The 115,516-nt window shown below is 52.3% G+C and overlaps 6 protein-coding genes across 8 annotated transcripts; 4 read left to right on the forward strand and 2 right to left on the reverse strand.

The window, feature by feature from the left end:
- Nucleotides 1-9,567: 9,567 nt before the first annotated feature.
- Nucleotides 9,568-17,114, forward strand: LOC123370269 (serine protease FAM111A-like). Its single transcript, XM_045016647.1, has 3 exons — nucleotides 9,568-9,678; nucleotides 10,314-10,452; nucleotides 12,485-17,114. Exon 3 carries the CDS (start codon nucleotides 12,527-12,529, stop codon nucleotides 14,384-14,386), a length of 1,860 nt encoding a protein of 619 aa, XP_044872582.1. The 5' UTR covers nucleotides 9,568-9,678; nucleotides 10,314-10,452; nucleotides 12,485-12,526; the 3' UTR covers nucleotides 14,387-17,114.
- Nucleotides 17,115-19,431: 2,317 nt separating this feature from the next.
- Nucleotides 19,432-20,440, reverse strand: LOC123370270 (serine/arginine-rich splicing factor 7-like). Its single transcript, XM_045016648.1, has one exon. It carries the CDS (start codon nucleotides 20,417-20,419, stop codon nucleotides 19,715-19,717), a length of 705 nt encoding a protein of 234 aa, XP_044872583.1. The 5' UTR covers nucleotides 20,420-20,440; the 3' UTR covers nucleotides 19,432-19,714.
- Nucleotides 20,441-24,844: 4,404 nt separating this feature from the next.
- Nucleotides 24,845-49,877, forward strand: DTX4 (deltex E3 ubiquitin ligase 4). Of its 3 annotated transcripts, none has more exons than XM_045015581.1 (9): nucleotides 24,845-24,961; nucleotides 32,048-32,783; nucleotides 37,518-37,579; nucleotides 38,087-38,248; nucleotides 38,527-38,588; nucleotides 39,381-39,533; nucleotides 42,009-42,170; nucleotides 44,729-44,818; nucleotides 46,435-49,877. In XM_045015581.1, exons 2-9 carry the CDS (start codon nucleotides 32,155-32,157, stop codon nucleotides 46,666-46,668), a joined length of 1,554 nt encoding a protein of 517 aa, XP_044871516.1. In that variant the 5' UTR covers nucleotides 24,845-24,961; nucleotides 32,048-32,154; the 3' UTR covers nucleotides 46,669-49,877. The 3 variants fall into 3 exon arrangements, with proteins under 3 accessions (XP_044871516.1, XP_044871514.1, XP_044871513.1); XM_045015578.1 differs by lacking the exon at nucleotides 24,845-24,961 and adding an exon at nucleotides 24,971-25,864; XM_045015579.1 differs by lacking the exons at nucleotides 24,845-24,961; nucleotides 39,381-39,533 and adding an exon at nucleotides 24,968-25,864.
- Nucleotides 49,878-63,246: 13,369 nt separating this feature from the next.
- On the reverse strand, nucleotides 63,247-77,067 carry LOC123370455 (regenerating islet-derived protein 4-like). The gene is made up of 6 exons (XM_045017039.1): nucleotides 76,904-77,067; nucleotides 72,805-72,923; nucleotides 67,605-67,751; nucleotides 65,822-65,936; nucleotides 64,746-64,818; nucleotides 63,247-64,055 (listed from the first exon to the last, which is right to left on the reverse strand). The coding sequence occupies exons 1-6, from the start codon at nucleotides 76,950-76,952 to the stop codon at nucleotides 64,034-64,036; spliced, it is 525 nt and encodes a 174-aa protein (XP_044872974.1). The 5' UTR covers nucleotides 76,953-77,067; the 3' UTR covers nucleotides 63,247-64,033.
- Nucleotides 77,068-92,817: 15,750 nt separating this feature from the next.
- On the forward strand, nucleotides 92,818-96,327 carry MPEG1 (macrophage expressed 1). The gene has a single exon (XM_045016960.1). It carries the CDS (start codon nucleotides 92,924-92,926, stop codon nucleotides 95,084-95,086), a length of 2,163 nt encoding a protein of 720 aa, XP_044872895.1. The 5' UTR covers nucleotides 92,818-92,923; the 3' UTR covers nucleotides 95,087-96,327.
- LOC123369092 (lectin-like) lies at nucleotides 95,288-108,272 on the forward strand. The gene is made up of 7 exons (XM_045014455.1): nucleotides 95,288-95,308; nucleotides 96,152-96,173; nucleotides 102,767-102,885; nucleotides 104,351-104,497; nucleotides 105,559-105,673; nucleotides 106,685-106,757; nucleotides 107,477-108,272. Exons 1-7 carry the CDS (start codon nucleotides 95,288-95,290, stop codon nucleotides 107,496-107,498), a joined length of 519 nt encoding a protein of 172 aa, XP_044870390.1. The 3' UTR covers nucleotides 107,499-108,272.
- The last annotated feature ends 7,244 nt before the right edge of the window (nucleotides 108,273-115,516 follow it).

Genomic DNA, 115,516 nt, shown 5'->3' on the forward strand with positions numbered 1-115,516 from the left:
AATTCAGTCTTCCATTTGCTCCATCAGAGCTCGGACTTGTTAATTGTTTTGGTCTTGCTGCAAAATCTGTCTCTTTATGTGGATGTTAGGGATGGAGGGTTGGTGGGTTAGAGATTCCGTGGGCTTGGATCTGGAGTGATGGATATACATTTTTATAAGTATTTAGCTTCACCCTTTAAGTAAAGCCAACTACATGAAATGAAAAATTAAAAGTACCTAGAATCTGAGAGAGATGCTGGGAAAAATGCATAATATTGACATGAATCCCTTGAAATTAAGTTAATCTTTCTCCTGTGCCAGCTTCTCAGAGATAACAGTCACATATTAGCATGCACTAAAGTTCACATTTATGACATGTATGTGCAACCCATCTCTAAATTTGCCATCTCTGAGTCAATAGCACTTCATGCTGTGCTTGCTGGAGTAGTGTGTCCAGTTCTGGATGCCACACTTTAATAAAAATGTGATAAATTGAGGTCCACAGGAGAGCAACAGAAATGATAAAAGGTTTAGAAAACCTGACCTATGAGGAAATATTTTTTTTTTTAAAGTAGGTGTGTTTAATCTTGAGAAAAGAAGATGGACAGACCCGGTAACAGTCTTCAAGTATGCTAAGGGCTGTTATAAAGAGGATGGTGATGAATTGTTCTCCATGTCCATTGAAGGTAGGACAAAAAGTAATGGGCTTAATCTTCAGCAAGGGCAATTGAGGTTTGACATTAAGGAAAATTTTCCAACTATAAGGATAGTTCAGTTCTGGACTAGGTTACCAAGGGAGGTTGTGGAATCTGTCATTGCAGGTTTTTAAGAACAGGTTGGACAAATACCTGTCAGGGATGGGTCTAGATTTACTTGGTCCTGCCTCAGCACAGGGGACTGCGCTTAATGATCTCTCAAGATTCTTTCCAGCCTTACATTTCTGTGATTCATAGATGTGAAGGCCACAAGGTCTGAATGTTGCATATTGATCAGACATGGTACAAATGATCAGTACAGGACCAAACTAATACTCTGGCCTGTGCTATGCAGGAGATCCTACCAGATTGTCATAATGGTCCCTTCTGCCTTAATATCTATGAGTCACTTAATTGCTTTTTTTCAGATTTAGTCATGGATGTTCATTTCAACAAGGACTATTTATGTGCTAAGAATCAAGTCTATATGCTTTTTTGTGTAGTTAGTCTAGATATCTTTTTTTCCAGTGAGGGAAAAGACCCCTTTACCTTCATATGACTAGAACAACAAAGGTTTTTTCCTTAAACTTTCTCTCATCACTCTCTTTTGAGCAGAGGCAAAGCATGAGGAAATTTTTGGTAACTTATGAGCAAGTAAAAACAGGGTTGTAATGTTACCTTCTTAACTATAACAAGTTGTGACTGGGCAAATGCTAAATGGACTGGCTTGTTCATTTTCAGCGGTTGCAGATGTACCATCTTAGCATCGATCAGATCTCAGATTCTAAGGAGAGCCAGTTTAGGCCAATACTTAAACATGATGTACCCGATGACAGATGGTCTCAAGTTGCAGTGGGGGAGGTCTAGGTTGGATGTTAGGAAAAACTTTTTCACTAGGAGGGTGGTGAAGCACTGGAACGGGTTACCTAGGGAGGTGGTGGAATCTCCTTCCTTAGAGGTTTTTAAGGTCAGGCTTGACAAAGCCCTGGCTGGGATGATTTAGTTGGGGATTGGTCCTGCTTTGAGCAGGGGGTGGGACTAGATGACCTCCTGAGGTCCATTCCAACCCAGATATTCTATGATTCTCCATGTGCAGCTGGTAGTAATGTGGGTGAGTTGAGTGGCTCTCTTACTTCTGAGCCCATTCACTGCCCTTGAGATAGGGGATCTGTGCTGGCAGAGGTGCTGTTTTCTGGAAGAAAATGAAACCAAGACGCCAATCAGTTGCATGAGCCTTCGTAAATTGTTCCAATGGCGAATTGCTCTCACTTAAAAATCGGTGCCTTGGTTCCCATTTGAATTTTTCTAGCTTCAACTTCCAGCCAATGGATCTTGCTAAACGTTTGTTCGATCAAAGAGCCTGTTATCAAATACTTGTTCCTTGTGCCATGTACTTATAGATTGTGATCAAATCACCTCTTAACCTTCTCTGTGTTAAGCTAAATACATTATGCTCCTTGAATCTCAGTATAAGGCATGTTTCCTAATCCTTTAATCGTTCTGGTGGCTCTTCTCTGAACCCTCTTGCATTAGAAATAACTGCCTCAGTGGTGGGCAAATGATTCCTATATACATGACTTGTAAAGCACTTTGGGACTCTTTAGGAGGAAAGAAAGATGTCTATTAACGCAGGCTATTATGATTTTATAGTCTAAATTCTGATTCTCTGAGCAGGGGTTATCTTTTATAAGAATAATCTACAGTGCTCTGGCTCTTCCACCTCCTTTTTTTTTGCTGTAGTGCTCAGGGATCTTGGGAAGTAAAGTGTTTCCAAGTAAAAGGACTCCCCCCCCCCTCTTTTGTTTCTTAATGTATCATTTAGCTATTGGTTTTTAGCTTTCAGTCTTTATTGAAATATGCCATGTGCTGATTGATCAGTTCTCCGAAGGGACTGCACTTTTGGTTAACTGCATTAGCACTAGTTCAGTCTGAGTCTGCTCAAGCATCTAGAAACCTCTAGTTCACCATGGGCATGCTCAGAGGCATAACATAGGCATTAGAATAACCAATATGATATCAATAGTCACTTCTGTACTAGCATTACTTTATCATTAGCATAATTATCCCCAGACAAGCAATTTGATACCCACAGGAACATTTAATGACTATATATAAAGTCCTGTTGTATCCACCTCTTTGCTTCAATGCATAAGATGAGCATCCATGGGAAGGCAGTAATGAATTCCCCCCATTTGTTGCACAATTGAGCAGGTGTATTGTGGGAACTTTTCACCTTTCTTTGAAGCATGCAGAGTTTGCCATTGCTGAAGAGGGCATTTTGGACCACATAGTGCTCTGAGTTTGATACGGGGTCTGTTCCATATTGCAGTTGTACTCCCATAACCTGAGCTCGGAATATGTTGTATGTAGGGCCCTTCATTTTCAGTTTTTATTTTATTTTACTTTCCCCAGGAATTTATCAGCGTTTATTACCACAACAACAAGAACAGGTGAAAATCAATGCAAAAATTACTAATTTTTCTAGGTAAATATCAGGTTTATTTTTGGTGGATGGAAAGCCAGGGGACAAGTATTCAGTAGATTAATGCTTTGAATTCCATTCATTAATGGAACTGAACTCAAAATACAGTGCCACCTCCGAGTTTAAGAAAACAATATCTCTGTAATCCCCAAATAAAACTTTTCATGTGAATAAACAGTTTACTGCTGTAGACTTGGAACATTTAGCCTATAAATATTTACATTTATTATTTGGGCCACACCAGTTGCAGTGCATACACTCAGCTTCATCCTTGTCTCCTGGGGTTTGTTTTTTTTTAAACTTTCAAAGACTTCCTTGTGTTCTGAAGCATATTCTGATACAGATTTTTGTTTTCTTCTCATTTTAGTGTCAAATCTTTAAACCATTATCTTGAAATGTATCTGTCAGGTTCATCAGTATGTTCGGATGCACACGCACTTCAGAGCTTTTGTGCGTGCTTGTCTGTTTATTGTGTGTATATTCTACGCGAATACATAGCATTACTTCAACAGGCAGCTTTGCATATACACACAGACTAATGTACTATCCTAATATGTGTATCTCATGCAATGTATTGTATTTTCTAATAAAACAAGTTTTTTTTATATATTTGAATGTAGGGTGAAAATCAGAAAACAACCGAATAATACTTTTTATAAAACCTGGGACACTTTTGGTAAAAATAGTTTTAAACTGAAAACGAAGAGGCTTAGTTATATGTAGATGGATTTCCTAAATAACGAACGGATCAGTATTTTGTGTGCCTAGTGAGTTTGCTCTGGCTCTCAAATGAGGAGCTGCATGAAGTGAGAACCAGGACATCAAGCTCTCTACAGGGGATGACACACCTATGACTAAAAAATTAGCTTTAAATTGGGCTCAGAAATGACACATTTCTATTAAAGAGACAGTCAGGTTAAGCTTGTCTTAGAACTTGGGCTTGAAGTGAGGAAGGGTAGGGGAGTTTCACTCATTGTGTCTTTAATTTCAGTGTGCTCAATGCTCTAAGGTGGTAGAATCCTCTTTCTCAGATGCTGGCTGGTGTGTCTTGCCCATGCTCAGGGTCTAACTGATCACCAGACTTGGGGTTGGGAAGGAATTTTTCTCCAGGTCAAATTGGCAGGAGCCTTGGGGTTTTTTGCCTTCCTCTGCAGTGTGGGATGTGGGTCACCTGCTCGGATCATCTGGGAATATCTCAACTAATCAATTCCCTGCCATTGCAGGGGCCTGGGCATTGGTGGTACCTAGGTCTCTTCTGCTTTCTGCCTATGGCACAAAACAGCTTTAGTCTCCCAAGTGGCTGAAATACTTTGAGCAGACTAAAGTCATTGTGCTTAATATAAGGGTATTTGGGTGAAATCTAATGGCCTGTGATATACAAGAGATCAGACTAAATAATCTAATGACCTTCTGCTTTATACTCTGAAATCTGTGAAACTTTTAAAACATTGTCCTCTTTGCAATCCAAACATCGCAGCCTTGGGCGGAGGCATGAGAATTATATGAAATTGACTAAACTATTTTCATTTCTTAAGTTGAGACAAACGCTAACAATATATCAAGGTCAGAAGTGAATACTAGCACAACCTTATAAAGCTTTAAAAATCAATCTGAGAAAGGAAAGTGGTGTTTTTAAATATTTTTGAACCTGACCATGCCCCTCCAAAATATAAACTAAAAGAAAATTAAACTTGGGAGAAAATAAACTGGTAATTTTTTCTTGTTTTTTGTGTTGATGCCCATGTACTACAGATGTGTGTATATATACTGCTGTGTGTACCAAATACGAGCATGTGTACTTACATCTGTATCCTGGCAATTTAAGTACATTTTAAAAAACATTTCATACTGATGTCTTCATTATACTGAATATTCTTTACATGAAGGGAGAAAATAAACAAGCGCGTTGTATTTACCAACTGTTTCTGGGTTGGAGAAGGGAAGTGGGCAGAAGCAATCTTTAATGTTGAGAGACCGTGCAGTCCAGTGGATAGGACACTGGGAGGCAGGAAACATGGGTTCTGTTCCTTGGCTTTGCTACTGACCTGCTGTGAGGTGAGTCACTTCCCTCCCTGTGCCTCTTTCCCCTCTCATCTTCTGTCTTGTCTATGGAGGGTGTAAGCTCTTCGGGTAGGCACTTTCTTTCATTGTGTGTGTCCTGGACCTTTTCCTCTGTCAAGGCAAGCTCTGAAGTTAACGAGGGGCCTTTGTTGATGTGTACTCTTTACTAGAGAGGGTTCTCCTAGCCCACGGCATCCAAACAGAGCCATGGATGCAAGTGGAACCCAAAACTTTTAGGATACTGGGGAAAAATCCAGGAGATGGAGAACAGCAGTAAAGGGCAATATTAAAGCAAAGAGACGAGAAAAAAGTCTTGAAAAGTTTAGTTCCCAAATCGGACAGGTCCATTCACTTCCTGCAGGGAACTGTGCTTTTGCTCTCTAATGCTTTCCTTGTGTCCCAACTCAGTGACTTGCTCCTCTGGTCATGGAACACCAAATTCATCAACATTGTTAGAGATAACAAAGGGATACTGGCAAATTCCCCTCCCAGGTGAGCCCAAAGAGAGCTGCCTTTGCCCCTCCCCATGTCAGGGGTCCCCAACGCGGTGCCTGTGGGTGCCATGGCGCCCGCCAGGGCATATATGTGTGCCCGCCTACTGGCTGCTGGACAAGCAGCCGCCGAAAAGCGGCCGTGTCAAGAAGCGCTGCCGCATTGTATGACGTTGCCGCATTTTGACGGCTGCTTGTCCAGCGACCATGCTCCTCGGCGGCTAGTCGTCTGGTGCCCGCCCCACGGAAAAGGTTGGGCACCACTGCCCTGTGTTCTCTTCACCTCTGTTATTCAGATTGCATGGAACTCCAGACACCTCTCAGTGGCTTATAGGCCCTGTCTTTCAGCAGCAGCATCCTAACAAAGTAGGTGCTTGCATGACTAGGTGATTTGCTTATCTCTAGAGCTGGTTGGAGACTGTAGCTGTCTTGTCATTGTTGGAGGTAGAGCTGGGCAAAATTTTTCGGATGAATAGTGTATTTGCCAAAATATATAGTTTCGTCTTAGTCCCTTTGGTGCTGTTCTGTAAAGATAGCCAGCTGAACCCCCAGAATCTGATTGCACCTTTCCACCACCCCATCAGAAGGAGACCCCTTTGGAACCAGCGGTGCTGACTGCAATGTTGGCTGTATCTCAGGATAAGCCGTTGCCAGCAAAGCTCCAGTTCTCTTTCACATGGGAAGCTTAAAGACCTGATATGAAAGGGGAAAAGGAAATCAAGTCACACAACAGTGCAACAAATGCAGTGAGTGTTAGTGCCACTTACTGGTACAGCTAGGGCAAGTGGTTATTGCTAATTTTCATACCCTTGTAACATTTGCCATTACTGTGCTGTACATATGGAGCAAGGACAGAGCTCAGGGAGGCAGTGGAGATAGACCAATGCTCCTCATGCCCTAAAAACTGAGCTTACTCACTCACCTGGGCTAAAGGAGAATCTTGAGCAGTACAGGGCATATGACAAGTACAAAATTTCTGATTCCCTCCATTAGAGAGAATTCACACATTCACATTGCCCCGTTCATTGTAACACCATGGCAGAAAGTAGTAATTGTTTTCAATTATTTCAAATGAAGAAGCTTATAAACATGTAATTTCAGGTGGGGCTTAGTGTTGCTTTAAAATTAGTCACTGGGAAATTATTGGGAAGGGGCTGACGTGGAGAGGAGCAGAAATTGATTCTCCGCTGCTTTGGTGTGGGGTCATACACATCTGTACAGAGTGAGTGTTAAAATGTCACCGAATCAGCATGGGAACATTATGTTATGTGATAGATCCAGGCCAGTTGGGTATAGCAGAATAGCAGAAGGCAGATATACTGGTCACTGGATTAACAGTTTTCTGTTCCCTGACTGACCAGAGCAGGGGCTGCTCCAGGCTAATGAGAACACCTGACTCTAATTAACCTGTAATGAGTCAGGTGAGGCCATTCAGTTAATGTGCCCACCTGACTCTAATTAAGGCCCTGTTGATACTATAAAAAGGACCCCCCCCAAATCAGGTAGGGGAGAGGAAGTGTGGCTGGTTACTAAAGACACCTTAAAACACTGTCAAAGGAGCCCTAAGGTAAGGGTGAAGAGGGGAGAAGCAGGAGAGCTGTGGGGAAGTGGCCCAGGGAAATGTAGCAACTCTGGCAGTGAAAGGCTGGCTGCTAACAACTGCTACCATTAGGGTCCCTGGGCTGGAACCTGGAGTAGAGGGTGGGCCTGGGTTCCGCCCACAACCCACCACTACAGGAACATCTCCTAGAAGGGGAAGTCAGGTCCCTGTCAGGACAGGAGGCTGAACAGAGACTGTGAGACCCTCCATGCAGCCCTTCTCTCTCTAGGGCCAGGGTTAGTCTACTGAGCCCTTTTCATCATAGGCCTGCAAGGAGGTTGGTGAGAGAACTCGGTGAGCCACTGAGGCAGCATAAACTAACTGCCTAGAAGTGCAGGACCCCCAGGAGCAAGGTCAGAGCTCTGCCACAGTACTCACTGTAGAGCTCTAGGACGCAGGCTGTTGTCTTCTGGCATATGGCTTCTGATAGCACAGGGATGGCTTCTTGTGTGTGTGTGTGTGTGTGTGTGTGTGTGTGTGTGTATAGAGACTGTGCATATTACATTGTTTTAATTACAGGACTAGATTGTAACACTAAGACTAAAAGCCTTTGTGTATGTGGAACCTTTATAAACATTACATTGAAACTACTGTATTTCCTGTATGTGATAGCTATCCTATATACTCTCTTGTTTTTGCACTGCTTTAATTATGATTCTTTAAATGTAATTCTATTGCATTTTACTATGTTCTGTGTATTTTCTTGCTTTATTAAATACACTGTAATCACTTATTTCTTTTAAATAAATTTGTTTTCAAAGAATTATTGCATGTGTGTCCATCTTTAAGCGTGAGACTGTATCTGTGTCTTTCAGGGTTTAGCAAGACTGGCTTGCTCTGGGGAGCCTTCTGAAGGTCAGAGACAAGCCCCCTGGCAACACCCTTGCAATTCCTTTAGGGCAGATCACAACCTTGTTACCCTTTTGTTAAATTAGACAAAGTTGTAGGTAACGTAAGTGGCATCTAAATTTTAGAATAACAAAGTAGTCACTGTCATGGCAGCATCAACCAGTGACATCAAGCCACAAGAAGGCAGTCCATAACCAGCTGGTATATGGTTTGTTACGCTCCACATAGGTAGGATGGCAAGCTTGTAGTATTTGGGAATGTCTGCTTATGAGGTGTAGCTCCTTTTAGAAACCTGGAAGAGGCCCTGCCCCACTGGGTGTCATGTGGAAGAGAAGCCGAGCAGGGGTGCCAGTAAGTCCCTGTGAATAAAGCTTGTTCTTGTTTTTCATTGAAATCTGAGTGGTCTTCAAGTTATTGAGCTATCACCAAGCTCAAGAAGCCCCCATGGTAAAGATGTGTGTTAAACCACTGTGCCCACAACATAGCCTGAGATTCTTCTGCATTACACCAGGGTATGTGGTTCTGAGAGCGAGGGGATCACCTTACAGAGACACGTAATAAATCACAGAGGTCATCTGAAGGGGAAGATACTTGTGAGGGGGAAATAATGAGCACAGGGATGGGGGGGGGGGGGGTTAAAAAGAGCTAGAGTAAAATATAAAAAGTGACTCTAACAGGCCCATTTCCAGGTCAGCCTCTACCACCCCTCCCCTATGGCAGGGGTGGGCAAACTTTTTGGCCCTGGGGCCACATCAGGTACAGAAATTGTATGGAGGGCCGGGTAGGGAAGGCTGGGGGAGGCTATGCCTCCCCAAACAGCGAGGCACAGCCTGGCCCCCTATCCAGCCCCCCGGAACCCCCACCCCCATCCAATCTCCCCTGCTCCCCACCCCCCGACTGCCCCGACACCAGCATCCTATCCCAACACCCCTGCTCTCTGCCCCCTGACCATCCCCCCCTGGATGCCCTTCCCCTATCCAAACCCCATCTTATCCAAACCCCCCTGGTCCCAACCCCCTGATCAGTCCCCTATCCAACCCTCCCTGCTCTCCCCACCCCACGTTACCTGCCTGGGCTTGGCTGCTGGGGGTGGAGGGGGGACCTGGCTGCAGAGCCCAGGCCCCTTGACCGCCCCCGCCCCCCGCCCAGACAGCGGCGCTAGAGCCGGGCCGCCCGTGGAAAAATCTCCAGCCGCCTTCCCGCCCTGTGGGGGTGGGGCCAGGGACACGAGTGGGTTGTCATGGTGATCGAGCCTCTCTCCCCACATTGGCTGCGCTCCTTGAACGAAACCCAACTACGTGCCTGTCCCCCGGCATCTGCCGCAAAGCCGGCAGCCAATCAGCTTTCGAGGACGGCGGGGCCCAGGCCCAATGATGAGGTGGATTCGCCCCGTCCTCCCCCCCCCCCGCCATTTCCCAGTGTCCAATGAGACGTGGGCACGTGCAGCGAATCCCGCGTCTCCCCCGTGGCGGGAACCGTGTGACTGTCCGGCGGCCTCCCGCGCTGCGCAGCCGAGACCCGGTGAGAGGCTGGAGCAGCCCCCGGGGGACTGGCCGGGAAGGGGGGGCGGGACCCTGGGGGCTGGATGGGGAGAGGATCCCGTGGGGGCAGGAGAGGGAAGGATCCTGTGGGCAGATCCTAGATGGAGGCTGGGAGGCGGGTGGATCCCGTGGGGACCAGGAGGGAGGGCAGGACCCTGTGGGGGGATGGGAGGGCTGAGCAGGGGAGGGATGTGTGGGGACCAAGAGGAGGGAGGCCCCCATGCGGGAGGGATGGATTTCATGGGCGGCCAGGAGTGGGGGAGGACCCCTCAGGGAGGGTCAAGTGGGGTAAATGAATCAAAAGTCTCCTTTGCAGAGAAAACAAAGAATCCCTCCCACCTAGCCAGCTCCTCCCTTCCCTTTCCCCGTGGTATTTGCCTGCTCCACCACAGTGTTGTGTGGTCAGAACTGAGTGTGACCTGCGGCCCCCGGCCAGGTGGGATGATCCGTGGGGATTTCCAAAGGGGACAGTGTTTCCAAAAGCCTGTGCGCAGTGGTGCGCTGTTTCCAAACTCACTCTGCCGCATGTCACGGATGAAGGGGTGGTGATGAGGTGGGAGGATGAAAGGCAAAGCAGATCGGACGTGAATAGGGATTGTCCGTACTCTTTCGCAGCTGTCTCCGAACAGTGAAATCTCTTGACTCCTCGGTTTCTTATTCCCGCTTCTGAGCCAGCATGAGTGCCAGGAAGCCGCCCATCGGCAGGAGTCCAGCCAGTTCCCCCGAGAAACCTACCATCCCATATTGTTTTCCGGTAATTCACTCTTAAGTCAGATTTCCTTATGTGATGTATTATTATTTTATTAGCAGTATGGTAGCTTATAGGAGCTCCAATCATGGGCCGGGACCTTCCTGTGATAGGTGCTGTCTGCACACATAATAAGACAGTTCCTATCCCAAACCCATTATAGCAGTGGTGCTCAAACTTTTCCTGTCATGCCCCTGTAATGGAATCTGTCAGTACCCCACTCCACTACTGCAGGGTTGGCTCAGCAGAGGAGCTTGGGCTGAAGGCAGAGCTGGGGAAGAGGGAGGAGCTGGGACAAGAGATAGAGCTGGCCTGTGGGGCAGAGAGGGAACGAAAGCAGAGCTGGGCTAGGGGCAGAGTGGAGCTGGGTGGTGCTCCGTCCCTCCTGCCCCTACCCACCTCACCCTGTGGTGGCTGGCCTGGGTCCCACCATGCACCCCTTGAATGTTTCTTCATGCCCCCCTCGGGAGATGCGCTCCACAGTTTAGGAAGCATTGCCTCACAGGCTAAGTATAAGAAAAAAGATAATAGGTGTGAACAGAGGGCAGGAACACAAGGAAACAATGAGACAGTATTAATCAGAGTGATGGGCAGTGGCATGAGCACACCAGCTGTCTAACCGTTGTCAACTTCACACTTGAAGCACTGGTCTGGGGTTTGGTTTCAATATAGAGTCCTCGTCACCTCAAATGACCCTGCCATCGTGTGTGTGGGGGTGTATTATTTTGCTTTCAGGCCCTATCCACTAAACAGTGCTCTTATCTTGCTTTGGGGTAAGGTGGTCCTGGGTATGGTTTAGTTAATGGGTGCAACACAGAGTTACTGGGTTTGCAGCAAAGCTATATTAGTCAGTCCTCCCAGGCAATCCCACAATGCTAGGGGAAGGACTAGTGGGATTTGGTGTATGAGTGAGGACCAGAGATAATTTCGCCAATCGGAACATGTTTGGAAGGAGTGTTCACGGCTGTTCTCTAATCTTCTTTTCTTTATATGTTACTATTAAAATTCTGGATTTTAGGAAGGGAGCTGAGTTAGGGTTAACAGGAACAGGTGCAGTATTCTGGGATAATCACCTCTGGGTTCTTGACCAGAACTAGAGGAACCATGCCAGATTTTATACTTGGTGTGACAGGACTTTATGGGAGTGGTGTGTGAACATGCACACAGTGCAGACATGACCAATAAAGCCTGCAGTGATGTATCTCAGTACTGAGCCTTGGTGCTTTGATTTAACATAAAGTACGGCAGTGTTCTTCATTGCAAGGCCTGCGAGCCATTGGTGGCTCCCATCGACCCTAAGTGTGGGTCCTAAATTCTCTAAGCTGTGTGAGTGCGCAGCAGGCTATAAATAGCTGTGCAGCAGCTCTAAAGGGCCATGCAGCAGGGACCTGGAGAGGAGAGGAGAGAAATAGGGAACTGGGGAGGGGAGCAAGTTGAGGCTTGCAGGGCTGCCTTGGGCCTCTCCCTCGTGGCCGGAGCTCCCGTGTTGCCTGCCAGCAGAGGGGAGAGAGGGCCCCTTTCCCTGGAGCTCCCATGCCACCTGCAGGCAGAGGGGCGAGAGGACCCCTTCCCCCCAGAGCTCCGTGTTTCCTGCCGGCAGGGGGGAGAGAGGCCCCTTTCCTGGAGTTAGCTGCTGCTGGCAGGGAGAGGGCTGGGGGAGTCCTCTGGCCCCAGCCCCAGGGCAGCCTGCCTGCACCCCAAACTCCTCATCCCTGGCAGCACCCCAGATCCCTAACCCCCAGCCAGAGCCCTAGCCCCCCACATCCCAACCCTCTACCCCAGCCCTGAGCCCTGTCCTGCACCCTGAACCCCTCATCCCCAGCCAGCAGCACTCACCCTTGCACGCCACCCTCTTCCCTACCCTGGGCCACCTCTCACTCTGAACCCCTCAGCCCCACCCCATGTGGCTCTCACATTGAAGGTTTTTTGCCAAAGTGGCCCTCACTTCAAAAATAGTGAAGAGCACTGACGTAGGGCTACAAAAGGGAAACTGCAGCTGTTGTCTATTCACACTGTTTTTGTTGTTGTTGTTGTTCAGTAAGAGAATGTGAAGGGTTCAAACCCCCCCACGCCAAAAAGCATGAGATCCAACACTGGTGCCAATGCTCTGAAAGACATTGGTAGTACGCCGATGTCTACTGAGAGACCTGGAGCCCAAGACCCTGAATCCATTGCCAGTGAGGACAGAGAATTCACTATTAACTTAGGTAAAAATGGAGTGGAGTATGTGGTGAAAGGCAAAGCCAATGACAGTATTTACAGGGCTCTGATGGCTCTGAAAGATATCCGGACTCACATCAAGAAGCAGCAGGGCAAGGAGATGCATCTGCAGGGGAAGAGGGAGATTAAGGGGTTTGTGAACTTGGGAATGCCCCTCAAGTGCCTGCCTCAGAAGTCCCACTTCGAAATGAAGTTTTATAAAGTGAAGGGAGACCAGGGAGGTGGTGAGCAAGGATACCGCCAACTCGACAGCACAGGGACTGAATGCGTTGTATTTTATATTGCACCCATTGGAAAGAAAGGGCCTGATGGGGCACAAATTCAAAAAATAATGCGCCAGGAGTTTATAAAAGAGCGCTGCAAGATATGCGTCTTTGCCCCGAAAGGAGAGACCATCAAGAATGCTTTGTGCGAGGATGGACGGTTTCTGCCCCTCTTGGAGGAAAAGGAGTGGGATCTAATGGAGAACAACGAAACATTATACAATAGTCACTATTCTGTCGATGACTTAGACAGTCGGTCATTTGAGGTGGAGGTTGTATCTGAGCGTGCTGTTAAGGCAAGGAATGAGCAGCGTGGTGGGGCCGCTCGGGAGCGACAGGGGGAAGCATTCTATCAATTTGAAAAAGCTCTTCTGGCCCAGTATCCTGAATTAAAGAACCAAAGTGAATTGATCAAAGAGTTCTTTGAAGAGGAAGTTACAGAGTCAGGCAAACATGTCAAAGCTCTGCTGGAATTGCATAGAAAAAATTTTAGTAAGGAGGCGAAGAACTCCACTCCGGTTCGGGTGCATAAACTCCTTGCTGGACTCAGCAACTCCGTAGGGGATGTAGAATGGGACTACAACGGAAACAGGGGCTGTGCCACTTGCTTTGTGTTATGTGATGGGTACATCCTCACCTGTCATCACGTGGTGAGAGATATAGCAGGACCAGGAGTTGAGGAGCAGCACTGGGCAGAAATTAGTCAGTCTGTCAAGGTTTCCTTCTCTTATGAAAACAGTCATCCTAAGGAAGATGATTGGTTCTACGTAGAGCCTTGTTGGGAAGTCTCAGACCGGGCTCTTGATTACGCCATCTTGAAATTGAAGGAAAGGAGCTCTAAATTCCCAAATGGGTTGGCAAAATATATATCTTCACCACCATATAGCGGCCTGATTTATATTATTGGCCACCCAGATGGAAAGGAGAAGTCCACAGATGGGTGTTCTATAGTAACTCCACTTGAGCGGGGGTGGCGATGCATTGAACGCCTCCAGAAAAGGCAGGTGGAAGGCCACAGCAGTACCAATTGTGGTACCATCTCTGAGAGCGGAAACAGCCAATGCATCCACATGTTCACTCCAAGGAGCTTCCAGGAAGTGACTGCCAATCCTAACGTAGTCACCTATGACACCAGTTTCTTCTGTGGCTCCTCAGGCTCACCTGTGTTTGATGCGTCTGGACGCCTGATCGCCATGCACACCGCTGGCTATTTGTACAGTTACTGTAAACAGGAGCACAGCATTGTTGAGTGGGGCCAGTTGATAAAAGTCATTTTGTCTGATATCAAAAAGAAGAATCCAGAGTGGTATAAGTCTGTGCTCGAAGGCCATCTGAGAGATACTGGTGGCTCTGAGGTCACTGCGGAGGTTCTCCATAATAACCGTGAGGGAGCCCTCAGTGCTGAGACCAATGATGTGAAAATGGAAAGTGACAGCGACTTGGAAAATGAGACTTAGTGGCAGGGTTAATTCCATCTCCGAGACCCATTGCCTGAATCCTTGCAATGCTTTTCCAATGCCATCTCCCAATGGCTGGTGTGTTGGAACAATTTTATCTCTGCGTTCCATAACCTTTGTCATCCGACTTATTTTTGCTTGGCAGTTCCCATCAAAATTGACCTGTGGACTTACCCACCCATAAAATCCCCATTCAGCTGACTTGGCTTCACTTAATCCACGTGAATGATCACTTGCACCTTGGAAGGTGGTGGTGGTAAGAAGAGACCCATACCTTCATGGGTCCTGTTCCATCATTTGGGCTGTGTAACATGCATCTTCACTGCCAAGAGATGCAACTAATTAGTGGGCTGTTAAAATGGATTCTGTAATTAAGCAATCTTTTAAAATACAATGTTCTGTCTCCCACAGGAAGAACCTCACTCTGAGGCCTTTGTTTCTGGTAATGAAGCAACAGGGTCAGAGTTTCAAATCAGGGAAATTTTAAACCAGAAATCTAATCCAAAAATGTACGATTTCTTAAATTTTGTCCGTGTCTTATTTTTTAAACTAAGTCATGAAAATAAGTGTTATAAAACCTTAACCCAATCCATAGTCTATCAGGGAGGGATTGAACCATACTGCAGGGTTTTTTGTTTCATGCTGAGGTTTTGTCTCCACAAAAAAGTTGTACCAGTTTAAAGGTGTGAAATTAAACTGATTAGTTCACACAGAGATCTGCACTAGTTAAACTAAATCACTTTCATTTCACATCTTTGTTTTAACCGATGCAACTTTCTCATGGCCTCAAAACCAGCTGAGTCTTTACAGAACTGTTTCATCTGGCAAACAAGCTTTATGGAGAATAGAAACTTTGTGGGTTAAGAGGAAGCAACTAATAAAACAGTTGCTTTACTTGATTAGAATGAAAAGACCCCGGGACAGCAGCATCAGTTTACCCAGATGTGGTTAATTTGACTCGCCGAGATTGAAAGGTGAACTGCAAACCACTTTTAAAACGGTGCTTGTGCTGTCTAATACCTCCAAGAGGCAAAAAGGTTTGAAAGTTCTTACTTTGTGTGTCTTGATCTCTGCTATGTCTCATGGAGCTTCATTGTGAATTCTCGCTCCTTGACTAAAAGGGTGAGGGTGTTGAATCTTCCTTTATCCAAAATGTTAATCAGTCATTGAAGTTAAATAGGTGTAAAACAAAACCCAAAGCTTTAAGCAGTCTGCACTTTTACAGCACTTTTTTTGGAGCAAAACCAAGGATATTAGCCAGGCTATCCTAACTAAAATCTGTCCTTGATAATTAGATTTTAGCAAATAGGAAGGAAAAACCTTGTTTTTCAGTCAAAGTTCTTCATATCTCTTCCTGTACGTTGTGCTGTGCATTGTCCCTGTTAAATTGTCCCTAGCGGTAACGGTGTTTTAGTGGTAGGCAAGCGATCCCTATATATACAATATATAAAGCAGTTTGGAAGGGATGAAAGATGCATGTAACTATAGGCTTTATAGCTCTGGCATTTTAACCCTTTCTCCTTCTGCCTGTGGTACTCACAGGTGATGGATCTCAGGACTAAGTATTTCCACGTTGCTTTCTCTTGTAGTCTATCATTTGGCTAATGACTTTGCTTTCCATCTCTACTGGGAATAAGCACTCGGGAATCGGGCTTGTCAGGAGAGAGGAAGTCACTGCACTTTTTATTAGCTGCACTAGCACTTAACTGACTCTGAGTCTGCTCAGGATTCTGGAATCATCAAGTTCACCCTCAGTACGCTCAAAGGAGTAACACAGGCATTAGCAGCATCACTTCCATACTAACACTACATTATCATCAGTGTAACTAGTAATTTATCCCTAGCATTACAAGCTCACTGGCAATATATAAAATCCAGATGTCCGAGTCCCTGTGCTTCAGGGCGTGAAATGATCACCCATTGGTGGGGTCTGAGAAGGAATTTCCCTCTTGTTTGACACTATGGGGTTGGCAAGGTGCATTATGGGGGCTTTTTGCCTTCTGCTTAAGCATCTAGCGTTGGCCACAGATGAACTGGGATTCTGAACTAGATGGACCAATGCTCAGGTTTTATAGGAAATCTGTTCCTCTTTGCTGTTTGTTCTTTCTTCCAAAACCCCAAGTGATGGGTTATAGTTGGATTGAATTTTATATCTAAACAATCAGTGTTTTGTGTGTGTGGCTGAGGAAGAGATTTTTCTGCCTTGTAGACTGGGAGTTGCATGAAATTTGAGTTGGTGCAGCAAACTCTACATCCAGGGAACGACATGCACACTTATAACTGAAATATTGTCTTTAAACTGGGCCACAGAATGACACATCCTTCTTCAGTTTAACCTGACAAGATTCCTTTTTCTCTCAATGCCTGGGGGAGGGGGGGAGTTTCCTGCTCTTTTTGTTCTTGCTCCTGTGAGTCGTTTTAAAGTAAACAGTGCACTACACTGCTGGCAACCCAGAGGTTGCAGCCTTATGCTACCTCATATGAACTGCCAAGTGCAAGTTTGGACAAGTTGAGACTTACACAAAGAATACATCAAGGTCATAAGTAAAAAAAACAAATCACTCATCTATTTAATCTCTAAAATGAAGTTAGTCACTAGATAAAGGAAATAAAGGCTGTTGAATCTGAAAATGTCTCTTAAAAATTCTTAATGGGATAAAATTTGTTCACATCTGTGTATTGATGCTCATGTACCAATAGCTATGCAAGCTGTCAATCTTTAAATAAATGTTTTAAAATATCTCTCATGTTGATGTGTTCATTGAGTTTTTATTAAGCCAGTAAGAAACCTCTACCATTTAGTATGTGTATTGGGGACGGGGGGGCGGTCAGGAGTGGAGTTGGGGGGGTTATCAGAAGTTGCAGAGTCCAAAAAGCCTCCAATGGTATCACCTTGTGCTGTGACCCCTACAGTCAGCAGCACCCAAGCCAGCTCAGCGCACAGATAAGAAGTCTCCAGAGAAAATCACTGTGCTGTAGGAAGCGGTGTCATTTCAGTAGGTGGAGCTCTTCTCCCTCTGTACTCAGTCAGTCTTGAGAGCAACACAGCTGCAGGGAGATTACAGCCTATGGCACTTTAACCCTGGTGCCCCAGGCAAATCCCCCATTGGGTCATAGGTCTGCAAAGCTCTGCATGAAAAGGCTTTGCCAGTGAAAACTTGCCTACCAGCGCTGACTCGTCCCTCTTCCTCGCTGGCTGGAGATCTCATGGCTGCACCAGTCCCCCGCAGTGACTGGTAATCACACACAGCGCTGTGCTGGGTGTTACTGATGGCCAATGCCAGGAGCTCCCTGGCACAATGGCCAGGACACTGATGGGTATCCGTGCAATCCCTCCAAACACGGCTCTGCCTCAGCGTCACGGAGCTCAGCGCCGGTCGCTAGCTTGCTGCCTTATCCTAGCCCATGTGCTCAGGACTGTATCGGTTTCATTTGAGGAGGGAAATGGAGTCACTTGAATCTCCATGCAAGAGCCCAATGATGCCATCTCCAGCTGTGCATCCACGAGAGGGCCTTGTCTAGGGTGACCAGATGTCCCAATTTTATAGGGACAGTCCCGATTTTTGGGTCTTTTTCTTATATAGGCTCCTATTACCCCCCACCCCTTCTCCCGATTTTTCACACTTGCTGTCTGATCACCCTAGGCATGTGTGCCAGCCAGGTCTCTGCTCTCAGCCTGGGGGGCAGGGGCAGCTGTTCTGTCCAGTCGCTGTCTCTCTGGGCGCCTTGCCCCTGCACCAAAGGCGTCGGCTCAGCCCTGAGAGCTGTGCTGTGCCAGTTGCCAGGAGTGCAGGGAGACATTGTGACCACAAGGGGGAGATCCCAGCTCTGCTCCTGAAGCTTCGAGGCACTTGGGCATCGGTCCCAGACTCGTTTGTGTCCTCCTCAACTTGGGCACTGGACCAGATGCTCTGTGGCGAAACCGAAAATAGACCTGTCAGCTCATCACGAGTGGTCCCCAGTGCTGTGCCAGGATAGGGATGTGAACCCTGCGGTCCTGGCCAAACTCCAGTGGGATTGGGTCAGTGGGTCTTAAACCCCACCCCTGCAACTTCAGTTCACCATGGGATCCCTTCCTGATTCCTGTGCTAAACACCATGTGTGTGCTCTTCCCCAGAGGTGGCTGCATCTTGGCACTGGGGGAAGCAGCCCCTGCCTGTAGGTTATATCAGTCTGGGTCATTCAGGGAATGTAAGACCTTTGCCCTGGGTATTAACCCTTGAACCCCAGCTGGTGTGACCCCTGGCAAAAGCCTGACATCAAAGGGTTACCTCGCTCCTCCCGAGTCTGAGGTCCCTGCTAGTTCTCCCCTCCCTGCTCTGTCCTTGCTCCCCAGCCCTGCCCCTGCCTCAGCCTATTGACTGGTGTCCTGCAGCTTCCCAGCACAGAGCTGCAGTGGGAGTAACTGCTCAGTCCAGAGCGATGGGCCAGGCAGCCAGGGGCTTCTTAGGCTCCCGCTGCCCATTAGCTTCCTCGGCTTCTGCCCACCTGCTTATCTGTGGTGAGGGCTCTGGTCCTCTGCCACTTCACTCCAGTGTCCTGACTACGCCCCAGCTGCCCTTACCTTGCTGATCTCTGCCAGCTGCTCCCCATTCACCCCTCTGCCCAATTACTCTTAAATCAGGAACAGAAGAGAAACGAAGGGATTTTTTTCTAAACAGGTCTGCCCTCTAATTACCTTTTGCCTGGGCCTGGAAAGCCCTAGCAGCAGCGGGCTAAGCGCAAGCTCCCTGGCAGTTTGCTTGCTGGAAGGGCACAGAGGCACCCCTGCTATCTCGGCAGGAAACTGTTTTCTGGTGCCAGCCAGAACAAACTGGGGTTTGACTGTATCCATTGGAAGCTCACCGGTTTGACGAAGCGTAGGATCCTCAGGATCTCTGCTCGTTACCAACCATTTTCCTTTCATTTCTCTTTGCTGGTGCTCCAGGCACAGAGGAGTAAATCTAAAGGTTGTCTCGTACTAGAACTTTTAACTGAGCTTGTAGCCAGCCGGTTGGCTCTGAGCGTAGTTTGTGCCTGCCCTTCTCGTGGTGAGCACAATGGCATTTTTTTTTTTTTTTTTAGTTAGAAATACACATTTTATTTCTATGTGTCAATAAAAAAAGTCCCACATTTTCAGATCACAGGATGCAAATGCATACAACAAAAAAAGTTGCGCACTAATCTACGAATGTGATGTCACAATTTAGAAGATCCCAATCCAGGCCAATTGTTATTTGATTGAAATACCCTTCTAGGACTAAGCCCTTACCATTTACATCAGACACAAAATCCCTTATAACAACGTAAACAAAATAACTTTCTTCCTAAAAGGTTAACTTTGAAATTTCAGTCCATTCTTACAGGACTTGCACTCCTCCTTCGAGGGCTTCCTGATGGTGAACGACTTCTCTTTGGAGATGGTGATCTGGACTTTGACCGGCTGCTTCGTGGCCATAAAGCAGATCTGGATCTGGATCTTGATCTAGATCTTGATCTTTTTAAAGAACGTGATCGGGATCTACGGGGTGAGGCTGATCTAGATCTACGAGGTGACACCGACCTCGATCTGCGAAGGGAAGCTGACCTGGATCTCCTACCACGGCTTCGGCTGCGTGACCTAGAATACCTTCTTCCTCTGGACCTTGAATGAGATCTAGAACGTGACCTGCTCCTCCTCCTCCGGATATAGCGGTGGCAGTCATAAGCATAATGACCCTTGTCTCCACACTCGTAGCATCGGTCGTTGGGATCGAAGGGGCGCCGCGCGGGAGGCCTGTCGTAGCGCGAGCGGCGGGGCATGCCCATGGACAGCTCCACTCTCACCCGCGAGCCGCACAGCACCTTTCCATCCAGTCCGAGCACCGCGTCTTCCGCGTCCCTGGGGTCCTCGAACTCCACGAAGGCGAAGCCCGGCGGGTTCCGCGCGATCCACACGGTGCGCAGGGGCCCGTAGTAGCTGAAGGCTCGCTCCAGCTCGCCCTTGCCGGCGCCGGTGCCCAGGTTCCCCACGTACACCTTGGTCTCGCCTCCATAGCGGCCGTAGCGAGACATGGTTCCCGCGCCAACCGCCACCGGGCAGCTTCTTGCAACCAGGGCCTAATACTGTCTTAGCTGTACAGAGGGGAGGGGAGTCTCCCAGCTGTGCCCCTGTCACCGAACCAGCTGAGCTGTCTTTGCAGTACTGTGTCCCAGAATGCATTGCCTTGCCAGTGCTGCTCCACGTCCTGTGCAAACTCTATCCCCTGGCAAGGCAGCCTGGGAAAATGGCCTGGATTTCCCCCGCAATTCAGTGGTTCAAAACACAGTGTGGGTTGATGGCAGGGTGTGCCATGGGACAACCCTTGCTGTGCAGCTGCAGCCCGGTTGTGTTGGTAGCCAGGGCAAAGGAGTGTGTCCCAAACAGCTTATAAAAACGAGGTGGGGCTTGTAAGGCCAAGTTTGAGTATCTAGTGATTTGGAGGGGGCCTTAATCTCAGGGATGCCTGGAAAGGGAGACTCCCCACAAAGGCCTGGCTTCCAGTGAGTATCTCCAGCTGACAAACCCACCTCCCCCATCCCTTGGAAACTGTAATCGCTTCTGAAAACCATGGCTGTAGCGTAGACGGATGTGGAACCAGCCAGTGAGTCTATACAATGGTCACTGGCACAGAACCTCTAGGGTATGTAGGTGCCTAACTCCTCTTGAAACCCGTGGGAGTTAGGAACCTAAATATTTTTAAGGCTCAGGGCCTTTGTCCTCCCTCTAAGTCTTCTCATTGCTTCCAGAGGGCTTTGGCTCAGGCCCAGTAGGGGAGACCCGCAGGCCTGAGTGTTAGCAAAGGGCTAGTTCTCACTTTAGAGCTACAATGCTTGCCTGCCTGCAGACTCAGGACTACGGTGCAGCAGGCTCATGGTTCTAGAAGTTTCCTTACAACCAGAAGAGCTGGTAACTGTAAAGTGAAATCCTAAATCCTGCAGCCTAGCTATGGAACTTATCTGGGGGGACCTGGCATGGGCCGGGGGGGGGGTGTGGATCCAGAACCCCTGGCCTGAGGGGAGAGGCAGGGAAGTGCAAAGCCCCTACAGTAGAGGGGGATAGGTGGGTGGTACCCAGGGAGCTTGTGGAGGAAGGGAGAGTCAGGAGCCCCATCCCTGGGGTGTGCAATAAGCTCAGCCGACAGCCGCTATGACGTGTGGCACAGCTGCAGTACTAGCTAGGCCACTGTTGCAGCTGTAGTGTAGACATAGCCTAAGAAGGCCCTACACTGGAATGCTAAACTAGGCAGCACCATCTGTAACATCCCTTCCCTGAGCCTATACCAGCCATGCCTGGCCATGTATTCATGTCCCTTAAAGGGAACACATCTTTGGTAACGCCTTCTCTGATGGAAGCTCTGCAGCCAGTCCGTATCTGGTACAGGAGCCTGACCTGCTAGGAGCAGCCCTGCAACCTACCGGGCACAAGGTGTACATGACAGGCTCAGCTCCTCAGAGGTATTTAGCTGCCTGAGTCACCCTAGGCCTTGGAAAGAGTCCAGAGCAGAGCTGGGAAATGAACCCAGACACTAAACCCACTGGAAGGATGTTAGGCCTCAGCGCCGTAGCTAAGCACTTGCTCATGTCACATAGCGAGGTGTTCTGGGGGCACCTAGGAGGGTGGTGAAGCACTGGAATGGGTTACCTAGGGAGGTGGTGGAATCTCCTTCCTTAGAGGTTTTTAAGGTCAGGCTTGACAAAGCCCTGGCTGGGATGATTTAGTTGGGGATTGGTCCTGCTTTGAGTAGGGGGCTGGACTAGATGACCTCCTGAGGTCCCTTCCAACCCTAATATTCTATGATTCTATGATTGAGCTGGTTCGTGAAGGAAGGGTGAAGCTGAGATCTTAGCTGGCTCCGACCTAGTTTTCAGGGTTCATCACTAGCTCCACAATAATGATTTCCCTTTTTAGGTCAATGATAATGAATCCAAGAAACTTACGAGGTGCCCCTGCTGGGGGTTGTGGGAATTTCCTAGGAGTATGAGAGCAGCCCCAGCTGTGTGACTCAGAACATTCTAACTTGGCTGGGGCAGCCCCCCGCTACTGTGAAATTATTGGGCCCTTGGCTCCTGGCTTGGTGTCTCAGGACTGTGGGTGGCAGCTGTAGCGCTGCTGATTGCTCCCATCCAGCTGGCATCTGCTCTCCCAGCTGCACCTATCACCGCTGTGCTAGGGAGTTGCTGGGCTCCATGCTGCTGGGAGTGGGGGGGGCCTCTCTCATGTGTAGGAAGCGGGAGGCTCTTGGGCAGGCAAAGAGGAAACCGGGGCTGGGTCTCCTCCCCATGGTTGGGGGAGATCTTTCTCTGGGCAGCCAGCCCTGTTGGTTGGAAGAGATTGGAGACTCGTTCAGCTAAATGGGGGGCAGAGGAGGAAGGGGAATCAGTTGGGGGGGGGGTAGCAGCCAAGAGTGAGCAGGGTCGCAGTTAGGAAAGAGCTGAGACACTTAGGGGACAATTTTCCAGCCATGCTATAACCCTAGCATCCCCAGGGAACTGCCTATGTCTTGGTGAGGGGATGCATCTTCTCGACCCAGGCAATTCCCCTCTGAGGAGTGTGATTTTTTTTTTTACCTGTTTGACTCAAAAGCTAAGCAAACAGCTGGGAGAAACACTCCCTGTGTGAAAGGGGCCTCAAGGTTTCAGGGCAGGCTGGCTGCAGTCAGGAAAAGCTATTGCAATTCACAGACGAGTGGGGCAGTGTGCTGTATGCATAACCCAGGCTAGCGGCACTCTGTCTTCCTCTAGTGGCGACCTCACTTACAGAGATTTATGACTTCTACAGCCTTAGGGCTGCAGGAGCCCATCCTTTAGCTCAGGCAATCAAAGCCCCTGCTTTATAGCTGCCCAGAGTCACGGCGACTCATGGGTTCAAACCCTGCAGCGGAGCTATCTAGGGTGTCACTGCAATGCATGCGATAGGTGAGACATGCTGGCTTTGTGGCTGTTACCAGGTGTGAAGGGCAACAGGGACAGGAATGGGTGATTGTTGCTGGTGGGTTGAACCTTCCAGGTTCCAGTCACTAAGCAATGGTCACTGTTCCCCTTGGGCCTACGCCCAAGGTTCTAGGAAGCCAGCTCCAACGGAATGACTCAACGCACAGGGTTGATACTCAGGTCTCTTCTCAGTAAAAGCCAAGCCCAACGGCTCTGGCTGTGGGGATCCTGTTCCTTTGCAAGGATTTGCACCACTGGCAGGCTCGGGTCATAAAGACCCAGACACCTGGCTAGCAGTTGCCTATTAATCAGGGTTTGCAGCTGTTCAAACCGGTTCTGGCTGTGCACAGCGCTCTGTCTGCAAACACCAAGCAGATTGTGTTGACAAATTCTAAGGATGATTAGGAAGGGGAGTGCTGGCTGGGAGGCAGCCAACAAGCCCTGAGAGCTCCTTAAGGGAGTTTCTAAAAGGGATCCTGCCAGGCTAAAAAAGCCACAGGTCTGATTTCAGAATTGAGTTAGGCATACAACTGCAGAGCCACGTGGGGAAGGCCCGGGCTGGGATAGCAGGGGGTTGCAAGTCAGGATCAAGGGGCACAAGCAGAGTTGGGGGGGTGCAAGGCTCGGATATGGGCGGGGGGGCTCAGGTTGGGGCTGAGGAGTTCTAGGGGCAGGGCTGGGATAGTGGAGGGCTCAGGGTGGGGTTGAGGGGCACCAGCAGGCTCTGGGGGGAAGGGCTGGGATAGCAGGGGGCTGTGGATTAGGATTGAGGGCAGGGCAGATGCAAGGATGTTTCGTGCCCTAGGCGAAACTTCCACCTTGCGTCCCCCCTCCCCCCTGCAGCAGCTCCCCCCCTCTGCCCTGTGGCGCCCCCACCCCGCAGCAGCTCCCCCCGGCCCGGGGAGCCGTGCGGCAGTTCCCTGCCCCAGCTCAACTCTGTTCCCCCTCCTCCCAGAGCACGCTGTCGCCACTCCACTTCTCCCACCTCCCAGGCTTGTGGCGCCAATCAGCTGTTTGGCGCCGCAAGCCTGGGAGGGAGAGAAGCAGAGCAGGGCAGTGTGCTCAGGGGAGGAGGCAGAGCAGAGGTGAGCCGGGGCGGGGAGTTCCCCTGCGTGCCGCCCCCCCTTACTTGCTGCAGGTGGCCCTCCCCGTGCCCCTCCTGCCCCAGATCCCTCCGCCTAAATGCCAATGATGACCGGGGCGGCCGAAGATCCGGTCACCGCCGAAGGACCCGAAAGGCTGCCCCCCAAATGCTAGTGCCCTAGGCGACTGCCTAGGTCGCCTAATGGGTTGCACCGGCCCTGACTGAGGGGCAGCAGCAGAGTTGGGGGCACAAGGCTGCGATAGTGAGGGGGCTGCAGGGGCGGGAGCAGAGCTGGGGGTGCAGGCCTGGGATAGTGGGGGGGCACTGTCCCAGCTGTGGGGGGAGATCTTCCAGACACCCTCAGGCCCACCCAGGGCCTGGAGCTTCCTTTTCTGGGAGGACCCCACGCCCCCCTCTTTACACCAAAGTGCTGATTAAATGGTTTAACCCCCCAGGTGAAATCCCCCTCTTTTGGGGTGAGATGGTTCAACCCAACCCTGCAGCTGCAGTTCCAGCTACGTGGTCAGTAGGTGGCGCCCTGGCGCTGGGCCGGGCATGAGGTAATGTGGTGAGAGTGGGGAGGGGGCAGCGAGGGCCCTCGAGACGCTACGCTCCTGGGAGCTCGCGCTGCGGCTCAGACACCCCGGCTGCAAAAACCCAAGGAAGTTGTTTGGGGAGGGTGCAATAGGCAGGAGGGAAGGCAGCAACTAGGCCGTGCAATGGGGCGCCGCTTCCCGGCTTTGGAAAGAGGACGTCGCGCTGGGTGACGGCTTGCATGTCCCTGTCTGCGTCCGGGAAATCCCGGCCACCCGGATTCCTTTAAAACAAGGAGGCAGGAGAGCAACAGGGAGGTGGAGCTGCTGCTCATCCCGTGCAAAGGGAGGAGAAGGGGGGGAGGAAAAAAACTAGAGCATGAAATTTCGAGAACGGCTTGTTGCAGCGAAAAGCAGCAGCAGGAGGCGGAGGATCTGCAACTGGTGTAACTAAAGCCCCCCGCCTCCAAGAAACCCAGAGCGAGCTAATCCCCCTCCCGGGAGCCCCATTGCACAGCAGCGCCCCGTGGCCGGGTCTTGGCGGATGGGTGCAATGGCTGGGCGCTGCAGGGGAGCTCCGGGGGGGCGCGCTGCAGGGAGGGGGGAGTGAGGGCGAGCTGCATACCCCCCCTCCAAAAAAAGCAGCCCGGAGACTCCCCCCCCCCACCCCGATTTGTTGAGGTCGCGGGCCAATGCGGCGCTGAACCCTGGCCGGCGGAGCCATGCTGCTGGCCTCGGCCGTGGTGGTCTGGGAATGGCTGAACGAGCACGGCCGCTGGAGACCCTACAGCCCGGCCGTCAGCCACCACATCGAGGCGGTGATTCGGGCCGGACCGCGGGCGGGCAGCGTGGTGCTGGGCCAGGCGGACCGGCGGCTGGCGCCCTACCTGCTGGACCTGCACTCCATGCACCAGTTCCGCCAGGATACCGGTGAGTGCGGGGGGGCAGCGTGACCTAGATCGCCCTGCACTGCCAGGGGGTAGGGCGGTCCCCACCCCACCTGGCCTGACCCGGATCGCCCTGGGGAAGGGGAGCCCGTCCCGGAGTGTCTCGGCCCTGTCTCGGGTCGTTCTGTCCGTTTTCTGCCCTGTAGCGCCCTGGTCCATATCACGCTGTATGGTCCGGACTGAGGGGCATTGACAGAGCTGTGGCGGGAGTCCAGGGCTGGGATAGCAGGGACTGGAGGTGGGGGGATTAAGGGGCACTGGTAGAGTTGGGGGGGGGGTTCCCCGAAGCGTGGCAGGGTTGGTGCCTGTGTTTTTTTCAGTTCCCGAGACTGGGAGGCTGGTGTTCCCAGCCCAGCTGCACCTGGGCTCCCTGCAGGGAGGCAGCCCCCGGTCTCGCAATGGGAAGGATGGGGGTGCGTGGGTGTTTCCGAGAACAGGAATATACCCAGGAAAGGCGGCTTGCCTGGGAATCCCTGGGCGCCTGTGAGCTCACACGAAGCTGGGGAATCCCCAATGCATCCCGAGAGGCGGTTGCTGGTGGGGCAGCGCCCCCAGCATACAGGGTGTGGAGCAGTGCGAGCCCACCCTGGCACCGGGCTGTGGGTGGCCAGTGCATTTGGCAGGGGGTAGTGGAGCCAGGGTGAGAAGGGACTGGAACTGGAAGGGGTGGGAGAAGAGGTGGCAGCATGGGGACTACCAGGGGCACAGAGGGGTTTGGCAGGGGGGGAAGTCAGAGCTGGAGAGGATCCCAGCTGGGATGGGGATACCCCTGACAGCATAGGGGCTCCCGGCTTTATGGCAGCCCCTCCCTGCTTTGTTTTGAAGCAGGGCAGCGCTGTCTCTTGCCCGAAGCTATGCCGCTTGAGAGGGCGGCGCAGAATCCGTCCGTTGGTATAGGGAGGGCTGGCTGGAGCTACTATGGGGCCACGATGGTTGGCTCCTCGGCTAGCCTCTCTGGCACTCTCAGCTTGGTGCCCTGTGCGGCCCTGTAGATGCAAGGGTATAAGCTGGCTTTGGGGGCAGGCCCGGAGATATCAGTGGCCCTGGCCAGAAATGAGGGCGTAGTGGTGGCGTGTGCATGGCCGGACATGATGCTGGGGAAGATGGGCACCGGGCACCATGCCCCTCGCCCTGGATGTTCCCAAGCGGGATGGATCGTGATCTGGCGCCGCTCTTCCCCGTGGGTTCCTCTCCCCCATGGGGCGCAGCTCAGCTCCCTCCCCATCCTTCCCGCTGGCCCTGTGCCTGCTCGGTCCAGGCCCCTCCGAAATCACTCCACTCAGTGGGCCAGTCACTGTGGAGACAGAGGCAAGTTGTCTGTCCAGGTTCATTGGGGCCAGATTTTCCTCTGGAGACTGTCCAGAATATGCCCCCCTCCACCACCACTCCCAGTGATGGAAGGGCCAGGGATCCATTGTTCACAGTCTGTCCAGAAAGGTTCACAGTGAGCCAGCACAGAGGAGCGGGAGGGAGGTGGTGACCCCCAGGGGGATGCCTGGGAGGGAGGCGGTGACCCAGGTGCGGGCAGCCCTTCCGGGTGGGGTGCTGGTTTTGCTGTTGGCGTGACGCCCCTTCAGAAGCTACAGGTGCCCGTGGCTGGGGCCTGTGGTCCGAAGGTGATTGTGCCTATCCTCGGATCCCTTTTCATTTCCTGTGTGGCTGGGGAGGGTGCCACAGCACCCCAGGTGAACTGCCCCTTGCGGGGCTGGTGCTCCTGGCACAGAGAGTTAAGCCCACTCCACCCCACTCCCAGCCGTGCGATCTCCCCTGGGGTGATAGGGGAGGGGCTCTCCATTTTTGTGTAGGTCTGAGATCTGCAGACAGCAGGCCCCCCCATCTGCTTTGGTGGGATGGGGAGTCGGTTTCCAGTGGGGGCACCCCTACATACATGAGGCTCCCAGTGGGGACCCCCTCTTGCCCCAGGTTCCAGCTGAGAGGAAGGCGGGGAGTAATAGTGATGGAGGGAGGGGGGGTGGGACGGTGGCGGCTAGAGGGGGCCCCTGCCCCACCCCCAGCCCTGCCGCTGGGCTGAATGGGGAATTGTTCTGCCTCTGGCTGGCTTGTTCTGAATGTTGTTATTTTGGGTCATTAAGGGGCTCTGATGTGGGGGGTCACGACCCCAGCTGAGCCTTGAATAGCTATTGTCCCTTTTCTTCCCTTGTTGAATGGGAGGCTGGCCGCACGTCTCTGTCTGGCTAGGGCAAGGGAGGGGGGACTTTCCCACAGGATTGCTGCAGGGCACTGGACCTACCAGATGCTGAATGCCAGCACTGGCTCCTTCCCCTTCTCATCTGGGATTATAATAAATTACAGATGCTGTTCGGAGCTTGGTTTCTCTCCCCACCTCTCCCCACGCACTGCTCCCTCGGCAATTCCCCCGTTGTCCCCCACACGTCTCATTGCGTGGCCTTTCTCGATGCAGGAGAGTTAAAATATTTTTGACTGAAAACTCAGACTAATTGGCTGAGGAATTCTGTCAAGCTCGGAGTTTGGAAAATCAGGTGGGAAGCAGTCGAACTCCCTTCACCCGCCGTGTTAATGTGCACAATTAAAAAATCCTAGTGTGACCTCCCGTGCAGATTTAATGAAGTGCTGGAGCTGACAAAGTGGGGGGCTGTACCCCCAAATTGTAGCACTTTAATGATATACCGGTGCTTATGCTGTGATAGCTGTTGCCATTTGGGAAGAGGCAGAAGCTATACCAGTATAAACCGTGCTAGGGGTTGTACTGATTTAAACGTTAATGTAGATACTCACCAGAATAATTACAGTGGTACCAAACTGGTGCGTGGACCAGGTGTGAGACTTCCTTGTGCTTTACAGCATGCTTACGTGCATGTTACGGAGCACCGGATGTAATTAAGTTAAACTCCAGTTTATCCTTTCTTTGTTCACACGCTGAGCTGCAAAATTCAATGTTTTCTAGTCTACTTCCACCATTGCAGTGTCTGGGTGCCTCACAATCTCTAATATTTAGCCACACGCACCGTGTGTGTGTGTGTGTGTTTCTGCTTTACTGATGTGGAATTGAGGCCCAAAGAAACTAAGGGACTTGCCCAAGAACTTGCAGAAAATCTGTGCCGGAGCAGGGAATTGACCTTGGGTGTCCTAAATCCTAGGCTGGTACCCTAACCTCTGGGCTGTCCACCCTCGGTGGGATTTCTAACGGGAATCTGTCATTAGGATTGATTGATGTGGTTCTACCGCTGTGTGTTTTGTTGTTTTGTTTTTTTTTAAGTCTCTAGAAACTTTTTATTTTTGGGAACGCCCTATCTCATCTCACAAAGCGCTGGGTCCAGCAGCTGCACATTTGCTTGGCGCAATAGTGACTGGATGAGGTGTAGCATATAAGGCTAAAGGTTAGTTTTTTTCATGAGAAGTTTGATCCTGCAATGTCGAAGTCAGTGGAGATTGTGCTGCTGAATTGGTGGCGGCGGGACTGGGCGCAAGAGGGGAAACACAACAGAGTGGTTATGTGCCACAGAAATCTCTGTCTTAGATCTCATGCTATCAGAATAAGTCCAGCAGGGTTTAATAACTCGACTCTGTCAGAGTTTGTGAGATTCACCAACTGAGCCGCGTTGGGTCAGAAAGGGTCCAGACGGCACCCACGGAGTACTGGATCTGAGTAGTGTCGTCTTGTGTTCCATTGCCTAACATGGTTCGGCTTTGCAGGGCTGTAGTCTCACGTGTATTGCCTTGTGACAATTTTTTTGCATCATTGTCGTAAAACATTTCCTTTAAAAACTAAGGAAATTGCCAAACACACAATTGTGTGAAGGCTACAAATGGAAGTTGGTTCTTAAAACGGGAAGATAAATTTTGTAGCAATTTTAACAACAAAACATCTGAAATTCGGGAATCGCCTAGATGAGGTTCCACAAACTAAATGGACTCTGCACTTTTACCAATGCCTGTCCTCTACCCATCCCCCACTCCTTTCTACCCCTATCCTGCATCCGCATTCTCAGTCTGCACCGCAGACCTTGAATTACCAAAAATACACAGAATGCCATTGCATCGTGCCAGGGATGAAATGAGTTGCCGGGGCTCAGCCCAGTTCTGGGGTGCCCACACACACAGACCTAGAGCTCACTGGGACTCTCCCAATACTGGAGTCGCATGAATTTTGGGTTCTGATTCATGCTGGGAAAACTATCAACGACCATAATGTAGATACATTTCTCCTCCTCCATTCCCACCTCTCCATGGAGCTGCAGCTCACACATAGACTCTCCTTCCATTCAGCCACCTGTCAACAGAGACATCTCTGCTCTTACCCCTCCGCCTACAGTCCAGAAATAATGCTGCCTTGGATACCCGTGGCTTGGCTTTGCTACACAATATAACCACCTCTGAATATAGTCCTCTACGACTCGCATAGCTGGGCTGGGGCTGAGTGCTATAGACAGTGTCAAACTGCATTCAAGTCCAATTCAACGAATGTCCTTGCTGCAAGCAGCATTTGGAGGTGGTTATGTTTGGGAGGAAAACAAAGCCAAGGGGACAGAAAGCTCAGGCTGCCCTTTCTACCCTGTTGATTGCAATACACCTTGTATCTGTAACCTCCACATCAGCAGCAGACTCCAAAGAGAGGTGGGTAGGGAGCTGGGGTCAGAGTTAAGGCCATTTGTGGAACCATCACTGTAAATTTTCTGTCTTTTACAGAAGTTAAAAAAAAAAATCATTGTTTTTAGCCCATAAAGGCCCCAGCTCCAATTGGGCCCCATGGTGGTGGGTGCTGCACAGACCCTCAGCTTGTCTATGCTCCCAAGTTCCATTGGTCTAACTTAAATCTGTTTAGTCAAATGAGTGCAACTTCTGAGTGGGCTCGTGTACCAGCTTAATGCTGGGTATATTTGTTTAGCTTGTGCTTGTAAATCTACTGATGAGGGACAAACTACTACCAGATGGATTAAGGCCTGGTCTACACTTAAAATATTTGCTGGCATAGCTATGTTGATTAGGAGTGGGGAGGGGAGGGGGAAATCACACCTCTAGTCAACATAACTGTGCTGGTAAAAGCTCCAGTGTAGATGAAGTGACACTGGCAAAAAAAAGTCCTTTTGCTGGTTTTGTTCAGAGAACAGATATAAACTATACCAGCAGAGGAACTCTTGCCAGCATCAGCTGTCTCTCCAGTAGGAGGGTTTGCCAGGATCGCTATACCTGCAAACGCTTTCCTTTGAAAGCAGTCAAACTATTTAGAAAGGCTCACGGGGGATTCTCCATCATTGGTCATTAAAAGTTCTGCTCTGGGAATTGTTTCGGGGCAGGGCTCTGGGCTGTGTTAGACAGGAGGTCAGACAAGATGATCGCAATGGTCCTTTCTGGTCTTGGAATCTATGAATCTAGTGGAGATGAGGCCTGATGGAAGAGAGTCCACACGCACAGTTGTGCTGATAAATAAACTGGTATAAAATCAGCCCTTCCCCTTAAGCTGATGCGACTTTGTTTGAAGTGCAAGAAACAGTCTTTGCCCCTAAGAACTGAAGTCCAGATCCCTGAAGGTGCTTAGGTGCTTAATTTCCATCAATTTCAATTACAGTCTAAGGCAGTGCCTCTCAACCTTTCCAGATGACTGTACTCCTTTCAGGAGTCTGATTTGTCTTGCGTACCCTCAAGTTTCACCTCACTTCAAAACTACTTGCTTTCAAAATCAGACATAAAAATACAAAAGTGTCACCGCTTGCTAATACCGAAAAATTGCTGACTTACTCTTTTTTACCATATATTAAAAAAAAATCAATTGGAATATAAATATCTTTCTTATATTTCACTATAGAGTATATAGAGCAGTATAAACACATCATTGTATGAAATTTTAGTTTGTACTGACTTTGCTAGTGCTTTTTTTGTATAGCCTGTTGTAAAACTAGGCAAATATCTAGATGAGGTGATGTACCCCCTGGGAGACCTCTGCAAACCCCAGGGGTACATGAACCCCTGGTTGAGAACCACTGGTCTAAGGCCGTGGCATCTTGCTTTGGGCTGGTTATGTCTTGTATCTCCCAGCTTGTACCCCCATCCCCTGCCATGGAGGCTGTGGGCCCCGGCTCGTAACACCTGTCCCTTCCCAGGGATGCTCTTGGGGAATGGGGTATGGGAACTCTTCTCTTCTACCACAGACTCTTCTCATCTCTCTGTTTCTCCCTGCACTCCCCAGGCACCATCCGCCCGGTACGGCGCAGTTACTATGACCCCTCCTCAGCGCCCGGCAAAGGTGTGGTGTGGGAGTGGGAGAACGACAGCGGCTCGTGGACGCCCTACGACATGGAGGTGGGCATCACCATCCAGCACGCCTACGAGAAGCAGCACCCCTGGATTGACCTCACCTCCATCGGGTTCTGCTACGTCATTGACTTCAGCACCATGGGCCAGATCAACCGGCAGACCCAACGCAAGCGCCGCATCCGCCGACGCCTCGACCTGGTCTACCCACTGGTCACCGGCACCCTGCCCAAGTCCCAGTCATGGCCGGCCAGCCCCGGCGTTTCCAGCTCACCCCCCACGCCACCCTGCACCTGCCCCCAGTGCCTTCTGGTCATGAGTGTCAAGGCGGTGGTCGCGGCTGGGGCCAATGGCGGGACTGGTGCCGCGGTCCCCCAGCAGCAGCAGCAGCGTAAAGCCTCCGCCCCATCGGGCGGCCCCAAGCCTCCCGTCCCAGCACCTGGGCTCAAGCCCCCGGATGCCACGGCCACCACGCGCGGCTCGCTGAAGACCCTGGCCTCCCAAGTGAGCCGGAGGCAGGCGGCCAGCACGCCGGCCCTGAGCTCGGCCAGCTCGGCCACCAGCCCACCTGCCGCCAATGGGAAGGCCACGCGTGCCAACCTCAACACCCTCAACCGCACCCACCTGCAGCGCCTGGCCATCGCCCAGTCCCGTGTGCTGATTGCGTCCGGGTGAGTGAGCGAGTGAGCTAGCGAGGTTCCCCTTAATAGTCAGCTGGGGTCCAGGGTACCCACATCACCTGCCATCCAATAGCTGGTGCTAATCGGCCTCTTAGCCAGGGGTCAGTGATGTGGGCTATGGAGACCAAACTCCCTGGTGGCTGCTGGCAGGACTGTGTATGGGGGGGTAACCTGTTCAGTTCCCACTCTGGGAATGAGCTCCAAGGGCTGCCCCGCTGACCCTTTCAGCTGTGTTCAGTTAACATCCATTGAAAGGAGAGCCTGCATCAGGGGTCCCGCTGTTTGCTTCGGGTGCCCTGCACCGTTGGCCTTGTCGAGGGCATCTGTGGTGCCGCTAGAGCAGTGGCTCTCAAACTTTTGTACTGGTGACCCCTAGCAAGCCTCTGAGTGCGTCCCCCCCGCCTTATAAATTAAAAACATGTTTTATATATTTAACACTATTATAAATGCTGGAGGCAAAGCGGGGTTTGGGGCAGAGGTTGACAGCTCGCGACCCCCCATGTAATAACCTCATGGCCCCCTGAAGAGTCCCGACCCCCAATTTGAGAACCCCTGCACTATAACATGGGTCCGTCTGTCACGGCTATCTGTCTGGGACCATGCAGCCGCTGCTTCGATCTCGCGCTGTGTCTGTACTTCCTTAGAATATCAGGGTTGGAAGAGACCTCAGGAGGTCATCTAGTCCCATCCCCTTTCGTTTTGGTGTTGCTGCTGTTTTGCTTTAAAGGCCTTCGGCAGTCGAGACACCAGGCTGGCATGGGACAGGAGGCCAAGTGTTGTCATGGATCAAAACCTGTCAGAAAGCACAAAGTAGAGTCCGGTGGTCAGTTCTCCTCCCAGCAGAAGGCAACAGAGGGATATAATTTTCATAGTAGATCCTGTGGGATTTTATATATTTATTCGTGATCTGGAAAGGAGGCTGGACAGGAAAATGTGCAGAAGACACAAAGGTATTTAGGTTAGTTAGGACCAGAGAGGGCTCCGAGGAACTTCAGAGAGACCCAAACAAGCCTGCGGAATGGGAAACATGATGATAAATGAAGTTGTGTCAATAAATGCCGTGTAATGCACACTGGAGGGGAAAATTTAAACCACTTGTGCACTGTACATTAATCGCATCAGCTCAGGAATAGATTGTCATTATAGATGGCTCAGTGGAGACCTCTGCTCGGTGTGCAGCTATGGTCAGAAAAGCAAAAAAGTTGTTAGGATGCTCAAGGAATGGGATGGAGAATAACACAGAGACTGTTGTAGTGCCGATACATCAATCAATGGGGCGGCTTTGCCTGGATGCCATTGACAGCACAGGTCACCCGGTCTCCAGAAGGATGTTGTAGAATTAGAGGGGTTCAGAGAAGGGCGGTGTGAATGGTGAGGGCCTGAAAAAAAACTTCTATGAAGAGAGATTGCAAAAGATTGGGACCGTTACACAGCTCCTCTTTAAGGTAAGAGGGAACGTGATGGAAATATGTAAAATACTTAGTGGTCTAGAGAAGGGAGATCGGGAGCAGCTGTTCCCCCTGTCTCATAACATAAGAACAAGGGTGAGTCAGTGAAATGGAGAGGGGGAGAATTCATAATTGATTAAAGGAAATACTTTTCCACACATTTTGTCATTAGCCAGTGGAACTCACTGCCACAGGATGTTGTTGAGGCCATCGACCTAGCAAGGTTCAAAAAGAAATTGGACGTTTTCACCGTTACCAAGAATATCCAGAGTTACAACAGTCAGTGCTAACAAAGGTAGCAGGGATATTAAACCTCCTGCTGTAGGGGTTAAGCCAGCCTCTAGTAGAGACCAGGATGAGACCTAATGGAGTGGGAGATTATACCATGTCTGCTCCTGTGGGGCTCTTATAGCTTCTTCTGCAGCATCTGGTGCCAACCACTGTCAGAGACAGATTGGACTAGCTGGATCTGGGGTCTGATCCAGACTGGCAGTTTCCTTGTGAGTTCCAGCCCAAGTGTGCAGGGCGTACGTCCCAGCGTTTCAGCCATTAAGACCTGGGAGTTTTGTCAACAACTGGCCTGGGTATTCCATAGTGTCTGTGTTTTAGCTGCCGTAGGTGGAGGAAACCCCACGGTCCAGATCCCAGCTGGTGTAAATCAGCTATCGCTCTGGTGGAGTCAGTGGGCCAGATCCCCAGCTGGGCTCAATGGGCCATCGCTCCAGAATCTTTGTGGTGACTATTTGTCACCTCCAAAACTGTACGGCACAAACCTTCAGGGTGGTGGAAAGTCTCTAAGGAAGAAATCAAGCCCCCCTGTGACTGTAGCCCACACCACAGCCCCCCTCTATCTCCCTCTTCCCATCCCAGCCCCTCTCTTTCCCCCTCGACAAATACCAGAGACCTCTTTAACCATAAAATGGGGGAGGCCCCGCAATCCCCTTTTGAATCTTAATGAAGCTATGGGACATTCTTTCACTCAGCCCTGCAGGGGGAGGGGGGCGCCATCAAAAGGCCTATAGAAAGCTTTTCATGCGGCTGCCTGATGAGGAAAACATCTCGCCCCCCTCCCCAGAAATCCCTTTCTTGGCCATTTAATTAGCGTGGTTCTCGCCCTTTGTCTGGCTTTGCCATCGGCCTTCTGTCGCTGTTCGCCCGGGCCTGTGACCCTCTGGGAAACTTTCCCATGATAGGGAGCGGGAGGAAAGGGCCGCGGGAACAAAAGGGGCTATGAATGGTTCGAAGACTCAGGCAGAGTTTCTAAAGACGGAGAGAAAAGGGACGCAAGGAGGAGGGGCGCGGGGGGTGGGATGTCTCTAGATTAGAGGATTCTCTGGCTAGGCCTTGGTCTGTCGCTACGGCAACTGTTGTCCGGCTAGGAAGGTGCCTGGTTCTGGCTCGCCCTCCTCTGTTGCTATGGTGCTGCCCCCAGGAATGAAATAGATCCCCCTGCTTCCCCCCGCCCTAAGCCGTGTCAAAAGTCCAGCCAGGAAATGGCACATTGTGACTCGGCCGGGCGCGCCGGTGCCCTGGCGTTGTGCCACCCGACCCCTGTGTCTCGCTGGGGAGCTGCGTCTCATTCCGCAGCCTCGCGCGGCCGTTTGTCCCTTCAAAGGCTGCAGAATGGGACGCGGGCCTCCCCCCGTGCAAAATGTCGGGGGCTGTTTGCCATCGTCGCCCCCTAGGAGCCCCACTTCTTCTCCTGGCCCTCCAGTGCCACTTAGCCCTTCAGGGGCATACGCATTGATGGAGAAAGTGGGCAAAGCAGGCCTCACTGGGATGCTAGCAAGAAGCGCAGGGCGTGGAGGGGAGAGAGAGGAACACCCGTTGTGGGCTCAGCTGACCCCACTGGCAATGAGCGGGACATGCCCAACCAGCAGTCTGCGCAATTTCCTGGATTCACCCTGGTTGGCAGCAAACACCGGACACGAGAGTGGGTGGTGTAGTGGGGCCTCTGCCCTCTGGGTTCTGCCTTGTGCCCAGAGCCCCCCTCAGTGGTATATTTCCCCGAGTCTTGTTGCAGCATCGTCTTTCTCTCTCCATCATTCCATCTCAGGTGGTGCAGTCGTTAGACTCGGTGCCGGCCCAAGATCTTGTGATATTCAGTCCCGGCGCCGTGGTCTGGGCCAGAACAGCATTGCCACCCCCAGAACTTGGTTGCGGTTCCAGGTCTGATAGATTGCAGCCCCACCAGCCCTAGAAATGATCTCTTAAATGAATAGGAGATGGGTGTATAAAAATCCCATTGCCCGGATTACCATGGTACTCCTGCGGTGTCAGTCCTGGCGGAAGAGCTAGCCCCGGAAAACAGGGCTGTGCGCCATCTGGATGTAACTGGAGCTTTCTGCTGCTGTCAGGCTGCCATGGACATGTCTGAAATGTGTGGGTGGGTGCAGCAGTTGCCTGAGGTGATTTTTAGGGCTAGGTACAGAGCTTAGAAATACGTTGGAGGGTCAGTGCAGTTGTCATCAGGACAAGGACATTTTTGGGGCAAGGCCTGGTGAGGACTAAAGATCTCTAGCCTCTGCACCACACTCCCCTCAGCCTGGCGTTGTCTCTGGTGGCTTGATTTCCAGAACGAGTGATGAATGTCTTCCCCCACCCACACTCACCCCTCTAACTCTATGTTCCTGCCCAGATTGGGTGCACACCCTGGCTCACGTATGCACATGCTGGCCCCTGCCAGACCAGGTTGGCCTACAAGGTGTGTGAATTGCAGGGTGTTAGCCGGGGCCGAAACCTGCTAGTCTGGTTGGGTCACGTGAACAATAACAGCTTCCGTCCTCTGCAAGGTGCAGCCTGGAGAGGAGAGGACGGGTGGCTGCGGCCACCTGATGGGAGCTGGGTGCAAGGCATCCTGGGAAAGGGAATGTGCCATATGCCCTTGCTGTGTCAGCTCCCTTCTCCAGTGAGGAGTGTCTTGTAAACTTGGGGACCCAGCCACATTCGCTCCCTGGTTTGATGAGCCTCTTGTGTGGAGCCATTCTGTCCGGAGGTGCTCGGATCGCTCAGCCTACCCCAGACCATGTCCCCTGCTTTTGGGGTTCTCCGCTGTCCATTGACGTTCCTGCTCCCTCTCTGTTTGCAGGGCTCCTGTGTGCACCTCGCTAGCCTCCCCACTTTCTAGCCAGGACTTCCGTGGTGGGGGATGGTGGCCTGAGACAGGAGAACCTCTGGGAACTGGTGGTCCACGCATTGCACCAATCAGTGGGGCAGGGGCTTTCTCCAAGGGGATGAACCCACAGTGAATTCTGACCCCCCAATTTCTTCCCCTCAGGGTCCCCACCGTCCCAGTGAAGAACCTCAATGGCTCGAGCCCTGTTAACCCCGCGCTGGCAGGTGAGGGAGCCAACCGGTCGGGCCAGCCTAGCGTGACTGAACATAAAGACCTCTGGGGACAGGGGGGCAGACCCACATTTCTGGGGCTGGGGTGGGGAGTGGGCTTGGGGCAGCACCTGTGTAGAAGGGTATGGGGGATACTGGACAAGCCTGTACCCCAGAGGAATGGAGACAAAGAGTGATATTGGCCCCTTCGTTGTAAGGGGTGGGTGGGGAGGGTCCCTGTTCTAGGTAGGGGATGGAGAACACCATTGGAGGGCAGGATCGGGGGGTTCTTGTGCTTCATATGGCAGCAGGAGAGGAGACTCATAGGCTGCTGTTTAGGAGCGAGTGGGGTTGGGGTGTCTGCTCTATGAGGGTGCTGGGGTGCAGGGGATTCCCGGGGTGGGTCTGGGTCTGTTAGAGGCGGGGTGTGGCTTTGGGCCGCTGGCCAGAAGGGCTTGTGGGGGGTGCCTGGGGTTTATCGGAGCTGGCTTCTCAGGGCCTTTCCCCATCTCTCTCCGCCAGGGATCACAGGGATCCTCATGAGCGCGGCGGGGCTGCCCGTCTGCCTCACCCGCCCCCCCAAGCTGGTGCTGCACCCCCCACCCGTCAGCAAGAGCGAGATCAAATCCATCCCGGGCGTGGCCAACACCTGCCGCAAGACCACCAAAAAGCAGGCCCAGAAAGGTGAGCGCGAGCCCTTACCCAGAGCCTCTGGGCATCCGCACGCCCCTGGCGGGAGCCCCTTCCTGTCCCCATGTCCTGCCAATCTCCCCATCAGGGGAAGTCCTTCCCATCTGGTGCCATTCACCCCAGCCTCACTGCACAGCTTCCCCTCCCCACCCCACCCATCCCTCCCTGCTCCGCAGCACCCCTTTCCTAGGGTGCCTCATGTCTCCACAGACCCCTTCAGGGCAGTTGTAACTCTTGCTCCAATGTGCCGGTTCTCTTCCTCCCTGCCCCAGGTAAAACCCCGGAGGAGGTGCTGAAGAAATACCTGCAGAAGGTGCGTCATCCTCCGGATGAGGTGAGAGCACGATGTGCCAGGTTGCCATCTGTCTGTCTGTCTTGGGTTAGATCTTCACTGCCAAAAGTCCCTGTAGTGCATTAGCGCTCTGGTTGTACAGTGCTGGAGAAGACAAGGCATAGGTAGCTGTGACCTCAGTGTAGCTGGTCAAACACACACACACACCCCCTACGCCAGCTACAGCGAGACCAGAGCCACGTCTGCACCAGGATCGTACAGTCCTGGGGTTGGTTATTGTGCCATGCAAACACACCCTTTTGGGTGAGTTGTGAGGAAAGGTTGCTCACGCTGTATGTGAGGTGTAGGGGGTTGCATGCTGTGTGCACGTTGTCTGGGTGGGTGTAAGCATGTGGTGGAGTTGCACTCAGGGTGTTTCATAGCTGCTTGCTTCTGGCTGTCGGTGTGTGTTCGGGAAGGGGATCCTCACGCCGGCAAACAGGGCTAGGCTGGTATCCTTGGAGCTCACATCTGCCTGTCCTTCCGCAGAGCAAGGCCAGCTCTGGCTTCCCCCGCCAGTGGGCCCTGACCCTACCCTGGTGATGGGGCTCTGATTCCTGGTTAGCCTCACCTCCCCACTGAACCTGCGTGGTGGTAGTTCTTGCCCAGTGGGCCCTGGGCTGAGACATGCACTCCCCTCCCCCCCACACTTGGCTTAGATACTTTGGCCTGCATGCTCAATCACTCCGAGCCTGGGCTGCATTCAGACCAGGTCCGTGTCTCCGTCTGACTCGATTTTCTCCTCTCACTGCCGCCGCCTCCTCCTACTCCTCCACCCTCCCCCCCCCCCCGAAGGACTGCACCATCTGCATGGAGCGCCTCTCCACCCCGTCTGGCTACAAGGGGCCCCATCCAGCTGTCAAGCCCGACCTAGTGGGGAAGCTGTCCAAGTGTGGCCACATCTACCACCTCCACTGCCTGGTCGCCATGTACAACAACGGCAACAAGGTGCGTGGTGGGATCTGGGAGAGGTGAGCGTGTGCTCGGCCAGCTGCCACTAGGGGGCCCCAGCGAGGACTGGGTCCTAGCATAGAACAGAGGTTGTACATGGGGTTGGACGCTGAGCCAATCAGATCGCTTGCCTGGGGCTGAATCCTCCCGCTTGATAGGCTGTAAGAGCCCAGGCTTCTCTCTGCCATTTCTCTTGGTGTCTCCCATTGGCTCTGTGGGACAGGAGGGCTTTGCTTAGCACTTTGCGGTGAGCACTGACTGACCCTTTCCGAATGCTTGGCTGTCTCTGTAAACTTGAGTCAAGTAGAAACCATTCTCAGAGTGGGTCTTCCTCCTCTCTGGCCATCCCTGCCCCAGAAGGCCTCTTCCATTCTCTTCCCTTAAAGCGTCAGTGAATTTTAAACAGCTTTCTCATGATTGTATCCTGTTTCATTAAGACACACGTCTGTGCTGCAAAGTTCATCTGGTTTGCTGCCTTTCATGTGCTGGGCGTGAGGCAGTAGTTAGAGATACAGGTGGGGAGTCATGAGACTGTCGCTGATGTGCAGATATGATTGGAAAACGTCCCCTCACCTGCCGGAGAGTTTTTGAGTTTTTGGCAAAAAAAAATCTAAAGCTAGAATATCTTGGCTACAATCAAAATATTTCCATTTGGAATTTAGCTGTGGTGCCTCCTGGGAGTTACTTTGTGGGTGCCTTATGACGGCATTCTCCTCTACTGGCTAGGCTCCATGGTTAGACTCAGGGCCGGCACAACCCATTAGGCGACCTAAGCAGTTGCCTAGGGTGCTAATATTTGGGGGGCGGCGGCCGGACCTTCTGCCGCCTCTGTTGTAGGCGGCATTTTGGGGGCGGGACCTTCCACCGCCTAGGGCGGCAACAAAGCTGGCGACGCTCCTGGTTAGACTACATCTCCCCTGTTGCATCATGGTCTCCGTGTCTTGGTATGGGGAGGCGGTTGCATCAGGATGGGTGCACAGCCACGATGCATCATGGGAGTTGAAGTCCAGCTGAGGAGCCCAGCCCATAGAAGAGAATGGGAGCATGACAGCTGAAATTCAACTCAAATAAGGTCCCTGCTCTGTGCCTCAGTTTCCCCATCTGTACTACAGAAGGTATTGTGAGTAGAGCTGGGTGAATCATTGAATTTTTTTTTTTTTTTTTGGTTCTGAAAAATGGTTTGGGTCAAGCTGAATTTGAAAATTTTTGCCACATCAAAACCGTTTGTTTTGGGTCAACTGAAGTGTTTTAGCAACACAAAACATTTTGTTTCTGTGCATTTTTAAAGGTCTAGAGCAGTGGTACTCAACCAGGGGTTCACGTATCCCTGGGGGTTTGCAGAGGTCTTCCAAGGGCTACATCAGCTCATCTAGATATTTGCCTAGTTTTACAACAGGCTGCATTAAAAAGCACTTGTGAAGTCAGTACAAACTAAAATTTCATACAGGGACTTGTTTATACTGCTCTATATACTATACACTGAATTGTAAGTACAATATTTATATCCCAATTGATTTATTGTATAATTAAAGGTAAAGATGAAAAAGTCAGCAATTTGTCAGTAATAGTGTGCTGTGACACTTTTGTATTTTTATGTCTGATTTTGTAAGCAAGTATTTTTTAAGTGAGATGAAACCTGGGGGTACATAAGACAAATCAGCCTCCAGAAAGGGGTACAGTAGTCTGGAAAGGTTGAGAACCACTAATCTAGAGTCACAAAATGGCTGGAGAAGGAAGCATTGGTGCCACCTCCCTTAAAAGCTTTTTCCCAGGAATTAGGACACTCCCCTGGATTGTGGGAGACATGGATTCAATCCCCCTCCCTCCCCACTGCCTGATCGAGAGAAGAGATTTGAAGTTGGATCTCTCACATTGCAGAAGAGTGTCCTGATTGACACTGGGGCAGGTCTCTCTCTCTCTCCTTGAAAACAATTCACGCAGATGACCATTGGTCAATGTGTGTTGAGAAGAAGATGTGTTCAGTATATTCTAGGGAAGGTTGAAGTTTTTCTGATGGAAAAATGGTTTTTCAAACCAAACACAAATTTTTGTTTGGTTTTGAAATTTTTTGGGGAATCAAAATTTTTTGCTTCATTTTGATTTCCATTTTTGGGTTTTGTCTCCCCACTGAGAAAAGGGAGGGAAAGGTGTGAGGAAGAAACATGAAACTCAGAATGAAACTTTTCGGTTTTAAATTAAATGGGGGAGAAAAGGAAATTGTTTAGTCAAAAAACCTGAGAAAATTCCATACGTTTTTGAAAGAAACAAAGAACGTTTCATTCTCAACCAGTTTATGGGAAAAACCATTTTTGATCATATACTACTTCCTAATCAAGGTGTGTGGGGAGCGTGTGTGGTTCAGTAGAAGGGTGTGCGGGAGGATTGGAGGAATGTCAGTCTGACAACAGTAAAAGTGAAGGATTTGATTTGGTTTCTTACTCTCCTTTCTTCCTTCCTTGCTCTTGTTCTCAGGATGGGAGCTTGCAGTGTCCAACCTGCAAAACCATATATGGGGTGAAGACTGGGACTCAGCCCCCTGGGAAGATGGAATATCACCTCATCCCTCACTCGCTGCCTGGGCACCCTGACAGTAAAACCATTCGGATCATCTACAACATCCCGCCGGGGGTCCAGGTGAGACCCCAGCTCTACAGGAGGGAGGGTGTGTGTGTGTGTGACGCTTCCCAGAGTTACCTGGGGTCAGGAGGCACTTTGCTACCACCTGCCCTTAGTGTGAGGAAACCTTGTCTGTGCCTGCCAGGGATCAGCCCCCGCCCTCCACGGGCAACACACACAATCCCCACTAGGCCTCGCCGGCCCCCCGTCACTCAATGGCGTAGTGAACACTCCAACCTTCAACCCTCTGAGCATCTCCCTGAAGCATCCAGCCCCTGCTCCACTGGACACTCACAAAATTCACAGATTCACTGCTCCCAGTTTACCAGATCCATCTCCGGTCATGGCTCCATGAAACACACAGCACTGAGACAAGTGTGTCATGAAAACAAGCCAAAGTTTATTTAACAAGGCATAAGAATGGCCATACTGGGTCTGAACAATGGTCCATCTAGCCCAGTATCCTGTCTTCCAACAGTGGCCAATGCCAGGTGCCCCAGAGGGAATGAACAGAACAGTAAAATCATCAAGTGATCCATCCCCTGTCGCCCATTCCCAGCCTCTGGCAAACAGAGGCTACGGACACTATTCCTACCAATCCTGGCTAATAGCCATTGATAGATCTATCCTCCATGAATTTATCTAGTTCTTTTTTGAACCCTGTCTTGGCCTTCAGAACATCCCCTAGCAAAGAGTTCCACAGGTTGACTGTACGTTGTGTGAAGAAATACTTCCTTTTGTTTGTTTTAAACCTGCTGCCTATTAATTTCATTGGGTGATCCCCAGTTCTTGTGTTATGAGGAGGAGTAAATAACACTTCCTTCCTTACTTCACACCAGTCATGATTTTATAGACCTCCATCATATCCCCCCTTAGTCGTCTCTTTTCCAAGCTGAAAAGTCTCAGTCTTGTTAATCTCTCCTCATATGGAAGCTGTTCCATGCCCCTAATAATTTTTGTTGCCCTTTTCTGTACCTTTTCCAATTCCAGTATAGGCACAGAGATTCAAATGAAAGCAAGTAGAAATTTTGGAAACAAAAGGTTACATCTAAAGTAAAATCATAATGTGTGTTCGATAACCTAGACTGAGTCAACTAAAGCTCCCCGCAAAGCTTTGTCAGTGTTTTTCAGCCAGGCCTGGCTGTGATCCTTTTCCCATGAGGCAAGTCACGCTTGTGTCCTCAGTAAAGAACGCTGGGGGTACCTCTGCCCCCTCTCTCCCCCCCAGATATACCGTGACAATCTGTCATCGGTACTTGCGTATATTTCCTTACTTGATCAGCATCTTGGTTATGTATGCAAACAGATCTGTATTGTGAAGCAGACAACAGACAGTGCTCAGACAGGGAGGTAAGCTCAGCCTGGAATGGTCTGAGTCACCTGTTTACCCGCTGTGACGGGTTCCCCCCCGGTGCCACCTGGAACTTTGGTACTCCTGAGCCCTCTGACCCACCAGCCGGGGCTCCCTCTCACACTGTGCCGCTGTGACAAGCAGCAGACCCGCTCCCGGTCCTACACATCCTCCAGCATTCACACAAGTAGGGACACACCCAGGTGCAGTTACATGCAGGCTCCCTGACCAGCCCCTGCATGAACCAACAATAGAGAGGCTACAGCCAAAAGAACCACCAGCTTCCCTGCCTAGGAACAACCCCAGAGGAGTATAAACCCCAAATTATACCATCTTCCACTGTAAGATCATAGGGTCCCCCCTCCCTCAGTGTGGAGAGGAAATGCAACAGCCCCCTGAGCTAAGATTCCCAAACACTCCAAACTTACTGGTTTAGATTAAAACATAAAATAAATTAATTTTGATTACAAAAGATAGATTTTAAGTTGTTATAAGTGATAGCAGATTACCTAGTGAATAAACAAAAATGCAGACTAAGCTCAACCTACTAGAAAGATAGGATTTGAATTAACAGTCTCTCACCCTGATGGATGGTACAAGCAGGCTGCAGATTCTTAGGGCACAAGCTGTACTTGCTTTACAGCTTGGAATCCCCAGGTTTTCCTACACAGGCTAGAAATCCCCTTAGCCTGGGTCCAGCACTTCCCCTAGTTCAGTCTTTGTTCCTCAGGTGTTTTCAGGAGTCCTCTTGCGTGTGGATGGGTGTGGAGGGCGCCTCTCATGAGAGAAGTTGCTGTATTGATGCGTGCGGCTGCCTTGGTGCAGCTGTGGAGAGCTCTCTGCGATAACGCCATACTCCAAGGGATGTCTCTGGTTATGACCCGGTTCCTGGAGGGAACGATCGCGCTGGCGTGGCAGCTGTCTTGTGCTTGGTGATGGCGTGTGCGCTAGAAGCAGCCGTGTTTGGAAGTGTTGCCAGCCAGGAAGCTGAGTGGGGAGCTCGGGGGAATGTCTCTCTGCAGGGCCCCGGCCCCCTTGCTGGGCACCCTCCTCTCCCGGCGGGGGGGCTTGTAGCAGATCCAGCAGTGGGTGATGGGGGCACTGGAAGGCCTTGCAGTTGTGTAGCCCTGCAGCTGGGGGTGCTGTGATGACTCAAGATTAGACAGAGTTTAAGCACCCTCTCAAGATCCCAAAGGATGCCATTTCTCTCTCTCCCTCTGCACAGGGACCAGAGCACCCGAACCCCGGAAAAAGCTTCACAGCCCGCGGATTCCCTCGACACTGCTACCTCCCGGACAGCGAGAAGGGCCGAAAGGTGAGGGGTGTCCTGCCAGGGTTCCTTCTAATTTTTCCCACCCATGTGCGGAATGAATTTTATTATGTGCACCAATATGGAGGCGATGTGTAACACATCTTCGTATTGATGCACATAACAAAATTCGTGGGTGTGGGGCCAAGGGATTTGGTGTGTGGGAGGGGGCTCAGGACTGGGGCAGTGGGTTGGGGACTGTGGGGGGGGGGGTGGGCTCTGCCTGGGAGTGCTGGCTCTGGGGCGGGGCTGGGGATGAGGGGCTCAGGATTGGGGCAGTGGGGTGGGGGTGAGGGCTCTAGGGTGGGGCCAGGGGTGAAGGGTTTGGGGTGCAGGGTGCCCCAGGGCTACAGCGGGGAGAGAGGACTCCCACCAGCTCTTTCTCCCCACAGCAGCACCTGGGCTGGGAGGGTAGCGGGGGAGAGGCGCCTCTCCCCACCGCAGAAGCTCCAGGGCTGGGCTGGGTTGGGGCCGGGGGAGGGGCGCCTCTCCCCCCCTGGCTGCAGCAGGCCCGGGATGGGGCATCTCTCCCTGCCGCAGCCCTGAGCACCACACAGTGCTTAATAGGCTGCTGTGCGGCTGTGCAGCTTGGAGGGAACTTAGGCCTTGGCCTGTCTCCCCCAAACCCAGGACATTCGACCTTGGGGGGGCCTCTGCTTTCAGTCGATGGTTCATTAGGGTGGGGTGGGATGAGCTTTATCCGATCGAGCAGCTGGCTTGGGGAGGGACAGTAGTCAAAGGAAGAGCCACACCCCCCTAACATCGCAGATAGGAAGTGTTCTCCAGACCCGGAGCGGGGACAGAGAATCCCTGCAGAGTGGGGTTATTGTCCTGTGGAGCTGAGAGAAGGGGCTGTCATAGGACAGGCTGCCCCCTCCTCACTGGAGAGCCCATGAGGGAGGGAAATCTGCAGGAGATGCAGGGTTTGACTAGCCTGGGGGTCTTTGAATGATGATGGGGATCATAGCCTGACACAAGCTCCTCGTAGGAGATGAGCTTTCAGCCCTGGGATGTACCACCTCCTTTCACTTGGTCTCCTGCAAAAGATCTAAGATGCCAGGAACCCACCATTTCAGTGACATCTCTAATGGATGATCGAAGCCTTTTCAGAGGCTGTGGGTTCATGCCAGACAAAGCCCCCACATACGCCACAGCGAGCTAGGCCTAAATCCAGCAGCGCTCTGTGTGCAAGAGACCAGATACGTCAGTTGCAGACCATTTGAAAAACAAACCTCAAAATGTAGTTTTTTATTGAATTTGGATATGGAAATAAACTCATGTCTGTTTTGTGCTGCCTCAGAATTTGCTGATCATAACATGTTGCCGCATTTTGTATGGAAAACTCGGTGCCTTGCAGAATCTGTCATGGGAGGCAGCTGGAGGTTTTGGTTGGGGAGCCAGTTTGGTGGTGTTGGGGATAAGCATATCAGCTGGATGATCAGCTGTGAAATAGTCAACAGCATTATTATGGTATCGGTTATCATTATGTTTCAGAGTTAACGACACAATGGGATGAACCGCGCCACTCAAGCTTGGGAGAGGCTGTGTGCAGACTCCAGCCTGTCTTGGGGTGGGCTCTCAGCTGCTTGTGTATTAACCCTTTCCCTCCTGCGCTCCCCCAGGTGCTGAAGCTGCTGCTGGTGGCCTGGGACCGCCGCCTGATCTTCGCCATCGGCACCTCCAGCACCACAGGCGAGTCGGACACGGTGATCTGGAACGAGATCCACCACAAGACAGAGTTTGGCTCTAACCTCACGGGCCACGGCTACCCCGACGCCAACTACCTGGACAATGTGCTGGCCGAGCTGGCGGTGCAGGGCATCACGGAGGAGAGCACGGCCCAGGAGAAGGACTGAGAACGGGGGAGGGGAGGAGATGGCATTCCTTTGTGGCGGGAGCAGCGCTTTGCCATGTGGCGGCGCCCCACACTCACCTCCTCCTCCCTGCCCCGGTGCCTGCACCCTCCCCCACCTCCTCCTCCAGCTGCTGTGACGCTCAGAGGGCACCAGTCGCACCATTGAGACGTGTGGCTTGGGGTTGGAGCGGAGGAGGAGGTCCACGGTGCCTCGTCAGTGGGCATATCTGTGGGGCCGGTCTCCCAACATGGGCGCCGCCCCTCACCCAAGGTTACGTTAATCTTGTTGCACGTGGCTGGGAAGGGAGGGGGGATTGAACCGCTAAACCCTGTGAAAATGAACTGCCTCTTAGGGCACTACCCAGCGGGAAGTGCTCCCGTCCCATAAGGCAGCTCCGGCACCGCGTGGGCGCCGCTGCAAAGGCCTGTGGGAATGCCAAGGATTCAAACCAGTTAGGAGACTGGTTGTGTGTTGTCATGTCACTGCTGCTTTCATGTTGTGGGCTCAGTGTGTGTTGGAAATGTGCTGTTTGCAGGTCTGGTACCCCACTCCCAACCCACCTCACCCTCCCAGGCCTGCCTCCCCGATCCCACCCCACATCGGGTCAGAACCAGGCCTGCTGCCTGCTCGGAAATGAGGTGGAAATCCCATCTCCTTGATATGTTCCAAACTGGGTCAGGGCCAGAAATAGCTGGGTACGAGTCTCCTGGCGCCGATCCATAGTGGGCTGGAGCAGAACCAGTTCCTTAATGATTCATTCTGGCTGCTATGTGAACGGCACTAGAGCAGGGGACAGGAATCCGTGATGGATGGATCAGAACCAGGCCTGGTCTTCTCCGGGTCCCTTTTCCCCTCCCACTTTCCCCAATCCTTTCTCACCTGGGTCAGCTTTGTCCAGTGGGGTGTGGGGGAGAGAGATCCCTTCTGCACTGGCTCAGAACCAAGTCTGGTTCTCCCTGTCTCAGTGAGTCTAGTGTACTCCAGCCCCGTCCAGAACTGTGAGAGCTGATCTCCTTATACCTGTGAAGGAACCGTGCCCCAGGGATGGCTCTGTCTGGTCAGACCTGGTGGGGGTGAGTTGAGTTACGAGGGGAGGGGAGGTCCGATTCTCCCCCCCCCCCATAAGATGGGTTCTTTGAACTGTTTGTATGGGGGAGTCCCCCGGATACTGATCTGAATTTATATACCTCATGTTTTGGGGATTTGTCGTATATATGTACATATATCTATCATGTCACGCTTGAACATGACGTTGGCGCTAGGACGCTTAAAGGAAACGGTACTTAAGTTAGACCTGAGGCCAAGTCTGCTGGCAGTGGCCGTTCACCACGGCATGGGGGCGTGGCAAGCTGGGTGGCCATCTTGAAACGGAGGCGCCCAGTCAGGCTTGGCCACATTTCAAAATGGCCACTGCACGCCCCTCAGGAAGGTGGGAAAAGGTCACAAATACACATGCTCCCATTAGTGTGACTCTGCGCTGTGGGGGGTGGGGGCCAGTTCTGAGTCCTCCCATGCCAAGATCCATAGTCTCCTCTGGCTGGCAGCAATGGGAGGCCTTGGAAACACGCCTGGCCTGGGGTTAGCCCCCATGTTGGGGAAACAGGAGCCCAGCAAAATCTATAGGGCATCCATAACCCTGATCAGCCTCTGTGGTGCTGCCACCTAGTGGCCTCTTTGCAGCTAGTGAGTGAGGTGGGTCCCATGGGCTATGCCCCAGGTCCCATCCCTGTTGTGAGCTGGGAAAGGGGTGGGTGAGGTGGCTCCCTGCTGGGATCCTGACCCTCTCCTGTCTGGTTGCTTAGGTCTTTGGCTCCTTGGGCTTTCCTGGCTTGAGGATTTTTCCCTTGCAGCCCTTGTGAAGTCCCTGTGGGGCAGATGCAGAGGAGGTGGGGGGCAGGTGATGTGGCTGGGTGGGGGCAGGTGAGGCAGGAATGGGGAGGGATAGGAGTTGCGATTGGCTGCAGAATGGGGTTCGGAGGGGAAACGCAGAGGCTTCACAAGGCCTGTTCATACTGCCGGCCCGGAGAGTTCAGAGCAGCCCCCTCACTGGGGTGCCTGAGGAGCTGATCCTGTCCCAAACTGCCTGGAAACCCCCTTCATTGCCACAGCAACCCCTCCCTTCGTGAGGGGCTGAGATCATCCTGTCCTGAGCACCCCTTTTATCCCCCAGTGCCCCAAGACCCCCCCCTTTTCTGTATTTCCCAAGCACTCTCTAATGATGGGTGTGGGGGGGGAATCCTACCCCAAAACTAGAACTGGGGGGAAATTTTCATCCAAAACATTTTTCAGTGAAAAATTCAGAAATCAAAAAATTTTGTGTCCACTTTGCTGGCTTGTTTTGGGCAAAAGGGGGGAAAAACACTAAAAAATGAAACATTTTGATTTTTTTTACAAGACGAATGATGCCTTTTTGCTTCAAAATTGCTTTCCATTTTTTTTTTTTATTTTTTTTTACAAATGTTTAAAATGCTCTTAACTTGAAATAATCTTTTTTCTTTGAGTGGCCAGAATGTTTTGGTTTCTAAATTTTTGGTTTTTTTTGAACCACCAGCAAACTGAAAATCCTGTTAATCGCACAGATCTCCCCCCAGCTTTGAGATTCCCTGCTCTAGCCTCCCCACCATCCTCTATCCCCCCCCAGTCTATCCTAGCTCCCTCCCCAGTCCCATATTCCGTCCCCTCCCAATATGTCTTGGTGCTCAGCCTACCCCCCCAGTCCTGTATTCTCCCTCCTAGCCAGTAAGATTGTCACACATTACTCACCCCCTACCCGTGCCCTTCTACCCCTGCTGTGCTAGCAAGGAGCGGCCTCCAGTCTGACTTGGTTTCTAGGGTAGGGGAAGAGACTTGGAAGGGGTCTCATACAGGCCCCTGTGATCGTTCCCCCCAGCTGTGCTTTTGTTTAATTTCTAACTGTGGTTTTATACTTTCTCCAGAAGGATCTGGGTGGGGCAGGGAGGCCGGGCCATGGGAAAGGTCATCCCTCCCCTGTCTTTGTGTGTCCTCGTGGCGTTGGATGCGGGGTGTGCGGCTGGGGTGGGGCAGTGTCCTGCTATATATTGTGTTCTGTTTGTGAACGGTGCACTGTGCCCGTCTCTCTGGTGTGTTGCCATGCAATGGCGCTGCCCGCCCATGTAGGCTGGATGTGCCAATTTAATAAACGGAGAGCTCTCCCACCAGGCGGGAGGGCGTTTGCTGTCTGCGTCAGGCGGGCCTGTCCGTGTGTCTTTTGTTACCCATTTGTGGCAGCTGGTCATGCGAGAGCCCCTTCTTTCCAGGGGGACAGTCGACCTACGGCCAAGAGGGAGTTACGGAGTCTGATTCTCGTTCACCAGCACAAGTCGGTCCCATAAGAGAGAGTCCCTCGCCCCCCTGCTCTCGCTAATAATCTGGGACCAGCATGGCTGCCACAACGCTGCCAACAATCTTTACTTATCAGTGAGTTGAGTTGAAACGGTTCTCTGCATTGGTCTGTCCGAGCAGACAGTGCCCCCAGTGCCAGAGACGATGTCCCCTCTGAGCTGTGATTAATTCCCTCTACCCCAGAGATGCTCAGGTTTTCTCCCCTCCATCATCTGCCTCAGAGCCCATTTAATGCCTCCTGACAGCTGTTTAAATGCAGGGCTGAGCTCAGCGAGTGGTAGAACAGGGTGGATTATACTAGGAGTGACCCCTAAAATCCCGGGACTGTTTCCCTAGGGAAGAGCAGTGCCAATCTATTGGAAAAAAACCATCTTGATCTAGGAATCTGCCCACCCTGTTCCCCCAAACACCATGCTAGATTTCATAGACTACAACACACTGTGTACATTTTTTCTTTTTTTTTTACAATTTTTTTTAATGCATTGTCCCCTGTGCAATTAACTGCTGTCTGAAATAAAAGAGAAAAGCTGCATCTCTCTAATCTATTGTAGTAACCTGCCGGAGGTTACGGAGAGAAGGTAGTGGCTGACTCAGGATACCGGGTTCCTTTTCTGTATCCCGTTCCTAGGAGGCCGTCTGTCGTTAATGGCATGTGAGCTGACTGCGTGCTCAGAAAAGGGTAAGGGGAGGATTGGGGGTGAGGGGGTATTTTCAAGAGAACACAACCTAGAACCATTTTTGTTCTTGCTTTTATGGCTGCCCTCTGGGAGCACGCTGGAAAAAGCTTCCTATGGATGCACAAAGGCCGCTCCTCTCATGTATCATGATGGTTGTCCAAGAGCAGCTTTCATTGGGCTTTGTGCTGCCTCCCTGGGTGCTAAGGAGATCTGCCCATCCATTACTACCCTCCCCCCGCTGGGTGAACATCATCCTGGCTTTCCAGCTGGGGAAACTAACATGGGGCCGTGGTGGGGCCACGGAGCTGTGAACGGAGCTCTGTGCTCTGCCAATCTGCTGCTATAGCGCAGCAGCCCGGTGGCCCCGTGCAGAGGGCCAAGGGAGGTCTGGGGCCTGTAGCATGAGAGAAAGGGGGAGGAGAGCTGGTGTGTGTGGGGGGTGAGGTCCCCTTATTGAAGGATGATCCTAAAGGCACCCTAGACTACACAGCACCCCCGGTGGGGTCATGTGGGCATAGGTGAGCCGAGGGGCGTTAAGCCAGTGTGGCTGGACAGTGGGTGCCAGGGATTAGGGGGAGAGGCAGGCTGCAGACAGGGTTCCTGGGAGGGGACGGGGGCTCTAAAATACAAAGTGCACGTATTTCCCCGCCCCTTGGTGTCAGCCCCCTGGCATTGCTGCATAGGAGGGTGGGTGTCTCTGTGGCTAGGGGCTCAGAGGGCTCTGAGCCCCCCCCTCCGGCCACCTCCCAGTAGATCCATGACATCCACTATTCAGACACCTCAGCGTTGCAACCCTGCCCTCCTCCTGGCTCCTCCCCTGGCTGGTTATGCTTTTCCCTCTACTGGGCATTAGGAAGGGGCTCAAGGCTTGGCAGGCCCAAAGTGACAGGCCAATCAGAAACGCCCCCATCTCATGGGGGTGAATTGGCAGAAGGGGATTTGTGGGGGGGGGGTGTGGAGAGGAAAGGGGCAGAGAAGCTCTGCACTGGCCCATGGTGGGGGCATTTAGAGTGATCCCTGAATTGAGTAGTGCCTGGGTCACAGCCATCCCCAGCCTGATCTCAACCAACCCATATCCATGGGTTGTTTCTTCCCCGCCACCCTGCTGGGTTAATTCCACCCCCACACGTCGGCCCTGGGGGAAGGCTAGGGAGTTGCCCTCCCTGTCCCTGCCTCTAATCGCTGGGCGGTTCAGAGCACAGACAGCACCTGGCTCCACTCCAGTGTCTCTCTGAGGTGGGATCAAGGGGTACCCGGACACATCTCTAGCTCCAGGGGGCTGGCCGGGGTGGGGGCGTGGGGACACAGCTACAGGCTGGGGGAGAGGGATCTCGTCTCTGTCCAGCAGAGGAGAGGGAGCTTGTGGCTCTGCCATGCAGTGTGGGGAGAGGGGGAGCCCACAGCTTTGTGCAGCAGGAAGTTTGTTGCTCTGCCTGGAGGCGGAGGGAGCTTTCCCCAGTAGTAGCCAGCAGGCTTGGAGGGGAGGGATAGCTCGGTGGTTTGAGCATTAGCCTGCTAAATCCAGGGTTGAGAGTTCAATTCTTGAGGGGGACATTTAGGGATTTGGGGATTGGTCCTGCTTTGAGCAGGGGGTTGGACTAGATACCTCCTGAGGTCCCTCCCTAACCTGATATTCTATGAACCTGTCTGGGTCTCCAAGTCTTGCTGGCATCGCTCCCCCAGCTCAACAGCGGTGCCATACACAAGCTGTCTGGGACCAGGCTCTGCCCCTCCTCCACTGTGCAGTAACCCCTAGCCTTGTACCACCAGGAGCCATAGACAGCCAGGGCAATGAGGATGCCCAGGCCAGTGGTGACAGCCACCATGACGCCAGCTGTCTCTTTGCCAACAGGCCCCCTCCACCATCCAGCCCTGCAGCACAGCACATCTCAGCAGGATCCCCAAGCTGTTTAGGGTGACCAGATGTCTCAATTTTATAGAGAGAGTCTCAGTTTTTTGGGTCTTTTTCTTATATAGGCTCCTATTACCCCACCCGCCCCACCCCCAAAATCCCAATTATTCATATTTGCTGTCTGGTCCCCATATAGCCACCACAGCTGCATCTGGGCATCTTTGACCCAGGAGCGCTCTACATTGGGTTTGGTTACCAGGACGGTGTCAGTGCCCACCAGAGTCATAGCACATGGGCGGGTGCAGGGAGGGAGCCACACTGGGGGCAGGGCCCCTCCAGTGAACATCCCAGACTGGATGTAGAAGGCCACTTGGCAGCTGTCACTGATCAGAGCCAGGTGCTGGCTGAATTCTGCCAGGCAGTGCTTCAGGTAGGGGTCATCCACGGTCCCTTGGTGGGCCCCCACAAAGGGGTTCCCTGTTGCACAGCTGAAGAGGCCTCCGAAGGGCACGGAGTACTTGTGCCCCATCTCGTAGTCCTTACTGCTGCACAGCTGGAGCACTCTTGCTGATGGGGGGTGGGTGCAGCCCCAGCTTGGGTGGCAGCTGAGACAGATGGGTAGCCCCGCTGCATCCATGAGCATCCCTGTTGGACTCGCCAAGGAATCCAGAGTGCCAGCGGCCTGAGCACTAAAGGCAGTGGCCACATGGTGGCAGCACAAGCCAGGGGTCCCGATAGACTCATAGTATTGACCATCAGCAGCTCTGAAAGCGCTTTCCAGAGCAGATCAGCATCATTCTCCTTGTGCTACAGGAAACTGAGGCACCAAAGAGCTGAAGTGACGTACCCCGCCAGGCCAGGAAGCCAATAGCCTAGACCCAGGTCTCTCCAGCCCCAGTCAAGTGCCCTATCCCCCAGGCAACCTGACCCCCTTTGCATTTCACTGGGAAAGAGCCTCTGGGAATCAAGATGGGCGAGAAGAGGGGTGAGCACTAACATAGTCTCCCCCCGTGACATAAAAGCAGCCCTGAAGGTTGCAGCCTTGGCTTTTACACCCTGGTACCAGGGCTCAGCTGGTTCCACTGGGGCTTGAACCCAGGCCGTTCTGTACGTAAAAACAGCTGCAACCAGGACTACACTCGAGAGTCGAATGCCACGAGAAAACGCCCTTGAGCTCCTTAGCAAAGGTCACAGCGGCTGCTAGGCCTATGGATGGATGATATTCTAAAGCCTAGATTGTCAAAGGTATTTAGGCACCTAACATTAAAAACAATGGGAGTTGGGCACTGAGGTATCCGTGAAGACGTGGGCCTAAGTACCTTGCTCCATAGCGCTTCAGCTGCTAGAGCCTGTAAGTTCCTCGCAGTCCTTGGAGGCATTTCCCAGCCTGCTCTTGCAGACAAAGTGCATAGACCCAGCTCCGGGGCTGGCCGTGGCAAGCTGCAGCAGCTGCATTGTGCTTAGACTGGAAGAGAGCGATAGAGGAAACGGGGGATGGCAAGACAATGAAGCAGCAGGAACCACGTCTGGGTTTTTAATAACTGTCCAGCAATGAGGCCACTTACTAAGCTCACCTCACAGAGCCCGGCTGAAGCCTCTTTCTTAGGGCTCCGGAAGTGGAAGACCAGTGCAGGGATGTGTCATTGGGAGCACAAAGGAGGATTATGCTAAATTAGTACAATAGCTCCTTCTAGTGGTGGCTGTGATCCATAGACTTCTATCCATTCATACACAGAAAGAACCAGCCACAACTAGTGTCAAACAAATTGGCTTCCGCCTGGTGTGAATTCCTTTGTTTTCCAGGATCCACATCCTGTTTGGAACGCTGTAAAATGCATAGAAACATCTAATCCCTGAATAATATACTGCAGGTACAGATCATTACACTGGTAACAATACGGCTTTACTTAGGATTAGTAAATTGTGGAGAAATCACATTTTTCACAGGTTGATCACGGCATAAATAGTAAATGTTGTAATGGTTGTAAGTTGCCCTGGATACGGACGTCTGCTAAAATTTAGAGTTGCAGTTATAACCCCAATTAGGGTGACCAGACAGCAAGTGGGAAAAATTGTGTGTGTGTGCATGTGTGACCCTTACTTCTGCGCTGCCTTCAGAGCTGGCTGCCCAACCAGCAGCTGTTGCTCTCCGACCATCCAGCTCTGAAGGCAGCGCAGCAGTAAGGGTGGCAGTAGCATGACCACGCTACAATAGCCAGATTTCACGGGGAAGACCAGATTTCACAGTCTGTGACATGTGTTTCATGGCTGTGAATTTGGTAGGGCCCAGTTTATGATGTCATATAATTGTGGAGTAATAAACAATTGTTCCAACTGAACGATGTTAGGAATAGGACAAGGGCAGGGTGTGTAGCTAGAGGCACTGAGAAGTCTCTTCATTTTTCTGATTGTGGCTCTCGCAGCTCAACCTGTGTTGGGAATTAAGGCTGCGAAGCATGAAGAGGGATGAAAACATACAATGGGAGCCTTGTCTGACCCTGACGAAAATGACAGACCAGAAACAGAACAACATATCTGATGAAATCCAAAGCTTTCATGATACAAGCACCAAGCCCTAATGCCTAGGGAGCATGCCACAGAACTGGCCTAATGGGGAATGTATTTTATTCATTCCATTAAAAAATACTGCATTAAGATTGCTGCCTTGTCAGTGCTCAGAGCTAAGGGGCTATGCACACCCTTAACTCTGATTACAGATCATCTAGTACATCTCCTTACAGCCTGAGAGCTAGGACTGAGCGCTGTAGTTAAGGCTGCAGACCAGATTAGTCATCCCTAGGGTTTACGGTGCACTTTCCATCAGGCGATTTCAAAGCCCTTCACAAAGTAATTACCATCCCCCTTTCGCAGATGGGGAAACTGAGGCTCAGAGAAGGGATGTGACCTGCCCAAGCTGTCGCAGCAGAGCCAGGAATAGAAGCCACGTCTCCTGAATTCCAGTCCACAGCACCAGCCACTAGGCCACATAACAGAACAGCCCCCTCCCCCCCTCCCCGCTTTCTTAAATACTTACATTGTTCCATACTTGTGCTCCGTCACTGTGCACAGCAGTGGTCAGCTGGAGGCAACTGGTGGGAAGGATCCTGAGTGGCCTGACAGCTGGAGGAAGCGCAGAAACTGAAATCAGGTTTGCCTGTGTAACCCACACACCTCCTGGGTGTGGTGCTGTGGCCCCTCTAATGGCACTGATTAGAGGTTAATGAATCTGCTACAGCATTAACTATGCACCATGTGGCTTTTAGCTAAATGCAAAAGAAGCTCATGCATTTAGCTCCAGGTTCGATCCTGCCTGCCGACGACCAGGGTCTGGAGCTGGAAAATGCTAAGATCTCAATATTGTTGTTCCTCTCGCTCTCCGTCAGCTCTCCCCTGCTGCTCCTGGGTCTCTCCTTTCCTCCTCAGTGTCAAGCAGCTTCCAGTGGACTGGCCTAGGGCCCAGGTGCCCTCTCTTAAACCCAATCAGGAGGCAGCTGATCAGTCCCTGAAACAAGGGGTTTCCCTGGTTGCAAACACAGCGGCTGCATAATTGGTTTTTTGAAGCGTGTGTGTATTGGAGACAGAGAAAGCCAGAAGCAGCAGTTGTGAGCGTGGCCCTGAGAGGAAGGACATGTTGGGCTTCTTGGGCAGAGAGCCCGCTGGAGAGGCAGGCGTGGGGATTTCTGGCAACGAAGCTACCTGCCAGGGCTGGCCTTACCATGAGGCGAACTGAGGCAGCCGCCTCAGGTGCCAGGCTGTGGGGGGCGCCGCTAGGACCCAGAGTGTAGAAAATTGTGCCTTCTGCTGGTGCATATGTATTCTCTGTGCTCTAGATGCACAGAGCTGGTGGAGTGCTGTGCTGGAGGAAGGAGGGCACAAGAGACATAACAGGCAGGCAGGAGAAAAGGGAATAACAGAAAGCAGCAGGAGCTGCAGGGAGAGAGAGGAGGAGGAGCCTCTTCTGTACCTCTCTAGCACCCCAGGAGCCTGGACTGATTAACACCAGCTTGTCAGGGAGCTTCCTGTTTCCTGCTGCTTCCCTGAACCCACTTGAGGCAAACAGGCAGTCAACAGAAGTAGTAGGAGCCAGTTAGGTCCTTAAGATGCTGATATCTTCCCTCACTCAGGCCCTGCCACCAGCCTGCTTATTTGTCCCCTTCAACTGAATGTGGAGAGCCACAGAGGAGAGTGTGGTGGAGGCGCAAGAAACAGCTGCTACTGAGTTTAGTTCCTTAAGTCTAGATGATCCAGGACTGTGCACCCACTTGAGCAGTAGCCTGGGCCTTGTACTGCATGAGCCACAGCAAGTGAAAAACTTCATGTTCCTCAAAGACAATGAAAATAGAAGTTTCCATCCAACACATTCCTGGTGTGAAATCCCCAATGGTGAAAAAGTGGAGAGGCCATGGCTTATGTACTCAAAAATGCTGCATACCAGAACGCTGCATACTATTTTTGTTGCAAACTCATCCAGTCTAATGTTCCAGCCACATTGGGTTCCACAGGAACAAAAGACTGGAAGAATCTGGCTAGAAATGTGGCATGCCATGAGAAGGCAGCAAATCACCAGAGAGCATTCCATAGGTGGAAAGAGCCTGAGATGAGACTATGGTTAAAGGCCACCATAGATGATCAGCATCAAGAGAAGACTGCATCAGAGTCTCTTTACTGGCAAAATGTTCTGAAAAGGTTCATTGTGAGAATGCTGCTACCCAAAACCTAGCACTGCGTGGCACTTCAGATCAGCTGTATGTGCCAAACAATGGAAACTTCCTTAAAATTGTGGAGCTGATGACTGAGTTTGATGCTGTACTCCAGAAGCATCTAAGAAGAGTCTGTGACGGAGCAGGAAGCGGGGCGGATTTGACCTGGGAATGTTGCAGGAGAGTTACATTGGGGATGGAGGACTTCCCTGAGCTGTAACCTGAGCAAGGAAGGGGGTTGGGAGAAGTGACACCTTCTGCCTGGGAGAGTGAACAAAGGAGAGGAGGAGCTGGGGGGAGGGGGAAGAGAGCTGCTGGAGGAGTTTTGTTTTCAGTCTTGGGCTGGGTGGTGCAACGCAGGGAACCCCAAGCTGGGGTCTAAGCTCCCTGAACTCCCCAGAAGAACTTGATTGAGGGGCTATGGTTGTACCTACACGCTCCGCTTGGGACTGTGTTCCTGTCATCTAATAAACCTTCTGTTTTACTGGAAGAGGGGTGCAGGGCCCTGATTTCCCCACACTCCGTGACAGAGTCACCACCCAAGAAATGTACACACACCACTATCTTGGAAAAACAATTCAAAATGAGATCAGTTACTGGCAACAAAAGTCAAACAGAAGATTGTGGCAGATCTGAAACCAGCAAGATATGACTCTGTTATTCTGGACTTTACACCGGACATCGGCCATACGGAACAAACGACTTTAATGGTGCATTTTGTAACAACAACAGAACCTAGTGAAAATGTCCCTGCAATGGTGACTGGCAGAGAGCATTTTCTAGAATATATTGACATTGATGATACTACAGGAGCTGGTATGGCAAATGTGCTTCTTAAAAAGCTGGAAGATACAGGAATTGCGATAGCTGATATGAGAGGTCAGGGCTACGATAATGGTGCCAACATGAGAGGAAAGAACAGAGAAGTGCAGACATGGATCCAAGAGTTAAACCCTCGAGCTTTTTTTGTCCCATTCAATTCCCATTCATTGGGCTTGGTGGTCAGTGATGCAGCATCAGCTTCTAGTGAGGCTGCTGAACTTTTTAATGTAATTCAAAGCATCTATGTATTTTTCCCTGCATCAACTCATCGATGGCAAATTTCGAAGCAACATCTGGGAACATCCTCTCTGACACTGAAACCACTGAGTGCCACACGATGGGAAAGTCGAGTGGAGGCGATAAAGCCTAACAAACACCAAATTGGCAAGATAGATGATGCCATAGTTGCCATTATGGAGGATAATGCTATGACAAGAACTGTCTGTGGGAGAACAGTGGCAGAGGGAAATGGAATCACCAGAAACATACATTACTTCACATTTCTGTGTGGCTTAGTGTTGTGGCATGACATACTGTTTGAAATAAAAGTTGTAAGTAAGAGACTCCAAGGTGTTGACCTTGATATATCTGGAGCAATGAACAACTGGACAAAGCAAAGTCAGACCTACAGTCTGACCGGTCAGATGAGGGATTTCAAAACGTTCAGAAGAGTGCACAGAAGTTGGCAGCGGAACTTCACACTGAAGCTATTTTCCCACCCATTCAAAAATACAAGAGTCACCAAAGAGAAGACATTGATTACAAGGCACAGGATAATCCCATAAGAGACCCCAAACAATAATTCAAAATTGAATTCTTTAACCAGGTGCTAGATTGTGCAATACAGTCGGTTGAAGAACCTTTCATGCAGCTCAAGGAACACAGCAGTATATTTCGGATGTTGTATGATATTCCAAAACTCCTCACTATACCTGAAGAAGACCTACACCAGCAATGCAGGGCACTAGAGACAGTGTTGACACAGGATGACATGCGCGATATTGATGCGAGTGATTTAGGTGGTGAACAGAAAGCCCTTTCAAGATATATTTCAGCAGGATCAACTCCAAAGGCTGTTCTGGAATATACGTGCACAAATAAGATGACCACCTTCTTTTCAAATGCATTTGTTGCTCTGTGCATACTTCTAACACTTCCTGTAACAGGTGCCAGTGGAGAACGCAGCTTCTCCAAGTTGAAGTTAATAAAAACACGTCTACGCTCCACAATGACACAGGAGAGGCTGGTCGGCCTTGCAACCATCTCAATAGAGCATGAGTTGGCCCAGACTATGGACCTTCAGCAGGAAACAGTTCAAATCTTTGCAACCAAGAAGGCACGGAAAGCACCACTTTGATTATTCAAGCCAATAAAAATGCCAGTGTTTACTATGCAAACAAAAGTTACATTTGCTGTTCAGGCGTTTGAAAGTTAAGTGTTATTTAAAATTTTTGAGCAAGGCGTTTTAAGTTGTTATTTCTCCTTTATTGGGGTGGGTAGCAGAGCAGTACGATGAGAGGAGTAGAACAGGAAGAAGGCAGAATTGAGACCTTTCAAAGTTTTGGCCCAAGCGAGGAGGCATGGGGGCGTCATTTGAGCTCCCTGCCTCAGGTGCCAAAATGTTGTGGGCCGGTCCTGCTGCCTGCTGCTGTCAGGACTGTGTGTACATTCTTTGGAGATACGCAAGATGGCACCAAAGAATAGACTTGACTTGTCTCATCGACTGCTCATAGTAACAGAAACAAGGCCCCAAACATCAAACGGCTCGGGCCAAAGGACAAACCCTGGCAAAATGAACATCCTGTGGTGCAGTTTCTTCCTCCAAAGGGTTTGTGGCCACAGCATTTAGTGGGGCGTTGTGCCCCCAGCCTGTCGCTCTGGGCTGACACTTTGTGGTGAGTACCACAGCCCCGGGGGAAGCACAGCCATTCGTTTCCCAGCACCGAGCCAGCCCTGCAAACACTGGGCCACCTTGGAGTGACCCCATCCTGCAGGGCCAGGAAGGGCCCGAGTCCCGGGTGAGGCTGCCTGGCAACCTGTCTGAGGCAAACACCTCAGCAGGAGCTGGGCGCCCAGAACAGGACAGTGAAGCACAAGGCTACGGGGGGCCCAGCGCAGCTACCGGCACACCAGGGTGTCAGGATGCACAGCGACAAGCCCTTGGAGGGATGCCGTCTCTGGGATGGGCGTGTCACGGGGCACATCACTTGCCGCCAGACTGGCACCTCCTCCTGGTCACGCTAGGGAGGCGCTCAAAGCTCCCCCCCACCCAAGTCTGCAGCTTGCACACCGTCACTGCCTCTGCCTGCAGCCCCCCTCACCGCCTCAGGCACCACAACACCCTCTTTGCGACTCAGCCCTCCCGCCATGCCGCCATCCGTGTTCCCCCTTCCGGGGGTTAGTGCACCTCTACTCTGATATAATGCGGTCCGATATAACGCGAATGTGGCTATCACGCAGTAAAGCAGTGCTTCTGGGGTGGGGCTGCTTAACCTTGTTATATCCGAATTCGTGTTACCGCAAGTGGTTCCTCTGCGCCCTCCCCGTTACTTGCTGCAGCCCTCCTCCGCTCTGCCTCCTCCCTTGAGCGCACCGCAGCCCCGTTTCTCCCCCGTCCCTCCCTCCCAGGCTTGCCGCGCCAATCAGTTGTTTTGCGCGGCAAGCCTGGGAGGGAGGAGAAGCAGAGCTGAGCGGCGCGCTCGCGGGAGGTGGACGAGGCAGCAGAGTGGAGGTGAGCTGGGGTGGGGAGCGGTTCCTCTGCACCCCCCCCCACTTGCTGCAGCCCCCCTGCCCCAGCTCACCTCTGCCTCCTCCCACAAGCGCACCGCTCAGCTCTGCTTCTCCTTCCCAGGCTTGCCGGGCCAAACAGCTGATTGGCGTGGCAGGCCTGGGGGAGGGGAAGAAGCTGGGGCAGGAAGTGGTAAAAGCGGTTCCTCTCCCTACCCCAGTGTAACGCGGTCTCACCAATAACACGGTGAGATTTTTCTGGCTCCCGAGGACCACGTTATATCAGGGTCTGTGTGTATCCCAGTCTAACAATCCTGCTGCTTCCCCTGTGGGGCAGAGGAGAGACCCAGCCCCACCCACTACTCCTGGTCCCAGCCCAGGGACCCTGTAGATGGCAGCCACATGCTGCATCCCAACCAACTGCTCAGCACATATTGCAGGGACACTTCCCAACAACCCCAGCACCTTCTTCCCTCAGGCCCACAGTCCTAGCAGCCAGCTGGGAGCTCCCTCTCGCTCCCCCGGCCCTGCCAGCAGGGCTCTGTCCATGGCCTCGCACGGCTCTGCCTGCTAGAGACACAGTGCTGACACCTCAAGCTCCCAGCAGCCACTGACCACCTCTGGCCCAGGGGCTTCTTTTATGTGAGCCTGCTGGGCTCTGATTGGCCGCTCCCTGCAGCCCTTCCCTGATTGCCTGGACCCAACACAGCCTCTCTAGGCAGACTGGAGGACCCAACTCCACTGCTCGCATGCAGGATTAGCCCCTTTTACATCTGTGTTGGGTAGACTCCCCATCACACACCCTCCTGCTCAAGACTGCATCTCTCAGAGGGGTTGAGTGTCTCCTACCCTGCAGCTGCCTAAGCTGTATCAGTAGCTCATCCCTTTCTCTTTCTGCCTCCCTCAACAGGAGACACACGTCTGCCGGGCCCTGCATATCATCGCTAAACGTTTCCCTCTGGTATGCGAGGTGTCCCTCTGCTCTTTGCAATGGGTAGTTTATCTTTCACTTGCCCCACTGGGTCCGCCAGCACCCTTACGTTCAGGGTCTGAGTCCCCCCACTCGCCACTGGGGAAGTGACTGGAGAGCTGACTGCCAGGCCCCCGGAATGGGGGAGCACAGATAGTGACTCAGAGGATACCCCGGTCCTTGGTGTGACATGGACCCGAGAGCAGACGTGATGGAGGCAAGGCACATCAGGAATGGGGCTACCGACTTGCAGTGCTAATCCCCAAGACTGCCAGCAGGAGGTGCCACTCTGGGCACAAATCACCCCCCACCGCTCCCTGGAGACTGCTCCAGAGACTGCATTGACTTTCCTGAGGTGCCCCAACCCTGCAGCAGGGCATCTCAGGGGCAGATGCTGGTTGAGGTGTCCCTCTGTTGGCTGTCAGGGGCCTGGAGCAGAGCCGTAGGAGCCCAAGATCCAGCACAGGCCTGCCCGGCCGAGCCTGAGCATGCAGTGCCTTGTGGAGACTCATGGAGTTTAAGGCCTGAAGGGATCATCGAGTCTGAACTCCTGTATGTCACAGGCCCTTAAAGTTCATCCATGTCCCCCTGCCCTGCGCCCAGCAACAACAGTCTGGATGAAGCATCTTCCCCCAAGGCCTCCTGGCTGGGTTTGAAGGCCCCCTTCCCTTGGCAGGCTGTGCCCAGGGTTACTCACTCAGCCTGGCAAACATCCGTGTCTTGTTTCTAACTCAAGTGTGTCATGTGCTGCCTTTCTCCACCAGCATAGAAAGCCCATCGGTACCTGGGCTGTTCCCCCCTTGGCAGAACTTATACGCTGCATCAAGTCAGCTACAGTCTTCCAATGGCCTGAGCCACGTGGGATCCAGGGATCCAGGCAGGCTGAGGGGGATGAACCCCTCATTTTTCTGCTGTGGAGCAAATGCTGCCCCGCCCCCGCAGGAGAAGTGTCTCCATACGGGGCACCTCGTAACGTGAGGCTGTAGGGTTGGGCCTGCAGATTTCACACAGCCCTTAGCCAGGGAAACGCCCCAATGTCACCGGCTGGATAAGGGCTCTGGGGTTCAGCCCTTTGTGGTTATGGTCAAGAGAGGACACATCCCAACGCTTGCCAGAGCAATTCCACCTCGGGGATTCAGCAGAGCCCCGTCAGGTCAGGCTGGTGACTTGAGATGGGGAATTCAGCTGGGGGAGAGGGTAGAAATCGCCCTGTCCCTTGAAATCTCAGAGAGTCAAGAGGAAATTTGGAACCTTGACTCATCCCCAAGGCGACATTGCGAGTGAGCGAATGTTTCACATGGCAAAGCTGCTGTGGTTTTATACACCTTTCCCCACAAGTTGCTGCCCTTACCCCTCCCACTGTGCGAGGTGCTGCACATTATTAGGTGCATTATAGTAGCACCTGGGGGCCCCACTCATGGCCAAGTTCCCACTGTGCCAGGCACTGTACAATGACTACTACATTCGTTCTCTGGGTGCGTTGCTTTTTTATTGATCATTTTGTTTTGGCACAGAACATTAGTAGGAATGCCCAGGTACATGTATAAAGCAGGAGGGAGAAAGACAAGCAGGGATCAGAGCCGGGAGCTCTCTAAACAGATTTGCATGAGCGGAATCGCTGAGTGATGCCATGCCAGTGAGAGCGCAGTGTACAGCTGGGTGGCTCTGGCGTCCAAAGAGACTGCGACCTTTGTTCCCCTGGCCTCCGGCCTGCTGCGGGGTCCCATTGGAAAGTGGCTCCCAGCAGGAGCCCGCCAGCGGGGACCAAGGGGGAATACAGTCAGGTGAAACTTTTCAGACCAGCCCCTTTTCCGGTGAAAAAGGCAGGTTTGGTGAAACTGAACCATTTGGTGATTGTTTTGGCTTCACTAAAGTGTATCGGTCAAAACTAAAAACCAAAACCAACCCAGAACAAATCGAAACATTTGGTGTCTTTGGTCTGAAACTACTTTCCCTTTTGAAATGGCCTTTAGTTTGATTAAAAACAGAGTTTTAAAATAGTCACAATCAAAACAAAATTTTTGTTTGGTGCAAAATGATTCCCCCACTTCTCCATTTGCACAATATATTTTTTTTAAATTTCCCCTCCTAATTTTTCAGAATTCCCCAAACCTGTTATTTGCCCAGTTCTACCCAGGACACCTAAGACGGGATAAGAACACAGCAGTAATTGGTTCCAGATGTGAAGCTACAGCACAGGAAAGTGACGCAGCCTCCACTGCAGTATACAGGCCGCGTCTTCCACCACGTCCTGTTACCAGGATTGGTCCCTGAAGCTGCAGGAACAGGCATTGCCCATGCAAAAAAGGAAGAGAAACAGCTGTTGGTTGTGGTGCCCAGATGTGCATGGGACCTTTTCTCGCTAAGGGGTGCCAGTTCTGATCTGGACCGAGGGCGGGGCACTAGCTGGCTCAGGGGATGGGAAATGGGACATGGGGCCTTTGCCCTGTAGGGGGTGCTAGCTCCAACGTGGCCCCAGGGAAGTGGTCCCAGCGAGTTTAGGGGGTCAGGGAAGGGGATACGGGGCCTTTCCCATCTAAGGCTCTAGTGCCAGTATGGCCAATTTCAGGTCAGCAGTAACTAAAGATGCTCCTGTCTGAAGGCCGTTTAGTGGCTCCTGCCTGAGCTGGTGGATCTCAGCCTGGGAGGAAGGTGCCCATCTCACAGGAGTCACCCACTCATGGGCCAGAGGAGCCCTGGAGACTAAGCTCCCCAGAGACGTCTCTTCCCGAGCAGGCGGTGTGCCGGCAGGACGCTGCCATCGCTGTGTGTGGAGCTCACTGGGACAGAGACTATGTCTTCCTACGTGTTTGTACAGTGGCTGGCCCAGTCTGAGCACAACTGCAATATAAACAACAACAGGGCCCCAGGGGTGCCCGAACAGTCACCGGGACACCTTCAGCCACTGCTAGAGTTCGCCTGTCTGGAGAATAGCCCGCCCCGGTGGGAGCGAAGCTGGATGGTACCTGTTCCGCAGGGTGTATTTGCAAACGAACGGGAAGGACCAGCTGGCGTCATAGTCGTTCCAGGTTACAAAGCCTGAAAGAGACGGAGTCAGAAGGAATCAGCCCAAGAATAAACCGCCCGCTGGCAGGAACGGGCACTTCCATGACTAGGAAAGTCATCTGCATGTGAGAGCTAATGTAACCACTGTACCTGTGTGGGCATCTGTTCGGTCATGACTGGGGTGATAGATAGATAGATAGATAGATAGATAGATAGATGATACTGGAAAACACTAGTAGGAACTGAGATGAGGCATGAAAAGAAAGGCTGAGAACAATATTGCCCTGGTCCATTGCCACCTTGCATCTTGGGTCATCAATTTCTCCATTGCAAATTGATGTAACTGGATGACCCATGCCTGCCAATAGTGGGGGAGGACAGAGTGAGGGCAGCTGGCTTCAGTAATGTTTCTGAGCATGCTCAGTCTGTGTGAGCATGCTCAGTACAAGCCAAGCAGCAAATGGAGGGGCAACCCTCCTTTACCCCCACCCCCACCCCCTGCCCACGTGTCTCCTCTTTGCACCCACATAGCTCTGCTGTACCCGATGGCACGTGGGCCAGGCCGGGGCTGCTCCCAGCCCGAGGTGATCACACACTGTTCTGTTTGTGGAGTTCACTTTGAACTTGGGTCACAATGCACTGGAGTTGTCCGTCCTCAGGCACTGATCGGGGTGTATGGGGGAGGGCTCTCCCCAGGAAATGGCCAGACACTAGGGAGGGCTTTTGTTTAGATTGGGCTGGTTTTGGAGGGGTGGAGGCAGGGGTTGTCTTCCTCCGAAGCATTTGGCATAAGCCACAGTCAGGGGCAGAGGTCGGTCAGTCAGTGGACTGAGCTGCTAGGGCAGGGGCAGGGGAACAAAGCAGACAGCAAAATGGTTTGATCGGATGGTGCAGCCAACCAGCAGGAACTGAATCTGGGCGATGTTCTTCTGGAGAGAGTCAGGGGGTCGAGATAATGAGCCAGCCCTGACCAAACCAAGCCGCCAAGCATCTGCTCCCCCTCCCCCCCACACCCACCCCAGGACAAAGCTCCCACCGTTTTGCAGGCTCCAAGAGCCCAGGTAGTTTTCTCCCGGGAGGCCATTGGGCTGGTCTGCAGGAAATGTCCGGAAATTATATTTGGAACCATCCGTCCACATGAAAGACCCCTCCTAGAGAAAGGGTGACGGTGTTAGTGACTGAACCGGGGGCCAGGCGCGCTGTGGGGAGAGGAGATGGAGCAATATCCAGTAAGGGATCAGCATTGTCTCTAGCACCTAATATCCCAGCTGTGGAGGCCTCTTCCTCACTGCAGCCCTCTCCAGCACTGACAGAGTCAGCCTCACACCACCCCAGGGAGTGGGGAAGGGTCCACCCCATGTTACAGATAGGGGAACTCAGAACAGGGTAGATTAAGTGACTGCACCAAGGTCACACAGGGAGACAGTGGCAGACCCAGGAACTGAACCCAGGCCTCCGAAGTCCCCATGCGCTGCCCTAAGCGCTGGGCCATCCTTCTGTCTGTCAGAGTGAGCAGCGCCGCCCTGGCTTGGAATCAGCTCTGTTATAACCCTCACCTGCAGCCCTAAGCTGGCACCGCGTTCACCTTCGCGTGCCAGTGTCTCTTCCACTTTGGGATCGCACCAGCCTCCACCAGATCCCAACACATCTTCCCAAGGCCGGTGCAACCATTTAGGCGACCTAGGCTATCGCCTAGGGCGCTGGGATTTGGGAGGAGGGCGCCATTTTCTTCAGCAGTGACCGTGGCGGCTGGATCTTCGGCCGCTCCGGTTGCCACTGGCATTTAGGAGGAGGGAGCTGGGGCAGGGGAGCGTGGGGAGGGCTACCTGCAGCAAGTTGAGGGGAGGGCGGCACTCAGGGGAACTCCCTGCCCCAGGTGACCCCTGCTTCGCCTCCTCCCCGAGCACGCTGTGGCTGCTTCACTTCTCCCGCCTCCCAGGCTTGTGGTGCCAATCAGCTTAGGCACCGCAATCCTGGGAAGCGAGAGAAGTGACGCAGCGACTGCATGCTTGGGGTGCTCGTGTGCGGAGCAGGGGTGAGCTGGGGCGGGGGGGGTGCCTCAGGCCGGAGGGTGGGGAGTGGGGATCTGCTGCAAGGAGGGCGCCTCAGGGCGGAGGGGGGGAGCTGCTGTGGGGGGGCGCCTCAGGGCGGAGGGGGGGGAGCTGATGTGGGGGGGCACCTCAGGGCGGAGGCGCAGGGGGGGCGCAAGATGGACGTTTCGCCTAGGGCGTGAAACATCTTTGCACCGGCCCTGCATCTTCCCCACATGCAGCAGCCATGCCCAGCCCCAGCTCTCCCGCAAGCTCAGACGGCAGGGCCTGGTTCTTAGAGAGTGAACGTCAGCTGGAGTGCGGAGGTGACAAAACAGCTGTAGTTTCCACTGCACCTTTTCTACACCCTGTTTCCCAGCATGCTCTGCAGCTCAGGAACAGTAACACCTACCTCTTCTCTAGCACTTTTCATTAGTAGAGCTCAAAACACTTTACAAAGCAGGTCAGTAGCGTTACCCTGATTTTGCAGATGGGGAAACTGAGGCACAAGGAGAGGCTGGGACTTGCCTAAATCCACCCCAGCAGCAGAGGCAGGAATAGAACTGAGGACTCCTGGGGCTTAATCCAGGCAAACACTCTTTTCTCTACTTCAGATTGAAATAACAAGCCCACAATGTAAGACAGAGGGAGGCAAATTCTGCCCTCAACCCCACCATGTCCCCCCGGTATAAGTGGAAATGCCAGTCTGACCCTCCAGCCCCGGCAACTGCTCTGAAGTTGCAGTTGCTCTGATTGCGGGTTGTGCCAGACGGGTGAGGCAGGAGCTACCTTGAAAGTGTCGTGTGCGCCGATCCAGTAGGCCTGTCCTTTAGTGTAATCCAGCGGCTTGCCCATCAGGTGAAAGATGAAGTCATTTTCCTCTGCGCTGTGGATGGAGGCCAGATGGGAATTCTTGCCATAGCTTTGACACGCCACCTGAAAAGGCACCGCAAGGTCAAATCACACAAGGCTGCAACCAGCGCGCCTGACCCAAAACGCTTAGAAATCAATGGAAAAACGCCCATTGACATCAGTGGGTCAGGGCCCAAAAGAAGGGGGTTGGTCTGGTCGTTGAGGCAGTGGGCTAGTCCTCAAGAGAGATGGGCTGAATTCCCAGTTCTGCCACAGACTCACCAGGTGGCCTTGGGCAAGTCTCTTAGTGTCTCAGACCTTGGTTTCCCCCACAGGGAGGGGCCTAGGCCATTTGCTACAGGGACAAAAGCCCCCCTCCCGTGGCTGTAGAAAGTGTCTACGCTAGAGCGGCACAGCTGCAGTTGTGCCATTATAGCATGTGCCAGAATGGGGGGGGGCAAGGGGACATGTCCCCCCCACTTTTAAAAGTGGGGGAAGAGGGGATGTGGAGGCGTGGCCTAGTGGGGGAAGGGGCAGCACAGAGGCGGGGTCTCTGGGGAAGAGGCAGTGTGGGGGGGCGGGGCCATGATTCAGGCACCTATGGCCCCCACCCCTCTTTTTTACAGAGCTTCTGCTGCTCCCTGGTGTAGACACAGCCTGAGAATGTCAACGTTTGAAAAGTCTGTTGGGAGGACAGGCAGAGCTCAGGTCAGGGGCTGTGTTGTGCCAGAAGCTGTTAATGGCTGCCCTCCACCAACAATCAGAGAGGTGGTTGCAGCTACCTGCTCTGCTAACCAGATGGCAAAAACCGGACCTGTGTCCTCCATTTCCCCTTTTTTGTTTTTTCTGATTCCCGCCCCCGCCCCCCGATCAATAGAACTCTGGGCATCGATGGCTAAAAGGTTCCCTGACGTTTTGGAACAGATGGCATGTGGCATTCAAGCGTTATCACCTTACAGACAGACAGACCCACAAAGTTGATTTAGTTGGGGATTGGTCCTGCTTTGAGCAGAGGGTTGGACTAGATACCTCCTGAGGTCCCTTCCGACCCTGGTATTCTATGATTCTAAGAAATGCCCTCGAGCTGAATTTAAGCTTGTGGATACAGAGATCTTGGTGGGAGGGGAATAATGGCCATCGGAGGAATATTTAGAGTAGGTGAACAGATGCCATCTGGAAGGCTGGGAAATTCCCCCAACTTGTTCGTGTGGCGGAGGAGGGATTCCAAGATTCCCCCTAGCAGGAGTCACACCAGCTGCTCAAGGGCCAGATTCACGCACAGGGCTCAGGATTTAATGAGACGTCAGTGGAGCCCTTGGAACAGATGCTGCATAGGAGCCCATGCCACCGATTGTGCCACTGATCTCAAGGGAGCCATGTACAGCGCCACCCGTGGCTGGCCAGAATCCAGCCCTTAGTAAAGTGCCCTCAGGAGCATTTCCTGTCCCCTGTCTCTCCCCTGCTCAGCAAATATGCCCAGCTGTTAATACTCCCTAGCTCTTCTCAAGTGCTTCTCATCAGCTGATCTGGGCCGGCGCGTTGGGCGACAGCAGCCGGACCAGCACTCTGCCCACTGGGGCACCCATTAAAGAGCCCCAAAGTTAAGCCGAGGGGCGAAGCTGTGCCTACGGGACAGCTCAGAGGTGGCTGCAGACAGCTACAGGGCTAATGAGGCCCAGGAAGGAAGTGCCGGGGAGAGTGTCTGCGCTGCAATCAAAGACCTGCAGCATGGCCGGGGTTGGCCCAGCTCAGCTGACTTGGACTCCTGGGGCTCGGGCTACGGGGCCATAAATTGCAGTGTTGACGTTCAGGTTTCAGAGCCCGGACTCCAGCCCAAGCCCCGACAGCTACAAAGCTATTTTTGATCTTGCGAGCCCGAGGCAGCTGACCTGGGCTCAGAGACACAGTGCAGTGGGGTTTTAATCACAGTGTAGATGTACCCTCAGCATTAGTCCCAGGAGAGATCTCTAGGGGCGAGCGCGCCTCCCTCTCCAGTCCTTGCTGTAAGGGGCTGAGGATTATGTGCTATTGCCATGGGCGCCAACTTATATGGGCTCGTGGGGCTAAAGCCCCAGGAATATTCAAAATCAGGGGCTCTGCTCCACCAATATTTGGAGCTAGGTTTCTCCCCTGCTTGGAGCGCAGGGGAGTCAGAGGGCTGTGGGCTGCCTGCAACCGCGGGGAGTCCAGAGCCCTTTAAATCCCAGCCGCGGCCGGGAGTCAGAGGGCTCTGCGCTGCCTGCTGCGGCGGGGAGCCCAGAGCCCTTTAAATCTCAGCCGCGGCTGGGAATCAGAGGGCTCTGGGCTGCCCGCTGTGGCGGAGAGCCCAGAGCCCTTTAAATTCCAGCCGCGGCCGGGAGGCAGAGGGCTCTGGGCTGCCTGCAACCACGGGGAGCCCAGAGCCCTTTAAATCCCAGCCGCGGCCAGGAATCAGAGGGCTCTGGGCTGCCCGCTGGCGGGGAGCCCAGAGCCCTTTAAATCCCAGCCGTGGCCGGGAATCAGAGGGCTCTGGGCTGCCCGCTGCAGCAGGGAGCCCAGAGCCCTTTAAATCCCAGCCGCGGCCAGGAATCAGAGGGCTCTGGGCTGCCCGCTGGCGGGGAGCCCAGAGCCCTTTAAATCCCAGCCGCGGCCGGGACTCAGAGGGCTCTGGGCTGCCTGCAACCGCGGGGAGCCCAGAGCCCTTTGAATCCCAGCCACCGCGGCTGGGATTTAAAGGGCTCAGGGCTCCCCACGGCTGCCAACAGCCCAGAGCCCTTTGAATCCCAGCCCCTGGCCACTGATTGCCCCCTCCTCTGCCCCAACTGCCTCCCAGGACCCCCACCCCATATCTAAGCACCACTGGTCCTTGTCCCCCGATTACCTCCTCCTGTGACAACTGCCCCTTGGGACCCCAGCCCCTATCTAAGCCTCCCTTCTCCTTGTCCCCAACTGCCCCCTCCTGAGACCCCACCCAACTTCCCCCCAGGACTCCACCCCCTACCTGTCCCCTGATAAACCCCCTGGACTCCCATGCCTATCCAATTGCTGCCTGTCCCCTGACTGCCCCTCTGAACCTCTGCCCCATCCAACGCCCCCTGCTCCTTGTCCCTTGACTGGCCCCCAGAACCCCCTACCCCTTCTCCAACCCCCAAACCGCTTACTGGGGGTTGGAGAAGGGCAGCAGGAGGGTACGGGGGGAGCCCAGGGCTGGGAAGGGGGGCAGCCAAATTTTTTTTTGCTTGGGGCAGCAAAAAACCTAGAGCCGGCCCTGCCCGGAGCTTCCCTGCCTGAACGTAAAGAGCCTGCAGCGCGCGTCTCTCTCCCTTGCTGCTGCTGCTGCCCCAGCCTAAGGGCTACAGCATAACAGCAGTGCAAGGGAGGAGGGGGAGGGGAGTGGAGGGGGCCGTGCCGGGCCCCCGCACCATAATCCTATCTAGGTTGTAATTAATTTTGACTGAGCTGACCAGGACAATATCCCTAAGACCTGCAGACTTGTGGCTGCTGCTCTGTGACTTTTAAAGCAGATGAAGCCACTTTTGATTACAGCTTAAAACAAAACGATGCGGGTGAGAGGAGGAAGTGACTGATTGGTTTCACATAGGACCTGGAGTAAAATTGCTATAAAGGATTGTCTGAAACTGGTGTACAGACAAACTAGTGTGTGGCAAAGTCTTAAAATGACTGAGAATTGAAATATTTTTTATTTTTTTTATTTTTTATTAATTGTAATGTGCTCTTAAATTAATCAGATTGCATCGACAATTGGGAACCGTTTTTATACAGTGACGGTAAAATGTATATTGAAGCAGGCAAGTGCTGCTTCTGACTTTCCACTTTTAATTGACCCTTGTAATCTTGTGGCGCTGACGCGTTGTAGCTTCATTTTATATCGGCTTACAGGGCGGGAGCGGGGGGGGGGGGACGGGACCACCATTTTGGGCCCCACCAAAAATTATACAAACCTGCCGCCTATGGCTATTGCAGACGAGGTGCTGCACTATGCTGAAAAGGTGAGGGGGGGACAGTGTAAATCAGGGGTCTCCAACCTTTTTACACACAAGATCAGTCTTTGAATTTAAGATTAACCCAGGATTTACCCCACCCTTTCCCTGAGGCCTCATCCTGCTCACTCCATTCCCCCCTCCCTCCGGGCTGGGGCAGGGGGTTGGGGTGGAGTGCAGGAGGGGTGCAGGATCTGGACGGGCTGAGGGGGTTCAGAGGGCGGGAGGGGGCTCCAGGCTGAGCCTGGGGCAGGGAGTTGGGATGCACGAGGGGGCTCCGGGCTGGTGCAGGGGATTGGGGTGTGGGAGGGGGTGAGGGGTGCTGGCTCTGGGAGGGAGTTTGGGTGCAGGAGTGGCTCCGGCCTGGGGCAGGGGCTTGGGGTGCAGGAGGGGGTACGAGGTACAGGCTCCGTCCTGGAGGGACTTACCACAGGCAGCTCCCGGTAGGTGGAGCAGCGAGGCTCAGGCAGGCTGCCTGCCTGCCATGGCCCCACAACACTCCTGGAAGTGGCTGGCTGCTGGCACGTCTCTTTGTGCCCCTTGGGGGGCAGCAGGTCTCCGTGCACTGCCCGTGACCACAAGTGCCACCCCCACAGCTCCCGTTGGCCGGTTCTTGCGAAGACGGAGCTGTGAGGACAGTGCTGGGGGTGGGGGCAGCATGTGGAGCCACCTTCTCTCCCTCCCCCAGGGGCCACAATGACGTGCCAGCAGCCAGCTGCTACCGGGAGCAGTGTGGGTCCATGGCAGGCAGGCAGCCTGCCTAAGCCCCACTGCGCTGCGGGACTTTTAGTGGCCCACAGATTGCGATTGACTGGCAGAGGCTCCAGGATCGACCAGTCGATCACAATCGATGGGTTGGTGATCACTGGAGTAGATCAACTACACGTGGTGTTCCCAAGCAGAGCATCTCCGAGTGCTCTGTGTGCTCAGAGAAAGGCAGGAGCAGAGGCCATGCACTGTTACAAGATCTCAAAGCACTTTACAAAGTCAATCAGTATCTTTACATTTTACTGATTGGGAAACTGAGGCACAGAGAGGGGAGTGACTTGCCCTAGGTCACCCAGCAAACCAGTGCTGGGACTAGAGTCCAACTCTCCTATGTCTCAGGCTGGGGCTCTTTCCACTAGGCCACGCTACGTCCCTGCATTCAGACTTGCCTCAGCGTCAGGCCATTTCATCGGTTCCATTGAAGCCTTATAGCAGGAGTCTTGATACTGCACCCAGCCCTCGTAACAAAAGCCGCGGGCGCAGAGACAGTTCTCCTGGGAGCAGGCACCTGGTGTGAAGATTGGGAACCACAAGTGCAATAAGCATGCAAGAGAGAATAAAACATCTGTGCAGCATGTTTCATGCATTGGTCCCAAAGGCAGGTAAGTATTACACCAATTGCTCATTGCAGGAGAAATCAGTGACACGGAGTCTGAGTAGTTTCTATGGGTATGTCTACACTACGGGATTATTCCGATTTTACAGAAACCGGTTTTTTAAAACAGATTGTATAAAGTCGAGTGCACGCGGCCACACTAAGAACATTAATTCGGCAGTGTGCGTCCATGTACCGAGGCTAGCGTCGATTTCCGGAGCGTTGCACTGTGGGTAGCTATCCCGTAGCTATCCCATAGTTCCTGCAGTCTCCCCCGCCCATTGGAATTCTGGGTTGAGATCCCAATGCATGATGGGGCAAAAACAGTGTCGCAGGTGATTCTGGATAAATGTCGTCACTCAATCCTCCTCCGTGAAAGCAACGGCAGACAATCATTTCGCGCCCTTTTTCACCTGGATTGCCCTGGCAGACGCCATAGCATGGCAACCATGGAGCCTGTTTTGCCTTTTGTCACTGTCACCGTATGTGTACTGGATGCTGCTGACAGAGGTGATACTGCAGCGCTGCAGAGGTGAAAAGCAGCATTCATTTGCCTTTGCAAGGTAGCAGAGACGTTTACCATCCCTATTGCACCGTCTACTATTGTAAATTGGTGATGAGATGATGGTTATCAGTCATTTTGCACTATTTGCATTTGGAAATTGGTGATGGTGGTTATCAATCCTTTTGTACCGTCTGCTGCTGTCATGGGTGCTCTTGGCTGGCCTCGCTGAGGTTGGCTGGGGGCGCATGGACAAAAATGGGAATGACTCCCTGGGTCATTCCCTTCTTTATGTTTTGTCTAAAAATAGAGTCAGTCCTGCCTAGAATATGGGGCAAGTGTACTAGAGAACCAGAGAGCACAGCCACTCCGTGTCAGAGCCCCAGAGATCCTGCAGAAATGATGAGCTGCATGCCATTCTAGGGGGTGCCCCTGCAACAACCCCACCCGTTGCTTCCCTCCTCCCCCAACCCTCCTGGGCTACCATGGCAGTGTCCCCGCATTTGTGTGATGAAGTAATAAAGAATGCAGGAATAAGAAACACTGACTTTTAGTGAGATAAAATGAGGGGGAGGCAGCCTCCAGCTGCTATGATAGTCCAGGCAGGACATTAAAGGGTGGTGGCGGGGAGAGGAGCGCAGCCTCCCGCTGCTATGATAGTCCAGGCAGTACAGAATCTTTTCTTTAGACATGAAAGGGGGGGGCTGATGGAGCTCAGCCCCCAGTTGCTATGATGAGGACAGTTACCAATCCTTTTGTACCATCTGCCGGGAATGACCGGCAGTCATTCCTATTTTTACCCAGGTGCCCCCGGTCGACCTCACCGAGGCAAGCCAGGAGCACTCACGGGCTGATGATGACGATGGATAGCAGTCATATTGTACCGTCTGCCACCAGGAAGGGGATGCTGGCATTCAGCGCTGCAGCACCCCATCTACCAGCAGCATGCAGTAGACATAGGGTGACATTGAAAAAAGGTGAGAAATGATTTTTCCCCCTTTTCTTTCGGGGGGTGGGCAAGGATGTAAATGGACGACATACACCCTGAAACACCCAGGAAAATGTTTTTGACCCTTCAGGCATTTGGAGCTCAGCCAAGAATGCAAATACTTTTCGGAGACTGCAGGGACTGTGTGATAGGTGGAGTCCTCAGTCCCCCCTCCCTCCCTCCATGAGCGTCCAGTTGATTCTTTGGCTTTCCGTTACGCTTCTCATGCAGCACTGTGCTGAGTCCCTGCTGTGGCCTCTGTCTATCATAGCCTGGAGATTTTTTCAAATGCTTTGTCATTTCGTCTTCTGTAATGGAGCTCTGATACAACAGATTCGTCTCCCCATACAGCGATCAGATCCAGTATCTCCCGTACGGTCCATGCTGGAGCTCTTTTTGGATTTGGGACTGCATCGCCACCCGTGCTGATCAGAGCTCCATGCTGGGCAAACAGGAAATGAAATTCAAAAGTTCATGGGGCTTTTCCTGTCTACCTGGCCAGTGCATCCGAGTTCAGATTGCTTTCCAGAGCGGTCACAATGGTGCACTGTGGGATACCGCCCAGAGGCCAATACCGTCGATTTGCGGCCACACTAACCCTAATCCGACATGGCAATACCGATTTCAGCGCTACTCCTCTCGTCGGGGAGGAGTACAGAAATCGGTTTAAAGAGCCCTTTATATCAATATAAAGGGCCTCATTGTGTGGACGGGTGCAGGGTTAAATCGGTTTAACGCTGCTAAATTCAGTTTAAACGCGTAGTGTAGACCAGGCCTTAGTGCACCTTGTTCGTTTACATTTTATGCACCAGTCCTGGAACAGAGGTGGTCACAAACAGCATACATTCAAGCCCCTCTGTCAGTGATCTCAGTCCATGCATCAGTGCCAGGTTCCCAGGGAGCAACAAACCCTCCTGCCCTTTGCAACACTTGGCCCCCAAAAATAAATTGCATTACCAAACTAACAAGACTATGTCTGCCAAGACTATACTCTGGCTCACATGCTAAGATTGTGCGTAACAGCACCATCTGGTGGCACCACCATAGCAGTATCAATACCCTCATGCAGGGAGAAGAGTGATTCTAGGGGGTGCTAGAATTGTTAATGATTTTCACTGATTGCTTCATTTATCAATAGTGGTTTTTCATACACAATAATTATTAATACAGCAGCAGCATTTTGCTTGGTGCTTTACAACAAATGAAAAAGAAGGGGTCCCTTGCTTAAAAATGACATGGTACAAACATAAAAGGTGATGACAGACAAGATTCATAGCAGTCAAGGCCAGAAGAGACCATGGTGATATCTAGTGTTACCGCCTGGATAACACAGGCCAGAGAACTGCCCCCAAATAATCCCTACAGCAGATCTTTCGGGAAGCATCCAATCTTGATTTTGAAATGGCCAGTGACGAAGAATCCATCATGACCCAAGGAAGAAGGGAATGGAGAAGAGTTTAGAGTGAAAGGAAATTAAAATAATATGAACCACATTATTTAGAGCAAGCTTGCGGCAGTGAAGAGCTGTGCTGCCCAGCAAGCAGAGTGGGACCTGAATCTGTTGGCACACTGCTTCCCCCTTTTGCTCCAGAAAGGGGTGCTGAACCTGTCCCAGCCCTGGCTCTGTGGCAGATTAATCCCACTGGTGCTATTATTATGATGATTAATTATATTACGGGAGTGGCTCGGAGCGCTCTTCATGGACCAAGACCCCGTTGCGCTAGGCACTGTACAAAGAACAAGCAGACAGCGCTGCCCCAAAAGCTTATTACCCAGGCCGAGAGCTGGTTGCAGCTGTACGGAGGAGTGCAAGCAAATAATGCGACCATATTAGCCAGCAGGTTGGGCAGGGGTCTCGGCATGCCAGCGGCATGACCGATGTCAAGTTTCTGTAGCTGTCATGGCAGGGGAGAATTTTGAAGGAGGACAAGGAGGCGGTTTTGTGGCTGTTTACAGGGAGTTCCTCCCAAGCATAAAGTGAGGAGTTTGGATGACTTTGGAGGACAGGGGAAACTCTGGGTGCATAGCAAGAGGGAGGTGCATGGAAAGGGGCACAAGTGGGATGGGGAGACAAAGTAAGCTTCAAGGTCAGGGTGAGAGGTGGGGGGAAGAGGAGAAGACAGGGAGCCAGACGCCCTCTGCTTCACCTTCCACCTCTCAAGCCTGGGGTGAGTGAAGTGTTCAGAGTCCATGGACCTCCCAGTCCTTGGTCTCTTTGCCAAAATCCAGCAAGGGGAAGCAATGGGTGCTGAGCCGGCAGGAGGGGCGCGCGGTGAAGACACCTTTCTACCAGGACCAAGGTTCCCCACTGATTCCACGAGGCCATCTCTGTGGGGTGGTGGTGCCTACAGAACAGTGTGGTTGGGCTGGGGGTTATCAGCAGGGAAGGATAATGCAACTCACCCCAAGCAATGAAGATGAGCACAAGGGAGAGGGATGTCCTGGGATCCATCTCTGGTGAGGATGCGAGTCAGCAGGCAAATCCCAACAGCCCCGCTGGCTAGCACAGACTCCCCTCAGGTTGGGTGCTCGGGCTTTGCTCACGGTGGAACACAAGTGGATGCAGGAAATTTTGTATCAGTCCTCTGCACAGCAGTGACTCATCACAGGAAATCCTGCTCCTCTGAATTTCCTCTTTGTTCCAGCTGTGTCCCTTTTGGCTCCGGCAGCCTGGTTTAACCCTCTCTCCATGCGGAGGCCAGTGGAGTAAGCCCTGCAGCTGCTCACTTTATTGTGGTGGACAAATGTACTAGTTGTCTTCAGGCAGGGAGAGAGAAGGCACAAGGAAATCTCCCTGGGACCTGATGAATAGTCATCCTACATCCTGCAATTCCTTTCTTCGCCATTAGGGGAGGACAGAGTGGCTGCACAGGTGGAAAGGAGAGAAAGCTGTAGCCCAGCAGTGGAAAATTCAGCTCTTAAAGGGAAGTGTGCAAATGGGCCATGCCCACTGGAATGAGTTCCCCTCTTCCCCACCCCCCCAGCATACTTGTAACTAGGGAGCAATTTGGACGGGGAGGGCAAAAATTGGGTAGACGCACTGATTAAAAAACAACACGCAGTAGCAACTCCAGGTCAAATTTGTTACATTGTGAGAGTTAAAATTGTCCACGTAATTTGCAGAGAGCTAATTTGGATTGGTAAAATCCTGGAGACTGTAGCCATGGGGGGTGGTGGGGGGTGGCGAAGGGGAGATTGTTTGGAAGAGAAGCAGTGACGTTTGTCTTCCTGCTGCCCCCAAGCAGGTTAAGGAATCGTGCGAAGGGTCAAAGGAAGGCCATTTCTGATGCAACCACATTCAACTGTCCAGGGAAAGGCCATCAACGGGCTGTATATAAAATCTGCACTAAAAAAATAATCAAGGAGGGGATTGTGGCTGCCAATCACACTGCTGAGCCACTGCAGAGTGAGTGAGAGAATAATTGTGCTGCTAACTCTCCTTTCTGTGCCTGCGGCCCTGAGACTCTGCCTGAACAACTCAAAGAAGTAACTTATACTGGCAAAACTTATGTTGCTCGGGGGCGGGGAGTGTTTTATTCATAAGTGCTAGTGTAGACATGGCCCTAGAGAAGAAGATTCATTTCATCATGGGAGTGGACGTGAAACCCCAGTTCCACCCTGAGACTGGGGTGTGGATCTCTCCAATGCCCAGTAAACCCATGGGTCTGTGGTAGAGCTGTGAGGATGGGCTCTCTTCACATGAGGGGACATTGTTGTCTAAGCCAGCCAAGGGAGGGTAACGTTTTTGTGGAAGCCCATGTTAATGTTGTGGCAGTATTTCTTGGGATCCAATGTTGGGTCACATTCACAGGGCTCACCAGCACAGTGTCGGCTGCTTCGAATGTCTGTTTCCACGTGGCCTAATGCAAGGTCAGGCATCTGGGCATAGGTCAGACGGAGACAACGGCTGGACTGGGTCATGGAAAGCAGCGGCACTGAAAAGGGCTTCAGGCTCGTGGTGGATAATCAGCTGAACATGAGCTGCCAGGGCAGTGCTGTAGGCAAGAAGGCAAACGCAACCCTTGGCTGTGTAAGCAGGGAATATCAACTTGGAGAAGGGAGGTGGTGTTACTTCGTGCATTAGCGAGACCATGACTAGATACTGCGTCCACTTCTGGTGTCCCCACGAAGGATGTTGAAAAACGGGAGGTCTGTAAAATCTTATAGGGTATGTCTGCACAGCCAGCAGCCAGGAGCCTGCGAGCCCAGGTCAACAGACTTGGGCTCGCACGACGGTGCTAAAAAATCTGTGTAGACAGCGGTGTTCAGTTGCGGCTCGGGCTCTGAAGCCCTCCCCACTCCCTAAGCTTCTGAGCCCAAGCTCCAGCCAAAGTGACAACATCTGCACAGCTGTTTTTCGTGCCATCGCAAGAGCCCTGCGAACCCAGGTCTGTCAACTCGGATGCTCACTGTCATCGGCTGTGTAGACTTGCAGGTAGCTCAATCTATCTTGTTTATCCCCAAGAAAGTTAAGAGGTGACTTGATCGTGGTCTATAGGTACCTACATGGGAATCTACATATTTCTTTTATGTGATTTTTTTAAAATCATAAATAAACAAACTCCAAGAAATACAGAAAGGTAAATGACTTACAGCTCACATATGCTGTCAAATAACCCCACATTTCGCAGGATAGCCCATGAAATTATGCAATTACTCAACTTTACAGCTTGTTGAAACTGAAAGACCAGACAATGCAAATAGAATGATATTAGGTATCAGCTTGGAGCAGAAGAGATAAGTCAAATCAGTAAGTTAGTCACAGTAACTGATTAAGTTTGTAAGTGCACGTAGGGCAGATATAATGATGGGGAAGTAAGCTCGACATAAAACATAACAGAGAAGGTATTCTGTTCCTTCTGCTTCTTGTGACTTTTGGAACAGATGCACTTCCTCATCAACTTTGCCATGCAGCTGAGCTTGAAACCTTATAAAACATTTGAGCTCTCGCTGCTTGGCAAGTTCTTTTGCTCTTCTGAAGGCTGGTCTTTGTTCAAGATCTTTGTTCACAACTTGTGCACCATCTTGAAAATGCATGATCTCATCCTGTGGCATCCCCAAAAATAGTTCTCCCCACCACCACGAGCTAGCTGCATTATTTTTTCTTTTACAGGAAATCTGAGAAATCTGACAATCAGTGTGCAAGGTTTGGCAGTTGAAGCTGGCTTAGGAGCCGAGGACCTACGAGTATTCTCTAAACCAAATTTAAAATCACCCCACAGGCTAAGCACTTCTGAGAGGAGCCAGGAATGAATTCTGGGGACTGCCTTGATCTGCTCCTTCAGGTCTGAATCTCAGATTATTGGGGCGAGACCACCCCTTGAGGCCTGCCACTTTAGATTTAAGAGGAGATAAGTCTGTGAGGGCAGAGAGCCCTTGTAGCTAATCTTCCACCAATGATATTGTCCCTTCTGCTTCATTCACCATCCCTGTCAGTGCTTGCAGAGAGGAGTTAATGGAGGTAACAGTCAGTGGTAATGTGGGCGTTGTGGCCTTGACATCTACTGTGTCTGCAGCAGTTTTCTCCAGCAGGGCCATCAACCTCTTGTTCGGGAGGTGGGAGCTCAGTTTTTCATGTTTTTGGGCTACTTGTAGAGTAGTCTACTTGTCAGAAGACAAATCATCACCTGCTGACTTTCTGGAGATTTTGGGGCATTTGTTCTTTTATGGAGAGGGTCAGTCGGGGTCCTGGACTCTGGCTGGAAATGAATGTTAGCAGATGGCTCTGGAACTCATGGGATCTGCTCCTCCATGCAACACAGAACCCCCTGGGGTTGGGAAGAAGGTTTATGACAGGAGAGGGCTTTTTAATTTAACAGACAGAATGAGAGACACTAGTTGGAAGCAGAAGCTAGACCAATTCAAACTGGAAATAATATGCAAATATTTACTAATGAGAGTAATTTTAACCACTAGGACAATTTAACTAAGCACATGGTTTCTCTATTTCAGTCTTTAAGTGTAGGCTTTTGTGGATCACAAAACTGATTACGCGTCAACAGTGTGAGGCCATTGTGAAAAGGCTGCTATTCTGGGGTGTATTAACAGGAGTTTTGTATATAAGACACAATAGGTAATTGTCCTACTCTACTCAGCACAGGTAAGGCCTCAGCTGGAGTCCTCTGTCCAATTCTGAGCACCACAGCTTAGGAAGCATGTAAACAAATTGGAGAGAGTCCAGAGGAGAGCAACAAAAATGGTCAACAATTTAGAAAGTCTGACCTCTGAAGAAAGATTTAAAAAACTGGGCATGTTTAGTCTTGAGAAAAGAAGACTGAGCAGGGACCTGATAACTATATTCAGGACTGTTATAAAGGCGATGGTGATCAGGTGTTCTCCAGGTCCTTTGAAAGTAGGACGAGAAGTAATGGGTTTAATCTGCAGCAAGGGAGATTTAGGTTAGATATTAAGAAAAACTTTCTAACTATCAGGTTAAGCTCTGGAACAGGTTTCCAGGGGAGGTTGTAGAATTCCTGTCACTGGAGATGTTGGACAAACACCAGCCAGGGATGGTCTCGTCTGGATTTACTTGGTCGCACCTCAGCACAGGGCACTGGACTTGATGACATCTCAAGTTCCTTCCCAGCCCTTCATTTCTACAATAATGTCACTATTACAGTAGGGTGACCATATGTACCGTTCTGCCTGGGACAGTCTCGTTTTTAAGCTCTGTCCTGGCCTTCCCAACCTTTTTTTACAAAAATGGGCATTTGTCCCGTTTGCTCTTCCCAACAGATCAGTTGGCAAAAGCAAACAAACAAATGCCCGGTTTACCAAAAAAAGACAGGTGCGCTCCCCTATGGGGGGCACAGAGGAACTTGGGAGGGGGCAATGTGAGGTGCTGGGCAGCAGGGCTCTGGGGTGAGCCCCAGTCCCGGGCAGCGTGGAGCTTGGAGCGAGGAGTCAGCCCCAGCCATGGGTGGCATAAGACACGGAGATCAGGAGGAGGCTTGGGGTCAGCTTCAGCTTCGGGCAGCGTGTGTGGGGTGACTCTGGCGAGCTCTGCAGGCAGGGGGCGGGAGGGCTTGGGCTCAGGCGAGCCCCAGCCATCCCATTTTTACTTGAGGTCTTACTTTTTATGGTCACTCTACTTAAAAGTGTGTGGCAGCCCCGAGTCAACAGCCTGTCACTATTCAGCAGAGAACTTAGGTTTCAGGTTCACACTTTATAGTGTTACATTTATAAATGGTTTCCAAGGGGTTATAAAGGCATGATAGATGTTATAAGCATGCTACAGACCTGAGTAGCATGTGTTACAGATGGTTACAAGCACATCAGTATAAGGTGTCATACAATGGTTATAAGCCATGGTTATACACAACCTGTGGACCCGCTGGACTTTTTATAACTATCAATTAACTGTTTATTAAAACATCTATTACTTGTTTGTTGAATCTTTATGATGGAGCCTTACTCTAAAGAGACTTTGAACATGTGCCTAGTACAGAATGATACTGCCTAGCTAATTCAGCAACTCCAAACCTGTTTGTGAAAAGGGGCAGTTTGATGAGTCTTCTGACACAAAAAAATTGGCAGGAAACAAGTTTCTGAATAGTCAAAATGGGACATTTCCGCATATTCTAACTGGAAAAAAAAATTGGGGGTGGGGAGGGGTTGAGTCAAAATGACTTTTTGCTTCTCGATTTTTAGTAAATCTGAAAAATGTTGACGTTGAAACAAAATGTTCTGACTGACCCAGAACAAATTAGTTTTCAGTTAGTAAAAGTCAGAGCCAGGCATAAGCAGACTAAGCAATTGCTCAGGGCCCCAAACAGCTCAAGACCCCCCATGTGCTGTTTATTATGTGTTGGGGGAGGGACCCAGAAATATTCCTGCTTAGCTCCCCCAATGGGCTAGCACCAGCGCTGGCAAAAGTGTTCAAGATGGCAACTTTCATCGCAGTTGGAGAAGGGAATTTTTTTTTTCTTATCTCAAAAATATCCATTGGCCAGGGTAACCACCTCCCATGAAGCTCTGTGTTGTCAGATGCTGGCTGCATGCGTGGTCTCTCTGTGTGCTGCACTGGCTCTGGCCAGGCAGCCCGTACAACGGGCTCTGATCAAACCACCCAGGAAGACCACAGGCCTCGGTTTAGTAGTGAAGGCACCTGGCCAGGTTTTCTGTTGACGAAGCATGGTATATAGACTCTACAGGGATACTAAGATGTGTGCCCATGACAATGGACGCAGCTCGATGAATGGCGGGACTTTCCATTGCCCCCACAGCTGGCCAAAGACACTCCAAGACCCCGCCTTATACACCGATACAAACCAGTTACATACGGCCCCTCTGACATAGATAGTTACCATCCTTTACCTCGTACCTGTTGGTTCAATCAAAACATCTCTGTCCATCACCCTGGCATCCTGACCTTATCTCTAAGAGAGGTCAGCACGTTCCTGTTCTCTTTGGGGGCGTGTGATTGTACCACACTTGGTACCATCCAGGGTGTTCTGGACTGTGCAGGTGTGAGTGCCCTGTGCCTAGCATGTTTTAGGAATGTGGGTGTTTTTGCAATACCAGCCCTATTCCTGTGACCTGCAAGCAGGCGTGTTTTATAACAGGGCCTGACTTCCGCTCACAGCCCGACTATTGCTAACGTTGCTTTATATTAGCCAGGCTTGACCTCTACTTTAATTCAGGCCTCATAGTGGGCCTCTTCTACAAGGCCCCGTGTCTCAGGCTCTCTCGCCACGACATTCTGCTAAGGATGTTTAATTCTGCTCCCACTGTACAGACAAAGCCAGAAGATCTCACTGACCAACTGCCCCCCGGCACGATTCGCTCAGACACATGAGCTGATGCCGCCCAGGCAGCAAATTGCATAACACTCCTTGACCTCAGCGATGTTACTTATCACTTGTATTGTGGTTTCACCCTCCTGGCCCCCTCCAAACTCCATCCTGCAACAGATTCTCTCCCCCCCCTGCGCGCGCACACACACACACGCACACGCACAGTGAGCCAGGTGGTGGCAGGCACCTGAGAGCAGGGGGTCCCAGGGGAAGGAGCTTCTTTGGTTCTTAGCAGCTAAGCCCCTGCAAAAGCCAATCCTTCAGCCCAGCCCAGCCTCAGTTTGCTGTAGAGTTGCCAGATGTCCGGTTTTCGACCGGAACGCCCAGTTGAGAAGGGACCCTGGTGACTCCAGTCAGAGCCGGTTCCGCTGCTCGCATTGGTCGGGAACCGCAGCCAATGGGAGCTGCGGGGGCGGCGCGCAGAGCCACCTGGCTGCACACCCATGTAGAAGCCCGAGTGGGGAACATGCCGCAGCTTCCAGGAGCTGCTTGAGGTAAGCGCTGCCCAGAGCCTGCACCCCGACCCCCTCCTGCGCCCCAACCCCCTGCCCCAGCCCGGATCCCCCTCCTGCCCTCCAAACCCCTCGATCCCAGCCCGGAGCATGGTCCTGCACCCCAAACCCCTCATCCCCCACCCCACCCCAGACCCCACACCCCCTCCTACGCCCCAACCCCCTGCCCCAGCCCAGATCCCCTTCCTACCCTCCAAACCCCTCGATCCCAGCCCGGAGCATGATCCTGCACCCCAAACCCCTCATCCCCTTCCACCCCAGACCCCACACCCCCTCATGCTCCCACAACACCGTACCCCAGCCCAGATCCCCCTCCCACCCTCCAAACTGCTTGGTCCCAGCCCAGAGCATGCTCCTGCACCCCAGACCCCTCATCCCCGCTGGGGGATATTGTTGGGGTGGTTGTTTAATAGGAAGAAGGGGCAGGGCAGCTTCCCCCAGCACCACGGCCTTCTCCAGGCTCCCAGTCACCTCAGACACCCTCCATCCTGGCTCTGCTCCAGCCACGAGCCCTTGCCTTCCCCGTCCACTCTTCTCATGGCTTCTCGTGCCCACCACAGACCCTGGCACTGTGGTGACGGGGGAAGGCAGAGGTAGCAGGGGCTGGTCTAAAGCCGTGCTCCGCTCCAGAGGTGGGAGCCTGTGTGCTCTACAGCCTTGAAAACCTGCCAACTCCCCATATGAGGACACACACACACAGTATAGATAGATATAGGTGTGACGTTGCACTCCATATGCTTTATGAAAATATGCCAATGAATGTGAATATGATGTACTGAAATATGCTTTATGCAAAAGGTCTCTTGTAAGGTATCATTACAAAGCTTATAATCTACTGAGTGTGGTCATCCTAATTGTATGCATGTATCATTCTTGTATCTGAAGCTAGAAATACAAAGTATAACTCTGAGGTCCTATTGTAATTATGCAAAGGGTGGGCCATTAACGGTGGTTTAGAATCTTGATGGCTCCCATTGACTAGAACAACTGGTTGTAAATGGTTTATTTACCTGCAAGCCTTCCTGTGTACGTGTGGGCCAGCCCATAGGTAATGAAGAATGAGGTCTCACAGGGACATGTGACCATGTCACCTGATACTGGAATCCATCTTAAATTTGGTACTTTTCCATTTAGGAGGAGGGGTGGGGACCCAGAGAGACAAAAGATTCCCGCCTTGTGCCAAAGCTATAAAAGGGGGTGGAGCAGGACAGAGGGGGCTGCCAGTCATGAGAAAACCCTGAGTTTCCACCTGAGATGTGTGCTATAACTAACATTGACGGTACCAGGGGAAGGGATTGGGCCCAGACTAGGAAGGAGTCTAGTCTGTGAAAGAAGCTTATTGGAACATCTCTGAGAGTGAGATTTACCTGTAATCAGTTTCTTAATATATTAGGCTTAGACTTGTGTGTTTTGTTTTATTTTGCTTGGTGACTTACTTTGTTCTGTCCGTTATTACTTGAAACCACTTGAATCCTACTTTTTTATACTTAATAAAATCACTTCTGTTTATTAATGAACCAGAGTAAGTGATTAATTCCTGGGGGAGCAAACAGCTGTGCATATCTCTCTATCAGTGTTATAGAGGGTGGGCAATATAAGCTTTATACAGAGTAAAACGGATTTTTGCGGGGGTTGGATCCCATTGGGAATTGGGTGTCTGCATGCTGGAGGCAAGTAACCTGCTGAGCTGTTTTCACTTAAAGTCTGCAGCTTTGGGGGCATTGACCAGACCTGGGTCTGTGTTGCGGCAGGCTAGTGTGTCTGGCTCAACAAGGCAGGGTTCTGGAGTCCCAAGCTGGCAAGGAAAATAGGCTCAGAGGTAACTTCAGCACGTCAGGTGATAGTCCCAAGGGATCCCTGCGATCGAACCCATCACAATAGGTATAGACACACACACAGATATAGGCCTGGTCTACACTACAACTTTAGATTGAATTTAGCAGCGTTACCTCGATTTAAGCCTGGACCCATCCACATGATGAAGCCCTTTTTTTCGACTTAAAGAGCTCTTTAAATTGATTTCTTTACTCCACCTCCGATGAGGGGATTAGCACTGAAATCGGCCTTGCCGGGTCAAATTTGGGATAGTGTGGACGCAATTCGACGATATTGGCCTCCGGGAGCTATCCCAGAGTGCTCCATTGTGACTGCTCTGGACAGCGCTCTCAACTCAGATGCACTGGCCAGGTAGACAGAAAAAGGCCCGCAAACTTTTGAATCTCATTTCCTGTTTGGCCAGCGTGTTTGCAGAGCTCGCGCAGAGCTCATCAGCGTGATGTGCACATTGCCTGGGGACATTGCCCAGCCCGTACTTTGTGAGAAGTCTATCACCATGTCCCTCTCGTCACCGTGCTGCCGGCAGCTCCTCACCTGGTTTTGTGCAAAACAATTGTCTGCCGTTGCTCTGATGGAGGGAGGGGCAACTAACAACATGGCTTACAGGGAATTAAAATCAACAAAAGGGGTGGCTTTGCATCAAGGAGAAACACACACAACGGTCACACAAAATGGCCCCCTCAAGGATTAAACTCAAAACCCTGGGTTTAGCAGGCCATTGATTTCACAAAACAAATTGGGTCAATTTCTTGTTTTGATCCATCTATCTTTTACATCTTAGTCTGAAAGCAGACGGTGCAGTACGACTGCTAGCCATCGTCATCTCCTGGGTGCTCAGCAGAAGATGGGAATGACCTGGCTGAGTCACTCCCATGTCTGCCCAGGCGCCCCTGACCGATGTCACCGAGGTCGGCTAAAAGATCACCCAGGAATATGACAACGATGGCTACCAATCATAATGCACCGTCTGCTGCCAAAAGGCAACAAGCTGCTGCTGTGTAGCAATGCAGTCCCACGTCTGCCAGCACCCAGGAGATGTACGGTGATGGCGAGCTGACCGGGCTCCATACTTGCTGTGGTATGGCGTCTGCTCAGGTAACCCAGGAAAAAAGGCGCAAAATGATTGTCTGTCATTGCTTTCACGGAGGGAGGGAGGGAGGGAGGGAGAGGGGGGGCCTGACGACATTTACCCAGAATCACCTGCGACACTGTTTTTGCCCCATCAGGCATTGGGATCTCAACCCAGAATCCCAATGGGCAGCAGAGACTGCGGGAACTATGGGATAGCTACCCACAGTGCAACGCTCCAGAAGTCAACGCTAGCCTTGGTACTGTGAACACAGTCCGCCGACTTAATGCACTTAGAGCATTTTGTGTGGGGACACGCACAATCGACTGTATAAAAACGATTTCTAAAAAACCAACTTCTATAAATTCGACCTAATTTCGTAGTGTAGACACACCTATAGACACAAACACACATGGTACATAGATAGATACAGAACACACCCATAGATATAGATACACTCACACAGTATAGAGGGCTTATTCCTTCACTCTCCCGCTTCCATGGTCCTCCTCACATGAACAGAGAGCAACAATACCCGAAGTCCAAAGGTGCAAACAATTCGATGTTTATTGGGGTGAACTTCCAGCAAGCTTAAATCCAAGTTCCTTTTTCCTTATTTTTGAATCCCAACTTACTTCCTGTTTGCCCCTAATTTATATAGTAATATTCTCAGCTATACCTCAACCAATCATTTTACTGAAATGTACCTAACCAATCCTAACATATTATAACATGATTAGCTAACCAATTATATCCCACCACCTTAATTAGTTTACACCCAGCAAAATTTATTATGCAGCAGACAGAAACAATCACAGAACCAGACAGAGACCATGGAAATAAACAATAGCAAAGTGGGAACTATAATGACAAAACAAAACAGAAGTGAGGATTTCACAACTACATCTATAAAGAAACAAGGGTTTCCCAACTATGTCTATTGAGAAGTGAGTTCTTACCAAACAGAAAACTATCAAACTAAATTTCCTTTTACATCTTCTAAGCTCTTCCCTTTATCTGGAGGTGATAGATCTGATCACCTTTCTAACAGCCCCCGATTGCCTAATTGCAATATGACTGGTTTGAAATGTGAGGACGTGACCATACGCTTTCCAGCTTACGGCTGCTCCCACTGCTTAGCCAAAAGCCTTAGCTTAAGCACAGGGCCTCAGACTGTCACAGTGAGAGAAGGCCCTTACACAGGCAGACAGTGATTTTGATTCTTTTTTTCAGACCTCTGTAACTAGCTAAATGATAAACATATGCACCTCTACCCCTATACAATGCTGTCCTCGGGAGCCAAAAAATCTTACCGCGTTATAGGTGAAACCGCGTTATATTGAACTTGCTTTGATCTGCCGGAGTGCGCTGCCCCCACCCCCCCGGGGCACTGCTTTACCACGTTATATCCGAATTCGTGTTATATCGGGTCACGTTATATCGGGGTAGAGGCGTACAATGTCTCTTAAAGTCTAGGCCTTTACAGACTGGCCTAAATATCTGTATCCTAACCCCCTGGTATAGATAGATAAAGACACAAACACACAGAGTGTGGATAGATATAGGTATAGACACACACCCAGCGGATGCTGGTTATTAGCAACTTCTCAGTTCACAGCAAAACGTTGCCAGTAGCCGAAAGTTGCCCACAAACGAAAGGCCCATCCTGAAGACAGTGGTGTGGGGCGGCCCCACTGCCAGGACCCTGCCGCCCACACGGGGCCCTGGTGCTGTGGAGTGGGAGGGGGGACTGTGGGCAGCAGGGAAGGGGGCTGCAGCCTGGATGCCAGGACTTTCCAAAGGGAGCGGGGGCACTGGGGGCCAGCAGAGCTACGTGGGACCTCGCTCTGCGCTTTCTGGGCCGTGTCCTGCCCTGACACCAGGGCACTTCCGTCCCTGGCTGCAGCCCAGCAAACCTGCCTGCGGCCAGGGCTTTCCATGGGAAGCAGGGCTGCTGGGGGCCACGGGGCTGCAAGACAAATGAATAAATAAATAGGGTTGTTACCTAGCAACCTACCAGTTCAAACATCTGACTCCCATTAACATTGAAGTCAAGGGGATGGGACCGGTTCCCACAATGTTGCTAAAGGCTGGTTGTCAATAACAGGATTGCTAATAGCTGGTATCTGCAGAACACCCCCACCCCGCATCCATCCCCTTTAGAAACCTAACCCAGGCTCTTCCTCTGCTGAAACTGTCCTGCGAGAGGAAGTGATGTGCTGGGAAAGAGGAAGTAACACGGGCAGGTCAGGGAAGATTTTTTCCTGTTTACACACTCTCTGGAGCAGCCAGATTCAGCGTTAACCTTTTGTGGGCCAGATAAGGGCGCCTGCTCCGCTCTGCCTACCCAGGGCCTCTTGTCCCTACAGGTGGGGTTTGGGGGAGCCCTAAGGAAAAGGACGTGTCAGGCTTGGGTACTTCAAAGGACCCCCCAATGCAGCATCTGAGCACTTCGGAGTCTCTGCTGCATGTACCCTCACACCCCCGGGGAGGGAGGCCAGTGCTGTTATCACCATGGTACAGCCGGGAACGGAGAGAGCGGGGGATCTGCCGCAGGTCTGTGGCAGCGCGGGGACCTGAACCCTGGGTCACTGGGGGTGCCGCCTTCAGTTAGACCCATTGGCTGGCTAATTCCACACGTTATTACGCTTGTGTATTTCCCACGGTATCAGCCTGCGGCCCCCCTCTGCCCTGGCATTGCGACTCCAATCTCAGCCCAGGGCAGAGGGGAGGCCCTGAGTGGGGCGGGGCTGCCCTGCCCTGCCCTAGCCCCATGGGTAGGGTCCTACCAAATTCACAGCTGTGAAAAATGCATCAGAGACCCTGAAATCTGGTCTCCCCCATGAAATCTGCTCCTTTATGTGCTTTTACTCTATATTGTAGGGTACGGTGGAGTTAAAGTATGCAAAAGTACACAGCTTTTCTCAGACTGGGGGTCTCGACCCAAAAGGGGCTCACTAGCCTATTGTGGGGGGAGGGGAGAGGGGGGTCACGGTATTGCCACTCTTACTTCTGCGCTGCCGTCAGAGCTGGATGGCCTGGGACCAGCAACTGCTGCCCAGGCGCCCGTCTCCCATGGCAGCGCTGCCACCGGCGTAAGAGCAGAAGTAAGGGTGGTGATACCGCATCCCCCTACAATAGCCTTACAACCCCCGCTTTTGGGTCGGAGCTCCCAGTGTGAGAAACGCTGACTTAAGGGCTTTCCATGTTTATATTTTGCCGTTTTTAAATCCGTATTTCTGCTGTGTTACAACACCGTGAAAGTCAAGATTTAAATATCTGAAACCACGACATTCGAGATGTTTAAAAGGCCATGACTGTGAAATTTCCCCAAATGGACCGTGAATTTGGTAGGGCCCGACCCATGGGGTTAGAGAGAGGGCCCCACTCTGCGCCTTGCAGCCTAGGGCACAGGGTTGCAGAGCTGTACAGGGTTGGCCCAGCTGCCCATCTGGCATGGTAGAGGAGTAAGTGGGCCCAATTTGAGTGCCTGGCGTTGCGACGTAGCACACAGAGTCTCCGCACCATGCAGCCCTGTGCACCACATTGCAACGCCCAGCGCGAGGAGCCTGGCCCAGCCCGGGGGACAGGAGCCACTGCTGCCAGCTGAGTGCGGGGTGGGCGCGGTCTCCAGCCCGGCGTGCAACGTCGTGGTATATCCCTGTGTACATCATATGCTTTAAAAGGTGTCACGCCTGCACCAAACAGCCACTTTCTGCCCTGCATTAGCTCCCTCACTGCTCCATGCTCTGGCCTACGGGGTCACGGAGCCTGCATCTGACTGGGTGCTAACTCAGCGCCTGGTAACGAGTCAGCAGGCCCGTTACACTACAGAGTCCCAGTCCCGACCACAGCCTCTGAGCGCTACTGCAATACAATTAGCGGGCCCTGATTGGCTGATGGGGCCAAGTTGGAGGCCATAGCATTTGCTCAGCATCTCTTGTGGCGGTGGGGGAAACCCAGGCCCGGGCTGGCGAAATAGTTGGGCAAGCAGAATTAGGACTCAGGCGCTTACTAGGCAGAGATCACAGCCATCTGTGAAGGAGCGAAGGCAACTTCCCCTCCCGCACGTGCTCCATAGCTCTCCCTTGAAGTGAAATTGCAGCTTAGCAGCGTGACTCATTGGAAGAGAAAAAGCTTTTGTCCCATGGCTGCATCGACTTGCTGACCGCAGCTTCGGTTCCACCTTTGTACAGCGCAGTCGTGATACGGCTCAGGTCAGGAGTGAAGCACCGCCGGGGCGGCTCTAGGAATCTGGCCGCCCCAAGCAGGGCGGCATGCCGCAGGGGACGCGCTGCTGGTCGCCAGTCCCGCAGCTCCGGGGGACCTCCTGCAGACGTGCCTGCAGAGGGTCCGCTGGTCCCGCGGCTCCGGTGGACCTCCCGCAGGCATGACTGCGGAAGGTCCGCCAGAGCCGCCTGCCGCCCTGCTGGCAAAATGCCGCCCCAAGCGCGCGCTTGGCGCGCTGGGGTCTGGAGCCGGCCCTGAGCACCGCGGTGGGGCTACACCTGATTCCCGGCCCAGAGGTGCTGCGTAGCAGTACTAAGGGGCAGCAGTGGAGACGGATGAGGGTATTAAGAGCGGAATAGCAGGGTGGGATTAAGGGGCATCGGCAGAGCTGGGTGTGGGAAGCCCAAGGCTGGGATAGCAGGGGGCTGAAGACCAGGATTGAGGGGCACCTGAGAGGCTGGGACTGGAATAGAGGAAGCCACTGTAGCTCGGTATAGAGGCCCACTGGCAAAGCTGAGCCGACGAGATGCCGGCACTGCGAAGGGACTGCCCCCTAATCAGCACTCACAGTCCCTTCATCGCACTCCAGAGCCCCGAAGAGCCAGCCTGGGCCTGGGGTGATGGCACAGCAGCGAGTGTGAAAGTGCACTCCCTCCCAGCCCTTTCCCCCCAGGGCTCTGCAAAGACGTGAACTGTCTCCTACATCCTTCCCCGTCCGAATGATACCTGCTCCCTCGTTCCTTCCCTCCTCCCACCCCCCTAACTTTTCCTATGCCTCCCCTGGGGCAAAGCACCCCCTCCCCCTCCTCCCCCAATTCACTTTTGCCAAACCAACTCTCTCCCCCGTCACATGAGCCTCTTGCACTGAGTTAAACTCAACACGGTATAGGCAAGTGCCGGTGCAGAAACCGGATCAACCCCAGAGTCCCTCCTCCCTCAGCTCTTGTGTCAGCAAGTCCCACACAGCATTGAACTGCGGAGGTGGGGTAGGGCAGGGACCTCGTCCCTTTACCCTGTTACAGCAGGCGTCACCAGAGAACGCTGTAACAGTCGTCCCCGTGCTGACTGTGTGAGCAAGTTTTTAGTGTCAGAAGACATGCGTGGGGTGGTGACTTTTTGATGATGCTACGTTCTTAGAGCAGGGACCTGTGCAAGCAACAGGAGAGTTTGCTGTCTAACTTGGGCTCCCATTGGAGTCAATTGCTGTGGTGGACTTTCTCCCTGGGATCCTAGCACTTATGCTGGGCTGAGGTTCCTGGGAGAAGGGGTTGCTCTGCACAGTGTCTATGACCACCCCACTTCCGGGCCTGATGCCTATAAGTAAATATAGCAAATGATGCTCACTGCTGCAGAGTCTGGGTGGATTCCGATTTCTCCTGCTCTGGGAAGGGCCTCAGCAGCTGCTCCCACTCAGCAGCTGGGCAACTCTGGTGTCAGACTGGAAGACAGGTGGGAGAAGATGGAGCAATAATCCATTGCTATCAGGACCGGCTCCAGGCACCAGCAGAGGAAGCACGTGCCTGGGGCGGCACATGCTAAGGGGCGGCATTCCGGCCATCCTTGGGGCGGCACAATCCAGACATCTTTTTTTTTTCCGCTCGGGCAGTCTGGGCGGCCTTTTTTTTATTTTATTTTTTGCTTGGGGTGGCAAAAATGGTAGAGCCAGCCCTGATTGCTGTACAGCCCCTAGCACACTTTGTAACAATCAGGAAATAGCGATCTCCTGCCAACATGATGAGCAAGGCAGAGGGCCCTGACGTACCTGCTGGCTCTCCCTCTGTCAGCTGTCAGCAGCCCCGCCCGCCCGCCGTCTGATTCTGACAGGGATCCACTCTCACTTCTCTCTTTCTAAACACTAACGGGAGCATGGAAAGGAGGAACTCTCAGACAGCTGGGCTCAGAGCTGTTAAGCCACCAGCACGTATTGACAGCTCCCTCCTCTTCGCTCGGACGGCTGCATCTTCCGAGCACTGCCTCAGCCATGAACAAGTTGCTGGGGGCTCTCCTCTCTTGGAGCCTGGTGGCCTGGGTGCAAGGAGCAGAGAAGCCTCCAGAGCTGCCAGCTGCTGCTGGGTTTCACGCGTGTAAGAAAGCCCTGAATCTGCCTGGGCTGGAGGTACTGCCGGGCGGGGGCTGGGACAACCTCAGGAACCTGGATATGGGGAGAGTGATCAGCCTGGGCTACTCGCTGTGCAAGACCACAGAGGATGGGTCCTACATCATCCCAGATGAGGTCTTCACCATCCCCCGCAAGCAGAGCAACCTGGAGATCAACTCGGAGATCATAGAATCTTGGATGGACTACCAGAGCGCCTTCGCCGCCTCGGTCAACACAGAGGTCTCCCTCTTCTCCTCTCTCAACGGCAAATTCTCCAGCGACTTCCGCAAGATGAAGACCCACCAGGTGAAAGACCAGGCCATGACCACCCGGGTCCAGGTCAGGAACCTGGTCTACACGGCCAAGTTTGACCCCGGGGCAGCCCTGGACAAGGGCTTCCGCCAGCAGCTAGTGGCCCTTGCTGGGCACCTGGAGAACAACCAGACCCGGATGGCAGACTACTTGGCAGAGGTGCTGGTGCTGAACTATGGTACCCATGTCATTACCTCGGTGGACGCTGGCGCCAGCCTGGTGCAAGAGGATCAGATCAAATCCACCTTTGTCCAGGACAACATGTCCACACGGAGTGCCATCACCGCCGCAGCTGGGGCCTCCTTCCACAGCATCATCAACTTCAGCGTCAGCGAGTCACTGAGCGTGGAGAACTCCTTCACCAAGCAGTACCTGTCCAACCGCACCAACTCCCGGGTGGAGAGCATTGGTGGCGTGCCCTTCTACCCAGGGATCACCCTCAAGGCCTGGCAAGAGGGCACCACCAACCAGCTGGTGGCTATTGACCGCTCTGGCTTGCCCTTGCATTTCTTTATCACGCCCAGCAGCCTGCCGGAGCTACCCAGCCCCACAGTGAAGAAGCTCTCTCGGAGGGTAGAGTTGGCTGCCCGCCGCTACTACATCTTCAACACCTACCCCGGCTGCACCGACACCACCTCGGCAAACTTCAACTTCCACGCCAACGCCGACGACGGCTCCTGCAAAGCGGCTGAGACCAACTTTACCTTCGGGGGCGCCTACCAGGAGTGCGTCCCTCTGTGGGGCCCGGATGCATCAGCCCTCTGCCAAGGGCTAGAACACAGGAACCCGCTCACCGGGGCGTTCTCCTGCCCTGTGGGCTACACCCCGGTGCGACTGAGCACCCAGGAGCGGGAAGAAGGCTACAGCCACCTGGAGTGCCACCGCTCCTGTAAGCTGTTCCTGTTCTGCAAGAGAGTGTGCCAGGATGTGTTCTGGCTGTCCAAGGTCCAGTTCAGTGCCTTCTGGTGCATGGCAAGAAGCCAGGTCCCTGAGAACTCGGGGTACCTCTTCGGGGGTCTCTTCAGCTCTCGGAGCATCAATCCCTTGACCAACGCCCAGTCTTGCCCCTCCGGCTTCTTCCAGCTGAGGCTCTTCGACCAGCTCCAGCTGTGTGTCAGCAGAGACTACGAGATGGGGCACAGGTACTCTGTGCCCTTCGGGGGGCTCTTCAGCTGTGAGACAGGGAACCCCCTGGCAGGGGCCCACCAGGGGACCGTGAATGACCCCTACCTGAAGCGCTGCCCGGCGGGATTCAGCCAACACCTGGCTCTGATCAGCGACGGCTGCCAGGTGGAGTACTGCGTCCAGTCTGGGATCTTCACCGGAGGGGCCCTGCCCCCGGTGCGGCTCCCTCCCTACACCCGCCCACCCGCCATGAACCTGGTGGACACTGACACCGTCCTGGTGACCAATGCCAATGGAGAGCGCTCCTGGGTCAAAGACGCCCAGACCCAGCTGTGGCGGCTTGGGGACCCCACTGAGACGCGCCGCGCTGCAGGGCTGGGTGCTGGAGGGGGCCTGTCGGGCAAGGCAACAGCCGGTGTCACGGTGGCCGTCACCACTGGCCTGGCCATCCTCATCGCCCTGGCTGTCTATGGCTCCCGGCGGTACAAGGCCAGGGGTTACCGCACAGTGGAGGAGGGGCAGAGCCTGGTCCCAGACAGCTCCGCATATAGCACCACTGCTGAGCTGGGGGAGAGATGCCAGCAAGACCCAGAGAGCCAGACGGGTTAACTCCCGCTGGCTGCTACTGGGGAAAGCCCCATCCACCTCCAGGCACAGCAACAAGCTTCCCGCTGCATAGAGCTGTGAGCTCCCCCTCTCCTCCTGGGCAGAACTGTGAGCTCCCCCCCTCTCAGGCTGTAGCTGTGTCCCCACTGCATTATTAGCTTGAGCTGCAACCCACCCCCACCGGCCAGCCCCCTGGAGCTAGAGATGTGTGTGCACTGGAGTCGGGTCAGGGGTAACCCTTGATCCCACCTCAGGGTGACCCTGGAGTGGAGCCAGGTCCTGTCTGTGCTCTGAGCCACCAAGCGATTAGATGCAGAGACAGTGAGAGAGGACTCACTGTGGGCGAGGACCGGGAGGGGGGTACACAATGCAGGGATCACTCTAAATACCCCCTGTGACACTGCACCCTGTATTCTCATAGATATATTATGATATGATTATGGAATAATTATGATGCATTTTGTACAAGATAAGTCATGTGAGGTGTCATTGGAAAAGTGATGATTTGCTGAATATGATCATCCTAGTTGTATGCAGATATCATTTTTGTATCTGAAGTTATGAATATTGACTAGGAATCTGTATTTCAATCCTGCTTATGCTGGGTGACACCCACAATTAGCCTTTCTGGTACAACAATGAAGAAGCCAGACAGTGCTGATGGCCCATCAGCAAAGACAATGGACCCTGGAAGAACTTAACCTTCCTGTGAATGTTCCAGACAGCCTATAAGAAATGGCTGCTATGACTCAGCAAGGTATGCAAGGGCATGTGACCAGGTCACATGTCTCTAGACTCCATCTTGGGATGTCAGTGTTTTTCCACAAACTGAGTTTGGGACAAAGGGTTCCTACCATATGCTAAAGCTATATTAGGCAGGGAGTGACGTGATCATCTGGGGTTCTTCACTCCTCACACACAAGAAAGACTCCTGAAAACACCAAAGGAACAAACAGTGAACTGGGGAAAGTGCTGGACCCAGGCTAAAGGCATTTCTAGCCTGTGTATGAAGGACCTGGGGAGTCCAATCTCTAAAGCAAGTGCAGCTTGCGCCTTAAGAATCTGCAGCCTGCTTGTACCATCTCTGAGGGTGAGAAACTGCTAATACATATTCAATCTAGCAAGTGTGGTAAGCTTAGTTTGCGGTTTTGTTTATTTGCTAGGGAATCTGCTTTGATCTGTTTGCTATCACTTATAATTGCTTAAAATCTATCTTTTGTAGTTAATAAAATGTTTAATCTAAACCAGTGCGTTTTGACTGAAGTGTCTGGGGAAGAATCTCAACTCAGTTAATAGAAATCTGTGCATTATTCTCTTCACATTGAGGGAGAGATGGGCCGGGTATTAAACCCATGTACTGGCCAGTTTTGATCAGGGCAGGATGGTACAGCTCTGGGGTCCCAGGCTAGGCAGCTGGGGGTGTTTTGGGCTGCAGTCTCTCTATTGTTGGTTCATGCAGGGGGCTGGTCAAAGCCTGCATGTAACTGCAGCTGGGCGTGTCCCTGCCTGTGTGAATGCTGGTGGAAGTGCAAGCATGGCAGGCTTGGTAGCTTGTCACAGCAGCACTGTGTAAGAGGGAGCCCAGGCTGGACAGAGAGAGGGCTTAGTGGTACCCCAGTTCCAGGTTGCACCCCGGGGGACCTGTCACACCCCCTCATGGGCCAGCCCAGAGCTTCTCTGCCCCTTTCACCTCCAGCTCCCTCCTGCACAAAACCCCTTCTGCCAATTCTCCCAAGTGATCCGGGGCCTTAATTTCCACCGGGCCCAACCTGAGGCCGTTTAAAGGGACCTGACTTGTATTGCCCTGGCACCCAGCCCTTTTGGGGTGTCACTTTGGGCCCGCCAAGGCATGAGCCCCTTCCCAATGCCTAGGTGTAGAGGGAAAAGCATAACCAGCCAGGGGAGGAGCCAGAAGCAGCTCAAGCAGGGCAGAGTCGCAAAACTCAGCTGTATATGAATAGGGGATGTCATGGATCTACGGGGTGGGGAGGCCAAGCAGAGTCATCTCAGTCCATAGCCACGTAGACACCCACCCTCCTATGCAGCGATGCCAGGGAGCCAACACCAAGAGATGGGGAAATACGTGTACTCTGTATTTCAGAGCCCCCATCCCCTTCCAGGTACCCTCAGTCTGCAGCCTGCCTCTCTCCCTAATCCCTGGCTCCCACTGCCCAGCCACACCGGCTTAACGCCCCTCGGCTCACCTATGCCTGCACAACCCCACCGTGGGCGCTGTGTAGTTTGGGGTGTCTTTAGGGTCATCCTTCAACAAAGGGAACCTCCCCCCCTGCCCCGCACCAGCCTCTCCTCCCCCTTCCTACAGGCCCCAGACCTCCCTTAGCCCTCCTCTGCACAGAGATGGCTGCCCCAGGGCGGGGTGTTTAAGAGAGATTCCAGTATCATGTGACATGTCCTGTGAGACCCCTAGTCTTCCTTCTTCCTGGCTTGGCTACACCTACACAGGAAGGCTTGCAGATAAATAAACCATTTACAACCAATTGTCCTAATCAATGAGAACCATCAAGATGCTAAACCACCATTAATGGCCCACCCTTTGCATAATTACAATAGGACCTCAGAGTTATACTTCATATTTCTAGCTTCAGATCCAAGAACGATACATGGATACAAATAAGAGGAATATATTTGGTAGATTATAAGATTTGTAATGATACCTTCCAAGAGACCTCTTGCATAAAGCATATTCCAGTGATGTGATATATTCACATTCATAAACATCTTTTCATAAAGCATATGGAGTGTAACATCACATACACCCCCTCCCCTACTGCTCACAGCCCCCCCCCTGCATAGAACCAGGGCCCCTGTGTGGGCGGCAGGGGCCTGGCAGTGGGGCCGTCCCACACCACTATCTTCAGCATGGGCCTTTTGTTGGTTGGCAACTTTCGGCTACTAGCAACATTTTGCTGTGAACTGAGAAGTTGCTAATAACCAGCATCCACTGGGTATGTGTCTGTATCTGTATCTATCTATATGATGTGTGTTTGTGTCTATATCTGTGATGGGTTGGATCACAGAAACCCCCCTGGGAGCTGCCAACTGATGTGCCAAGACTACCTCTGCTCCTTTTTCCCTGCCAGCTCGGGACCATCAGCTACACAATTGATCCATGGAGAGAAGGCAGATACGCCTTGTAACTCAGCAAAGTATGCAGGGACTTGCCCATGTGACTCCAGACTCCATTTGGCTGTAATTTTCCACAGTAAGAACAAAGAAGTGTTCTTACACCTGGAAAAGCCTATAAAAGGCTGATGCCTCATGTCCATTTTGTCTTCAATCCTGCTTCTTACCTCTGGAGGGACTTTGCTACAAACTGAAGCTCTGAACAAAGGACTGAATGACCCATCCCAGCAGGGGATGTACTCCAGAGACTTGATTCGAACCTGCAGTTTACTCCATCACTGCTACCAGCCTGAACTAAGAACTTTGCCATTACTGTATGTAATTGATTCCATTTAACCAATTCTAGCTCTCATCTATATCCTTTTCCTTTTATGAACAAATCTTTACATTTTAGATTCTAAAGGACTGGCAACAGTGTGATTTGTGGGTAAGATCTGATTTGTATATTGACCTGGGTCTGGGGCTTGATTCTTTGGGATCAAGAGAACTTTTTTCTTTTATTGGGGTGTTGGTTTTCATAACCATTCATCCCCAGGACGAGTGGGACTGGTGGTGATACTGGGAAACTGGAGTTTCTAAGGGAATTGCTTGCATGACTTGTGGTTAGCTAGTGGGGTGAGACTGAAGTCCTCTTTGTTTGGCTGGTTTGGTTTGCCTTAGAGGTGGAAAAACCCCAGCCTTGGGCTGTAACTGCCCTGTTTTAAGTGATTTGTCCTGAATTGGCACTCTCAGTTGGGTCCCACCAGAACCGCATCGTCACACCTTTTGAGAGTCATTTATTTTGTTTTTCAACTTAAGCCCAGAGACAGAGAGAACACCGTTGAACTTTTCCAGCTACTGCAGCTACTTCCGTCAGTGACTTGTTGATCCAGTTCTGCCAGATGGTCTGGATCAGACTTCATTATCTGCTCAAACTCTGCAAACATGCCAGGTCTAAAAAACACCTTGGTGAACCTCAACTTCCGTCAGCGACTTGTTGATCCAGTTCTGCCAGATGCTCTGGATCAGACTTCATTATCTGCTCAAACTCTGCAAACATGCCAGGTCTAAAAAACACCTTGGTGAACCTCAGTTTGTAATCATTTTCACTCAAGACCCAGGCTTTTTAAATAGTGCCTTGCAGAAAAGTCTAGGGTCCAGTCATGCTAGTTGGGCAGGCGTGTACTTCTTAGACATAGAGTAGAGCTTGTGAAAGGAAACTTACAGTGGGACAACACCTTGCAGCAAATCCAAAACTGACACCATACTTGAAACACTGAAGCTGAGGGAGAAACTGTCCCTCGCTCTGGGCTCACGGCTGTCCTGCTCTTTCTGCACAGCTGTTCAAGGCTGCTGTCCCCACATCAGAAAGGATGGTGAGAAGGGTGGAGAAGAGCTACGAGAATGATTTGAGGTTTGGAAAACCTGCCTAAACAAACAACTGTCAAAGGGCAGGTGGGATGGGACGGGACTTGCTCAGCAGGTCAGTAGCAGAGCCAGAAGTGGATTCCAGACTTCAGCCCGCCCAAAGGCCTTTGACAAAGTCCTGCCAAAGAGGTCACTACAGACGCTGTTGACAAATGCAAAGTACTGTAATGCATGCTGGAGGGGAAAAGTTAAACCACTCCTGCACCGCCCTGGGGTCTAAATGAACTGTGTCAGTTCAGGAGAGGGACCTGGGCGTCGATACTGACAACGCAGTGAAAACCCCACTCAGCGCACAGCAAAAACAAGCAAAAAAGATGTTGGGATGCATAAGAAATGGGACAGAGAATACGACAAGGACTATGATAGTGCCTTTATACCAGCCAGTCGTGTGGCCTCATCTGGATACCGGGTGCAGCAGAGAAGGGCAATGAGAAAAATCCAGAGGTTGGGAAAAAAAATCTCCTATGAAGAGAGTTTTAAAAGATGGGGGGATTGTTACCTTAGAGAGGGGATGAGAAGGAGGGGACAGGATGGAAGCTTATAAAATACCGAGTGGCCTACAGAAGGGAGGTCGAGGATGCTGTTCTCCCTGTCTCCTAACACAAGGAAAAGGGAACAGTCAGTGAAACAGGGAGGTGGGAAATTCAAAACTCATATCAGGAAATACTTTTTTTTGCACAATTCAGGATTAACCTGTGGAACTCACTGCCACAGGATATCGTTGAGACCAAGAAGATAGCTAGATTGAAAAGGTGACTGGTCATTTCAACCGATAAGAATATTCAGAATTATAATTAATGACAACAAAAATGATGGCAGAGATATTAAACCTCCTGCTTCGGGGCTTAAGGTGATCTCTAACTACTAGAGACCAGGATGAGACCTAAGATTACCCCACATCTCCTCCTGAAAGGTTCTTACAGCTTCTTCTGCAGCATCTGACACTGGCCACTGTTGTTGACAGGAGACCGAGCCAGTCTGGCCATTCCTGTGCTCCTGTATTCCTAATCCAGGTTTCCTGAATTTCAGTCTAGTGCCTTAGCCACTGGGCAACACTGCCTTTCTGAAAGAAGAAATTTAAAAAACCCCAATCTTATGTGGTGTAAGTATTAGGAATGTATTGAAATTAATAGAGGGGTGAATGCATCAAACTCATATGACTCCTTGAGAACAGGGGTCATAGAAGGTCCTTTAATTTTTCTGATAATTTAGGAGCATCAGAAGCTGTTGGTGGCTTCCTGAGCTCCCACACCTCAATGGTTCCACAGGCAAATTCCGCCCTCTTCTTTTCTGCTTTCTCGCCTTTCCACCTGTGCAGCCACTCTGCCCTCCGCTAGTGGCAAAGAATGGAATTGCAGGTTGTGGGGTGGCTATTGCTCAGGTCCCAGGGAGATTTCCTTGTGCCTTCTGTCTCCCATGCCGGCCAGTTCCCTGCCTGAAGACAACTAGTACATTTGTCCAAGCACAATAAAGTGAGCAGCTGCAGGGCTTATTCCACTGGCCTCCGTGTGGAGAGAGGGTTAAACCGGGGTGCTGGAGCCAGAAGGGACACAGCTGGAACAAGCAGGTAAGTCAGAGGAGCCGGATTTCCCCAGGATGAGTCACTGGTATAAAGGTGACTGATCCAGGAGTTCCTGCATCCACTTGTCCCTGATCATTGTGCTGTGAGCAAAGCCAAAAAGCCCAACCCGAGGGGCGTCTCCACTAGCCAGCGGGGCTGTTGGGATTTGACTGCTGACCCCCATCCTCACCAGAGATGGATCCCAGGACATCCCTCTCCCTTGTGCTCATCTTCATTGCCTGGGGTGAGTTGGGTTGTGCTTCCTTGCTGCTAACCCTCCCGCACCCCGTTCCATAGGTGCCACGCTCGACACAGAGGGCCTTGTGGAATCAGCGGGGAATCCCGGTCCTGGTGGAGAGGGGTAAGACTGCAGGCCCCCCTCTGCTGCATCAGCACTCATTGCTCCCCATTGCCGGGTTTGGCAAAGAGCCCAAGGACTGAGGCCCATGGAGTCTGAACCCTCCGCTCACCCCAGTCTTGAGAGAAGGTGCTTTCTCCCAGGATAGGCCCTCTCCCCCCACGCTTGGGAGGAAGTCCCGGTACACATCCACAAAACCAACTCCTTGTCGTCCTTCAAACCTTTCCTCGGCCGCGATGGCGGCACACACTTGACACCAGCCAGCCCCCTGGCACGCTGAGACCCCTGCCCAACCTGCTGACAATAGGTTTGAATTTTTTCCTTGCACTCCCCCATCCAGCTGCATCCAGCTCTTGGCCTGGGCACCAACTTTCAGCTTTTAATTTCCTTTCACCCTCATCTCTTCTCCATCCCCCTCTTCCTTGGGTCGTGAGGGATTCTCCATCACTGGCCATTTCAAAATCAAGATTGGATTTTTCCAAAAGATCGGCTGTAGGGATTATTTGGGGGCAATTCTCTGGCCTGTGTTATCTGTGGTAACACTAGATATCAGGATGGTCCCTCTTGGCCTTGGCAGCTATGACTCTTGTCTATCACCACCGTTTGTTTCTCCCGTGTCGTTTTTAAGCAAGGGACCCCTTCTTTTTCGTTTGTTGTAAAGCACCAGGCAAAATGCTACTGCTGCTGTATTAATAATTATCATGTATGAAAAACTACTATTGGTAAATGAAGCAATCAGTGAAAATTATTAACAATTCTAGCAACCACTAGCTCACTCTTCTCCCTGCATGAGGGTATTGATACTGCTATGCTTGTGCTGTTATGCACAATTTTACAGGGTCTTAGCATGTGAGCCAGTGGAAGACCTACTGTTTTGTAATGCAATATCTTGGGGGGAGGGGGCAACTGTTCCAAAGGGCAGGAGGGTTTGTTGTTCCCTGGAAACCTGGCACTGGTGCATAGCCTGAGATCCCTGACAGAGGGACTTGGATGTGTGCTGTTTCTGACCATCTCTGTTCCAGGACTGGTACATAAAATGTAATAAACAAGATGCACTAAGAAACTACTCAGACTCCATGTCACTGATTTCTCCTGCAATGAGAAACTGGTGTAATACTTACCTGCCTTTGGGATCGATGGGTGAAACATACTGCACTGATGTTTTATTCTCTCTCACGTGCATTTCATACCTGGTTCCTTCTCTTCATACTAGGTGCCTGCTCCCAGGAGAACTGTCTCTGCGCCCGTGGATTTTGTGACCATGGCTGGGTGCAGTATCAAGACTCCTGCTATAAGGCTGTGATGGAACCGACAAAGTGGCACGAAGCTGAGGCAAGTCTGATAGCAGGGCCTAGTGGAAAGAGCCTTGGCCAGAGACATAGGAGATTCTATTCCCAGCACTGGTTTTCTGGGTGACCTAGGGCAAGTCACTTCCCTTTCTGTGACTCAGTTTTCCCATCTGTAAAATGGGGATAAAGATACTCACTTCCTTTGTAAAGTGCTTTGGAGATCTTGTAAGAGCACTTGGCCTCTGCTCCCATCTTCCTCCGAGTGCACAGAGCACTTGGAGACGCCCTGCTTGGGAACACCACGTGTAGTTTGAATTACACTGTTCTCCCCTCACCTTTTCAGCATAGTGCAGCACCTCATCTGCAATAGCACATAATCCTCAGCCCCTTACAGCAAGGAGAGGGAGGCGTGCTTGCCCCCAGAGATCTCTCCTGGGACTAATGCTGAGGGTACATCTACACTGTGATTAAAACCCCACTGCACTGTGTCTCTGAGCCCAGGTCAGCTGCCTCGCGCTCGCAAGATCAAAAATAGCTTTGTAGCTGTCGGGCCTTGGGCTGGAGTCCAGACTCTGAAACCTGAACGTCAACACTGCAATTTATGGCCCCGTAGCCCCAGCCCCAGGAGTCCAAGTCAGCTGAGCTGGGCCAGCCCCGGCCATGCTGCAGGTCTTTGATTGCAGCGCAGACACTCTCCCCTGGCACTTCCTTCCTGGGCCTCACTAGCCCTGTAGCTGTCTGCAGCCACCATAGGCACAGCTTCGCCCCTCGGCTTTACTCTGGGGCTCTTTAATGGGTGCCCCAGTGGGCAGAGTGCTGGTCCAGCTGCTGTCGCCCAACGCGCCGGCCCAGATCAGCTGATGAGAAGCACTTGAGAAGAGCTAGGGAGTATTAACAGCTGGGCATATTTGCTGAGCAGGGGAGAGACAGTGGACAGGAAATGCTCCTGAGGGCACATGCTGGGAGGGCCACAGGCACCTGAACCATGGCCCCACCCCCACACCGCCCCTTCCCCATAGGCCCTGCCCCTGTGCTGCCCCTTCCCCTGGGCCACGCCCACGTGCCGTCTCTTTCCTCGAAGCCCAGCTCCCACGTTGCTTCTTCCCCCCACTTTTAAAAGTGAGGGGCCCATGCTCCCCCCCCATTCTGGCACATGCTATAATGGCACAACTGCAGCTGTGCTGCTGTAGTGTAGACACTTACTACAGCCACGGGAGGGGGGCTTTTGTCCCTGTAGCAAATGGCCTAGTCCCCTCCCTGTGGGGGAAACCAAGGTCTGAGAAGCTAAGAGACTTGCCCAAGGCCACCTGGTGAGTCTGTGGCAGAACTGCGAATTCAGCCCATCTCTCTTGAGGACCAGCCCACTGCCTCAACGACCAGATCACCTCCCTTCTCTCGGGCCCTGACCCACTGATGTCAATGGGCGTTTTTCCATTGATTTCTAAGCGTTTTGGGTCAGGCGCCCTGGTTGCAGCCTTGTGTGATTTGTCCTTGCGGTGACTTTTCAGGTGGCGTGTCAAAGCCAAGGTAGGAATTCCCATCTGGCCTCCATCCACAGCGCAGAGGAAAATGACTTCATCTTTCACCTGATGAGCAAGCCGCTGGATTACACTAAAGGACAGGCCTACTGGATCGGCGCACACGACACTTTCAAGGTAGCTCCTGCCTCACCCATCTGGCACAACCTGCAATCAGAGCAACTGCAACTTCAGAGCAGTCAACAGGGCTGGAGGGTCAGACTGGCATTTCCACTTATACTGGGGGGACATCGTGGGATTGAGGGCAGAATTTGGCTCCCTCTGTCTTACATTGTGGGCTTGTTATTTCAATCTGAAGTAGAGAAAAGAGTGTTTGCCTGGATTAGGCCCCAGGAGTCCTCAGTTCTATTCCTGCCTCTGCTGCTGGGGTGGATTTAGGCAAGTCCCAGCCTCTCCTTGTGCCTCAGTTTCCCCATCTGCAAAATCAGGGTAACGCTACTGACCTGCTTTGTAAAGTGTTTTGAGCACCACTAATGAAAAGTGCTAGAGAAGAGGTAGGTGTTACTGTTCCTGAGCTGCAAAGCATGCTGGGATACAGGGTGTAGAAAAGGTGCAGTGGAAACTACAGCTGTTTTGTCACCTCCGCACTCCAGCTGACGTTCACTCTCTAAGAACCAGGCCCTGCCGTCTGAGCTTGCGGGAGAGCTGGGGCTGGGCATGGCTGCTGCATGTGGGGAAGATGTGTTGGGATCTGGTGGAGGCTGGTGCGATCCCAAAGTGGAGGTGACGCTGGCACGCGAAGGTGAACGCGGTGCCAGCTTAGGGCTGCAGGTGAGGGTTATAACAGAGCTGATTCCAAGCCAGGGCGGCACTGCTCACTCTGACAGACAGAAGGATGGCCCAGCGCTTAGGGCAGCGCATGGGGACTTGGGAGTCCTGGGTTCAGTTCCTGGGTCTGCCACTGTCTCCCTGTGTGTGACTTTGGTGCAGTCACTTAATCTACTCTGTGCTGAGTTCCCCTATCTGTAATATGGGGCGGACCCTTCCCCACTCCCCGGGGTGGTGTGAGGCTGACTCTGTCAGTGCTGGAGAGGGCTGCAGTGAGGAAGAGGCCTCCACAGCTGGGATATTAGGTGCTAGAGACAATGCTGATCCCTTAGTGGCTATTGCTCCATCTCCTCTCCCCGCAGAGCACCTGGCCCCCGGTTCAGTCACTAACACCGTCACCCTTTCTCTAGGAGGGGTCTTTCATGTGGACGGATGGTTCCGAATACAATTTCCGGACATTTCCTCCAAACCAGCCCGATGGCCTCCCGGGAGAAAACTACCTGGGCTCCTGGATCCTACAAAACGGTGGGAGCTTTGTCCTGGGGCGGGGGGGGGTGTGTGGGTGGGCAGGCGGGGTGGAGGGCAGATGCTTGGTGGCTCGGTTTGGTCAGGGTTGGCTCATTATCTCGACCCCCTGACTCTCTCCAGCAGAACATCGCCCAGATTCAGTTCCTGCTGGTTGGCTGCACCATCCGATCAAATCATTTTGCTGTCTGCTTTGGTCCCCTGGCCCTGCCCTAACAGCTCAGTCCACTGACTGACCGACCTCTGCCCCTGACTGTGGCTTATGCCAAATGCTTCGGAGGAAGACAACCCCTGCCTCCACCCCTCCAAAACCAGCCCAATCCAAACAAAAGCCTCCCTAGTGGCTGGCCATTTCCTGGGGAGAGCCCTCCCCCATACACCCCGATCAGTGCCTGAGGACGGACAACTCCAGTGCATTGTGACCCAAGTTCAAAGTGAACTCCACAAACAGAACAGTGTGTGATCACCTCGGGCTGGGAGCAGCTCCGGCCTGGCCCACGTGCCATCGGGTACAGCAGAGCTATGCGGGTGCAAAGAGGAGACACGTGGGCAGGGGGTGGGGGTGGGGGTAAAGGAGGGTTGCCCCTCCATTTGCTGCTTGGCTTGTACTGAGCATGCTCACACGGACTGAGCATGCTCAGAAACACTACTGAAGCCAGCTGCCCTCACTCCATCCTCCCCCACTATTGGCAGGCATGGGTCATCCAGTTACATCAATTTGCAATGGAGAAATTGATGACCCAAGATGCAAGGTGGCAGTGGACCAGGGCAATGTTGTTCTCAGCCTTTCTTTTCATGCCTCATCTCAGTTCCCACTAGTGTTTTCCAGTATCCTCTATCTATCTATCTATCTATCTAATCACCCCAGTCATGACCGAACAGATGCCCACACAGGTACAGTGGTTACATTAGCTCTCACATGCAGATGACTTTCCTAGTCATGGAAGTGCCCGTTCCTGCCAGCGGGCGGTTTGTTCTTGGGCTGATTCCTTCTGACTCCGTCTCTTTCAGGCTTCGTCACCTGGAACGACTATGGCGCTAGCTGGTCCTTCCCGTTCGTTTGCAAATACACCCTGCGGAACAGGTACCATCCAGCTTCGCTCCCACCGGGGCGGGCTATTCTCCAGACAGGCGAACTCTAGCAGTGGCTGAAGGTGTCCCGGTGACTGTTCGGGCACCCCCGGGGCCCTGTTGTTGTTTATATTGCAGTTGTGCTCAGACTGGGCCAGCCACTGTACAAACACATAGGAAGGCACAGTCTCTGTCCCAGTGAGCTCCACACACAGCGATGGCAGCGTCCTACCTGCACACCGCCTGCTCGGGAAGAGACGTCTCTGGGGAGCTTAGTCTCCAGGGCTCCTCTGGCCCATGAGTGGGTGACTCCTGTGAGATGGGCACCTTCCTCCCAGGCTGAGATCCACCAGCTCAGGCAGGAGCCACTAAACGGCCTTCAGACAGGAGCATCTTTAGTTACTGCTGACCTGAAACTGGCCATACTGGCACTAGAGCCTTAGATGGGAAGGCCCCGTATCCCCTTCCATGACCCCCTAAACTCGCTGGGACCACTTCCCTGGGGCCACGTTGGAGCTAGCACCCCCTACAGGGCAAAGGCCCCATGTCCCAGTCCCCCCTATCTGGGGCCAGATCAGAACTGGCGCCCCTAGAAGGGAAAAGCCTTATATCCCATTCCCTGCCCCACTGGCACCAGGTCAGAGCCAGCACCCCGTAGAGGGGAAGGGTCCCATCCACATCTGAGCATCACAACCAAAAGCTGTTTCTCTTCCTCTTTGCTTCTGCCCACAGCTGCAGGGACCGCTCCGTGTAACAGGACGTGGTGGAAGACGCGGCCTGTATCCTGCAGCAGAGGCTGCATCACCTTCCTGTGCTGTAACTTCACATCTGGAACCATTTACTGCTGTGTCCTTATCCCGTCTTAGGTGTTCTGGGTAGAACTGGGCAACTAACAGGTTTCGGGGTTTGGTGGGAATTCTGAATAATTTGGAGGGCAGGGGATTCATTTTAGGACAAACTGAAATTTTATTTTAAAAAATATTCTGCAAATGGAGAAGTGGTGGTGATGGGGAAATCATTTTGAGTCCAATGAACATTTTGTTTTGATTGTTACCATTTTAAAACTCTGTTTTTAATCAAACTAAAGGCCATTTCAAAAGAGAAAGTTTCAGACCAAAGACACCAAACGTTTCGATTTTTTCTGGGTTGGTTTTTAGTTTTGACTGATACACTTTAATGAAGCCAAAACAATCACCAAATGGTTCAGTTTCACCAAACCTGCCTTTTTCACCGGAAAAGAGGCTGGTCTGAAAAGTGTCACTCGACTGTATTCACGCTCAGTCCCTGCTGGCGGGCTCCTGCTGGGAGCCACTTTCCAATGAGACCCCGCAGCAGGCCGGGGGAACAAAGGTCACAGTCTCTTTGGACGCCAGAGCCACCCAGCTGTACACTGCGCTCTCACTGGCATGGCATCACTCAGCGATTCCGCTCATGCAAATCTGCTTAGCGAGCTCCCTGCTCTGATCCCTGCTTGTCTTTCTCCCTCCTGCTTTATACATGTACCAGGGCATTCCTACTAATGTTCTGTGCCAAAACAAAGTGATCAATAAAAAAGCTGCACGCCCAGGGAACGAATGTACTAGTCATTGTACCGCGCCTGGCACAGTGGGGAGCTGGCCATGAGTGGGGCCCCCAGGTGCTACCGTAATGCACCTAATAATGTGCAGCGCCTGGCACAGTGGGGCCTGGTCCATGATTGGGGCACTCCAGTGCTACTATATCAATAATACACCTAATAAATAATAATGCCCATGACAATGTGGAGTCTGTAAGGCTCAGTTCTGCTCCTGAATGATTAAACCCCCAAAATGAGCTGGGGGCGGTAAGGGCAGCAACTTATGGGGAAAGGTGTATAAAACCACGGCAGCTTTGCCAGGTGGAACATTCGCTCACTCACAGTGTCGCCTTGGGGATGAGTCAAGATTCCAAATTTCCTCTTGACTCTCTGAGATTTCAAGGGACAGGGCGATTTCTACCCTCTCCCCCAGCTGAATTCCCCATCTCAAGTCACCAGCCCGACCCGACGGGGCTCTGCTGAATCCCCGAGGTGGAATTGCTCTGGCAAGCGTTGGGCTGTGTCCTCTCTTGACCATAACCACAAAGGGCTGAACCCCAGAGCCCTTATCCAGCCAGTGACATTGGGGCGTTTCCCTGTGTGAAATCTGCAGGCCCAACCCTACAGCCTCACGTTACGAGGTGCCCCGTATGGAGACACTTCTCCTGCGGGGGGGCAGCGTTTGCTCCACAGCAGAAAAATGAGGGGTTCATCCCCCTCAGCCTGCCTGGATCCCTGGATCCCACGTGGCTCAGGCCATTGGAAGACTGTAGCTGACTTGATGCAGCGTATAAGTTCTGCCAAGGGGGGAACAGCCCAGGTACTGATGGGCTTTCTATGCTGGTGGAAAAAGGCAGCACATGACACACTTGAGTTAGAAACAAGACACGGATGTTTGCCAGGCTGGTGAGTAACCCTGGGCACAGCCTGCCAAGGGAAGGGGGCCTTCAAACCCAGCCGGGAGGCCTTGGGGGAAGATGCTTCATCCAGACTGTTGTTACTGGGCGCAGGGCAGGGGGAAATGGGTGAACTTTAAGGGCCTGTGACATACAGGAGTTCAGACGCGATGATCCCTTCAGGCCTTAAACTCCATGAGTCTCCGCAAGGAGGCACTGCACGCTCATGGAATATCAGGATTGGAAGGGACCTCAGCAGGTTATCTAGGCCCACCCCCTGCTCAAAGGGGGGCTAATCCCCAGACAGATTTGTGCCCCAGATCCCTAAATGGCCCCCTTAAGGACTGACCTCACAACCCTGGGTTTAGCAGGCCAATGCTCAAACCACTGAGCTCTCCCTCCCCCCACTCAGGCTTGACCCAGCAGGTCTGTGCTGGATCTTGGGCTCCTACAGCTCCGCTCCAGGCCCCTGACAGCCAACAGAGGGACACCTCAACCGGCATCTGCCCCTGAGATGCCCTGCTGCAGGGTTGGGGCACCTCAGGAAAGTCAATGCAGTCTCTGAAGCAGTCTCCAGGGAGCGGTGGGGGGTGATTTGTGCCCCCTGTGCCAAGGCATGACTCACTGCAATGGCACCTCTTGCTGGCAGATCGGTGCACCCTCTCCCAACGGTGCTTTGCCCACCATCACATCTGCTCTTGGGTCCATGTCACGCCAAGGACCAGGGTATCCTCTGAGTCACTATCTGTGCTCCCCTGGGGGACTGGCAGTCAGGTGTCCAGTCACTTCCCCAGTGGCGAGTGGGGGGACTCAGACTCTGAACCTAAGGGTGCTGGGGCACCCAGTGGGGCAAGTGAAAGATAAACTAGCCATTGCAAAGAGCAGAGGGACACCTCGCATACCAGAGGGAAATGTTTATCGATGATAGGTGAAGGTAATAATTGGAGATATACCAATCTCCTAGAACTGGAAGGGACCCTGAAAGGTCATTGAGCCCCTGCCTTCACTAGGCAGGACCAATTTTTGCCCCAGATCCCTAAGTGGCCTCCTCAAGGATTGAATTCACAACCCTGGGTTTAGCAGACCAATACTCAAACCACTGAGCTATTCCTCCCCTGGCAGATGTGTGTCTCCTGTTGAGGGAGGCAGAAAGAGAAAGGGATGAGCTACTGATACAGCTTAGGCAGCTGCAGGGTAGGAGACACCCAACCCCCCGAGGGATGCAGTCTTGAGCGGGAGGGTGTGTGATGGGGTGTCTACCCCACACAGATGTAAAAGGGGCTAATCCTGCATGTGAGCAGTGGAGTTGGGTCCTCCAATCAGCCTAGAGAGGCTGTGTTGGGTGCAGGCAATCAGGGAAGGGCTGCAGGGAGCGGCCAATCAGAGCCCAGCAGGTTCACATAAAAGAAGCTCCTGGGCCAGAGGTGGTCAGTGGCTGCTGGGAGCTTGAGGCGTCAGCACTGTGTCTCTAGCAGGCAGAGCCTTGTGGTGCCATGGACAGAGCAGTGCTGGCAGGGACCGGGGGAGCGAGAGGGAGCTCCCAGCTGGCTGCTAGGACTGTGGGCCTGAGGGAAGAAGGTGCTGGGGTTGTTGGGAAGTGTCCCCAGAAAATGTGCTGAGCAGTTGGTTGGGATGCAGCATGTGGCTGCCATCTCCTGGGCTGGGACCAGGAGTAGTGGGTGGGGCTGGGTCTCTCCTCTGCCCCACAGGGGAAGCAGCTGGATTGTTAGACTGGGATACACACATACCCTGATATAACACGGTCCTCGGGAGCAGGCAGAGGCAGTGACGGTCTGCAAGCTGCAGACGTGGGGAGGAGGGGGAGCTTTGAGCGCCTCTCTAGCATGACCAGGAGGAGGTGCCAGTCTGGCGGCGAGCGATGCGCCCCGTGACACCAGGGCCGGCTCCAGAGCCCAGCGGGGCAAGCACCCGCCTGGGGCGGCCCTTTCCCGGGGGGGCGGCAGGCTGGGCCGGCGGACCTGCCGCAGTCATGCCTGCGGGAGGTCCACCGGAGCCCCGGGAGCAGCGGACCTGCCGCAGGCATGACTGCGGAGGGGACGCTCGGTCGGCGGCTCCAGTGCACCTCCCGCAGGCATGACTGCGGACGGTTCGCTGGTCCCGCGGCTCGGCTGGACCTCCCGCAGGCATGCCTGCGGCAGCTCAACTGGAGCCGCCGGACCAGCGAACCGCCCGCAGCTGCGGAAGGTCCAGCCGAGCGACCAGCGGACCCTCCGCAGTCATGCCCGCGGGAGGTCCGCTGCTCCCGCGGCTCGGGGGCGCCTCCCGGGCATGACTGCTTGGGGCGGCCAAATTTGTAGAGCCGCCCCTGCGTGACACCCCCATCCCAGAGACGGCATCCCTCCAAGGGCTTGTCGCTGTGCATCCTGACACCCTGGTGTGCCGGTAGCTGCGCTGGGCCCCCGTAGCCTTGTGCTTCACTGTCCTGTTCTGGGCGCCCAGCTCCTGCTGAGGTGTTTGCCTCAGACAGGTTGCCAGGCAGCCTCACCCGGGACTCGGGCCCTTCCTGGCCCTGCAGGATGGGGTCACTCCAAGGTGGCCCAGTGTTTGCAGGGCTGGCTCGGTGCTGGGAAACGAATGGCCGTGCTTCCCCCGGGGCTGTGGTACTCACCACAAAGTGTCAGCCCAGAGCGACAGGCTGGGGGCACAACGCCCCACTAAAGGCTGTGGCCACAAACCCTTTGGAGGAAGAAACTGCACCACAGGATGTTCATTTTGCCAGGGTTGGCCCTTTGGCCCGAGCCGTTTGATGTTTGGGGCCTTGTTTCTGTTACTATGAGCAGTCGATGAGACAAGTCAAGTCTATTCTTTGGTGCCATGTTGCGTATCTCCAAAGAATGTACACACAGTCCTGACAGCAGCAGGCAGCTTCGTTGCCAGAAATCCCCACGCCTGCCTCTCCAGCGGGCTCTCTGCCCAAGAAGCCCAGCAGGTCCTTCCTCTGAGGGCCACGCTCATGACTGCTGCTTCTGACTTTCTCTGTCTCCAATACACACTTGCTTCGAAACCAGGGAAACCCCTTGTTACAGGGACTGATCAGCTGCCTCCTGATTGGGTTTAAGAGAGGGCACCTGGGCCCTAGGCCAGTCCACTGGCAGCTGCCTGATGAGGAAAGGGGAGACCCAGGAGCAGCCGAGGAGAGCTACTAGAGAGAGAGGAGCAACAACACCTGAGAGCTTTGGGCATTGAGGATGTAGCATTTTCCGGGCAAACCTGATTTCAGTTTCTGCGCTTTCTCCAGCTGTCAGGCCACTCAGAAGCCTTCCCGCCAATTGCCTCCAGCTGACCACTGCTGTGCACAGTGATGGAGCACAAGTAAGTGGGAGGGGGGGGGAGTAAGCATTTTTAAGAAGGCAAAGGGGAAAAAGGGCCTGTTCTGTTATGAGTGGATGGCGCTGTGGACTGGAATTCAGGAGATGTGGCTTCTATTCCTGGCTCTGCTGCAACAGCTTGGGCAGATCACATCCCCTTTCTGAGCCTCAGTTTCCCCATCTGCGAAAGGGGGATGCTAATTACTTTGTGAAGTGCTTTGAAATCACCTGATGGAAAGTGCACCGTAAACCCTAGGGATGACTAATCTGGTCTGCAGCCTTAACTACAGCACTCAGTCCCAGCTCTCAGGCTGTAAGGAGATGTACTAGATGACCTGTAATCAGAGTTAAGGGTGTGCATAGCCCCTTAGCTCTGGTATCTGAGCACTGACAAGGCAGCAATCTTAATGCAGTATTATTTTTTTAATGGAATGAATAAAATACATTCCCCATTAGGCCAGTTCTGTAGAATGCTCAATAGGGATTAGGGCTTGGGTAAAACGAATGGTGCTTGTATCCTGAAAGCTTTGGATTTCGTCAGATACGTTGTTCTGTTTCTAGTCTGTCATTGTCATCAGGTTCAGAGAAGGCTCCCGTTGTTGTATCACTCTTCATGCTTCGCAGCCTTAAGTCCCAACACAGGTTGAGCTGCAAGAGCCACAATCAGAAAAACGAAGAGACTTCTCGGTGCCTCTAGCTACACACCCTGCCCTTGTCCTATTCCTAACATGGTTCAGTTGGGACAATTGTTAATTACTCCACAATTATGACATCATAAGTAGGGCTCTACCAAATTCACAACCATGAAAATCATGTCCAGGACCATGAAATCTGGTATCCCCGTGATATCTGGCTATTGTAGTGGGGGTTGCAGTAATGCCTCTCTTACTTCTGCGCTGCCTTCAGAGCTGGGTGGTCGGTGAGCAAGAGCTGCTGGCCAGGGACCGAGCTCTGAAAGCAGCGCTGCTGCCAGCAGCAATGCAGAAGTAAGGGTGGCATGTTATGCTATTGTGGTTTGTGATAGACCCAGGCCAGTTGGGTACAGCAGAATAGCAGAAGGCAGATATATTGGCCAATGGATTAACAGTTTTCTGTTCCCTGACTGACCAGAGCAGGGACTGCTCCAGGCTAATGAAAACACCTGACTCTAATTAACCTGTAAAGAGTCAGGTGAGGCCATTCAGGTAATGTGACCACCTGACTCTAATTAAGGCCCTGCTGATACTATAAAAAGGGCTCACTCCAGTCAGGCAGGGGAGTCAGGGAGCCAGAGGAGAGGAAGTGTGGCTGAAGGGCTGGTTACTGAAGACACCCCCAAACCACCGTTAAAGGAGCCCTAAGGTAAGGGTGAAGAAGGGAGAAGCAGGAGAGCTGTGGGGAAGTGGCCCAGGGAGATGTAGCAACTCTGGCAGTGAAAGGTTGGCTGCCAACGACTGTTACCATTAGGGTCCCTGGGCTGGAACCCGGAGTAGAGGGTGGGCCTGGGTTCCCCCCAACCCACCACTACAGGAACATCTCCTGGCAAGGGAAGTCAGGTCCCTGTCAGGACAGGAGGCTGAACAGAGACTGTGGGAGTTCTCTCACCAACCTCCTTGCAGGCCTATGATGAAAAGGGCTCATAGACTGTAACCCTGGCCCTAGAGAGAGAAGGGCTACGTGGAGGGTCACAGTGAGCCACTGAGGCAGCATAAACTAACTGCCTAGAAGTGCAGGACCCCCAGGAGCAAGGTCAGAGCTCTGCCACAGGTTATAACTCCAACTCTAAATTTTAGCAGACACCTCAACTAGGGCGACTTACAGACATTACAGTTGTACAGTACAATACTTGTGTATATACTGTATGAACACATCCATAAAATGGGCTATTTATGCCATGACCAACCACAAAAAATGTGTGGTTTCGCTGTGATTTTAAGTAGACCCTAATCCTAAGTAAAGCCGTATTGTTACCAGTGTAATGATCTGTACCTGCAGTATGTTATTCAGGCATTAGATGTCTCTATGCACTTTATAGCGTTCCAAACAGGATGTGGGTCCTGGTAAACAACAGTAACAAAGCTGGAATTCACACCAGGTGGAAGCCAATTTGGCATTAGTTGTGGCTGTTTCTCCGTATGAACGGATAGAAGTCTATGGATCACAACCACCACTAGAAGGAGCTATTCCACTAATTTAGCATAATCCTGCTTTGTGCTCCCAATGACACATCCCTGCACTGGTCTTCCACTTCCGGAGTCCTAAGAAAGAAGCTGCAGCCGGGCTCGGTGAGGCGAGCTTAGGCAGTGCCCTCATTGCTGGATAGTTATTTAAAAACCCAGGCGTGGTTCCTGCTGCTAGGGTGACCAGAAGTCCCGTGTCCCAATTTTGAGGCGTTTGTCCCCTATCCTGACCAGAGTATGCTCGGGAGGCCATTTGTCCCGATATTTTGTTTCCTGGTCTTCAGCGGTATTTTGGCGGCGGGTGCTTCTGTCTTTGGCGGCAAGGTTTAAGACCTGCCGCTGAAGACCATCCGCGACTGAAGAGCTCTCTGCCGAATTGCCGCCGAACTCCCAGATGAGTGAATGGGGGGGGGGAAGCCCCCCACTGCAGCGGTCCTGATATTTTCCCCTTAACATCTGGTCACCCTACCTGCTGCCTCATGGTCTTGCCATCCCCTGTTTCCTCTATTGCTCTCGTCCAGTCTAAGCACAATGCAGCTGCTGCAGCTTGCCACAGCCAGCCCCAGAGCTGGGTCTATGCACTTTGGCTGCAAGAGGAGGCTGGGAAATGCCTCCAAGGACTGTGAGGCACCTACAGGCTCTAGCAGCTGAAGCGCTATTGGAGCAAGGTACTTCAGCCCACGTCTTCACGGATTCTTCAGTGCCCAACTCCCGTTGTTTTTAATGTGCGTTAGGTGCCTAAATACCTTTGATCTAGGCCTTAGAATATCATCCATCCATAGGCCTAGCAGCCACTGTGACCTTTGCTCAAGGGGGTTTTCTCGCGGCATTTG

The sequence above is a fragment of the Mauremys mutica genome, chromosome 4, assembly GCF_020497125.1.
Source record: "Mauremys mutica isolate MM-2020 ecotype Southern chromosome 4, ASM2049712v1, whole genome shotgun sequence".
Taxonomy (NCBI): Eukaryota; Metazoa; Chordata; order Testudines; family Geoemydidae; genus Mauremys; species Mauremys mutica.

Bases quoted from the DNA above. Each gene is read 5' to 3' on its own strand.
- LOC123370269 (XM_045016647.1), top strand. From the start codon at position 12,527: ATGAGATCCAACACTGGTGCCAATGCTCTGAAAGACATTGGTAGTACG.
- LOC123370270 (XM_045016648.1), bottom strand. From the start codon at position 20,419: ATGTCTCGCTACGGCCGCTATGGAGGCGAGACCAAGGTGTACGTGGGG.
- DTX4 (XM_045015578.1), top strand. From the start codon at position 25,657: ATGCTGCTGGCCTCGGCCGTGGTGGTCTGGGAATGGCTGAACGAGCAC. The intron at 38,589-39,380 runs GTGAGAGCACGA...CCCCCCCCGAAG, and splicing joins TGCGTCATCCTCCGGATGAG to GACTGCACCATCTGCATGGA. The intron at 42,171-44,728 runs GTGAGACCCCAG...CCCTCTGCACAG, and splicing joins ACATCCCGCCGGGGGTCCAG to GGACCAGAGCACCCGAACCC.
- LOC123370455 (XM_045017039.1), bottom strand. From the start codon at position 76,952: ATGGATCCCAGGACATCCCTCTCCCTTGTGCTCATCTTCATTGCTTGG. The intron at 72,924-76,903 runs GTGAGTTGCATT...TCTTCACACCAG, and splicing joins GCTCATCTTCATTGCTTGGG to GTGCCTGCTCCCAGGAGAAC. The intron at 65,937-67,604 runs GTAGCTCCTGCC...CCCTTTCTCTAG, and splicing joins GCGCACACGACACTTTCAAG to GAGGGGTCTTTCATGTGGAC.
- MPEG1 (XM_045016960.1), top strand. From the start codon at position 92,924: ATGAACAAGTTGCTGGGGGCTCTCCTCTCTTGGAGCCTGGTGGCCTGG.
- LOC123369092 (XM_045014455.1), top strand. From the start codon at position 95,288: ATGTGTGTGCACTGGAGTCGG. The intron at 96,174-102,766 runs GTGAGAAACTGC...TCTTCATACTAG, and splicing joins TGCTTGTACCATCTCTGAGG to GTGCCTGCTCCCAGGAGAAC. The intron at 104,498-105,558 runs GTAGCTCCTGCC...CCCTTTCTCTAG, and splicing joins GCGCACACGACACTTTCAAG to GAGGGGTCTTTCATGTGGAC.